Below are 144179 nucleotides of genomic sequence, written 5' to 3' on the forward strand. Positions count from 1 at the left end.
ACAGTGCCACTTCTGGTTTTCTCGTGGCTAATTGGAGATAAAAGTCTCATGGACTTTCCTGCCTTGGCTGGCTTTGAATCAGAATCCTCAGATTTCAGCCTCCTGAGTAGCTAGGATAACGGGCATGAGCCACTGGCTCCCGGCTCTGACTTACGTAAGTATAATCCCTGGGCATATCACTTTTATAACAATAAAGTAAATTTAAAAAAAATGATCATCCATTTAAAAAAATGTAAGCTACTATAATCATGGAAGAACCTTGTGTTATGATCTTCAGTTTGGGATGGTGGTGAGGTCATGGGGCCCTCCTTATCTGAGGGATGCAGAGATGCTGTGATGATTCTGTGGGAAACATGCATAGTTTTGTCTTTGCTGACTCTTTTATTTTGATGGGCAACAGTGGTGTTAAACTTTAACTTATGTGTCACAAAACATGGGTTTGAATTTGCTCTTCTACACATAAATGTAGGAATTTCACCTACTTAATTTTTCTGAAAAAAAGAAACAACAACAACTGAATTTGGCTCTTGGGAAGTTATCTCTCCAGGTTGGCAATTTGCCCAATATCAGCTTGGTGGTAAAGTGTTGCCTAGCATGTACAATGCCCTGGGTTTGAGCCATCTCCACTACCACCAACAAAAAAAATCTGAACCTTGGGTTCTATCCCAGATCTACAAATGCAAAGTTTTGCTTTAAGGGCTGGGGATATGCCTCTTGCCTAGTGGCAAGAGTGCTTGCCTCATCATATACATGAGGCCCTGGGTTCAATTCCCCAGCACCACATGTACAGAAAATGGCCAGAAGTGGCGCTGTGGCTCAAGTGGCAGAGTGCTAGCTTTGAGCAAAAAGAAGCCAGGGACAGTGTTCAATGTTCTGAGTCCAAGCCCCAGGGCTGGCCAAAAAAAAAGAAAAAAAAAAAGTTTTGCTTTAAAGTGGGGCATGGTAGCTCACATCTACAGAGCTAGCTACTACTCAGGACTTTGAGATCAGAAGGATCACAGTTCAAGGCCAGCTGGGGCAAAAAGTCTGTCAGACCTCTTCTCAACCAATAATTGGGCACAGTGGCTCATCTCAGCTATTCTGGAGGCTAAGATTGGGAGGATTATGGTCACAGGCCAGCCCAGGCACAAAACTTGGTAACACTCCATCTCAATGTGTTCCTATCACCCCAACTATGATGGAAAGGGTAAAATAGGAGGATGAAGGGTAAGCCAGGCAAAAAGAAAGACCCTATCTCAAAATAACCAGTTACCAAAAAAGTGCTGGGGGTATGGCTTTAAGCAGTAGAACACTTATTAGCACCAGGCCATGAGGCCCTGAGTTTATACTCCAAAATGGCAAAACAAATAAATGAATAAATAAACAGCATTATGTTTTGACAAGACTCATTATGTTTCGACTCAGATAGTTTCTGTGCCTATATAGTATAAGACACATGGACATGAAGGCCCAGGAAGCTCATGCAGTTGGTCTTTGTACCTCATGGTCACTCCTGGGATATTTATTTCTAGTCTTTTCTAGTAGGTTAGGCAGCAGGAGCTTCTGGGCTTGTGTTTGCTCTACCAGAGGTCCTGCCACCACTAGGGACCTGTGTAGGCAGGTAGGTCTCTCAATATACAAGCTTTCTTTTCCTTTCCATTCCGTTCCATTCTGTTCCTTTCCTTTCTTACCCTTCACTTCCCTTTCCTTCCCTTTCTTTCCCCCTTCCCTTCCTTTCCCTTCCCCTTCCCTTTCCTTTCTTTCTTTCTTTTTGGTCAGTCCTTGGACTCAGGGCCTGAGCACTGTCCCTGGCTTCCTTTTGCTCAAGGCTAGCACTCTGCCACTTGAGCCACAGCGCCACTTCCGGCCATTTTCTATATATGTGGTGCTGGGGAATCGAACCCAGGGCTTCGTGTATATGAGGCAAGCACTCTTGCCACTAGGCCATATCCCCAGCCCCACCCTTTCCTTCTTTTCCTTTCCTTTCCTTTCCTTTCCTTTCCTTTCCTTTCCTTTCCTTTCCTTTCCTTTCCTTTCCTTTCCTTTCCTTTCCTCCTCCCTCCATCCTTCCTCCTTTTTTTTTTTGTGCTGGTCATGGGGCTTGAACTCAGGGCCTAGGTGCTGCCCATGAGCTTCTTTTGCTCAAGGCTAGCACTCTACTCCTTGAACCCCAGCTTTACTTCCAGGTTTTGGTGATTTACTGGAGATCAGAATCTCACAGATGAAATCTGCCCAGGCTGGCAGGATCCCCAAATCTCAGCTTCCTGAAAAGCTAGGATGATAGGTGTGAGCCACCCATGCCCTGCTCCTCTGTTTTCATTCTCAGAGTGCCAGCCATTTGGGGACAACAGTGCCTCTCTTGCATGGCTGTTACTGATCTGAAGGAGGGAATGTGAATGGAGTGTCACAAGGGCTGGCTCCTCCACAGTCCCCAAGGCACACTCTAAGAAATGGATATCTGATGTGGTTGCTCAATGACTGTTTTCAAAGGGCAAGGCACCCAGTTTCAGAAACAAATCAGAGCCATGGCGGCAGCAGCTTCTTCTTCCCTCCACCCGCCCCCCCTCTTTTGGCCAGTCCTGGGGCTTGAACTCAGGGCCTGGACACTGTCCCTGAACTTCTTTTGCTCAAACTACCACTCTACCACTTGAGTCACAGCTCCACTTCTGGCCTTTTCTGCTTATGTGGTACTGAAGAATCAAACCCAGGGCTTCATGCATGCTAGGCAAGCACCCTACCACTAATCACATTCCCAGCCCAGCAGCTTCTTTTTGACTTAAGGAAATACGAGAAAAAGAAGCCCAGCTCCAAGTTCAAGTTGGATCTGTGAAGCTGTAGACTTGGCTATGAAATAACCCAGTTTTGAGTGGGAATCTAGGATTCTTTCCCCAGGCCTGAGCAATCAAATCACTTTATTTTCCAATTCATAATCAAGACAAACTACCTGGCACAAGGTTTCAATGTACTGTAACGCTCAGCCCAGAAGAAATAGCCAAGATTTTTCCAGAACATTTCAATCACTTATTGTGAAATGACAACAGAAAATTCAAAATTAGAGCTGAATCAGGAAACTTAAAATCTGAGCCTTTTTTTTTTGGGTAGGTAATTGATGTTTTGGGAAGAATAATTTGATTAGAACCCCTAATCCAGCTTTATTGTACTCAAAAATAGTGGTATTTAACTGATGAAGCATTTGATGATTCCTTGATTATCTTGAGGTTGTACATCTTAAAGGGAGAGAGAAAAAAAGTCACTGCAAAAACTTAGCATGATGGATCTGGTGGTACATGCCTGTAAACTTCTCAGGAGGCTAAGATTTGAGGATTGCAGTGTGAAGCCAGCCCCGGCAGGAAGATCTGTGAGATGCTTACCTCCAATAAACTACAAACAAAACAAAACAAAACAAAAATCCCAAAACAAAATTGAGCCCTAGCTCCAGTGATAGAGCATTAGTCTTGAGCAAAATAATCCAAAACAAAACAGTGCAGAGATAGCACCTACGCCCTGAGTTCAAGCCCCATGACAGACAGACAGACAGACACACACACCCTTAGCATGAAACAAGTTTCATAATAAATGTTCATTATTTTTCAGGTTATTAATTAATTGAGACAGTCTTACTGTATAGGGAAGCTGGTCTTGAACTCAAAACCTTTCTGTTGCAGCCTCTTGAACACTGAGATTATAGGTTTGTACCACCTCTCTCTCTCTCTCTCTCTCTCTCTCTCTCTCTCTCTCTCTCTCTCTCTCTCTGCTGGTCTTGGGGCTTGAACTCTGGACCTGGACACTGTCGCTGTGCTTCTTTTGTTCAAGGCAAGCACTCTACCATTTTAGCCACAGTGGTACTCCCAGCATTTTTGAGTAGTTTATTGGCGCTTTCCTGCCCAGGCTGGCTTCAAACTGGGATCCTCAGATCTCAGCCTCCTGAGTAGCCAGGATTACAGGTGTAAGCCACCGGCATCCGACTTAGAGCAGTGTTTTGCTTGTGTTGAGTTTGATTCCCAGCACTACAAAAGCAAATCACCTTGTATGAAGTCACAGGTGAATTGTGTCTTGATTGCCCTGCTCGAATCTCTACGGACTTAGAATCACCATTTCCGTCAGTGTTAAGGAGACCTAATATTTAGATCTTTTATTACTTTGGGTGAAATCAAGTTTCAGGTGAACTTGTGTCTTCAGACTCAAGGTGAAGGCTCTGTTTCTAATTTAAATATTGTCAAATGAAGAATGATTTGATTGCTCCTGAATTTTTACATATGTCAGCATAGTAGAAGCTGACTCATGCAAATCCCCATCACTTACCATGTTCCTCGCCCAGAAATACAGAGCTGTATTTCCATATTTCATCTGTGTTTGTAGTTGAAAATGTGCTTTCTTTTATGCCTTGAAAGAACAGATGTCAGGACAATGTTTAAAGAATATAACCCGGGGATTGAAAACTGTTTTCCTGCTTTTGAAAGAAAAAAACAACAACAACACAGTAATGAATGCAGTCCACAAGTTTCTGTTTCTAAGGAATATTTTAACTGTGGGGACTTCCCAGCACCTATCCTTTAAATACCTTCTTCCTTTTGTCAATAAAAGCCAAACCCTTTTTTACCTAACCATTGCTTTTGTCTTTTCTTTGTTTTTTGGTCAGCTGTGGGACTTAAACTCATGGCCAGGGTGCTGTCCCTGAGCTTTTGAGCTCAAAGCTAGGGTTCTACCACTTGAGCTTCACTTCCTGTTTTCTGATGGTTAATTGGGGTAAGAGTCTCACAGACTTTTCTGTTCCAGGTGGTTTCAAACCCTGATCCTCAGATCTCAACCTTCTGAGCAGGTAAGATTACTGGAGTGACTCACCAGCATCTGGTAACAGTAGTTGCTTTTGTGGGCCCACCAAGACAGCAATATATACAATTTTCAAGGGTTGAGATGCCTTCAGAAGTTAAGGGCTTGGTTCTCCATCTTCAGGTATCATGTAGACCTCACAGGTAGGAAGTTACAATGGACATACTTGTTCTGAACATCTTGATGAGGACAAACCAGTTAGAGCTTTGGGACGATGACTTGGAGAGGCAGTGAGGTTGAATTGAAGGCAAGGGACATGCCATGCCATCTCTCTCAGGGAAATGGAGGTGACTTGGCAGGAAATGAACAGATAGTGATTAAAACACATAGTGCAAGGTCAGAATTAAGTTCTGATTCTGAGTCGTGAGATGATGGTCACACCCCAAAGGTAAGTGGCTAAAGGTCACACGCCTATTTGCACACACCTGGCAACCACCTGCAACATTTGTCTGACTCTAAGTTATGTTGGGATGGGAACAGAGAGTTCCCAGCCAAGAAGGGTGGGAACTCTCACCTTATCGTACAAGGCAGGGTTGATAGTGGGAAGAAAGATAATAGGCAAGTAACCTCCAGTTGAAAGGAGGAGGCAGAGCCAGGTGCTGGTGGCTCAAGCCTGTAATCCTTAGCTACTCAGAAGGCTGAGACCTAAGGATAGTGTTTCAAAGCCAGTCAGGTCCCAAAGTCAGAGAGATCCTAATTTCATTACCTATCAAAAAAAAGTCAGAAGTGGAGCTGTGGCTCAAACGGTATAGTGTTTGCCTTGAGCTAGCAAAAAAGCTCAAGGACAGTGCGTAGGCCCTGAGTTCAAGCCCCAGGATTGGCACACACACACAAAAAGAATGAGCCACAATAGACTTGGGAGATTGACTAAGACGGTCTTTGTTCTTTTGAATGTAAGAGACAAAATTTTTGATTGAGTGGCAGGTTATTTAATAGCTTAGGGCCTCAGCTTTCTATCTGAATCAAAAGCATTGCATTAGCAAGTTGTCATGCTCCTTTTTATTATTATAGAATACTAGGTATTGATTTATGTATGTTTTTAATTGACCAGTAAAACTGTATATGTGTATATATATATATATATCATATGCCACATGGCTTGTGAATGTCTAGTGAAATGGTGAAAGTCAAGCTATTTAGCATTTGCAGACTTTCATCTTTTCTTTTCTTTTCTTTTTTTGTTTTGTTTTGTTTTTTGGCCAGTCCTGGGCCTTGAACTCAGGGCCTGAGCACTGTCCCTGGCTTCTTTTTGCTCAAGGCTAGCACTCTGCCACTTGAGCCACAGCACCACTTCTGGCTGTTTTCTAGATATGTGGTGCTGGAGAATCGAACCCAGGGCTTCATGTATACGAGGCGAGCTCTCTTGCCACTAGGCCATATTTCCAACCCTCTTTTCTTTTCTTTTTTTTTTTTTTTGAAAACAAAATAACCATTGACTTTCATCTTTTCTCTTCTTTTTTTTTTTTTTTTTCCTGTTGGTCATGGGGCTTGAACTCAGGGCCTGGGTGTGGTCTCGGAGCTCTTTTGCCCAAGGCTAGCACTCTACCACTTTGAGCCACTTTGAGCACCATTTCCATGATTGTCATCTTTCTTGTGTGGCAGGGCCTGGGCTGCCTCTGCTTCCCTCCACTGTAACTCTACTTTACTGTTAGCACAGCACAGCCTCTGCACTAGAAGACATGCACTGTCTTCACTGGCGAGTCCACAGAGGAGCAATACGGTATGAAAAAGCAACATGTTCATCCTTTTACAAGAATAAAGGCTGCTTTTTATATGATTGGATAGTGAGTGTCACGTTTGGGAGAAGAGTTACAGAAAGAAGCAAGTACGTTGGGAGCTATAGCCACTGGCCTGTGTCCTTAATTATTCTCTGACAAGCAGTATGTATAGGGTGGCCAAGAGACTATGATTATGGAGTCCTCTCCACAAAAGTAAAGTAACAAGCTTCAGGTACTTCTCATGCCTCTCCTTGAATACCTTCTTTTATTTGTAATGACAGGGGAGTCAAGCAAGTGATTTCAGGGGTGTCTAAATGAATCACTGACCGTATAGAGACTTGTTTCAGAAGCAAGCTTCCTTGGGTAATAGGTAGGCAGGGCAGGAAATACATGGGTACACACCTGGTTACCAGCACAATTGTATTTCTCTTCTGCCACTTCTCTGTACAGTCTGCTCATTCAGCAAGACAGCAGAGAATATCTTGGGCATTTATTGTGCTTCTTGGCTGTGTTACAAAGTGACTGGGGGCCTGAAGAAGGTTCCTGCTCTTAAGAAACTTATGTTCTTGGCTGGGAATGTGGCTTAGTAGTAGAGTGATTGTCTAGCATGCATGAAGCCCTGGGTTCAATTCCTCAGTACCACATAAACAGAAAAAAACAGAAGTAGCACTGTGGCTTAAATGGTAGAGTGCTAGCTTTGAGCAAAAGAAGCTCAAAGATAGTGCTCAGGCCACAGAGACCAGGACTAGAAGAAAACAAAACAAAACAAAACACCCAGCACCACCACCACCACACCACCACCACCACCAAAAACCCCACAAGGCTAGCGCTCTACCACTTGGGCCACAACGCCACTTCCAGAGACTTTCCTGCTGAGGTTGTCTTCAAACCAGGATCCTCAGATCTCAGCCTCCTGAGTAGCTAGGATTATAGGTGTGAGCTACTGGTGCCGGGCTGAAACTTACATTTTATTGAGAATCCAAGGTGTATATTAAAGTACTTGGGAAATAATGCCAAGGTAACAGAATTTCTCTGCCTTTGAGGAAGGGATCAAAAGAGTTGTGGCACAAGGAATCATCATGTTGGTGCCTGTTAGCATTGCCCAAGTGCTCTAGGGAGGCATCCGGACAAGAGGGGAGAGGAGCTAGGATTGGATGTCAGTGGCTCTTGACTTTCCCATTCTATCCCTTTAATGTGTTTCTTTACCAGGAGCCTGGGAATTGCAGTGCTGGTCTCTGACTCACCAGGATGTCATAGAGGTGGGTTAGATGAGTCGGTCATGTGTGCCTTCCGCCCTTTGACAGAAAGACACCTCCAGAAATGAACACAGGGTGTTAGTGCTGACTACGGCAGTTTCGATGTACATTTCCATATGCTAGGCCGCCTAATCCACTCTGTCTAAACATGGAAATCCCATCACTCTGTCCAACTCATCACTCCATTAATCCACTTAACCCCTGGCCAGTATGTAATCTAAATATTTAATCTTGTCGACTTGCTATCTGTGTTTATTCCACTTTCATTCATGGGCTGAGTCTCCTCTGTTTATCTGTTTGAATGGAATGTCGTTTAAGCCCAGAGTACTCTAGGTGGAGAAGAAGAGTCTTTTAATTCATTTATTTCTTTTCTGACACCTCAGTACCTGAACCTGGCACAAAGTAAATGCTTACCAAGTAGTTGATGTTGAAGGGCAAGAGTCTCTCAGAGTAAGTTTTCTTTTTGTGCAGAGAGACATTTTATTATTATCACTGGAGAATCTTACTGTTGCAGATGTCCCTCACAATGTCTGCCTCATAGTATTTTTTATTTTATAATTTTATTTTTACTTAAAAATATAATTTTATTGTTACTATTAAGGTGTTGTTATACAGAGGGATTACCATTTCATAAGTCAGATAATGAGTTTATTTCTTTTGTCTTCCTGCCTCCCTCCCTCCCTCCCTTCTTTCCTCCCCCCCTCTCTCTTTCTTTCTTTCTTTCATTTTTTGGTTGTGGGGCTTGAACTCAGGGCCTAGGTACTCTTTCTAAACTCCTTTGCTCAAAGCTAGCATTGTGCCACTTTGAGCCACAGCTCTACTTCCAGTTTTCTGGTGGTTAATTGGAGATAAGACTCTCACAAACTTTCCTGCCCAGGCTGGCTTTGAACTGTGATCCTCAAATCTCAGCCTCCTGAGTAGCTAGGATGAGAGGAGTGAGTCACCAGTGCCAGCTATTAGTACATTTCTTTTCTTTTTTTTTTTTTTTCCTCTTCAGTCCTGGAGCTTGAACTCAGGGCCTGGGTATTGTACCTGAGCTTCTTTGTGCTCAATGCTAGCACTCTTACCACTTGAGCCACAGTGCCACTTTTGGCTTTTTTGAGTAGTTTATTGGAGATAGAGAGTCTCACAGGAACTTTTCTTCCTGGGCTGGCTTTGAACCATGATCCTCAAATCTCAGCCTCCTGAGCAGCTAGGATTGCAGGCGTGAGCCCAGCTATGAGTATATTTCTTTTTTGGACCATGTTACCCCTTTCCTCACTTTCCCCCAGTTTTCCCCCACTCCCATACCCGGCTTATAATATTTCATGTGGAGTTGGAGAGTTCATCTTTGGCTCTATTGTGCAAGCAGTGGCATATAACAAAGAAGACCTGGCATTTGATTTTGGCTCTGCAGTGAGATAATACGTGGAGTTGGTATCCTTTCAAGGTTCTTAGTTTTCTCATCTGGCACAGGATCACATCAACTTCTATCTGCTTGGGTTCCAATTATTTGTCGAGCTCTAAGAGTCATGTTGTAGGGAAAGGACTAAGGAGAGGAGGGTGTCATTAAATACAGAATGAGCACCTTCCCCCACCTTTACAACATCACTATTCAAAGAATAGTGGGAAGGAAAATGAGATGTCTGTTCCCCCTCTGAATCTCCTACTCTCTCTTATTGTTTGTCCCTCTCAGCCTGGGCTTGGGGCTGCAGACATCTGCTCATTCCATCTGCATCAGCTCATGTTTATCCAGTGCCCCTGACGCCCGGGCCTGCAGTCACCTGGGGGAGGGCACGCATGCGTGCTGAAGGCCGGGCACAGGCCTTGATTATGCCAGAGCCTCCAGATGGACTGCATTTTCACCCTCGTGCAAAACCCAAGCGTGTGGGAGGTAGAAGGAGAGTAAAGGAGTTTCTAATTTATTGCTCAGTCATGTTTATTTTCACTCTTGGCTGGTTTGGGGCATTTTTCTTAATGTATTAGGGTCACAATTTTATTGACTTGAAGGCTGCTTGAAAACTCTGTGTTGTGGAGAAAGGGGAGTGGTGTGTTAAGAAGACTTAGGTCCCTTTCTTCCTTTCCTACTCTTTACAAATAAAATTCTACTAAACTTTTTATTTTGAATTTATGCCATTACCTTGCCTAACTAAAACATTATCTGCTGCTCATAGACTGTTCTACTTCTCTCTCCTGTCATGATGGCTTTAATTGGCTTAGATAAAAAGTCAGGCTTTGTCTTAGTTATTTCTAAAAGGAGGCTCCTTTAATCTACTTTCCTTTACTAATTGACACTGGTAGAATTCCTCTGTGGTCTTTAATAATAATAGCTCTATCTACCTTTTTTTTTTTTGTGCTGGGGATTGAATGGAACCTAGGGCCTGGAATATTCTAGGCAAGTGTTTTACTGCCGAGCTATACTCCCAGCCCTGTACCAATAACCACTTCATCAAGCCTATGCTAGATAGTTTACATTACAAGAAATAGTATCTACATTTTGTTGGTTAAGGGAATTAAGATTCAGAGAGGTTAACTGGAATTAAAGCAAAGTCTGGCTGGAACTGTTTATGTCCTACAAATGGAATCCAGAAAAAATAAGATTTTTTTTTTGAGAGCAAAAATCAGAGTGAAATCTGGTATAGTGATGCATATGCACAGTCCTAGTACATGGAAGGGAATGGGAGGAGGTGGAAGCAGGAAGTTTGTGAGTTCAAAGTCAGTCTAGGCTATATAGTAAGATTCTCTTTCTAAAAACAAACACTCAAAGGGCTGGAAATATGGCTCAAGTGGTAGAGTGCCAGAGTGCCTACCTAGCTAGTGTGAGGCCCTGATTTAAAAATCCAATACTGCAATCAAGCAGACACCGGTGGCTCACGCCTCTAATTCTGTCCACTTGGGCTGTTCAGGCAGGAAAGTCTGTGAGATTCTTATTTCCAATTAACCACAAGAAAACTGGAAGTGGCACTGTGGTTCAAATTGGTAGAGCTCTAGCTTTGAATGAAAAAACTTAAGGACAGCTCCCAGGCCCTGAGTTCAACCCCATGTCTGACCAAAAGAAAAGAAAATCAGAGTAACCAGGTGCTAGTGGCTCGTGCCTATAATCCTACCTGTTGAGGAGGCTAAGATCTGACAAAATTCAAAGCTAGCCTGGGCAGAAAAGTTCATGAGACTCTTATTTCCACTTATCTGGCAAAAAGCCACAACTGGAAGTGTGGTGCAAGTGGTAAAATGGCAATCTTGAGTGGGAGGAAAAAAAAAAAAAGCTAAGCAAGAACTCAAAGTTTAGAGTACAAGTTCCCAGTACCAGCATTGAAAAAAAACAATCCAAGTAAAGATGGGCCTGATTGAACATGGATCCTTGGAGGAGTGCCCAGGCAGAATCAGGACTCTGTGCTTTCAGGATTAGGGGCAGCCACGAAGAAGAGGAGGTAGGGAAGGCAAAGGAGAATTACAGTTGCAATGTTTCCCTAGGGCTATCCTTGAGCAGCTAGTAGTCAAGTTCAGGTCTAAGGGAAATGTTATCAGCACTGTTGCTGTCCTGATAGTCTTTCTGTATCAGAAAAGCTTACTCTCCAGGGAATGTGTGTGTGTGTGTGTGTGTGTGTGTGTGTGTGTGTGTGTGTGTGTGTGTTTGTGTGGTGTGTGTGTGTGTTTGTGTGTGGGGTGTGTGTGTTTGTGTGTGGTGTGTGTGTGTGTGTGTGAGTGTGTGTGTGTCCTGTGCTTGAACTCAGGGCCTGGTGAAGGTCCCTGAGGTTTTTTTTGCTCAAGGCTAGCACTCTACCACTTGAGCCCCTGCTCCACTTCAGCTTTTTAGTGGTTAACCTGAGATAAGAATCTCACAGACCTTCTTGCCTGGGCCGGCTTCAAATTGTAATCCTGAGATCTCAGCCTCCAGAGCAGCTAGGATTACAGATGTGAGCCACTAGCACATGACTGTGAATGTGACTTTTAACCAGGTTTTAGTTTAGCTAGCCACAGTATAGGTGGGTCCTGTGTTAGGGACAGTGGTTGTAAGGAGGAGAAAGGCCGAGCCTCCATGCTTAAGGGGTTCTCTGCTGAGCTCTAGTGGAGGTTTTTCAGCAGCCAGCTGGTACTTGATCATGGCCTATGTGGTCCGTATAGTCCTATAGAGAATCTCAGGCTGCACAGAGCCATCACTCTAGTTCCCTTTCCAAGCACATAGTTGTGCAATGACCCCAACACAGTTGGTGGAAATCAAATATGAGTCCCCTTAGTGGCACTGGGGATGATAGCAGCTACTCAGTACCTTATGTAGACAGTTCATGAACTGCTAAATGATGGCATCATTGCCAGTATGCTACTTACTTAGAAAAAAAAAATTTACTCTCTGGGGGCTAGGGAATGTAGCTTAGTGGTTAGAGTGCCTGTGTAGGAGGCCCCGCTTTTCACCTCTAGCAGGCAACCTCCAAAACAGCAGACAAACCAAAAATAAGAGGCCTTGAATTACAGGCTCAAGTCATCTTCTGCCGCAGCCTCCCACCTACTGCTGGGACTGCTGTGAACTGAAGAGTAAGGCTCCAGCCACAGCGATGGCAAAAGTTCATGGCCATAGCCTCTGAATGAAGATGGACTTAGATGGGGGACAAATACTAAAGTTGTGAGAGTCAAGTACAGGCCCAAGTTATGATTCTTGATCTTTATGAGGGTGAGGACCCCTTGTTAATAGTAAAGAATTTAATGAGCCTTATGTGATGGTCATTATACTTTTAATTATCTTATCACTGGGACCTACTTGATATGAGTGAGGACTTGTAACCACCTTGTAATTGCCCCACAGGGATTTATGACACAGAAAAACAGTCACTGGAGAAAAGAAAGGAGCCTTGGACTTTCCATGTCCAGCTCAGACACTGACATTCCCAAATGTCTTAGATCCAACTATCTGGTTTTGTTCTTCTGCCCTCTCACACTGGGCATCTAGAATGAAAGTGATAGAGCTCTCTATTTTGCACAGGTGGATGTAGCTGCCAAGAACATATGAGTGGGGTCCATTATCCCAGATGTAGGTGCTCTCTTTTTGGGGTGGGCCAGTCCTGGAGTTTGGCTAGATAAGCATTCTTATCACTGAAGACATAGCCCCTGGTTCTTTTTGCTTTAGTTTCTTTTAAAATTTAATTTATTTATTAGTTGAACACAAAATTTTTTGACAAATTGTTATGCAAAATTTAATTTTTTTATTATTAGTTTTTCGCTTTCATTTTTTGGCATTTTTGCCTGAAGGTCAGTTGCTGTCTTTCTGTTCATGCCTGCCCAAGTATTTTTATTTATGTTTTTTTTTTGCCAATCCTGGGGCGTGGTCTCAGGGCCTGAGCACTGTCTCTGACTTCTTTTTGCTCAAAGCAAGCACTCTATCTCTTGAGCCATAGTGCCACTTCCGACTTTTTCTGTTTATGTGTGCTGAGGACCCTTCATACATTCTAGGTAAGCATGCTACTACTGAGCCACATTCCCAACCCCCTGCCCAAGTATTTTTATGGAGATGGAGTCTACACACACACACACACACACACACACACACACACACACACACACACACACACATTTTTGTCTGAGTTAGGCTCAAATTGTGATCCTCTTAATTTTGTCTTCCTGAGTCTGTTTTAAAAATTGTTTTGCTGGTCCTAGGGCTTGAACTCAGGGCATGGGCATTGTCCCTGAGCTTATTTTACTCAAGGCTGGTGCTCTGCTACTTGAGCCACAGGCTACTTCTGGATTTTTCTGAGTAGTTTATTGGAGATAAGATTCTCTTGGATGGGCTGGGAATGTGGTTTAGCCATAGAGTGCTTGCCTAGCATGTATGAAGCCCTGCATTTGATTCCTCAGACCCACATACACAGAAAACGCTGGAAGTGGCACTGTGGCTCAAGTGGTAGAGTGCTAGCCTTAAGCAAATGCCTCTCGGGGACAGTGCTTAGGCCCTAAGTTCAAGCCCCAGGACTGACAAAAAGAAGAAAAAAAGAGTCTTGGGGCTTTTGTCCCTAGGTTGGCTTCAAACCAGGATCCTCAGATCCAGTCTCCTGAGTACCTAGGATTCCAGGTGAGTGCCCAGCGAGTCCATTGATTTTTACGAAGCTCATGATGGAACCCTCTCTTGGATTCATTTAATCTTCTTTGTACTTGTGAACTTGGCAGTAATTATTAGAAAGTTTGATCTTGCCAACTTTGAAATAAATCATGCAGAAATAGAAATGGATTTTCAGACTTGGTAACATATCCTCTCCCCTCTGATTTACATTTTCGAAATTGTCCATCTTCATGTGAATTATTTGTGCATTCATAGTGAACTTAAAAGTCTACCAGAATAGCGATAAAGGTTTGAGCTGATAAATGCCCTCAGTTGATTATTATGCAATGTCTAAACGTGCTGAAATATCACTTGTGCCCTATAAACATGTACCATTACTTATTAATTTAAAAAATAACAACTTTAATTTCTCTACTTGGGACTGTATGGTTGTTTCCAATCCCCTGCCATTCTCCTCCTTGCTGATGCTAATAGAAGCAGGCAGGGTTCTAATCAGGATGTTTGTGTAGGATGGCAGTGGCCGGAAGAAGGCTCAGGAGCCCTGGGGGGACGCTTGGGTCTAATGGGGTAAGACTGCAGAACATGCTTGTGGCTTGCTGAATGTTTTGGAAACTGTCTACCAAACTGATCTGCATTGTGTATAAAAACAATAATTTCCCAGGCAGGGCTTTTTGTTGTTGTTATTGTTATTGTCTGTCAAGCTGAGTGGTGGCTCAGCATGAGCTCAGCGATGACAAGAGTAGTTGACAATTGGGACAGAATAGGGAACAACTCACCTCTGATAGCTGGCTCTATGGGAGGCTGGGGGTTTGTGAGGCTGGAACATGATAATCAGAAGAGCAATTTTACCCCAGCAATACAGACAGTATACCCAGGGTCTATCTGGTTTCTTTCTTTCTCTCTCTCTCTCAGAAAGATAAATTAAGCTGTTTATTCTTGTGCTGTTTATCAGCTCTGTCTGATCTGATTTCTATCACTCAGAATATATAAATGTGGTGTGCCTTGGTCTCTGGCTGAAGGGTCACTGTGTCCTGAAAAGAAACATAATTTCACACGAATCTTTATTTCATCTCTTTGTCTATAGGGAAAAGTGACATCGAAGGCTTCTCGTTTTCTTTAATTTAGGCCATTTTGGAGTTGAGCACAGAGGGAAATTGGAAGAAATGTCAGCAAATTTACTGGAAAGGTCAAGTTCATCTACTGTGGGCTTTGCCAGTGGTGTCATGGATTTCATTGTCAAAATATCAAGTTGGATTGGTTCATTTATTTATTATTTAGGTACTGGGGATTGTACCCAGAACCTTGCATATGGAAGACCAGGAATACCAAGGAGTTACATCCCAAACCTTAATTTAAAAAAATTATTACCTTTGATACTTTCTTTGAGACGATCTCTATAAGTTGCCTAGGCTGACCTGGAATACTTCATCCTTCTGCCTAGTAGCCAGGATTACAGGTGTGCACCTCCATGCAAACTTTTTATTTTTAGGAGGTTTTTGTTTTGTTTTGTTTTTGCGACTCGGTCTTACTATGTAGCCCAAGCTGGACTTGAACTCACTATCTCCTGGCCCCTGGGATTTTAGGCTTGCACCAAGACTGTCAGAGGAATCTTAACCTCAGCTGATGTCAGTGGTGGGGCATGCTTCCACACTGTTATCCCTGCAGAGACAGACTTGGCGTGCATCCATATCTGTAGTCCTGCACATCGGTGAGCGTCAGTTCTCACCGTGGCCTATGCTTGCCTTGCAACCATTCCTCTGGCACCTTTTTCAACTTGGCCTCTCTCTTCTCTATGCGTGCTTCACCTGCCACTTCTGCTGGTGCTGGCTCTTCTCCGTGTCTCCAAGGGCTGTTTTGCTGATTTCTACTCTGCCCAGCCATAATGCTTATTATATGTGTATGTGTAAATACATTACATATATTTATATATTTATTTATGGTACTGGGGTTTGAACTCAAGGCTTTCCCCTTGCTAGGTAGGCACTGTACCATTTGAGCCTCAGCCCTTTTTGGTTTTAGTTAATTTTTTTTTTTTGATAGGATCTTGTGCTTTTGCCCAGGGCCAACCTCAAACCACTATCTTTTTTATCATTTCTTTTCTTTCTTTCTTTTTTTTTTTTGGTCTGAGACCAGGACTTAAACATGGTACCTAACACTTTTGTGCATTGGCTAGCACTCTACCAACTAAGCAATGCGTCCAAGCCCTCACCATCTTTTTTTTTTTTTTTTAAATCAATGCCCTGTCCTACTTCAGTAAGGATTACAAGTATGAGCCACCATATCTGGTTTATTAGGCAACATGGGGTCTTGCTAACTTCTTTTTGCCTAGGCTGAGTTTGAACCAAGATCCTCCTGATTTCAGCACTGGGAGTATCTAGCATTATGGCCACTGTGACTGATATCAGATTCTTTTTGTGTTGCATGGGACTCCACTGGCTGTACCTCTCCTTTCCTCCTCCTTTCCTTATATAGTTTCCTCCTATGGTTTCCTCTGGTTATTGCTTTTTTTTTTTTTTTTTTGCCAGTCCTGGGGCTTGAACTCAGGGCCTGAGCACTGTTTCTGGCTTCTTTTTGCTCAAGCCTAGCACTCTACCACTTGAGTCATAGCACTACTTCTGGCTTTTCCTATATATACATGGTACTGAGGAATCGAACCCAGGGCTTCATGTATATGAGGCAAGCACTCTACCACTAGGGCATATTCCCAGCCCGGGTTATTGCTTTTTTTTTTTTTTTTTGCCAGTCCTGGGGCTTGGACTCAGGGTTTAAGTACTGTCCCTGGCTTCTTTTTGCTCAAGGCTAGCACTCTACCACTTGAGCCATTGCACTACTTCCAGCTTTTTCTGCTTATGTGGTGCTGAGGAATCGAACCCAGGGCTTCATGCATGCTAGACAAGCACTCTACCACTAAGCCATATTCCCAGCCCCTGGTTATTGCTTTTTGATGAAAGTCTTACTATATATCCCAGGCTGGACTTGAACTCACAATCTTCATGCCTCAGCCTCTTGAGTGCTGGGATTGCAGTCATGTAACAGTATGCCTAGACAAATGTTCAGATGAGCTGAGCAGAGCAGAGGAATTTGACTTTGTAGGCAGAAAAGGACTGAAGAAAGTAACAATGAAGAATAAAAATCAGATTGATATTTTTAAAGTTATTTTTCTTACAAAATTAAAATAGGGGGAATGATTTTGTTTTTAAACTGTAGTGGTATAGGTGAACTGAGCTAATTTTGATTGCTGTCATGTGAAGTTTGGGAAACTGACTGTTCTCAGAATTCAGTTCAAGTATACTGCACACAATCCTGAGCAACTTCATTCCAGGATGACCTAGTCTACTGGGGCTCAACAGAGGAGTTTAGTTAAAAACAATAGCCTTGCACAAAACTTGTATAATGTAATGTTCATCTCTTTGTGACATTTCATGTAACATAACATCCTCAAGGATTGCTTACCTGTGTTGCAGCATGTATCCGAATTTCATTCCTTTTCAAGGCTGAGTAAGATCCACAGATATGGATTATTACTACTTTTTGAGTGCTGGGAATGTGTCCAGTTTTAAATGACCCATGATTTTCATTGACTTTCTATTGGATGGTGCTGTGCAAAGGTGTTGATAATTGTCCCCACAGGCACCTGCTCAGTCTGTCAGCCTGTTTTCCATCACTGGCTGGGATTCTCCCTTGGAGTGCTTTTCTTTTCTTTGTGCCAGTACTAGGGCTTGAACTCAGGGACTGGGCACTTCCTTTGGCTTTTTCACTCAAGGCTGACACTATCACTTGAGCCACAGCTTTACTTCTGTTGCTTGATTGGAGGTAAGAGTCTTATGGACTTTCCTGCCCAAAGTGGTTTGATCTGTGACCCTCAGATCTCAGCTTCCTGAGAAACTAGGATTATAGGCATGAGCCCGCTACACCTTGTTCCAACTCATGTTTTGATAAGGGGTATAACTAACATTTGCCCATGCTGGTCTCTCCCACCAATTTCTGCCTTAAAATTATTTTTGTATAATTGTTATTATAAAGGTGGTATACAGAGAGGTTGCAGTTACACAAGTCAGGTAAAGCGCACATTTGTTTTTGGACAGTGTCACTCCTTCCCTTGTTCTCCCCCAGTTTTTTCCTCCCATCCCCACCCACAAGTTGTATAGTTCATTTTCAACATAGTATCTAGTGATTATCACTGCTGCTTTTGTTCACTTTTTGTCCTTCCATTTTTATGCCCCTCCTTGCCCTTCCCCCAAAAGATAAATGAACAAATAAGACAAAAAGAAAAGAAAACAAAAACAGCAACAAAGAAAAAATCTCATTTCAATTTCCTGGCTAATTTCAATAAATATTATTTTATATGATCAGATGCACATAGGCACTGCATAGTTAGGTATGCATGCCTTGAGTCCTGTATAATATATCATGGGCCAGTGTATTTTAGAACTAGCTTCTGCATAGGACAATCTCTGCCTTCTGAGTAGCTGGGATTACAGGTGTGAACCACCGTATTAGGCTCTTGCATTAAAAAAAGGTGGGGAAGGGGTGCTGGTGACTCATGCCTGTAATCCTAGCTACTCAGGAGGCTGAGATCTGAGGATCATGGCTCAAAACCAGCCAAGGCAGGAAAATCCATAAGACTTTTATCTCCAATTAACCTCCAGAAAACTGAAAGTGGCCCTGTGGCTCAAATTGGTAGAGCCTTGAGCAAAATAACCCAGGGACAGTGCCCAGGCCATGATATCAATGCCTATGATTGACCAAAAAAGAAAAAAAAAAGGGTTCATCATGATCTTTTTATGCATGTCTATAATATATTTGAATCCTATACTACTGTCAGTCTTCTCCCTCTCCACCTCCCCTTAGCTTTCCCTCTAGCCACTAGGTTCCCTTTATACTTGTGTTCACTTGCTCTCCTTGAATCTAGCATATGACAGAAACACGAGGCATTTGTCTTTCTGAGCCTTACTTCTTGTAGTGTGGTCATGTCCACAGTTTGATTTTCCCACAAACGATATAATTTTACTCCTTATGGTCGAATAATCCGTCGTTCTGGAGATATACCACATCTTCGTGCACAGATGACTAGTAGAGTGGAAATTCTGTTAGGAAATCCTCTAAGTCACTGTATTAGGATGAAGTGCCAGGACCCCGACTTTGACCCGGATGTGGTCTGAGGCTGGGCGGTATCTGTGCCTTACCACAGTGTAGAGAGGGAGAGCAGAGAGAGAAGGAGGACAGAGAGAGGGAGGACAAAGTCTCAGTGGCAGGGATGAGCTCACAGTCTACAGGACCAGGGTCTTCCCCAGCCCTAGGAGCAGAGTACAAAATTGACTTCAAAACTAGAAGATTCTTTTTCCAGGGATATTCACTTAAAGGAAGCTACTGTTTTATTTTTATTTATTTTTATAATTTTAATTTTAATTTTTTTATTTTTAGCACTCTGCCAACTTGAGCCACAGCGCCACCTCTGGCCTTTTCTATATATGTGGTACTGAGGAATCGAACCCAGGGCTTCATGTATAGGAGGCAAGCACTCTTGCCACTAGGCCATATTCCCAGTCCTTTTTTTTTCTGTTTTTTTTTTTTTTTTTTTTTTTTTTTTGCCAGTCCTGGGCCTTGGTCTCAGGGCCTGAGCATTGTCCTGGCTTCTTTTTGCTCAAGGCTAGCACTCTGCCACTTGAACCACAGCGCCACTTCCAGCTTTTTTCTATATATGTGGTTCTGAGGAATCAAACCCAGAGCTTCATGTATATGAGGCGAGCACTTTACCACTAGGCCATAGTCCCAGTCCTTATTTTTATTTTTATTTTTATTTTTTTTTGTTTTTTTTTTTGGCCGTCCTGGGCCTTGGACTCAGGGCCTGAGCACTGTCCCTGGCTTCTTCCCGCTCAAGGCTAGCACTCTGCCACGTGAGCCACAGCGCCGCTTCTGGCCGTTTTTTCTGTATATGTGGTGCTGGGGAATCGAACCTAGGGCCTCATGTATCCGAGGCAGGCACTCTTGCCACTAGGCTATATCCCCAGCCCCCTTATTTTTATTTTTTATGCAAGGATGGATTGCTTTCCTCCCCCCCCCCTTCTTCCTCCTCCTCCTCATTCTTCTTTTCGCCAGTCCTGGGGCTTGAACTCAGGGCCTGTTTCTGTGTTTCTTTTGCTTAAGGCTAACACTCATCACTTGAGCCACAGCACCACTTCTGTTTTTTTTTCTGTTTTTGTGGTGCTGAGGAATTGAACCCAGGGCTTCATGCATGCTAGGCAAGCACTCTACCGCTAAACCATATTCCCAGCCCATCTTCATTTTTAAATTGTGCTGAAACCATGCTTCTGGGCTTCCTTGTTCTGATGGTGCTCTACCACTTGAGCCATGTCTACAGTTTGGCTTTTTGCTGGCAAATTGGAGATTGAATCTAGAGGATTTTTCTGCCTTGGCTGGCTTGAAACCTTGATTCTCTGAGTCTCAGCCCCTCCAATAGCTAGATTACAGGCATGAGGCATGGGTATCTGGCTTTTCAGACCCTTTTAATAAGATGGTAAACATAAATCAAAGGCTCAAATGGCAAGATCAAGGTCTGTGTGTTCACCTCCCCCCAGAAGAGAAACACTCAGACTTGTTTTTGTATATTACATCTGACATAATTTATTTTTGCAGTTCAAAAAATTATATGGGGTTTTAGCATGTGGTTGGGTGGCAGAGTGAGGGCTTTGGGTATGTAAAGCCCTAGGTTCCATCCTTAGCATCACTCACAAAATAAATATCCTGATTTTCGAAATTGAAGAGGCCTCTTCAAGATCTGGACAGGATGTTTTTAGAAGCAGCCTTCCTCCACTGTTTCCCAAGTATTGCAAGGATTAATGTAATTAGAGTCTGTGGTTGTATAGCACTCTGGCATTCTCTGACGGAAAGTGCTAGATAAGTGTAAAATTTTATAAGTGTAATGGAATCAAATAGCATTGTAATGAATGGGCCTCGCTGCTGATACTGCCTTAAAGAGTCTCTTTATTGTCTTGTGTTTACTGTACATGATGAGCCCAGGTGATTAATAACAATGATAATAATTACTCCTATGACATTTCAGGCTTCCAAAAGCCTTTACAACTTGCTCATTTATGTAGTCTTTAATCTTCACAGTGGCTGCTCTACTAAGTCAGTGTTGTACTGTTTTTTTTTTTGTTGTTGTTGTTTTGTTTTTTGTTGGTCGTGGGGCTTGAACTTGCAGCCAGGGTGCTGTCCCTGAGCATTTTTGCTCAAGGCTAGTGCTCTATCCTGCCCAGGCTGGCTTTGGACTTCAAACCTCAGCTCTTAGCCTCCTGATTAGCTAGGATTACATGTGTGAGTCACCAGTGCCTGGCTTAGGTGTTGTACTGTTTTTATTTGCACCATTTTCATAGAAAGGGAAAACTTAGGACCAGAGAAGAGGGCACTGGAGTGTTTATGTCGACATAGCACTGCCGCATATGGAGCTGTTAGATTTTACTTTGCAGAGTGAAGTTGCATAAAGAACTGGATAAGAAGGTAGGTGGGTGGAGGAGGAGCAGGGATGTCAGCAGAGGGTGGGCACTGGGTGGGAGACACTGACACGGGAGGGGGGCGGGAGTCTGGTAGGTCTGATGCTCTGAGTTCTGAGCAGAATGTGGATGTAGGCTTCCTCTGAAGTCCCCGTTTAAGGCCTAGATGCTCTGTGGAGAGCCTGTGTCTGCCTATAGTCCTTCAGCTGGTGTACTTAACACACCTGCTCTAGGTTGATCAGGGGAAAGAGGGATTTATGTAGCAGCTAATTGGGTGCAATAAGGAACAGGACCCTGGGATACTACTTCCCCGCCCCAAACGTAGTTGTCAGCAACTGTGCATTGCATAATCAGCTGCTCGGAATGACCACCTGGGGATTAGATGGAGCAGAGCAAGAGTTGTAGGTATCTGTGAGACTAGCAATGTGTCAATTACTCTGTGGATGGCCAGATTTATGTGCCTTTGGCAGTGCTGTTAAGCTATTAATCATATTTCATCAACAGGCCCCATGTAAACCAACAGTAAATGGCCCATCGCATGACCCATCCCAGCAAGAAAAAAGAGTCACATTAAGAGTCACAGTTCTTCTTCTATATTCTGCTGACATCTCAGGAACTGAAACTCCTTCCCTTCCTTACTTTCTTCCTAGAATTTTTATTTGTGAGATAATCAATTGATGTAGCCCAGAATGGCCTTGAACTTGAGATCCTCCAGCTTCTGCTTCTTGAGTGCTAGAATTACAAATGACCACTACCCAGCTCTTCCTCCTCCTGCTCCTCTTCCTCCTCCTTTTTTGTTGGTTGTGGGTCTTGAACTCTGGGCCTGGGCACTGTCCCTGAGCTCTTCAGCTCAAAGCTAGAGCTCTACCACTTGAGCTATAGCACTACTTCCAGTTTTCTGGTGGTTAGTTGGAGATAAGAATCTGACAGACTTTCCTACCCAGGCTGGCTTTGAACCGTGATCCTCAGATCTCAGCCTCCTGGAGTACTAGGATTACAGCTCCTGCCCTCCTCCTCTTCCTCCTCCCCCTCCCCCTCCTCTTCCCCCTCCCCTTCCCTCTCCTCCTCCTCCCCCTCCTCCTCCCCCTCCCTCTCCTCCTCCTCCCCCTCCTCCTCCTCCCCCTCCCCTCTCCTCCTCCTGCCCTTCCTCCTCCTCCTCCTCCTCCTCCTCCTCCTCCTCCTCCTCCTCCTCCTCCTCCTCCTCCTCCTCCTCCTCCTCCTCGCTCTTCAATGTAAATCAAGATCTAAGCATGTATTCTGAGTTAGAGGAGACTGGATTTCTTGCCAACATCTGGGAATGGCATATTTCACATAAAAATGCACACCCGTTACAACATTTTTATTTAATGATGGTTTCAAGGTGTTCCTTTACTTTTATTACATTGTCGTTTAGCATGACCATACATGTAGATTTCTTATTGCTCGCTAAGCTACATATCTCATGAAGTGCAATACATCTAATGTCATAATTAAATGTCACTGGGCTAATGTATATGAGTGTTTTGAGCTTTATCACTAATAGCTATGCTAGCTTAAATTAGACAGTGAAGTAATTAGAAGCCCAAATGCAGCTGTGTCTTATGGGGTGCATTTGGGGGGGCACTGCATGTTTGAGTGCATGGAGGGAGGGTCTGTCGTGTGAATTGGCTCTGCCTTCTCTCTCTTCCTTACCTGGGTGACCTCACTAGCTTGCTTGTCTTGCCTGTCTGCCCAGAAATCTCCAAAATGATGTCTAGAGTGCCAGCCATTGTCTAAAAGAGGGTACCCATGTTTCTTTGAAGCATTTTCTGTGACTAGTCCACAGGGATGCTTGAGCATGTTTTTGGGTTTAAAGAAAGCATTTTTATCTTCAATTCAGACTAGATGGGGTTGAGGTGCATATGTATATATAGTGGAAGGGGATGGGAGTATGTAAAGAAAACAGGAAGCTGGTGGCTCATGCCTGTAGTCCTAGCTACTTAGGATGCGGAGAGGTTTGAAGCCAGCCTGGACAGAAATGTCCAAGAGACTCCATATCCAGTTAACCAGAAAAAAGCCAGAACTGGAGGTGTGGTTCAAGCGGTAGAGCGCCAGTCTTGAGTGAGAAAACAAGTGAGAGCATGAAGCCTTGAGTTTGAGACCCAGTACTGGCATATTAAATAAATGAGAGAGAGAGAGAGACAGAGACAGAGAGAGAGAGACAGAGACAGAGACAGAGACAGAGAGAGACAGAGAGAGACACAGAGAGACACAGAGAGAGACACAGAGAGAAACACCTTTGTCCTTAGCTTTTAAAAATCCTTGGTTGAGGCTGGAGCTTGAACTCAGGATCTTACTTGCAAGACTGGCACAAAATAAACTGTGTGCTTGGCCTACACTGTCTCATCCATCCAGGTTTTCCTGTATGGTGGATTAAGCCTATATCCTGCTCTTATCTGAGCAGCTCCTCCCTGTGGTTTGGGCCCTTGTCCTTTTAGTACTGGCATAGTCCATGGAGCTGTTCCTCTCCTATGGTAGGAGCAGAAGGAAGAAAAAGGCTTTCCACTACTGCCTGACAGTATGACAACCCTTGTCAAATTCCCATTTCCTGAGGTGCCTTTTGCCCATTAGGAGGCTGATTGCTTATGAGGGGAGTCTGTTGAATTCCAACAGAGACGAGATCAAGGCCTAATGTACCCAGGGAACATGGAACTTCTCTTTCCTTGACCAACAAATTTTGACAGAATGGCTTGTCAACAAATGGGCCTGGGGTGGGAAGATAAAGAGTTGTCATTTAGAAATAAATGCTGTTATTTCTCTTCACAATTTGTAACCTCTTTTCAACTCTTTCCCTCCCACTCTCTCTCCTACTCCCTAATAGTGGCATTTTGAACACCAGCAAAATGCTCAGCCAGCTACCTCTGGAGTCTTCCCATATCACGCTTGTGCATTGGTTCTTGTTCCTGGTAAGTGTCTCCTGGCTCTTGCCCTCCTAATTATCTCCCTCTTGGCTATTATAAAATATCCTGGGTAGTGGGGAAGTGTCAGAGGCAACTCTGATATGCCGATCATGTATATCTCTCAAATAAGCAAGTTTAAGTATAGCTCTTAAATAGGCCAATAACTGATCTTTTTGTATTGTATACATACACTGATATGCTAACTGTACCCCATAATGTGTCAGATGAGAATATATTAATTTTAACTAGGTGTGGTAGTATAGGCCTATAATTCCAACACTTGGGAGGCTGAGGTAGGAGGGTTAAGGGTTCAAGGCAAGGCAGCTACATAAAGAGTTCAAGCCTACGGGCTGGGAATATGGCCTAGTGGCTAGAGAGCTCGCCTCGTATACATGAAGCCCTGGGTTCGATTCTCCAGCACCACATATCTAGAAAACGGCCAGAAGTGGCGCTGTGGCTCAAGTGGCAGAGTGCTAGCCTTGAGCAAAAAGAAGCCAGGGACAGTGCTCAGGCCCTGAGTCCAAGGCCCAGGACTGGCAAAAAAAAAAAAAAAAAAAAAAAAAAAAAAAAAAAAAAAAAAAAAAAAGAGTTCAAGCCTAGCTGGGATTTAGAGTGAGATCATGTCTCACAAAACCAAAACAAGGTTGGTGGCATGGCTCAGGTTGACAGTAGGAAGTGCACTGTCAGAAAAGTAATCTGAAAACCAAACCAAACCACACCACAAGAAATACACATAAACTTATACACAATGGAATTATATGCCTCTATTAGAAAGAATGACATTGCCCAATTTGTAAGGAAATGGAAGAACTTGGAAAAAAATTATACTAAGTGAAGTGAGCCAGACCCAAAGAAAAGTGAACTCTATGGTCTCCCTCATAGGGAATAATTAGTACAGGTTTAGGCAAGTCACAGCAGAGGATCACAAGAGCCCAATAGTTATGCCCTTATAAACACATAAGATGATGCTAAGTGAAATGAACTCCATATTATGGAAATGAATATTATATCACTGTTGTAATTACTTTCAACATGCGATATGAAACCGTAGCTTTTTTTTTTTTTATCCTCTTGTATTCCCTTCTTGTGGTTTTCCCCATGCTATCACTGTATCTCATCTGAATACACTGGATACTGTATATACTGGTATTAGAACTAGGGAAGGGAAAGGGAATATCAAAATCGAGAGACAAAGGATAAAAAGACAAATGACTCCAAAAGCAATACTTACAAAACCATTTGGTGTAAACCAACTGAACAACTCATGGGAGGAGAGGGAAAAGGGGAGGGAGGAGGGGGGAAATGAGGGAGGAGGTAACAAATTGTACAAGAAATGTACCCACTGCCTTACATATGAAACTGTAACTCCTCTGTACATCACTTTGACAATAAATATTCAGAAAAAAGAAATATACATAAACATGTGTGTATAATATACACATAAATATATGTACATATAGCAAATATATATGTACATGTAACAAGAATGATAATATACACATTTTTTTAAGCTGGCAAGAGCCATTTTTACTTTTCCCCTATCTGCTGGTTGGGTCACGTTCATTATTATTTCTGGATTTGGTGATTTTTTAAAAAATTGAAACCATTCATTTTAATAAATCTCACTTCACTGGGTCACCAGATCTTTGCTCTATCGTAACAGAGGACAAATTACAATTTAAAGATCTTACTTTCTGAATTCTAGAACTAGGAAATGCTTCATCCCATAAAGTAAAATAAACATTTCAATCATCTATGAAGAGAAGCCAGGTTTGTAGACAGATAAAGGCTGAAGAAAGCAGAAACAAAAAGCCAAAAAGAAGATGGGTGATTTCCAAGGTACTTTCCTTAATGAGGCCTAGACAGGGAGACTAACAGAAAAATAATCAATTGGTTAACAGGTTAACTTTTCTCTTGAAAGCATTAAGACAGAGGGAACTTTATTATGGTGGCAATTGAAGCTGGCATGTTTGGGAAATTTGGCTGTTATCTTTCCTTCTGTAATATGGAGGCCAGATCTGACCAGCACCATCATTGGCTGTTGAGGGATGTCAGATTGACTCCATCTCAGATTAGTTAAAGAGAGCAGAAGCCTACTCCATCTTCACTAAGATCTCCCCCGCCCTATCCAGGGAAGTTTCCCTTCACTGTGATAAGATTGTGTAAATTGCTTGACCACCTGAGTAGTGGAACATTCAAGGTTAAACCTGTGCCCTCTCATGAGTAGGCATATCTGCCTGCATCATGTGAACCCTGCCAAATCCCTGCACCAAGTCTAACTAAAATGTTAGGTTGGGGCTGGGAATATGGCCTAGTGGCAAGAGCGCTTGCCTCCTACACATGAAGCTCTGGGTTCGATTCCCCAGCACCACATATATGGAAAACGGCCAGAGGTGGCGCTGTGGCTCAGGTGGCAGAGTGCTAGCCTTGAGCAGGAAGAAGCCAGGGATGGTGCTCGCCCAGGACTGGCCAAAAAAAAAAAAAAAAAATAAAAAAAAAAATAAAATTATAGGTTGGTTCAAACAGTTGCTATAAGGCAGATTGTAACTCCATTGGCCACGTGCGTGTGACCTGGCATACTCTGTAAGTGTTGTAACCTCACTGGCCACCTGTGTGTGGCAAGCTTGACCATGTGGTGTTTGCCTTTATAAGCCGACCCCGAGTGTGACCTGGGGTGCACGGTCCCAGCTCCCGAGTCTGGGCCGTGACCCTGGCCGGTCAGTATACTTTTTTCTTCCCCAATAAAGCCATCTTTTTGCTTGAGACTGTCTCTGAGTGGTGGACTCTTGGAAGGATGGGGGATTCCCCCCCGCCTCCCCTTGGATCCCATTATATTGTGGTCCCCTCCCTTGGAGGGACCCCAATACTAATTTTTCAAGAAGTCAGGTAACAGTTCATTTTCAGGGCTTGGTGATATGGAACTTTAGCCTGAGTTTTCGAACAGCTGATTATTAGTTTGGTTTGTTAGTGACCAGGGAAGGAACAGAGTCCCAAACAAAGGTCCCTTATGCTTTCTATTCAACAGTTGTCTATAATACAGTCATATCTACAATGGAGCAAATTATTCATTGGTATATATGGGAATAGCTCAAATGATCCCTCAAATTGGTGTCAATTTCATTTTAATTTGTAGAATTACACATACACATACACACACACGCACACATCAAAATTGTTAGATTTGTGTTCATGAGTCCCCATCTTCTTAAGGCAGCAGGCTTGGTGTTTAGCTCAGTCCTCTTACTGAAATGTTTTGCCTCTACCTACTGACCCATTCCAGGAAAAGCTTGTGATCTTGAACTCCATCCTTTCTTGTGCAGGAATCTTTGCCTGCTCATCTTCTCAAGATATTGACTTGTATCATACCCAGTATCATCTGTTGGAGCGGGCTACTGCCAAAGCCAGGAAGGAAGGAGCTGATTGGTCAAACACTTTGCAAAAGTGTTGTCATTTAATTGTTATAACTGGCCTTTGGTGTGGATGTTGCTATTCTTATTTTATAGAAGAAGATACAAAGGCCCAGAGAGTTAGGGAACTTGCTGACTGGAGAATGCTTGCTCAAATAATAGGAGTTCATGATCTGAAGATAAAACAGCTAATCAGGGCATGGTGCAGAAGGACATATGGGTCTTAGTTTCTAGGAATGGACTGAGGTAATTCACATGAGCAGAAGCTTCATCAAACACTGTGGGATTATAGGCAGATGCCAGAGGATGGCACTGGGGAAGGTACTGGGACTCAGGCTCAGTTTACACTAGACACCTCAGCACACTCATTGCTTTATCCTTGGGCCAAAGGATTCATCAGGAATACAGGATGCCCACAAAATCACTTTAAAGTGTAAAATGAAGGGTGCTAAAAATAAAACTAAAATAAAAAGAAAGGGAGAGAAGAGAAGTAAAGGGAGGGAGGGGGAAAGAAAGAGCAGGCTCTCACATCTCATGTGAATTTGGAATTGTCTTTTCACTATGGAGTCATTTTTTCCCTTAGGACGTTAGGAAGAAGGGGACACTACACGAGGAGTTTAGTGACAGTGCTTCCAGATTTAGATCTTGAACTCTTTTTTTTTTTTTTTTTTGCCTGTTGTAGGGCTTGAACTCAGGGCCTAGGTGCTGTCCCTGAGCTCTTTTGCTCAAGGCTAGTGCTCTACCACTTTGAGCTACAGCTCGACTTCTGGTTTTCTAGTGGTCAATTGGAGATAAGAGTATCATGGGATTTTCTGACCAGGCTGGCGTTGAACTGTGATTCTCAGATCTCAGCCTCCTAAGTAGCTAGGGTTATTAGTGGGCGCCACTAGTGACTGGCTGATCTTGGACTCTTTAAGGTACATATTTTCCCCAGGGGAGGATTAAGTAGTCACTTATTTGGATACCTGGAATCTTTGTGGGGTGGGGGTGGGGCGTGGGGAGGTGGGGGTGCTTCAAGTGCTACCTTTGCTATATTTTTTCCTGTGTTATATTTGCCCTCTCCTCTTTAGACCTAGTCAGGGCTTGCTGATATTTCTGTGTGGTGGTTCACACAACAGCAATACCATTGGAGAGGGCTGCTGTTAGCTAGAGGCAATGAGCCTGGGAATGCAGGTCATCCTGGCTCTGGATGCCTTGAGGTCTGAGGAATCTGACCTGGGATTTTGGCATACTGGTTTGGAATCTCTGGCTAAAGTACCAGCAGAAACACACAAACACTACTTTTGCCCTAGGGTAAATATTTTTCTTACAAATCCAAAGGTTCATCTCTTGAGCTTAAAGAATATGTCTGTACACTCTTCTCTTCTTTCCATTTCCCTCTCCTTTTGTTTTCTCTGTCTAGTACATTAAATAGAAAAAAAAATAAAGTTTGAACTCACATCTTGGGCTTACAATCTTTATATTGGTAGATATAAAGTGAGGGAGGGAGGAGGACCGAAAAAGGAAGACAGATGGAAAGAGAAATTGCATTTTACCAGTAATATAGCAATATTCAGAATCACTTATGCATGGGTCATAAACCATTGAAAAAGTTCCTTGAAATTGTCCAGCCTTAAATAATGTTCTGGGTGCTCATATTACAATTGCTGTATCTAAGTTGATTATGAAAATAAGTAACATGAAACAATATATAAAGAAGAGACTTTGAGACTCTTGTGAGATCTGGATTGAATTCTAGCTATGCCAACTATTGGTTCTGTGCAATGGGTTTAATACCAACCTTATGAGTCTATTCAATTGAGATGAAGCATGTGAATGTATTAAGCCATACATTTAATTGCCCACTCAACTCACATCAATGGTCTGTGTGGTAGTTTTATTCAAATATGGTCTTGAACGACAGCACCAACTCATAGCTCTAAATCTCATGGCCATAGTCCTTACAATGGTGCCTGGAACAGATCCATCTTACCATGAATATTATGGCTTAATGATCAGCGTCTCAACAAAGTCCAGTTTGACAATGTAAGAGGGCAGGAGATAAAGGTGCTGTTGTAAATGCAGGCAAAATATATCCAACAAACAAAAAAGGATATTTCTGTTGACTCATCACAGTCCTGCTAAATACATATAATGTGTCCCACGTTACAGATGGGGAAACAGAGGCTGGAAAATTATGAATCTAATATGAGGACTGGGAATGTGGCTTAGTGGCAGGCTGCTTGCCTAGAGTCCATGAAGCCCTGGATTCCATTCCTCAGCACCACATAAACAGAAAAGGCTGAAATGACACTGTGGCTCAAGTGGTAGAGTGGTAGCCTTGAATAACAGAAGCACAGGGACAGTGCCCAGGCCCTGAGTTCAAGCCCCAGGACTGGCAAAACAAAAACAAAATTGAAAACAAAAACCAAGAATTTAATATGACTGGGTGCCAGTGGCTCATGCCTGTAAATCCTAGCTACTCAGGATTGGGTAGGAAAGTCCATGGGATTTTATCTCCAATTAACCAGCAAAAACAAAAACTGTGGGACCCTTTCACACTTGCGCGTGTTCTGCCCCGTCCTGTGGGTGGAAAAGCTGGAGTGCGGCCTCACGTGCAAGCCTCGGATGTATGTAGCTGCAAGACGCCTCTTCCCCCCACCCCCCTCACGCTTAAGAACAAGGATGCAGGACATGCGGACATTCTCAGGGAAAACTTCTTGGAATTCCGGTTTAATCAGGGAAAAACAGCCACATTTATAGCAGTAGTGATGGCAGGAAGGGGAGGGATCTGGAGTGACTAGCTAGACGCTGGTGACAGGCTACCTGGGCTGTCCGTCCAAGGGCGGTGTCTTAGGACCTCCTCCATGGGCTAACGTCACATCCCGCAAGACCGTGCACAGCGCCATTCTTGGCCAACACGTGCTCCCAGACGGGATGCTGGGTTAGCTACCCTTTCCTGGTTCTAGACCTGGAGGGGGGTAGGAGTGGATAACAGCCACGCAGACCCAGGACAGGAGGAGAGGCAGCCTCTCGGGACTCAATGCCAAGCTGATGCCCAACAAAAAACAACCCTGAAACTTGAAGTGGAGTTGTGGCCCCAGTTTTAGAGCTAGCTTTGAGCAAAAATTCTCAGGGACAGAGCTCAGGTCTGAAGTTCAAGCCCCAGAACTGGCACATGCACACACAAAAAATACTTTCTCACTTATTGTCAGGTTCATGGTTGAGGTCCCTATAACAAACAGAGGAACAAGAGAAAAACATTCAAATGTGCTTCATATAGGTGCGATGTGGCAGGAAGTCCTTCAGCAATGGAGACCCAAAGAAACCAGGCCACTTGTATATTTTTATGCTTTGCTCTGATGAAGAAAGGACAAGCTCAGCCAGGTCTGGTTAATCAAATAGCATGATCCCTTGGTAATAAGCTGGAGAGGGAGGGAGGCTTGAGCCAGACTTGTTGGTTCAGATTCTTCTGTACACCCCTGGATCTTCAGAGACAACACTGCTTCCCTTGGGGTATAGGGAAATCACCTCTCACTCCAAGGCTTTGGGACCTGTGTCAGGAGAGGCTGATGGTAAGATTAAAGTTGGCCTCCTCTTTTCTGCTGTTTTCTCCAATGCCAAAAGGATAGGTTTGGGGCATTTATGTTTTGGATAATGTACCAAAGCTCAGTATCACTTGAAGGCCAAGATTTTAAAGTGTTTTATTTTATTCTTGTGGTGTTAGAAATTGAACCCAGGGCCTCAGGCATGCTAGACAAACAGTCTATAGGTGAGCTATAGTTTCATCCCTGTTTTTTTTTTTGTTGTTGTTTGTTTGTTTTACTTTTGGACTCATGGTTGGTTTTCAGTCTATAGTGATTGAAAGAGTTTCTAGTCCTCACTTTTATTGCTACATAGATTTTTTTTTATTTTTTGCCAGTCCTGGGGCTTGAACTCAGGGCCTGAGCACTGTCCCTGGCTTCCTTTTGCCCCTGGCTAGCACTCAACCACTTGAGCCACAGCTCCATTTGTGGCTTTTTCTGTTTATGTGGTGCTGAAGAATTGAACCTAAGGCTTCATGCATGCTAGCCAAGCACTCTACCACTAGGCTATATTCCCACCTCCTAACCCCCCAGGTAGTTTTTTTTTTTCTTTTTAATCATACATATCCCACACTGGCAGCAATGTTCAGTTTTATTCAGAGATTTCCTTTCTCTGGAGCCTGAATGCTTGCCTAACCAAGAATCATTCCTCTGGAAGACATTGCACAGATTTCTGGCTTATGGAAGCATATAACATCAGAAAAATTCCATGTGGATGAATTACAAGTTTATTTATTTATTTAGTTGTTGTTCAGGTACTGTGCATTGAATTCATGGCCTGGGCATGTGGGGGCAGGGGGTGGGGGCAGGTCCTGAGCTTCCTTTTGCTAAGGCTAGTGCTTTACATTTGAGCCAGAACTTCACTTTTTTTTTTCTTGGAGGGCAGTGATGAGATAAGAGTCTCATAGACTTCGCTGCCCAGACTGGCTTTCAACTGAGATCCTCAAATCTCAGCCTCTTTAGTAGCTAGGATTACAGGCATAAGCCATCACCACTGGGCTTAAAAAAAGAGTTGGCTTTCAGAGGATTAGTTTCAAGTGGCTGATATGTGTACTGATAAGTCTTTATAAGTCATAGAGAACATGGTATTCCCAAGGACAGGGGACTTGGCTGGGTTCATCCACAAACATGTAAACCATCTGAACTGCATTCTAGCAAAGGTTCTGGGATCTTTGCTGTCTTTTCTCGGCTGGGACATAGTAGGCCTAACCCTTAACTCCTCCATCTTCAAAGAAGTCTGAGTCATAGGCCTGATGCAAGGACTGAGTGGAGGAGCCAATGCACAGCTCTTCATTACAGCACCATCCCCGGCAACTGCTTAGAAGACAGTGTTTTCTATTAGCGAGGTCATACTTAATCAGAGCAAGTAATTCAGATGACGAGACCAGCCCTTCACTTTTGCTGGGAAGTACTTGGGCCTAAGTGTCTGAAATGATAATTATTCATCACTTAGCTCTCCCTGGAGTATAGCCCAGTTTTTGGGTCTTAAATTTGTTCTTACAGGAAAGACATGGAAGAGTTAAACAGAGATATAATTTTTATACCATTTGGGCTTTCTCTCTCTCTCTCTCTCTCTCTCTCTCTTCTTTGTTGAACATCAAAGTGATCTGCAGTCCATTTTGCCAGTTTACCCATATTGTTGTACTCAGAGAAGGTCTGGCAGAGCTGAGCTGGCTGCTTGATTAGCTGTGACTCCCTTCCAGGATAGCTTAGGGACTGATGAGATTCTGCCCCTTTAAGGTTTTAATGATAACGGGGTGGGGAAAGAACCTTCTTCCCCTCTTTGAGTGAGATTCTGTGAAGGCCCAATAATAAATCATTTGTTCCCTTTAAGTGCACTCTGGCATTCACACAGCACACACTCAGATGGTTCCCACTTGAAATTGTTCATCAAGTGCAAATAGCTCCCAGCTCGCATGGTGGACCACTCTCCAGCCTCTTGTTTGTGGAGCCAGGAGGCCTGAGTTTGTGACCAGCCCAGGGGACTTGTGGGTGTAGAAAGCCTGTGACGCACAGGAACCGTCCTCACAGTGTCCCAGCTCCCTCCCCTTTCCTTTACATCTCACAGGAGGAGGAAAAACAATAACATAGTGGATTTGGAAGTTCAACCTGCTTCCCTACCCATGACAACACAATCCATGGACTTGCCTTAGATTCACCAGGAAGCCTCCCTTCTTGTGGCTGGGCAGGTTCATCTAACTACATAGGATGGGGGTGGGGGAGGCAGTGGAGGCTTCAGAGCCAAGCATTATACAGCCTTGCCTGAAATCCAGCCAGCAACTCCTTTTCCACCTGGCCTGGGGTGGTGGTGGTGGTGGTTTGAGGAGTGAGGGTGTTACATGAGCTCTTCTGGGTTGGGCTTTTTTCTGCTTGCCCACTCTGTCAGCTGGATGGGTCTGAGCAGCAGCTCTCCTCTCCGTACAGGTGTGCAGCTGGGATAACCAATGATTAATGCATGTGTCTGGCAGGGCCTTCAGGGTAATTTGATTTCCTTGATATCTAGAGTGATCACTCTTCTTTCTTTACTCCTCCCTTTCTTTCCCTGAGTTTGTGGCAGTGTTTACCTTAGTTGGTGTTTTAGGTTGATGAATGACACTTGTTTCTGGGTGTTCATTTCCGCCCAAGTTTTAATTAAATTTTGCAAGTGGCTTCTGTAATTATGGATCTGAGTCTCTCAAAAGTTATTTCGGCATTCATAAGTTGGTATAGTTTTCTTCTCTCTTCCTTGCTGTCAAATTCCAGTGTTGATGGGCCGACAGGAGGTCGCCATCCCTGTAGCCATTATCTCTGTTTTTTTTTTTTTTTTTGGTCTGTGATGTTAAAAGCCACATCCTGCCCCTGGCAGAATCCATTAGGCCGAGAAGGGAACAGACTCTCAGAAAGCTGAGCTTTCCAGCAGGGGAGAGCTGTGCTATGTGCTATGTACTGGGTTAATGGGACCTTTGCAAAATAACTGCTCTGAGATGGTGCTCCAGAGGCTCTGTGTCTTTAAGGGAACAGGGGAAATGTGCCTTTGCTTTCCTCTCTTTCTCTCTCTCTCTCTCTCTCTCTCTCTCTCTTTCTCTCTCTCTTTCTCAAAGAGCTCAGTGGAGGAGGAAGCAGCCTGTGTACGTTCCATCTGAGAGAATGCCTGCACAGCCGAGACAGCAAGAGGAATGGATTAGTGGGCTAGGAAATAGATGAACCAAACCAACCCTGGGTTACAATCTGCCTGCAAAGTTGAGATAAAATTCGAGTAAGTGTGTCTGGTTCAATTTATGGTGGGACTACACTTAGGTCCAAGAAGTAAATGGAGCATGCTTCTGAGGTTGCAGAAGATTGGCGAAGTTTCTTCAAGTGTATTATCTACCTCCATTTGTTTTGGTTTGTCTAATGCACTCTTGGAAATCTCATAAGGAAGCTATTCTGAGTCTGAAGAGGAGAAAAACATTTTATTTATTTATTTTTGTGGTGCTGGGGCTCCAGTCCAGGGCCTCTTGCATGCTAAGCAAGCACTCTGCCAGCGAGCTATATTTCCACCCTTTATATATTTTATTCTTAAGACGCTAGTGAGAGAAACTGCAGGCCTCAGTAGGTTCATTAATGGCTAGACACATGTTCAGTCTTTCAGCACAGACTCAGGAAGATTCTCTGGGGTAGCATGAGGACACAAATGACGTGAGCTATGGTCATAGCTGTTTTGATAATGCTTTGAAATTCTGCTGGGGACAGAAAGGCTCACACAATAGTTACACAGAGACAACCTGATGGTATGGAAAGAGAATGGATTCTGTCCTCTCCCCTGGCATTAATGAATGCTAGGAACTGGGGGTGCAGATTCAAGGCTTGATTGGCCTCTTCCTCACTACAAAGTAAGGAGAGTTGAGCAAAATAACTTTTTAATGTTCCTCAGCACTGTAATTTTCAGAATCTAAGTAACCCCACCAAGTAGATCGTCTGAATAACCCAGGAATAAAGGAACAGATGCAGAGGCAGAATGCAGCCAGGGTGTAGGAAGGACTCCATGACTGAGAGTGGCTTTAGAAGGGACCACTTGAGGAGAGGAGGGGATGGGGGAGTGGGGAGCGGGGATTCAGGCTGGTTGAGGTTTGAAAGGTGGGCAGGAGATCCAGCAGAGAGAGGCTTGTCTTTGGAGAACAGGGGGAATAGGCAGCTGGGTTTCTTTGTACCTATGGGTTGAGAGAGGAAGCAAGAAAGCTGGACTGGGGCTGAATGGGAGAGGCTTGAATTCTGGCCTGAGGAGTTAGAGCTTCAGTGTGTGGGCAAAACTCAAGCAGCCAGGGAAGATGTGTTGTAACAGAGGAAGGCTGGGCAAGGTGAGCTGGTGGGAAGATGTGGAAATGGGTGGCCTTCATTGTTGGTAAAAGTGCTAGCCCATCACTAATTTAGAAGCTTTACCTAACCACACCACTCCTAGGTTTGGTGCTTAATTATTTGCTATTTAATCATTTAGCAGTGAAGCTGGTCAGGAGATGGGTGAAAAGACAGTTGCCTATGGGAAAGTGATCGTTCTATGAAAAGTTTTAAAGCAGTTATTCAAAAATGGATTAAAAGCCAGGTGTGCATGGGGAGGCTTATTTGGGCACTCCTAGCTACTCAGAGCTTGGGATTTGAAAAGCCTGCCAGGGGCAGGAAAGGTTGAAAGTCTCCAATTAACCACCAAAAAAGCCAGAAGTGGAGCTGTGGTTCAAGTGGTACAGCACTAGCCTTGAGTGAAAAAGCTAAGAAACAGTGCCCAAGCCCTGAGTTCAAGTGTGTGTGTGTGTGTGTGTGTGTGTGTGTGTGTGTGTGTGTGTGTGTGTTGATGGGGTTTAAAGCTGGGATTTCAAGCATTCTAAGCAAGCATTCTACCAATGTGCTATTTTCCTAGTCTCCCACCATTGTTTTAAAGCATGCGTTCTATTTTCTCTCTGGGTAAATTTGACCACTGTAGGTACTATTGTAGCTACTTCTAAGTAGAGTCATAAATTATGTTTCTTGTATCTTTTTTTATTTCACTTGGCATAATGTCTCAAGGTTTTATGCCTGTTATACTATATGACAAAATTCCCTTCCCTTTTGAGGCTGAATAAGATTCTACTGTAGGTAAACATAAAAAAAAATGGCACTGGGAATTTAATTCAAAGCCTCTTACTTGCCCAGCAAGTACTCTACCACTGACTGACACTCCCAGACTCCTGTTCATCTCTTAATGGACACTGGGTTCTTTCTACTTTTGGGTTATTGTGAAGGGTACTTGCATTTTAATTATTTGTTTATTTATTGTGTGCTGGTCCTGGGGATTGAACTCAGTGCTAAGGCTTGAACCCAGTGCCTGAGCACTGTCTCTGTTTTTTTTTTTCTCAAGGCTAGCACTGTACCATTTGAATCACAGCTCCATTTCTGCTTTTATTTTTATTTTTATTTTTTGGTAGTTAATTGGAGATTAGAATCTCATGAACTTTACTGCCTGGGCTGGCTTTGAACCACGATCCTGTGATCTGAGCCTCCTCTGGAGTAGCTAGGATTACAAGTGTGAGCCACTAGTATCTGGTGATATTTGCATTCAAAATTTGAAATTTAGCCTAGGACAGCCCTATTCCTTTTGCTACAGTTTTGCTTCTCCTGGGTGGAACTTTGAGCAACTGAGATGCTCAGGGCTGACTCAGGTTGGTTTAGTGTGAGAAAAACTCTTTTCAATCCAAATGTGTTGTGTAGTTGCTTGAAAGTTCCTGCTTTGGCCTAGTAGCTTGGCTCTTGTTAAGGAAAAGAGGAATTGTTTTGGGATAAGAAGGATTTTTGAAATGTAAGGCTTTGTCTTAAATTGGTTTCTTTTCAAGATGAAATTAAGATGTACCTCAGCTTGTTCAAGAAAGAGTAGAGAGTGTCAGTATGTATTTTGAGATTACTTGTGAACTGCAAATCTGATTTCAAGGTCACCTAATGTAAATACATTTTACCCTCTTCAAACTGACCAATCACAGCAGACTGTGAACCTGAGCTAAACCAATCTGAGCAGAGGGGTGGAGCCAGCTGCATTAGGGATAAATAGGGGACCAGGCTGCCTGCTTTGTGTGCTTGTCTGCCAGATTTTTGGCTGCTAGTGCACCCTTTCTGCAGGAGTATATTTTGTTTGCTGTGACAATTCTGTATTTTTGTGTCTATCATTGTGACTCTAATGGTTCTTGGAGAGCATACTTATAACACTGGGTGAACTGGAGACTAGGATCTGAAGACTGCAGAGAATTTGAAGCTAAAATGGCTTTTGTAAAACTGCTGCAAATTCTCTGATGAGAGAAGGTCTTGGGCTTTGTTGGGAAGAAGCAGAGAATCAGCCCTCTGCTCCCAGCACCTCTGTTTGGGTCCTCTTTTTTCCTTCCTCTCATCACTCATCAACTCTGATCTTGGACAAGGATTTTTTTTTTTTTTTATCCAAGCAAGCACCAACTGACCTTAAACCAATTTACTGTTTATACCAGGAACATTTGCAGTTTTTCATTAAAATAATATTTTTTGAGACAGACTCTCACTATGTAGTCAAGGTTAACCTTGGGCTCATTCTTCCTCTACCTCTTGAGTGCTGGGATTTCAGGTGTGCACGACTACACCTGACTTAAGTGTTTCAAAATCATCTTTCTTCTAAGGAATAAACTTAGTCTTTGTTAATTATTAAATAGATGGTAACACTATTCCTCAGAAGGGGACGGTTTGGGAAGTCCTCCTGACTGTTCACCTGCTCATGACCCCTGATCTCATATAGGCTTGAGGAAGGTGCTAGTTCTTTGAGAAGCTTTTGCCTTGAGAAATGGGGGTGGGGGTGGGGAGGATTACAGAGCCCAGGGATGACACAGGATCTGTTTTTGCCTTTCTCTTGGTCCTCTTTGCTGGGGGGAACCAAGCAGGTCTCTGAGGTCTGTGTGGGAAGCATATAGACTTTCTTGCCTGGATTGGATTCGAACCATGATCCTCAGATCACTGAGATGGCTGAGGACATGACTCTTTCCTTGGAGATGACCTAGAGATTTTTCATGCTGAGGCACTGTTTCATTCATTGATCTACTTGGATTGGGGGACATTTCAGGTGTTTGCCTGCACAAATATGGGGGTTACAGAAAACATAGCAAAAGGAATCCCAACACTGCTTCTGGGGAGAGAATAACCTCAGGGACCCTAGCAGCTTGTGCTATCCCTAGAAACCTCACCAAGCAGCAATGACAAGGGCTGCATTTTCTGTCCTTCATAGTGGAGCAGAAGGATAAGCATTGAGTTCTGTTTGGAAGTTTGCAAAGCACCTCTTTTTGGGGAGTATCTGTTCATGAAAACACAGTTGTGGTATGGCTATCAAAAATTCAGTTATAAGCCAGGTGGCTCACACATGCAACTAGCTACTCAGGAAGCTGAGATATGAGGATCATGGTTCAAATCCAGCCAGGGCAAGAAAGTTCATGAAACTCACTATCTCCAATTAACCACTAGAAAAGTGGAGGTGGTGCTGTGGCCACTAGCCTTGTGCAAAGAAAGCTCAGGGACAGTGCCCAAGCCCTGAGTTCAAGCCCCAGGACTGGAAAAAAAATTCAGTGTTGTCAAAGAGAGGTGGCTTATAGCTATCATCCAAAGAACTTGGAAGGTTGAGATCGGGAAGATGGAGGTTTGAAATCAGCCTAGACAAAAAATTCAGGAAACATCTATCTTAATAGAAGAAGCTGCATAGAGATGCATGTCTGCCATCAGTTATCATGGACAATGGAAATAAGAGGATCTGTCCATGCCAGACATGGCAAAAAATGAGACTCTAGTTTTGTTTTGTTTTTGTTTTTAAATCACAGATAGAAGGGCTGGAGGAATGGCTTAAGTGGTAGAATGCTTGCTTAGCAGGTGTGAGACCCTCCTTGAGTTCAGACCCCAGTTCTACTTAACCACTGTTTTGTTAAGTGCCTTTTATGCCCTTGGCACAAGGGATAAAGAGAGGGGCATGTTTTTGCAAGCACATTCATTGAGAATGACAGCTTATAGAAGATTATATTTTCAACAACAACAACAACAAAGCCAAGGTAATTGTTGTAAAATATAGGAGGCTAAAAGCATATCTGAGGAATAACAATACCGATTGTCAGGTGACAATTGTCATTGAGTAGACTGTATATCCCTGATAGTTGCCAAGAGGCAGGGTCACAACCTGCTGGAAGGATAGCCTTAGGGAGCACCAGGTCAGGCAGAGGGAGAGGGAGAGGGGTAACAAGGGCAGCAGCCTTGATTGTAGTTCCTCAAGAAAAAAATGGGAGGGAAGAGTAAAGTGGTTTAGAATTGGTTGGTTTGGATAATTTTATTTGGCTCTGGGTTGGAGGGGTTGTCCCTAGTTGCTTGCTAACTGGTTCTGGGGTTAGGGACCTGCAATGTGGTATCATATTCTAAGTGGCGCTTATTCAGTCCTAAGGTTATGCTTACAAAGCAGATGCACTGGGACATGTGCACATGTGCACAGTTTTATCACCTGAATGATTTTTGTGTAACCACCACATAATCAAGATGCAGAGCTCTGACACATCAAGCCATGAGCCTGGCTGGCACTTTGAGTGTGACCGTGACATGGAGTTGTCATGAAGTGGAGTGAAGAGCTGGCAGGAGAAGCCAGTGGGGATCACATTCAGGAAGACTTCCTCTTATGTAGGGGGCCTGGCTTCCCTTCTGGTTTTCTGGTGGTTAATTAGAGACAATAGTCTGACAGACTTTTCTTCCCCGGCTGGCTTTGAACTGTGATCCTCAGATCTCAGCCTCCTGAGTAGCTAGGATGACAGGCACTTGCCACTGGTGCTTGGCTTCACCTTGAGATCTCAATGACTTGTTAGTATCTCTCCTAGGAATAGGAGTTGGCCGAGAAGGGAGTGGATGGTAGGTGTCTGTGTGTGGATGTGTGTGGGTGCAGGCCAGGGTCACCTTGACCTTTGCTGGATCTGATGTCAGTAACTCTCTGGGGATTTCCCTAAGGCATCAATTTGCCTGCTTCCCTACCTCCTTCGCACGCCTGCCCTGTGTCCCAGTTGACACGTGAAACAATTGCAAAGGATTATTGAGTTTGGGGTTTTTATAGGATACGGAATGAAATATGGAGTGCACCTTTGCAGTTTGTCTAATTTTCTTCCTGTCACCAAAGCAAAGTGTTAGGAAGAGTAAGTCATTTCGCAGTTGCCGCAGCTGCTACTGAATATAGATTGGAAAAATGATTTGCTTGAACAAAGTGGAAATCAGATAAATCCTGTGAATTTGTCTCTTAAAAAAATGTGTTGGTTAGAGAAATAGAGGGCTGCTGACTGGTTCTCTGAGACCTTGACTTTGTTTAGAAGTCTTGTCAGCTTCGTTCTACTAATTTAAGAGAACCATTGGTATAATGAAAATGACAGGCCGGGGGTGGGGCTCAGTGGTAGAGCTCTGCCTACTAGCTTCCAGCTTCTGGGTTCCAATCCTAGGACTGAAAAAAAAAAAAGAAAAGAAAAGATAAAGTAAAAGGAATTACAAAGGCCTTCAGCAGCTGATAAAGCCATCGCCTTATGCAGGGTCTTACTTCATACTCGCAAACAACACTGAGAGTGTGTAGGGTAAGGTAGGAGTACATTCTCTCCAGTTTATAAACTGAGAATGAGAAATGCATCTGCAATTGCACAGTTAAGGAGCCTGGCCTTTGCCCAACTTCTAAATCTGCACCCAAGCCTATGCATTTTGGATGATGTATTTGAATATATTCAATTCAAGTGATTTTTTTTTTTTTTCAGATGGGGGTCAGGCTTTGCTCCTTCTGTGCTGGGGCAGGGTGGGAGTGGCTTAGGTTTGTTATCTTATTTAAGACTTAAGAACACTAGCAACTCAGACAAGAGAAATATTTTCTTGGGCTGCCCCCCCCCCTTTTTTTTTGTCAGTCCTGGGGTTTGAACTCACATTCCGGGCCCTGTCCCTGAGTTTCTTTGCTTAAGGGTAGCATTCCACCACCTTGAGCCACAGGTCCACTTCCAGTTTTCTGGTGGTTAATGGGAGATAACAATCTCACAGACTTTCTTGCCTGGGTTGGCTTCAAACCTTGAGACCCTCAAACCTCAACCTCCTGAGTAGCTAGGATTATAGGTGTGAGCCACCAGCATCCAGTTGGGCTTCCTTTTAATACAAGGATAAATGATCCCAGCTGGTTTGGATAGCCTGGACTTCCCTCAGACTGAGTTGATCTTCCTCTTCCTAAGCTCCCAGCAGATTGGAGCTCTGTTGTCCCGGCTGTATAGTAAGTAGATCCAGGATGGCACAAGGAGGTAAACAAGTCAGGGCCTGGATCTTTTCGCCAGAATGTTCCTAGTGGTAAACCTGGACTCCTGGTTGCTCTGAGGCCACGGGGCTGTCCTCACAGGTGCACCAGGACTTCTGGCCCCTGAGAATCCCCACTAGGTATCGCTGATGAGGCTCAGGGTTGTCCTGCTGGCTCTCTCAACAAGGCTGTTCTCCCTGTGTGACTGCTCTACACCTTTCCCAAGGTGGTGTGGAGATTCTGGGTACCTGAGCTGTGCCACTCTCTGTGGAGGTGGTAGAGGCAGGGATTTGCCTCCCCCACACTAAAGCCAGGTGCCAGGGGTACCTAGCGTGGGCAGCTGGCACCTCATGTTTCTCAGGGCTTCAGCAGCAAAGTTCTCTCAGTTTCCTGTACCACTCCTCCTGGCTTGCTCAGGGCAGTTATGCATGTAAAGTTCTTGTGACAGTCAACCCAGATACCGAGAGTGCTTGGCAAATGTTCATCCTGAGTGCCCACAGCCTACACAGTGCTCAGGCAGGACCCAGGATCACCGCATCTGCACACAACTCTAGTCTGGATACTGAGTCCGGCTCAAGTTCCTGGCTCCCTCTCTGCCTGGGTGACTTCTCAAAAGACTATGATAAGGGAAGTATCTGTTACTTGTTGTCCCCACTCACCACTTCAATACTAAAATGTATGGAACTGATAAAAAGCCAGCCAGCTATTATGGATTATCGACTTTGTGAAGGCCACACCAAATGTTCCACAAATGTTATCTCCTTCTAGTTCTATAGCCACTCTGAATGGAGCACAACCTAACGGCTGATGGGATCAGAGGTCAGGAGGAAACTGGAAGCGAATATTCGCCCCATGTAGTCCCTCATCTACAAAAGGAGACCGTTGAACCACATGTTTCTTTTGCATTAATTCTGATTCCAAAATTTTATTTTATTGCTTTACTTTGAAGTCTTTGCCACCTTCTTCCTGGGTGTGGTAGCACAATCCTATAATCCCAGCCTTTCTAAGGCCAAGGCAGGAGGATCTGGAGTTGCAGGTCAGCCTGAGCTATATAGTGAGATCCTAGACCATTCACTGTAACCAGGCAAACAAGTAATGAAAGAAAACAAGAAAAACCCTTCTTGATCAGGTTTCTGTTTGTTTGTGCTGGGGATCAAACCCAGGGCCTCACACATGCTAAGAATTTATTCCACCAGTGAGTTTTACCTCTGAACCCTTACATGTTCTTTTGTTTGTTCTTTTTTGACAGGGGCTTAATTAACCCAGGCTGGCTTTGAACTTGTGATCTTTCCATCTCACCTTCCCTAGTGTTAGGATCGTAGGTATGTATTCCTGGCTTTCCTTGCATTAAAAACAATTGTAATGGTGGTATTTGTTTATTTTTTATTTATTTTTTTTTTTGGCCAATCCTGGGCCTTGGACTCAGGGCCTGAGCACTGTCCCTGGCTTCTTCCCGCTCAAGGCTAGCACTCTGCCACTTGAGCCACAGCGCCACTTCTGGCCGTTTTCTGTATATGTGGTGCTGGGGAATCGAACCTAGGGCCTCGTGTATCCGAGGCAGGCACTTTTGCCACTAGGCTATATCCCCAGCCCTATTTGTTTATTTTTTAAATTTTGTTTTGTGCTAATACTGGCACTTGAACTTGGCTTCAAACTCTTTTTTTTTTTTTGGCCAGTCCTGGGCCTTGGACTCAGGGCCTGAGCACTGTCCCTGGCTTCTTTTTGCTCAAGGCTAGCACTCTACCACCTGAGCCACAGCGCCACTTCTGGCCGTTTTCTATATATGTGGTGCTGGGGAATTGAACCGAGAGCTTCATGTGTAGGAGGCAAGCGCTCTTGCCAGTAGGCCATGTTCCCATCCCGGCTTCAAACTCTTATATGGCTTTTTCCTCACATGGTGGTCTACCACTTCAGCCATGCCTACAGCTCCAGATTTTTACAGTTTAATTGGAAATAAAAGCATTTCAAAGATTTGTCTGCCTGGTTTTCTCTGAACTGTGATCCTCAGATCTTAACCTCCCAAGTAGCTATAATTACTAAATGCTGATTATATAGGTTTCCTGGCTCTCCTATCACTATGTTTATGGTTGATAAACCATGAGCTGGAAGGCCCAGCTCATGATACCACCTATGACAGTGGCTCCATCTCTGTATGTGTGTTCAGTATTTACCACAGTGGAGAAGAAAGCCGGAGAGAAGACCAGCTTGACAGTTAGATATTTCCATATAAAATAACACATATCACCCTGCTGTCAATTCCTTGATGAAAGAAAGCAAGTCCAAGTCACCATGTCTGACATAGAGGGGCTGGACATGCTGGCCTCTTGCATGCCTTGAGGGGGAGAGAAGCTGTATCAGACCTGCAAGGAATCTGAAGGCCTTTCCCAGTGTGGTGGCATATACTTGTAATCCCAGCTGTGTGGAGCCACAGATAGGGTGATCATGACCTGAAGATGTCCTGGCAAAAGCTCAAGACTCTATGTGAAACATAACAATGCAGAAAGGTGTCAAAATACTTACTTAGCAAGTGTGAGGTCCTGAGTTCAAACTGCAGTGCTAAAATCAATTAACCAATCAACATCCAAAGGCCTGAGAACCAGAGGAACTGGCGTAAAGCTGTGTGAGGGCCTAAGATGAGGTGAAATATCCCAGCTCAGGCAATGAGAAAAATAAAGGAAAAGAAAGAGCAAACTTCCACTTCCCTGCCTTGAGTTTCATCTAGGCCCTCCATAGATCGGACGAGGCCTCCCACCCTGGAGGGGGCACCTTCTTTACTGTGTCTACCAATTCACTTGCTAATCTTATCTCAAAACACCTTACGGACACATCCAGAAGTAATGTCCCATGTGTGCACCAGTCAACTTGAAGCCTAGGAACAACTCTTATCAGAGCAAAGACTGGAGCTGAATCCCCATCGCTGGACTTCCAGGAAGATGCTGTCACCCTGGGCCGGCTCACTGCTCCTCCTGGACAGTCCAGAAAGTTCACAGTGCTGGGGGGTGGGAAGCTTACTGCTACAGCTCCTTTCCAGTATGCAGGAAGCTGCTGGATTCAATCCTAGCAGTGTGCAAATCCCCCTCCCCCATAATATCACATTACCCAAATCCTTATGTATGAAATGGAGGCATCACTTGGAGATGTGGTAAGAATGAGTTAAAATATTTCTTTAAAAGTAACTCTTTTTTTTTTTTTTGCCCGTCCTGGGCCTTGAACTCAGTGCCTGAGCACTGTCACTGGCTTCTTTTTGCTCAAGGCTAGCACTCTGCCACTTGAGCCACAGCGCCATTTCTGGCCATTTTCTATATATGTGGTGCTGAGGAATTGAACCCAGGGCTTCATGTATTCAAGGCAAGCACTCTTGCCACTAGGCCATATTCCCAGCCCTAAAAGTAACTCTTAACTAGGAGGCAGTAGTTACAAATACACATTGTACTTCACTTGCCTTATTTAATTGAGCCACATAAAGATTCTGCATGATAAACATTATTTTAAATTTTGTTATTATTATTACTATTGCCACATGGGGAGACTTAAAATTGACCCAAGGCTTCATGCTATACATATTGCAGTCTGCTACTTAGCTTCTCTTTCAGCTCATGTATCTATCTAAATAGATGTCTGATTAATATAACACACACATATGTATATATACACATACATGACAACTTTTTGAGGCTAGTCTCAAATTTTAATCCTCCAGATTTCAGCCTCCAAATAGCTGGAATTTTCAAGTGCTGGTTTTATAGTTGCGTACCACCATGCCTGGCTCTCCTACCATCTTTCTTGCTTGCTTGCTTGCTTGCCTGCCTGCCTGCCTTCTTTCCTTCCTGCCTTTTTTTATTTCCCTCCTTTCATGCCAGTACTAGGGCTTGAACTCAGGGTTAGAGTGCTATTCCTTAGCTTTTTTGCTCAGCTCAATTTTCAATTTTTTGGTGGTTAATTGGAGGGAAGAGACTTTCCTGATCCATCTGGCTTTGAACCTTGATCCCCAGATCTCAGCCTTCTGAGTAGCTAGGACTACAAGCACGAGCCACCAATACCCAGTGTTCCTTATGACTGTTTTTACAGTTGAGAAAATGGATGCTCAAAACAGCTTTACCTGAAGATGCATAGCTAGTAAACTCTAACCATGTGCTCACCAAGAGGCCCTGACTAGAAGCAGCTCATTACAGCTGCCTCCCACTCCTTGCATGGATTACAAAAGCATCATGGGAGTGTTTACTTCTGGCCTATGGCATTCATCCTTGCTAGATCAGATTTCATTGCTGGTCACTGGTATGGTTGCCTTTTCACTTGTAGTGGCCTCTACCCACCTGTGCCTTTTGCCCTCATGATGAGCTAGCTCTGAGGCTCCTCTGTCTCTTAGTAGCTCTGCTTCAGCAAGCGATTTTTCCCTGATGGCTTTGCTGAAGCAGAGCTTCTGCTGAGCCTCCCCGGGATGTGGTGAGGGCTAATTAGATAATGCCTGCAAAGCACTCGAGCTCCTCAGAGGATGGGCTCTCTCCATGCATTATTAATAGTGGTGGGGCTCAGTGTTCCCAAACAAAGCATGGTGCCTATTTCAAACTCTGGGGGGTGGGGCAGAGACCTGGAGAATAGGAAAGGGCCAAAGAGCGAGACCCATCTGGGCAGGCCTGCCTCCCAGGCGTGAGATTTGAGGGCTGGGGCAGAGAATAGGGACTGCCATGAAGGGTGGAAATGTGAGTGTCTCTTTATCCAGCAGTGCTTTTGCGACCAGTGCAAGCAGGGCTAAGGGCAGATCCTGTTAAACCAGTCTGTGGAACCCAGGAGAGAAACCTGTTAGCTGGATTCCAGCCAGGATGTCCTGCTCTTGGGCTTGTCTCCAGGGAGTGGGTCAGGTCAGCTTTCTGGGCCACAGCTAGAGCTAGCCAGCATTCCCTTAAAGCTCTTTGCTGAGGAGTGAACTCTGTTTTCTAGTTCATCCTCTCCATGTGTAAAGGTGTTTGGGAACAGGGGCTCATACAGATTTTAGTAGCAGAGGGTTGGGTCATTAAAGGACTAATTCGGCAGTGTTTGGTTCTGTGTTAGGGTTGTGATTCTTCCGTAGGATTTAACTCAAAGACTTCCTACTTCTGTCTCATTCACCTCCCTGTAGCTGCTCAGGTGTGCGGGTAGGCTGGCAGGTGTCAACCTTTTTTTTTTTTTCGTCCATTATTCTCTCTCTCTCTCTCCATCCTGGGCCTAAGTGCTGTCTCTGAGTTTTTGTGCTCAAGGCTAGTGCTCTACCACTTGAGCCACAGATCTGCTTGTGGCTTTTTGTGGTTCATGGGAGAGGAGTCTCACAGACTTCCTTGCCTGGTTGGCTTTGAACCACAATCCTCAAATCTTGGCCTCCTGAGTACCTAGGATTATAGGCATAAGCCATTAGTGCCCAGCTCTTTATTATGTTTAAGTAGTTGCACAAAAGGGTTTTAAATCAACATGTCACCAGCTTCAACATTCTGAAGTCTGTTACGGACTGAATGTTTATGTTCTGTCCCCAGTTCCTGTTAAAGGCCTAACCTCAGCGTGATGGTATTGGAGATGGAGACATGGTGGGTAATTGGACTTAGATGAAATTGTGAAGCTAAGGCTCTTTGGGTCACTAGGTCTGGAGCCTCAAGATGAGATTGGTCTTGAAGGATGGACATAGAGGAGACTTAAGCAGAAGCAGTTTCTTTTGCCAGTCCCGGAACTTGGATTCAGGGCCTGAGCACTGTCCCTGACTTCTTTTTGCTCAAGGCTAGCACTTTACTACTTGAGCCACAGGGCCACTTTCGGCTTTTTCTGTTTATGTGGTGCTGAGGAATCGAACCCAGGGCTTCATGCATGCTAGGCAAGCACTCTACCCACAAGCCACATTCCTAGCCCCCCCCCCCCCCCCAAGAAGCAGTTTTATTCATGTAAAATGAAGCAAAAGCAGCACAAGAGAGTACCCCTTAAATTGGGAGAGTGGATGGCTGGCAAGGGAGTGCTGCACTGGGGTTCTCAAGAAATCAAGCTTTTACTAGGGTCTGTAGACATGGGGGTCATGGGAGGGGAGAGGGTCTTGGAAAACTAGGTTAATGTATCACTAACTTGCAGAAATTGGATAACATGTCATCCACTCCCCCCATGTGTCAGGTGTGGGAGTCCTTGGCCTTAGATTATTAGACTGGGATGGTCATTTTCCATGGGATGAAGACACTGGATAAGAAATATCTGGCTAGGGGCTTGGGAAATGGCCTAGTGATATAGTGTTTGCTATGCATACATGAAGCCCTGGGTTCGATTCCTCAGCACCATGTATATAGAAAAAGCCAGAAGGGGCACTATGGCTCAAGTGGTAGTGCTAGCTTTGAGCAAAAAGAAGCCAGGGACAGTACTCAGGCCCTGAGTTCAAGACCCAGGACTGCCCCCCCCCCCCCCAAATATAGTAGAAAAAATATCTGGCTAGCCTGCTGAATGTCGATGGCTTACACCTGTAATCCTAGCTACTCAGGAGCCTGAGATCTGAGGAACACAGTTTGAGGCCAGCCCAGGTAGGAAAGTCCATGAGACTCTTATCTCCAATTAACCATTAAAAATGCTGCGATTGGAGCTGTGATGCAGTGCTGGCCTTAAGCAAAAAAAGCTCAGGAGTGCTAAGATCAATCCCCCAAACCAGCATTAAATAAAAAAACAAACAAACAAATAAATCTCTCTGTATATCTATATCTGGCTGATGTCATAAGTCATTTTGTAAAAAACCTTAGCAGGCCAGGATGTAGTTGTGTGTGTGTGTGTGTGTGTGTGTGTGTGTGTTTGTGTGTGTGTGTGTGTTTGTGTGTGTTTGGCAGTCTTGGGATTTGAATTTAAGACCTCATGCTTGCTAGGTAGATGCTGTCTCACTTGAGCCACATATACAGCATCTTTTTTGGTTTATTTATTTGATCAAGGTAGTTTTTTGTTGTTTTTTTTTTTTTTTGGTGTGGGGAGAGAGGTCTGGTGAGGGCCAGACTGCAATTCTTCCATTGTAAGTGAGACCAGTGGTGTGTACCTTTATTGGTTGAGATAAGTGTTCCCTATCTTTTTGACTGGGCTGGCCTTGAACAATGTTCCTCCAGATTACTGCCTCCTAAGAAACTGAGATTATAGGTGTGAGACACCATCACCTGGTGTGCACGTATGTGTGTGCACATGTGTGTGCCAGCTTTAGGACTTGAATTCAGGGCCTGAGCACTGACCCTGAGCTTTTCAGGCTTAAGGCTAGGACTCTACCACTTCTGCCACAGCTGCACTTTTAGCTTTTGGGTAGTTAATTGGACATAAGAGTCTCACAGATTTTCCTGCCCAGGCTGGCTTTGAATTGAGATGCTCAGATCTCAGCTTCCAGAGTACTTGGATTACAGGAATGAGCCATCAGTGCCTGGCTCTGGTGTGATTCTTTTAAGTCATTGTCCAGGCATTGTCAGGCATCAGGTTTCCTGTGACCCTGTTTGGCTCCTGTGTGAGTATATCCTTTTAGGAAGACAGCAGAGAGCTCATGCTCTTTTTTTTTTTTTTTTTTCCAGGCAGAAGAGAAAGTTTATTACTGAACTGCTGGCCTGTGGCCGAGGTGATCCATGGCCGAAGAGAAGGTAGAGAAGAGAGAGAGAGCAACCCCCACCCAGCCCTGCCTTATATGTAGGGCAGGGGCAAGGAGTGTGGCCAGGTGGATTAGGATGTGTCCTCAGGGAAAGGGGAGGTAACTGCCTCCAGGTCTGCAGGTTACCTAGGTAACTGGGTGGAGACTTTATGAGGTGGGGGCATCTGCATGTAGCCCTCAGGGAGAGGACCTTACATTCCAGCCTTCTAATAGTTATGAAAAAGGGCGAAGACTCTCTCTGGCTGCTTCCTGCTGGCAAGGGGCATCGGCATTAGGGGTAAAAGGTAGAAATCTGGCCCCTCCTGGAAGAAGTCTCATGAGGCAGGGGCAGGGAAGACAAGCAGTGTGGAGGTGGAGGTGGATGTGGAGGCCAGCAATGGTATTAGTGAAAAGTGCCGCGTGGCAACTCGCAGCAGTTCGGTTCACGGAAAAAGGGCCGTCAGGACTGGGGATACTCCCAGAAAAAGAAGAAAAATAGATGGGAATTTCACCTGTCCTGACTCTTAAGCCCCATCCGAGTCACGGTACCATATATGTTAGGTTTTTTAAAGTAGGTAGCCAGTAAAGGAGAACACCACACGGTATTCAGGCAGGAGAGAAAGTTTATTACCAAACTGCTGGCCTGTGGCTGAGGTGATCCATGGTTGGAGAGAAGGTAGAGAAGAGAGAGGGGAGAGAGGGAAGAGAAGGGAGGGAGGGAGAGAGAGAGAGAGAGAGAGAGAGGAGCTCATACTCTTTTGTTATGCAAGGGTACAGTGAGAAGGTGACATTCTGCAAGCCCAAGAACTCTCACTAGAAACAGGCCCTACTACCACCTTCCCAGCCTCCAGAAGGGTGGCAAAATCAATTTCCATTATTTAAGCCACTTAGTCTGTCAGAAATGGAATACTTCTAATCCAGAAATTCAAAGTCTGATGGGCTTGACATGACACTGCAAGTGGAAAATTACATACTATGACACTTCTTTTTTTTCTAGATTTATTCAAGACATTGTATAAACTGGGTGCTGGTGGCTCATGCTTAGAATCCTAGCTACTCAGGGGGCTGAGATACAGAGGTTTTGCAGTTCAAAGCCAGCCCAGACCAAAAAAAAAAAAAGTTTGCTAGACTCCATCTCCAATTAACCAGAAAAAAGCTGGGCTGGTGGCATAGCACTGCTCCAGTACTCCAGCTCTAGCTGTGAGCAAGCAAGCTGTGTTCAAACAGGGCTCTGAGTTCAAACCCCAGTCCTGGTGTTAGAGGGCAGGGAAGGGAAAAGATATGCAGGAGACAAGTTCAGAGGGAGAATGAGGGGAGGCTAGAGGGACAAGGATAGATGATAAGAAAGGCAGGGGTTACAGAGATGTATCTAGTAGCCTAGGAATCACCTAAGATACTCTGCAACACGAAAAGTGAAAAGAATAACACAGCTTGCAGGGGAAGCTCAGTGATAGAGCACTCACTTAGCATACCCAAGGCCCTGGGTTTCATTCCAGCACTAGAAACAAACAAATTAACCTGTGCCCCCCAACCAAAAGAAAAAAGAGGGAAATGTTTTCCTCCTCCTCCTCCTCCTCTTCTTCCTCCTCTCTTCTTCTTCCTCCTTCTTTTTCTTCATTTCCCCAGACCTGGGGCTTGAACTCAGGGCCTGGGCACTGTCCTTGAGCTTCTTTGCTCAAGGCACGCTATCAATTGAGCCACAGTGCTATGTCCAGTCTTTTCCATTTATGTGGTACTGAGGAATTGAACCCAGGACTTCCTGCACGTTAGGCAAGCACTCTACCATTAAGCTGCATTCCTGGCCCTCCTGTTCTTTTTTTTGTTGTTGTTGTTGTTTTTGTTTTTGTTTTTTTGCCAGTCCTGGGGCTTGGACTCAGGGCCTGAGCACTGTCCCTGGCTTCTTTTTGCTCAAGGCTAGCACTCTGCCACTTGAGCCACAGCGCCACTTCTGGCCGTTTTCTGTATATGTGGTGCTGGGGAATTGAAACCAGGGCCTCATGCATACGAGGCAAGCACTCTTGCCACTAGGCCATATCCCCAGCCCCCCTCCTGTTCTTTTTAAGCACCTATTTTTTGGTAATTTGTTACAGCAGCCCTAGAAGCTAATACTATAGGGCTTAAGGGTTTTCAGCTCTCCTTATTCCTCTATTTGGGGAAATCTGTGCACTTGAACTCCCAGGTTCTCCCACTGAGGACAGGCCTTCTGCTGCCAAGCTCTCACACAAAAATGTCTGAATGTACAAAAGAGCTAGAAACCTAGAGTTTTAGAGGGCAACAGAAAAGTGGTGTTCTTGTTTAGTGAAAAGACAAGTATATATTTGCAAGTCCTTATTTCTGCTCAATCATCAGGCATCAGGTCACTTTTTTTTTTCATTTTTAACTAGAGGACATCCGAACTCATCATGTCAGTCCTATAAGCCACCATTGGGAAATGTGCAGGTATAGGATGGGTTTGTCAAAATCCCAACACATTAGATCATCCTGCAGACTCTGGCATGGAGACAGACATCTTGGCTGTCACTCATCCAATGGCCGCAGGGGGTAGACAGGAGAGAATCACCAGGGTCCCTCCCCTCAGCCACTTCAATAATTCCAGATCACAAGGGACTCAGATAGGTAACTCTTAGGCATATAAACCTAAGCTTCTGTTGGTCATGTGTATGAACAAGCCCAATAAAATATATCATGTTACCAAAGCCAGTTGTACCCTGTTATTTAAACTAGTAATTAAGAGTCTTAAAGCTGGCTTTTCTGCAGCCACCTTAACCACCAGCGTCCCCTTCCTGGTTCTGGGTGGAGGAGAAATACCGCAGGGGAAATTGGCCACAGACAACTGGCAAGATGTTAGGTTAGATCATCTTTCAGAATAAGCAGAAACCTCCAGTGACCTCATGACCAGAGGCAACCTCTAGAAGGCCTATTCAACATAGCAGGCCTTGCCTTTGGGAAACATTCCCCCCCCACCCCATGGCCTCCTTCCCTAGCTGGGAGGGGCAGGTGCCACTAACCCAGGAATAAAGGATCTTTATTTGTGAAGCTATCCAGTCCACTCAAACCAACCAAGGATTTTTCTGCCTCCTGTTAAGAGCTAATATAATGTAGGTTGAAAAGAGATAAAGAAACTTGTATAGAAACTAACCAAAGGGACAATGGTCCTGAAGGCATGACTTCTGGTGACTAACCATGGGTCCCCAGGAGGCTGAGGGTGGAACTTAGAGGTAGAGTGCTTTCCTAGCATGAGTAAACCCTGAGTTTGATCCTCAGCATTGACTCAAATAAAAACAAAAAACCCAACTGAACTTTTGTTTGTTTGTTTGTTTTACTAGTCCTGGGGCTTGGACTCAGGGCTTGGGCCCTCTCCTTGAGCTTCTTTTGCCCAAGGGTAGCACTCTACCACTTGAGCCACAGCACTACTTCTGGCATTTTCTGTTTACGTGGTACTGAGGAATCAAACCCAGGGTTTCATGTATATTAGGTAAGCACTCTACCACTAAGCCACATTCTCAACCACACCCTGAACTGAGAGTTATTGTGAGTAAAGATTTTATTTAGATGTAGGAGGATAAGAGGAAGGGAAAAGTGGACGAAGAAAGATAGGGAATATTTTTGAAGTAGAGTGCACCTTTGTTTGAAGCTGGCATAAGAATCCTCAATGAAAACTGTTGATCAAAAGGAGGTTGGGGTGGCAGGGGAAGAGAAAGCAATTAGAGAAAGCAAACATCATAGTGCAACCCTTTGGTACAATTAAAAGGAAAAAGAATGTCAGGAAAGTGAAGCAGGTCTGGATGAGCGAGGGAAAATACTAGAGAGGCTAACCAAGAAGAAAATGAGGAGGAGTCTGGTTAATGTTGTAAAGATAGAACAACAAAAACTGTTGAAATTATATTAAGACACCAGAATTGGATGGGGAACAGTCCGGAGAGTGAGGTCAATTAGGGTACATTGTATACATTTGTGTGTGTGTGTGTGTGTGTGTGTGTGGGTGTGTGGGTGTGTGTGTAAATGTCAAAAGAACATTCCCCCCCCCCTTCCCCATCATACAAATAATGTATGCTAATAAGAGAAAAAGATTTCATTTATAAAGGCAGCCTGTTAGCTTTGCTGGTGTGGGCATTTACGGGGTTAACTGAATACAGAATTAGGGATGTGCTCTAAGGGTAAGGAGAAAAAAGTAAACAGGGTTGTTTTGTAATTCTTCTGTTTCAAGTAATGATCTACAAAGTAACATATAGAGGGCAATTGATTTCTAGTATAAGCATAGGAAAGGGACTGGAAAAAATCTTCAGCACTTGAAAGGATGGTTAGTTGACTCCAAAAACTCTATCCCTTGGAGAGAGGGATGGACAGAAGAAGGGAGGGAACTGCTGGAAGCACTTCCCCAAAAGAGGGAGTTCCAGGTGGGGTTTGCTGGGAGGGTACATTCAGAGCCCCATTGATATGCAAATAAACTTCCCCCAGCAATAAGTCAAGTACTTGCCCTTTTTCCATCTAGGTCCTCTACCCCGCCCCTCCTGAGTTAGTATAAAGAGAGGCCCAGCCCCAGATTCTGATTCTTTGGTTGTCTGGCAGAAGGAGAGAGTCTAGAGCTAGCATCTGGATCCATTTCCTGAGTAGCAGTGTGAAGGAATCCACTCTTTCACTACCTCTGGCTCCTGGGTTTGGTCAATTTGGCATGGTTGTTGCTGTGGACTTCTCCATGTCCCTGTCCGTGTCTGTTGTGGTCGGTGGTGGGGCTTGACCTCAGGGCCCGGGCCCTGTCCCTGAGTCCCTTGGGTTTCAAGGCTCGTGCTGTGCCACTTGAGGCGCAGCCCCGCTTCTGACCTGTGAGTGTTTAGCTGGAGATAGGAGCCTCTCCGGGATTCTCCTGCCCTGGGTAGCTGGGGATAGTGATCTTCAGCTCCCCACCCCCCAAGTGGCTAGGATCAGGGGTGTGAGGCACCCGCGCCCCCTCGGCACGATGGACTGGGTCGCGGCCCAGGCCTGCCAGAAGGAACTGAGCTGCGTCATCTGCATGAGCACTTTCCTTGACCCGGTCACCACGGCCTGTGGGCACAGCTTTTGCCGACCCTGTCTCTGCCTGGCCTGGGAAGCAACCCAGGGCCCCGCCAGCTGCCCCATCTGCAGGGAGCCCGCCCAGCAGAGGCACCTGGTGACCAACGTGGTGCTGAAGGGCCTGGCCGCCATCGCCAGGAGGGCCGGCCTCAGGAGGTTCCTGCGCTCGGAGGAAGGCACGTGCGGGACGCACGGGGAGCCCAGGCAGAACTTCTGCGAGGTGGACAAGGACCTGCTGTGTGGGCGCTGCTCCGGGTCCCGCGAGCACGAGGCCCACCGACACCACCCGGTCGAACGGGCGGTCGAGGAGCAGCGGGAGACGATTCTCAAGCAAATGCGTGCCGTGTGGGAGAAGGTGCAAGAGAACCGGGCAGAGATCGCCGAGCAGAGGGGAACCATCGACCAGTGGATCTCCTACGTGAACCTGCACCGAGGGATGGCCTCGGATGCGTTTGCCGTGCTGCATCTGGCTTCCCCCGAGGAGGAGCGATGGTATTCCGAGACGCTCCTCCACGAGGGGAGCGTGATTTTACTGCATCTCAGAGCCACGGAAACCCAAATGCTTCGGTACGGGCGTCACCTGCGAGAAACCTATCAGGAGCTGATGAGGACATACCAGATGGCAGAGGGGGACCTTCTCCGGGAGGCGGAATCCACCCTGGAGAGCTGCGAGGCGCTGTTGGCTTGCATGCCTCGTCGCCTGATGCCACAGCTCAGGGCTCCCCAAGTCCCTGGGCTGATGGAGAGGCTGGAGCGGTTCCGAGTGGACATTTCCTTCCAGAAAGCCACGCACGATCCGCTTAGGCCGGCTGGGCAGAGGGGAGACCACGCAGATGCGCTTTGGAACTCGGAAGGCTGGGCCAATTCGACCGCTTTTGGCTCCCGGGTCTTCAGCTCTGGGCAGCATTACTGGGAGCTCAGTGGCAACGACTCTGCCACCTGGGCGGCGGGGGTCTGTAGGGATTCCGCCATAGGCAGCCACGCGCCCATGAGCCAATCCGGGGACCTTTTCCTCCTCTTGTGTGTGAAGGGGAACACGCACTACACCCTCTTCACCACCTCCCCGGTGCTTCCTCACTACGTGGAACGGCCATTGGGCCGTGTTGGCGTGCTTCTGGATCTCGACAATGGAAGTGTGAGCTTTTGGAATGTAGCCAAGAGGTCCCTGATCTGGAGGTACCCCAACGGCTCTTTCCAGTTCCCCGTCAGGCCGCTTCTCCACGGTGCTGTCTCAGGATCTTGAGCTGAGAGCCATTCTGGGTGTTGAGGATTCTGGAGCAGAGAGGCCTGGGCGTGGTATGAGGGAGGGAGGGAGGGAGGGAGGGAGGGAGGGAGGGAGGGAGGGAACTTTTGGGAGGACTTGCAGCAAAGAGGAAGTTCCAGGTGGGGTTTGCTGGGAGGGTACATTCAAAGCCCCATTGATATGCAAATGGTTACCCCCCAGGGAATGCTCAGGTACAAGCCCTTTTTCCAGCTAGGTCCCATACCCCGCCCCTTCCTGAGTTAGTATAAATAGAGGCCCAGCCCCACACTCTGACTCTTTGGCCCTGTGATCAGCCACGAAGAGTGAGTCTGGAGCTCGGATCCCATTGGTGAGGAGCAGTGTGGAGGTATCCACTCTTTTACTACCTCTGGCTCTTGGGTTTGGTCGGTTTGGCCTGGTTGTTGCTGTGGACTTCTCCGTGTCCGTGTCCGTGTCCGTGTCTGTTGTGGTCGGTGGTGGGGCTTGACCTCAGGGCCCGGGCCCTGTCCCTGAGTCCCTTGGTTTTCAAGGCTCGTGCTGTGCCACTTGAGGCGCAGCCCCGCTTGTGACCTGTGAGTGTTTAGCTGGAGATAGGAGCCTCTCCGGGATTCTCCTGCCCTGGGTAGCTGGGGATAGTGATCTTCAGCTCCCCACCCCCCAAGTGGCTAGGATCAGGGGTGTGAGGCACCCGCGCCCCCTCGGCACGATGGACTGGGTCGCGGCCCAGGCCTGCCAGAAGGAACTGAGCTGCGTCATCTGCATGAGCACTTTCCTTGACCCGGTCACCACGGCCTGTGGGCACAGCTTTTGCCGACCCTGTCTCTGCCTGGCCTGGGAAGCAACCCAGGGCCCCGCCAGCTGCCCCATCTGCAGGGAGCCCGCCCAGCAGAGGGACCTGGTGACCAACGTGGTGCTGAAGGGCCTGGCCGCCATCGCCAGGAGGGCCGGCCTCAGGAGGTTCCTGCGCTCGGAGGAAGGCGTGTGCGGGACGCACGGGGAGCCCAGGCAGAACTTCTGCGAGGTGGACAAGGACCTGCTGTGTTGGCGCTGCTCCGGGTCCCGCGAGCACGAGGCCCACCGACACCACCCGGTCGAACGGGCGGTCGAGGAGCAGCGGGAGACGATTCTCAAGCAAATGCGTGCCGTGTGGGAGAAGGTGCAAGAGAACCGGGCAGAGATCGTCGAGCAGAGGGGAACCATGGACCAGTGGATCTCCTACGTGAACCTGCACCGAGGGATGGCCTCGGATGTGTTTGCCGTGCTGCATCTGGCTTCCCCCGAGGAGGAGCGATGGTATTCCGAGACGCTCCTCCACGAGGGGAGCGTGATTTTACTGCATCTCAGAGCCTCGGAAACCCAAATGCTTCGGTACGGGCGTCACCTGCGAGAAACCTATCAGGAGCTGATGAGGACATACCAGATGGCAGAGGGGGACCTTCTCCGGGAGGCGGAATCCACCCTGGAGAGCTGCGAGGCGCTGTTGGCTTGCATGCCTCGTCCCCTGATGCCACAGCTCAGGGCTCCCCCAGTCCCTGGGCTGATGGAGAGGCTGGAGAGGTTCCGAGTGGACATTTCCTTCCAGAAAGCCACGCACGATCCGCTTAGGCCGGCTGGGCAGAGGGGAGACCACGCAGATGCGCTTTGGAACTCGGAAGGCTGGGCCAATTCGACCGCTTTTGGCTCCCGGGTCTTCAGCTCTGGGCAGCATTACTGGGAGCTCAGTGGCAACGACTCTGCCACCTGGGCGGCGGGGGTCTGTAGGGATTCCGCCATAGGCAGCCACGCGCCCATGAGCCAATCCGGGGACCTTTTCCTCCTCTTGTGTGTGAAGGGGAACACGCACTACACCCTCTTCACCACCTCCCCGGTGCTTCCTCACTACGTGGAACGGCCATTGGGCCGTGTTGGCGTGCTTCTGGATCTCGACAATGGAAGTGTGAGCTTTTGGAATGTAGCCAAGAGGTCCCTCATCTGGAGGTACCCCAACGGCTCTTTCCAGTTCCCCGTCAGGCCCCTTCTCCACGGTGCTGTCTCAGGATCTTGAGCTGAGAGCCATTCTGGGTGTTGAGGATTCTGGAGCAGAGAGGCCTGGGTGTGGTATGAGGGAGGGAGGGAGGGAGGGAGGGAGGGAGGGAGGGAGGGAGGGAGGGAGGGAGGGAGGGAGGGAGGGAAGTTTTGGAAGGACTTGCAGGAAAGAGGAAGTTCCAGGTGGGGTTTGCTGGGAGGGTACATTCCAAGCCCCATTCATATGCAAATGTCCTTCCCCCAGTGAAAGGTCAGATAGAAGCCCCTTTTTATCTTGGGAGACCCTTGTCCTCTCCTTGATGTTTCATTGTAGATCCTTCAATAGCTGGAGTGAGTCAAGTTTTCCTTGTGTTCTCTTTGTGTTTATCCTTCTCTACTTTTCTAGTTAACTCTCCTTCCTGAGCATCTCTTATATCCCCAGCCTAATGAAATTTTGGTAGTTTTTTTGTGAAGTTTATGACCACAGTTACCATGTCTCTGTTTTTCTTTTCTTTCTTCCTCATTTATAATGCTGCCTTTGTTTTTCGCGTATTACACTCTTCCAATTTCTCTGTCCATAAATTCCGCTAAAGGTTGTTTGTTTTCTGGGATCTCCCATTGTTTTATTCTCCTGTGTTTCTTTTTCTTTCTTTTTTTTTTTTTTTGGCCAGCCCTGGGCTTGGACTCAGGGCCTGAGCGCTGTCCCTGGCTTCTTTTTGCTGAAGGCTAGCACTCTGCCACTTGAGCCCCAGCGCCACTTCTGGCCATTTTCTGTATATGTGGTGCTGGGGAATTGAACTTAGGGCCTCATGTATACTAGGCAAGCTCTCTTGCCACTAGGCCATATTCCCAGCCCCCTTACTCTTCTGTGTTTCACAGGTATCTATTTAGTGTTCATCTTGTTTTTGGTAGTAATATATATACTAGTTATTAGATTTGAATAAGTATTTCTATTTTTGCGTCCTTGGGTCATCATAGCAGTTGTGAAGACTGAGAAAAGGAAGAAATTTTATACGGTCAGACGGAATGAATTAGAAAGAAAACGTATGTTTTCACTTTAGATTTAGGAAATAATAATTACCAGTAAGTAAATGAAGCCGATTGGAGGCAAAGTGTGTATGTTTTGTTTAGGGGAGAGGACGAGATAGCCCTGATGCCGGGTTGTGTTGTAACAGGTTTCTCTTGCAGAATGTTATTAATTGGCGAACCCACTTTAGAAAGCACAGGTAAGTATGGATGGATCCTTGACTGTTTAATGAAGTAGCTTAAAGATTGAATTGGGTTGGAGTTGCTTGGCATGCTTTCAGCTCTTACTGGCAAATAGAGTTGTTTAGTTCAATCTAGACTGAATGTGAACTTCTTGGTCTCCAGAAGAAGGACTAACTGTGCCATTCCGCTTCAAAACTGAAAGGAAAAAATGTGCAAAGAACTATATAAATTGTAGTAGTGTGACTTTAAATTCATTATAGATTGTGTGTATGTGTGTGTGCATGTGTGTGTTATTGGCACTTTACCACTTGAGCAAGCCCACCAGGTAAAATTCAGTTTTATGAATATAGAACTTGTCCTCAGGGTTTGTCTGTTGGCAATATAAGCATTTCTCCACATGGGTCCAGACCAACCAGGTTCCCCTGCCTTTTGAACTTGGTTGTGAAGGCTACTGGGAGACAGTGAATGAAAACAGTGTGACCCAAGCATTCTTTGACCTACATGTTTATGTGGAGATTAAGGGTAGAATGAGTTGTCACTGAAAATATGTGCTTTGTGTGTTTTGAAGATAAGTATTTTTTATTGCTAATTAGGGTTGGACTATGCACATTTGTCATGTTGGAATGTCAGATTCGTTTGTCCTTTCCAACCCAACTGCATTAATTAATCTTTCTTTGTCCACTCTGTATTATAGTCTGGCTGTAACTCAGAGTGCTAGGCCCTCTAGTAATGAGATTCCTACTTACAAATACATCAATTGTTTATTTATTTATTTTTTTGGTTAGTTGTACTGCATGAACCCAGGGCCTGGGTACTGTTCCTGTGCTTTTTCACTCAAGGCTAGTGCTCTACCACTTTGAGTCATAGTGCCACTTTCAGTTTTCTGGTAGTCAATTGGAGATAAGAGACTCCTGCCCAAGCTGGCTTTAAGCTTTGATCCTCAGGTCTCAGCCTCCAGAGTTGCTAGGATTACAGGAGTGAACTACCAGCACCCAGAGAAAACCTGAAATTATATGGGTAAAGCAGGGTCCCAGCAAGGAGGAGTTAAGTCAACAGAAACTTCTCATCTCTGGCTGACATTTCTTTTTCAGTTGCCAGTGGTTGACTGAGAGCTTCCAGTGATCACAAGGCTAATCCTGCAAATGTACCCATGGTAAGAATTCTTCTTACCTCCAACTTTGGAGAATATACTCATTAAAAAATATTTGTAAACATTAGGTGCTGATGGTCGATGGCTGTGACTATAATAATCCTTGCTACTCAGGAAGCTGGGGTCTGAGTGAGGATCACAGTTGTAAGCCAGCCCAGGAAGGAAAGTCTGTGAGATGCTTATATTAAATTAACCCTCTAGGGGCTGGGAATATGGGCTAATGGTAGAGTGTTTGCTTCATATATGTGAAGCCCTGGGTTCGATTCCTCAGCACAACATATATAGAAAAAGTCAGAATTGGTGCTGTGGCTCAAGTGGTAGAGTGCTAGCCTTGAGGAAAAAAGTTCAGAGACAGCAACCAGGCCCTGAATTCAAGCTTTAAGACTGGAGCTTGTGCGTGCGCGCGCATGCGCGCGCACACACACACACACACATACATACACACACACACGCTTGCGCATACAACCCCCGCCCCCCTCTTGGGGCTGGGAATATGGCCTAGTGGTAAAGTACTCGCCTTATATACATGAAGCCCTGGGTTTGATTCCTCAGCACCTCATATATAGAAAAAAGCTGGAAGTGGAGCTGTGGCTCAAGAGGTAGAGTACTAGCCTTGAGCAAAAAGAAGCCAGGGACAGTGCTCAGGCCCTGAGTCCACACCCCAGGACTGGCAACAAAAACAAAACAAATAAAACAACCCCAACCCCCCACCCTGTAGAGCCAGGTACTTGTGGCTCATGCTTGTAATCCTAGCTTCAGGAGACTAATATCTGAGGATTGCAGTTGAAAGCTAACCTGGGGAAGAAAGTTTGTAAGACTCATCACCAGTTAACCACCAGAAAACAGGAAGTAGAGCTATGACTCCAAGTAGCATAGCACTAGCCTTCAGCAAAAAAGCTCAGGGACAGTGCTCAGGGCATGTATATGTGTGTGTGTGTGTGTGTGTGTGTGTGTGTGTGTGTGTGTGTGTGTGTGTGTGTATGCCAGGGACAGTGCCTAAGACCTGGATTCAAGCCTCATGCCTGACAGAAAATAAATAAAAATAATACCTATTGAGCTGGACATAGTGGCTATAATCCTAGCCCTCGGGATTGTGAATTCAAGACCACCTTTGGCTACATAGTGATTGTGAGGCAAGCCCTTTCTTAACAAAACAAAGCAAAAAATGAGTCAATACCCTAAAACACCACAGTAGGAACAAATGACCACTGGCCCACTGTTGTCTCTTCTTAAATCCTTGAGACTAGATGAGTTTTGAGACTCAGGATTTGTTACCTACCACTTCTAGTGGCTCTCTCGCATTATACAACCATCTTGCATTTCTTCAGCCAAAGGCTAAGCATAGGGAATGAGATAAAATCTATAAAATAGGTTCAAATCAATTCAGGTCGGGTCAAACCTTCACACTCCACGAGTTATGCAATACTCATGATTTGGAGAGCTTCTTGAATCTCAGAATTGTGGAAAAGGAATAATAGGCTTTTATCCTGTCCTCTTAAGGCTGTCACCAAGCTCATTTTCTCCTTATTATTCAATGAGAGCTAACAATTGCCAATGTGAGATTCTTTAGAAGATGTTTTATCATCAGCCTTTGACTGTCTCTCAACATGAGAAGACCCAGTTTCTGAGCCTGAAGAAATTACCTTTAGACATTAACAATGAAAATGGATTTCTGGAAGTTTTTCTGATGGTTTATAGACCACTCCTCTTGTCCTTTGCCTCTTAAAGTCTACTTGTTTCTCTTCTTCCCTGTCTTTCTCGAAGCATTGGCTTCCTCTAGCTCTCATGGGTGAGATACATGGCTAACATCAGCTCCATAGCCCCTGAACAACACAAATCTTCTAATGGAGATGGCATTGGCTAACTTTTCATCAGTGTAATAAGAGGTGTGAGAGAAAACTTAAAAGAAAGAAAAGGTTATCTTGGCTGTTGGTTTTAGAAGTTTCAGTTGATGATTGTTTGGCTTTGTGGCCTTGTGGCCTTGGGCTTGTAGGAAGGTAGAACATCATGGTGCAGAGCACTGACTTTATGGCCTCCAGAAGAGAGACAGGAAAAGCCTGGGGTCCGAGTGTTGCCTTAAAACACCACCCCTGAGGCACTAACTTCCTTCCGCTGGGTCTCACCTCTTACAGGTTCTATCACTTCTCAATAGTGCCATATCCCCTTTTCCTTTCCTCCTTACCAGTCCCTATTGACCTCCAGACCAGCTGCAAATATGAGCTAAGGAATTTAGTACTGCCCTCTGGTCCTTCTCCCTATGTGAACTGAGACATGTGGACATCCAGTCTCTACAGGCTCACACTCTTCCCAATCCAGTAACGTTTCTTCTTTGAGTCTTCACTTTTTCCCCCAACCAGTATTAGCTCAACACTTCTTATAGATAGGAATCTCAGAGCCACTAAATTCTAAAGTTGGACAAAAACTTAAAATGTCACTCTTTGCCATGCTCCAGTGGCTCAAGCCTGTAATCTTAGCTACTACTCAGGAGGCTGCGACCTGAGGATTGAAGCTGAAAGCCAGCCCAGGCAGGAAAGTCCATGAGACTCTTATCTCTAATCCAACCATTAGAAAACCAGAAGTAGAAATGTGGATCAAAGTGGTAGAATGCTAGTCTTGAGCAAAGAGCTCAGGGACAGTGCCCAGGTCCTGAGTTCAAGCCTCATGACTGACAAAAGAAACAAAGTCATTCCTCCTAGAATTTTTAATAGGCTTTCCACTGTCCTGATCTCACAGGATTGGTTTTTCTTTTTTGTTTTGGGGGGGGGGGATGATTATCAAAAGCCTTATGAAAGTATACATTTGTACCTGAGCAGTCACACTTCTAATAACCTATGGGAAATAATCAGGTAAGTTTACAAAAATGACACAATAGCATATTCTCGTAATATTTTATGCTCTAAACTAGAAGAGCTGGAAACAACTTGGTGTGTGAGATTGGTTAAACCATTATTCATATGTAACAATAACTAGTGGTTCTTATAGAGGCTATAAATTTAACAGAAATATGTTCTTGGCATCCCTAGAAGTCAAAATATTATGTTACAAAGTGTAGTGTTAAGTCCTGACTTCATTTATTAGAAAATATATTCTACATATGTTATTCAAACAGAAAAAATCTGAGCTGACAACTCACGCCTATGAACTAGCTACTCAGGAAGCTGAGATCTGAGGATTCAGGTTTAAAGGGAGCCCAGGCAGAAAAATCTGAGACAATCTTATCTCCAGTTAGTCACTAGAAAACCAGAAATGGTGATGTGGTTCAAAGAGGAAGAGCACTAGCCTTAAGCAAAAAAAAAAAAAAAAAAAAAAAGGTCAGTGCTCAGAACAGTGCCCAGGTTCTGAATTCAAGCCCTATAACCAACAAACAACCAAAATAAAGCAACAACAACAATGAACTGAAAGGATTTTATAAACAGCTGTACATGTGGGAAATGTAAATGACTTGATCTTGTTTCTTTTTTTGCTCATGTGTAACTTCTCCAATGAAGAAGGAAAGTGGGAGGAAAAAAAATTTCTGCACTGAATGTACAGGTCTTATGAAACTAAACAAAAATCCTACCTAAAGCCCAAACCAAGCAGTAATCATCTTGTCTTAGTCAGGTTTCAATTACTAGTAAATACTTGAGACAATCCCTTACAAAATAATAAAAAGGTTATTTTGCCTCATAGTTTTAGAGGTTAGGTCTGTGTTGACTTGATATCAGTGCTGTTGGGTCCATGGTGAAGCTAAACATCATGATTAGGAGCACATGACAGAGCAAAAAACTACTTACCCTATGGCTTGCAAGTGGAAAGAGAAAAGACAAGACAAGACTAACATTTGTAAATCCTTTCCAAGGCATGCCCCCCATGGGGTACCATAAGCACATTAATGGTTACATGAAGAATCTCTAGGGAAGAGTAGCTGGCACCAGAAATTTACTACAAGTGTGGAGAATGTCTAGTGGGTTCTTTGAACCTCAACCTGGGAAGGAAACCATTTAGGAAGAACTAATATAAACCATCCAAGAGGTACCACAGACCTGACTGAAATGGGCTGAATTAGTGGGAATGAAGAGAGGTGATAATAAAAATAATAGCGAACATTTATTGAGTGCTTTTGATGTGCCAGGGCTTGTTCTCTGCACTTGACATGTATAGTAAAACAGAATGATAAATCAATACCCCATAAAACACAATTGGCTATTGGCAATTATCTCCTGTCCTCTGCCCACTCCCATCGGGAGTGGAATAAAATTCTGATCTCTTAGGGAAGAAAGTTCTTTCATAGCGTGCAGTTTTGGGCATACCTTCATCATAACCTCTTCCCCTTTCTGACCCTTTTTTGCCTGAGGTTGGGGACATGGGGAAGAAATGATGGTGCACCCTTTCTGGGGAGTTGTGTATTGTGCATGTTTAGCTGTTGTTTTGTGCTTTTCCTTGCACTGTAGTCCAAATGAAGATATAATTTTCATGCCACAATGCATACCACATTAATTTTTCCCTTGAGAGGCTGGCCCTGACTACTGGGCTCAAGTTATCTTCCTGCCTCAGGTTCTGCTGAGCAACTCTGGGCCTCTCACAAACTCACATGGACATCACTGAATTTCTGGCATCTGCTTTTTATGTGTTTTGTTTTTGACCAGGGTCTTGATAAACTTTTGCCCAGGCTGGCACCCTCTCCTGCCTCCTGAGTAGCTGAGATTATATGTATGAAACACCGTGCCTAGCCCAAGGGAATTTTAAGTACTTAGCAAATCATCCTCAGCTAATAATACCATCATCATGATTCAAACCAAGCAGCCTGAGTAGAGCTTGCAGTTAACTCCCTACCACAGTTAATATAGATTGCTTGGTCACCTCCCAGAAACAACCTCTGATGACATTGCAGTAAATCTACTCTTCCTTCTTCACTTTTTCTTCTTTTTGTATTTTGAGACAGTCTTACTATGTAGTCTAGATTGGTTTCACATTCATCAACCTCTTGCCCCAATTTCCCACATGCTGGGATTACAGAAGTATACTGACATTCCTGGCTATGTTTACCATTTATCTTTCATTTCTCTCATATTTCCTTTTTCAATCCATTGACCTCTGGGTTATGGGCCCTCATACTTACTTTTTGACCAAGGAATAACTTCTATTTCTAGACCTACTTAATTTTCTCCCAGCATACTGATATTTTTCTTGTTCTATATCTTTTTCCTACACAGCCAAGATTAAATGCTCTATCATTTCTGCCATTTCTAAGCTACTAGTTTTCAAGCTAGAACTAAAAAAAACCTACCATGAGGGTATTTTTATTCTGTATCTTCATAACACCTATATTTTTGTTTACTATTAGTCATCTTATGTTTTCTTTCAGTCATTTCCCATTTTTAAAGTGTATTTACTTGGCACAGTCTTCTCATGCAATAGTGGCTACATGTGAAAGAGGGTTGCAAATCCTCATATCTGCTTGTGGATTCTGTAGAACAATATTCCTGTTTTCTGAAATTTCATGCTGAAATATTTTTAGGGATAAAGGGTCATGGTATCTGTGAGTTTCAAATAAAATGGAAATTATAGATGAGGAGAGTTTGAGAAATGTACACAATAGTTGAGTATCTGATAGGAATACAGATGTTCATTATATTTTCTTTTCCTTTTTCAGGATTTTTTTTTTTTTTTTGCTAGTTCCAGGGTTTGAACTCAAGACCTGAGCACTGGCCCTGAGCTCTTGCTCAAGGCTAGCGCTCTATAACTTGAGAGCCACAGTACCATTTCTGGCCTTTTCTTTTTATGTGGTGCTGAGGAATTGAACCCAGGGCTTCATGCATGCAAGGCAAGTACTTTACCACCAACTCACATTCCTAGCCCTCTTTATTTTATTTTTTTCCCATATCTGAAAGATTTCAAAATACAAAGAAAGTTAAGGCCAGGTGCTGGTGGTTTAGGTCTGTAATTCTAGCTACTCAGGAGGCTGAGATCTGAGAGTTGTGGTTTGAAGTCAGCTTGGGCAAGAAATTCCATGAGACTCTAATTAACCACTAACATGCTAGACATGGAGCTGGGGCTCAAGTGGTAGACTGCTAACCTTCAGCAGAAAAAGCTCAGAACAGCACCCAGGCCCTTAGTATAAGCCCCAGGAGTGGTATGCACACATACACACACACACACACACACACACACACACACACACACACACACACACACACACGCAAAAGTTAAGAGTCTCTCTCTCTGTCTCTCTTTCTCTCTCTGTCAGCTATGGGGCTTGAACTCTGGGTCTGGGCACTGTCCCTGAGCTCTTCATCTCAAGGCTAGCCCTCTACCACTTTGAGCCACAGCACTTCCAGTTTAGAGTCTCTAGGACTTTCCACCCCAGGCTGGATTTAAACCACAATCCTCAGATCTCAGCCTCCTGAGTAGCTAGGATTACAGGCATGAGCCACTGGTACCTGGCTCATACTCTTGTTTTGTTTTGTTTTGTTTTTTGTTTTTGTTTTTTGGCCAGTCCTGGGACCTGGACTCAGGGCCTGAGCACTGTCCCTGGCTTCTCTTTGCTCAAGGCTAACACCCTGCCACTTGAGCCACAGCGCCCCTTCTGGCCATTTTCTGTATATGTGGTGCTGGGGAATTGAACCCAGGGCCTCATGTATACGAGGCAAGCATTCTTGCCACTAGGCCATATCCCCAGCCCCCTTTTTGTTTTGTTTTGTTTTTTTGTTTGCCAGTCCTGGGGCTTGAATTCAGGGCTGGGGCACTGTCCCTGAGCTTTTTTGCTCAAGGCTAGCACTCTACCACCGAAACCACAGTTCCACTTCTGGCCTTTTCTGTTTATGTGATACTGAGGAATTGAACCCAGGGCTTCATGCAAGGCAAGCACTCTACCACTAAGCCAAATTCCTAGCCTGAGTATTTCTCTTTTTAATGTAAGTGGGGGAATTTCTATCATTTGACACACAGAGAAGGCAAATCTAAGAATAAATATATTGAAAATAAGTGTCTTAACATGCTACCTGGGTATCATTGCCTGATCAAAGGCTCTTTCATTCTCTCTGCAAATAAAGGGATTAGTATTAGAAGGATGTTAAGGAAATCAAATCCAATTTAAGAAATGCTCCTTAAATGATTCAATGAGAAGTCTTTGCCTACAATTCATTATTATTTAATGTGGCATCTCTACTTCTTAAATCACCGTAGGTACTCATGTTCATGTCTGATCCACCTTTTCCCTTTTCTTCCATTACCCTTGCCGATCACAAACCTCAGCCAGGTTGTCTAGCTAGTCATCTCTGAATCTTAGGCTCTTGGTGCACTTAGACTCTAGGAAATACACATATCATCAAGACTTGATGATACTCTAGAGTGTTCCAGGAGGAAGAGTTTTAATGGAGGGAGATAGATTCTTAGAAAAGTGAAGTTTAAAGTGGAATACCATTGAAGTGGATACCATTTTTTTCCTTCCTTTCTTTCTTTTTTTCCTCTCTTTCCTTCCTTCCTTCATTTCTCTCTCTCTCTCTCTCTTTCTTTCTTTCTTTTTTTTGTTGGCTGTGGTGCTTGAACTATGGGCCTGGACGGTGTCTCTGGACTCTTCAGCTCAAGGCTAGTGCTCTACCATTTTGAACCACAGCACCATTTCCAGTTCTCTGGTTGTTAACTGAAGATAACTGTCTCACAGACTTTCCTGCTCAGGCTGGCTTTGAACTGTGATCCTCAGATCTTAGCCTCCTGAGTAGCCAAGATTATATGCATAAGCTACTGGCGCCTGGCACCACTAACATTTTGACAGTTTTTTTCTCTCTCTCTCGGGTGCTGAGGATTGAACTCTGGACCTTGTACATACAGAGCACACACTTCACCTGGAACAATACCCCATTTCCAATCAAACTTGGAACTCAGTTGTAAAGAACTGCTACCTCTCTTGCTATATCCATTCCTGCCATTCCCCCAGTGAGCCAGTGCCCAGAGAGTGGACAGGGCTTTAAACATGATAATGAGTCTGCTGGTCTACTTCCCCTTCTAGAAAAAGAGACAGTCCAAATTTCCCTCTGCCTTTCCAGGACCAAACCCACTAGGGCTTCTTCTTGCACAGCCTCAGTCACACCTGGGACCCTAGTGCAAGAATCTGAGCAATGTAACTTCCAGTCCTCCAGTGCCTCTGATTTGGATGGGGGAACACAAGATGACAAGTCTGGGCATTGTATGTAGTCAGCATGTGACAAGGGGACCTAGAGTCACCTCAAGTTCATAGTTTCCCATAGTGCTGCTGATCTGTGTGCAGTCATGATTCTATTCTATATTCCTTCAGATCTCACCTCATGTTTGGAGTATACTTGCTTTCTTTCCCTCATCCATTCTTGTTATTTATTGTGCGAGGCTTTGCAATTTTTAGCATTCAATTTTTTTAAATTTGTTTTGTTTTTGTTGCCAGTCCTGGGCCTTGGACTCAGGGCCTGAGCACTGTCCCTGGCTTCTTTTTGCTCAAGACTAGCACTCTGCCACTTGAGCCACAGCGCCACTTCTGGCTTTTTTCTATATATGTGGTGCTGAGGAATTGAACCCAGGGCTTCATGTATATGAGGCAAGCACTCTTGCCACTAGGCCATATTCCCAGCCCTAGCATTCAATTTTTTTAAATTCAAGTTCATTTCAAATCTTGGAGACATTAAATAATAGATGAAATCTAACCACCATGACTTACTTCTTTATTGTTTGTGGTTTTTTTTAAACTAAAATTTTTCTTTTCTTTTTTTTTTCTGAGAGACTCCCTATGTAGCTTAGGCCGTCCCAGATCTTGCAATTCTCCTGTCTCAGCCTCTCAAATGCTAAGATTACAGGTGTGAATGAGGATACCTGACTAACCACAACTACATATTTATTCCCAGTAGATAACCTACAGAATCTTTGCTTAATATATTGAATATAAAATACATTTTCTGCTAAGGCAGAATTTATAAATCCATTTAATTGATTAAATGTGCATTGAAAAATTCCAGGGCTGGGGTGTATCTCAGTAATAGAGTGTTTTCTGGTGTGTGCCAAACCTTGGGTCAGGTCCCCAGAACCCCTACCAAAATCTTCCAGGTTTTTTTCATTACAAGGGAAATAACAAGTACTCCTCTTTATCAACAAAGAACAGAGTCATAAGTTCAATGTACTCAACTGCAAATCATTCACCTAAATTTGGAGCCAATAGAAACACAGTGTAAACAGATACAGGATTAGAGAGACAAATATTTGTTTTGGGTAGTACTGGGATTTGAACTTAGGACTTAGCCTTTGCTAAGCAGGCGCTCTACCACTTGAATGACAATCCCACACTTCTTTTGCCTTAGTTATTTTTCAGATAGGATCTTGCTTTCTATCTGAGATGTTCTCTAATCACAGTCCTTTTACATATACTTCTGGTATGCTGGGATTGTAGGTGTGAACCACAATTGTTTGTTGAGGTGGACTATTAGTAACTTATTTTGTTTTCAGTCCTGGGCTGGAATTGAACCTGGATCCTTCAAATCCCCATTTCCCAAGTAACAAGGATTATGTGCATGTACCATTATGTCCAAACTGGAAGGGAAATTCTACATAAAAAAAAATTGAGAGTAAAAATAATTGTGCAATGAAGAGATTTGACACAGTCATGCCTTAAACTCATCCTCCTTACTCACCAATTTACCAGTTATCTATCTTTGTTCCTTTTCCTTTATAGTTTGCCATAAGCAGTTAGAGAATTGGTATGGTTTAGTTAAGTGTCCCCTAAAGGCCTCTGTGTTAAAGTCTTGGTCCCCAAACCAAGATGATGGAGTCTTTAAGATGTGGGGCCTACTTGGAGTTCTTTCAGTCACTAAGGGCATGCCCTTAGATGGAACTGTGGTCTCCCATCTCCTCTTCCTTTTTTTTTTTGGTACTCTGTGAGGTGAACAGTTTGCTCTGTTGCATACTCCACATCATGATTAGATCTTGCCATAGACTCAAAGCAACGAGTCTGATTGGTCATGAAATGAGGTTTTTTAAAACATGAGTCTTTCCTCCTATTTCTCTCAGATGTTATAATAATAGGAAGCAAACTAACCCAGGAGTGGATTTTCTGAGGAGCTGACATGAAGTTCCCACTTCCTTCCCTCCGCACCCGACTGGATCTTGCCATCTGGTAGTGGCAGACGGTCAAATAGACAGTGACTTAAGCACCTACCCACTCTTCACAGCTCCTAGATCAGTGTTTTCTTTGACTTGTGGTAAGAAATAAATGTGGGTCAGTCATGTTTTCTAAAAAGACCTTCCTTCCTCTTTCTCACATAGACTTGAGGATTATGAGATAATATTGCAGCGTTATGCCCTGTTATATCTCTTCTTGTGATTTCTAATCCCTGTACTTAAAGCTGGTAACAAGAGGAAGAAAAATTCCTTAGGAGTTGGTTGACCTATCTCTTGCAAAAGGGCTCTTTGCTATCAAGATGACAATATGACACAGTCAGATTTTGCCTGTAGTTTCTCGTGCCAAACACCCAAAGCAGGAAACAAAATAATTGAGGTAAAGGACGTTATCATTGCTTATTATAGTTAATGGATGGGAGGCCATGAGGCCAGCAGATAATATGCCTTGAAATCCAGGCCCAGGGAAGAAAATACTGGCTTCTGGAAACGAGACTCACAGGGAATGGATGGAAGGAGCTGCAAGACCCCCTCCTCTGTGATCCGGAGATAGCTTACTTATGAAATTAAAGTGCCAGGAAGCAACCACCCTAAAATGTAACTAATGTCAGATAAGATGTAATCTAGGAAATTGTAATATGCCCATCATGATGTAATGCTGTAATGCAAGTGGTTTGGGGGCTGATGAGGAATATGTGGGGGAGGCCAGAGAGAGAGAGAGAGAATGGCAATCTCCAGTTTCCCCAGCTGTGACCAGGGCGCAGGTAGTTTGGCCACTGACTTCAGCATCCTTTTCTGTTGGCAGGTGGCCTGCTACATGGTTAATGGAGAGTATCAGGCACCCACAGCCAGAAGCTACAATTCCCAAAGCCCTTCCTTTTTGAATCTGAGCCTGCTGTCTGCCAGCAAGGCCAATTTGCCTTCTCTTAATTGGATTTCCCCAGTTAATTTCCCCTTTGGGAACAGAGGTACCCATCAGCTTGGAGGGCAGAGTAGTAGAAAGAGAGTGGTCAGGATCCTGACTCTGCCACATGCTATGAATTGGGGGACAATTAGCTTTGGTCACCTCTGCTCCTGATCCTTTCCTGCCTTTGTAAAATTAAGATGATAGTATTTCCTACCCAGAGTTTCTGTGACCCAGACAACCAGGAAATGCAGTTGAAAGCTCCGAGTCAGTCCCTGAGTACACACACCTGGAGCCTAGGCAGGTTGCCACTTTATTTTCTCCATGTAAGTCAACAAATATGTGCTCTGTTTTGGACCATTTGGGTGTTTTTTCATTTATTTGTTTGTTTGTTTTTCTCCTCACTCATGTGTTTATGTAACTGGTGTTTAGGATGTGAACTTGATGTGGGTTTGGGTGTTGGTTTTGGAACCATCTAGGACAGTGTCACTCTCTGCTGGGGATGACCAGGTGGACTTTGCTGTTTGAAAAGAACATGGACACCTCTGATCTTCTGGGTATGGAAAGGCACAGGCTTGTTTGGTCTGACATCCTTCCAGGCTCCTTTTCTATGCATTCCTAGAATTCTGTGCACAATTCCTGCAGAGGCCATCAGGGAGAAGTTAAGATCATGGATTCTGAGTTCTGGTTGTCTGTATTTGAGTCCTTGACATGTTCCAGTAGCCCGCCACTTGCTCAGTCCTGTCAATGAAGCAGGAGCCATCATTGTATTCCCCTCCTGAGGATAGAAGGTAGATGAAGGAAGGATGCGAGGATGTGGAGAGAGCCTTTAGAATCTGGCTTAGCACACAGAATGTGCTACAGAAGAGTTAGCTGTTGACATATTAAATGGAACCATATGAAATCTCTATTTAAATAATGCAAAAACAACCTAATAGTGGCAACTTCATTTGGGTTCAACTTACTACCTACCAGTCACTATATCTCTTGGCTGAAGACGTACCTTCCTTCATTAGGGTGACTGGTTCCATGAGGGGCTCTCTGCTTCTGTTTCCCTCCCTCCCTCCCTCCCTCCCTCCCTCCCTCCCTCCCTCCTTCCCTCCTTCTCTTTTCTCTCCTTCCTTCCTTCCTTCCTTCCTTCCTTCCTTCCTTCCTTCCTTCCTTCCTTCCTTCCTTCCTTCCTTCCTTCCTTCCTTCCTTCCTTCCTTCCTTTGTACCAAGGTTTGAACTCAGAGCCTCCCACTTATTTTGCTTGCTTGCTCACTCAGCAGGTGCTCTACCACTTGAGCCATGCTTTCAGTCCAGCCTTTTCCTGGTTATTTTGGAGATGGAATCTCGAGGACTTTTCTGCTCAGGTCGACTTCAAACCTTGATCCTTTGGATCTCAGCCCCTTGCATAGCAAGGATTACAGGCATGAGACACTGGTACTTGGCTGCTTCTGTCTATGAGAAGATAAAGGTCAAGAGACTGGAGGGGAGAAGTGTTGCTCACTATTAGGCTGTGTGCTTCAAATGTAGATATGCAATTCTACCCCTAAGACCAACAGGAAAACAACAACAAAAAAGATTGAAGTTCTAGTGACTCTTTTGGGAGCCACATTAGGCCTAGAAAAAACAAGGTAGTAAGAGGCCTACGTTGTACCCAATGTAATCTCAGGTGTAGGGTGGCAGTTAGGATAAATAACTTAGGGTTGCATGATGTCACTATAGAGGCTGGCACTAGGTGGAGGCCTGGTCTCCAAGCAAGGCTACCTCTTTTTCTTTTTTGTCAGTTGTAAGGCTTGAACTCAGAGCCTGGGCACTGTCCCTGAGCTTTTTAGCTCAATGCTAGCACTCTACCACTTTGAGCCACAGTGCCACCTTTGGCTTTCTGGTGGTTCATTGGAGATAAGAGTCTCATGGACCTTCCTGCCTGGGCTGGCTTGGAACCACAATCCCCAGACTTCAGGCTCTCGAGTAGCTAGGATTATAGAAGTGAGCAACCAACACCCGTCCAGGGCTTTCTTGTGAGCACCTAATATTCTCTATACTTGCTATATGTAGCCGTCTGATGGCCACTTGCCAGTGCAAGCTTATTCCCAGCCTCATCCTCCTTGCCTCACAGTTTGAGTTCTTAGGCTCATGACCTGGATTTTGACAAGAGCACTCTAACGTTGCATCATCACCCAGCCCAGGCTGTCCTCTAGTTGTCACTCTAGATTTCTCTATTCAGGCCAGGTAAATTAGCACATACCTATTAAAATAATAGAATAACAAAGTTTAAATTAGAAATTCAGAGGATAAGCCTTCTCTGGCAGATCCAAGGCTACTAGCCATGGTTCGATGTTTACCAGGGAGAAGATGCCTCTTCTACGAAAGTCCCTGCAGGGACAACAGTGTCTTATTCCACTTGTGTGTCCTCAGTGCCAAGTGCTATATTTGACACAAAATATGTGATCAATAAACATGGAATAACTGAAGGACAGGTAGGACAGGGTCAATGTTTGTGGGATGTGGTTTGTTTTTTGGCATACTTACCATCTCCCTTGACCCAGATCCTGGCAACATTTGGCTGTGTCATCAGGGCAGCCAAAGAACTGTTGGGTTGTACTTTATCCTAGTGCATGGATCAACATTCTCTGAGCACGTGTCTCTCAGAGGGCTACCTTGGGGCTTTGTGGCCTCTCTTCTGAGGCTCTTCTAGCAGCTCTAGATTTTCTCTTCGGTTGGTCAGACATATGGGAGGGTCTTTTTCATGCCATTCATTGAGGCCTCTCCCTTGACTTCCTCCCTTCTCAGCTCTATGTCTACTAGAAATGAAGTCACTCATTCTTCATTTTCTTTTTATTGTTTTGAGACAGGATCTTGCTATGCAGTCTAGGATGGTCTTGAATTCACGATCCTTCTACTTTTCAAGTGCTAGAATTACAGATGTGTGCTACTGCATCTGGGTACAGCCATTCATTCCTACAACAGCATTCATTGTACCAGATTTGGCAGGGAGTTAAGAAGAAATGACATTTGTTCTCAGAGAGCTTACAGCCTAGAATAAGTGGATTTTAGATTTTGAGAAGTATCCAAAGGCAAAACCTCAATAAATTTAGTGACAGGCAACACTTCATTCCATAAGACAGAATGCATATTCTGATGAGCCAAGCAAAGGAGTTGTTTGTTTGTTTGCCAGTCCTGGGCTTGGACTCAGGGCCTGAGCACTGTCCCTGGCTTCTTCCCGCTCAAGGCTAGCACTCTGCCACTTGAGCCACAGCGCCGCTTCTGGCCGTTTTCTGTATATGTGGTGCTGGGGAATCGAACCTAGGGCCTCGTGTATCCGAGGCAGGCACTCTTGCCACTAGGCTATATCCCCAGCCCCGAGTTGTTTGTTTTTTAACTGGTGATTGAACTCTGGGCCTCAGAGTTACTTGCTAGGCAGGTATTTTACCACTTGAGAAACTTTTGGGTTGGTTATTTTCAAGGTAGGGTCTCCTTGTGATCTTAGTTGTGCTTCACCATCACTGGGAATATCAGGTATAAACCACTGTACCTAGCCATTATGCTTCTCCCTATAGCCTCGATAACAGGCATATGCTACCACATTTGGACATTAGTTGAGATGAAGTCTTTCAAACTTTTTGCCCAGGGTGGCTTAGAATTGAGAGTCCCAGACCTTTGCCTCCCAAGTTGCTAGGGTAGGAGGCTTGAGCTGCTCTGCCCAGCTAAGGAAGTGTGTTTATAGACAGAAAAGGGATGAAGAAGCAGATGTAGAGAATGATAATCAAATGATTATTTTAAAGTTTCTTCCTTTGTGAAAGTTAAAGCAGTCCTTAACATGCCATCTAAAACTGGCTGGTGTGGAGATTTGGCTTTTATCTCTCTCCTTAGTTCTTGGAAGTTCAGATAAACAACTGAACTTCAGCTCAGTGATTGGGAGCTCTAATATGGGTCTCCATTATTGGTTTGGGAGACTTCATGGTTGAGACTTCTATGAATTGTATTTAATGGAAGTTAAGAGAATCAGTATAGCCGGGCAATGGTTGCTCACTCCTATAATCCTAGCTACTCTTGAGGCTGAGATTTGAGGATCACATTTCAAAGCCAGCTCAGGCAGGAAAGTCCAAGAGACTCTTATCTCCAATTAACCACCAGAAAACTGGAAGTAGTGTTGTGGCTCAAGTGGTAGAGCACTAGCCTTGAGCTGAAGAGCTCGGGAACAGTGTCCAGGTCCAGAGTTCAAGCCCCACACGACCGATAAGAGAGAGAGAGAGAGACAGAGAGACAGAATAAAACAACGAGTTAGGGGCTGGGAATATGGCCTAGGGGTAAAGTGCTCACCTTATATACATGAAGCCCTGGGTTCGATTCCTCAGCACCACATATATAGGAAAAAGCCGGAAGTGGAGCTGTGGCTCAAGAGGTAGAGTACTAGCCTTGAGCAAAAAGAAGCCAGGGACAGTGCTCAGGCCCTGAGTTCAAGCCCCAGGACTAGCAACAAAAACAAAACAAAACAAAAACAAGGAGTTACATGCATGAGGAAAGACAGTAGGGGCCTGTGAACATGTATGGGGACAGAGCAAGAAGGCAGTCCTTTGACCAGCTACAGGTCAGGAAGAGAGTCCTCACCAGAAACTTCCTTTCCTGCCTCCTTGGTCTTGGAAGTGAATGGTGAGAAAATACATTTCTTCTGTTTAAGCTGATCATTCTAAAGTATATTCATCATAGTAGCTAGAGCAGACCAGTAGAGTATTTTAATTCCTCCTTCAATCCCAGACTCAGAAATAAATAAGTTGATAGGATCCACAAAATTTGCTGATTTTCCTTGATAAAGTCACTCACTTAAATAACAAATGCAACTCCAATCCACCATAAAGAATGCTAAGATTTCTCCCTGGTTCCTACTGTCTCTTTAAGAAGTGTTTTGTAAAACATGGGCAAGTAAAGATGCAGTTCCCACATCTTATATGTATTTTCAGTGGTGTGTAATTCATGCTGATTTAATGCACGGGCACAGATTTTGTTTACCCACTGTTCTGGGGAATGTGGGACCGACACAGGGGAAAGCTAGGTGAATAATGGGTTGATATTCAAGGAGAATCAGTTCCCCAAAGTCAGGCAGCCCAACCTTACAGTACAAATCCAGGAGGTCTCTTATACATCACGGATGCTGCCTAACTTCTTTTCATTGGGTCTTCATATTATCCATACATATTTATCTAGTTCTATGTAGATTCCATTAGTGTGTGCTGAATTACATTATGGGAATGTGTGCTCACCCACAGTATAAAAATGATCCTGCCAAGATAACAGCTACCAATCACATGGGAGGTCTTATGTATAATCTCTCTAAAGCTATCAAATGATGAAGGTACCTATAAAATCCAAAGGTTTCATTCATTGCTGGTGAAAAATATTTATGTGTGGGGATGTGGGATTTCTGTTTTTACACATTATGGGGTGTGTTCTCAGAAAGACATTAGGAAAAAGTACAGTGTCAAAAGTGTGATGAATCTTACTTTGGGATTTCCAGAATGTGCAGGGGAAAGTACCAGATGAGTTTTACCCACCGCCTCTGGACAGTGCTGGCTGCTAGTCCCTTGCTGCCCAGAATATTCCGTCAGTTGGGCTCTGGTGGCTTATACCTGTAAATTCTGCAGGGGTTGTTCAAAGCCAGCCCCGACTGAAAAAAATGTTGAGACTCTATCTCCAAAATAATCAGCAAGAAGCCAGGTGGAGCTCTCATGTTAGATGGCCAGCTAAGTAAGCACGCTGGCTTCTTTTTGCTCAAGGTTAGCACTCTACCACTTGATTCACAGCACCACTTCTGGCTTTTTCTATAGATGTGGTGCTGAGGAATAGAACCCAGGGCTTCAAGTATACGAGGCAAGCACTCTACCACTAGGCCACATTCCCAGCCCCATATGTTACTGTTTAGTTATCTTGGGAAGTTAGGCTTTCTTTTTCCCTGATCAGCTAGCCCTGTTTGGATACATAACAATATGGGACATAGTAGTAAAAGTACAATGGCTGTTATGGGTGTTAAAAACTCCCCCTTTCTTTCAGCTACTGGGCCTTCTACTAGGTAAAATAAATATAAAAATTAGAAGCTAGTATACCTCGCCTAATAAAGGACCTCAGGAATTCTTGGAACCTTGGTGGTTAGAGGTGCCTTTTTCCTGCAAGGAGGCCTCAGAGGGCTGACTCCTCTTCTATTGGGGCCCAAAGGAAAGAGCATTGGGTCTGGGGAAGCCAAGGTCTATGTCCAGAAATGGCTGTTGGAAGCATTGACTAGGACTGTCTTCTTGGTGTCCTTGCCCCTCTGGGGGAAGTGTCATCTCACTGTGGAACATCATGTAATGGGTTTGTACCTGGGAGAGGGCAAAGCTGGTAAGCACAACCAGGAGGTTAAAAAAGAAATTGAAGAAAGCTGGGTGCTAGTGGTGCACACCTGTAATCCTAGCTACTCAGGAGGTGCGATCTGAGGATCATGGTTTGAAGCCAGCTCTGGTGAGAAGGTCCATGAGACTCTTATCTTCAATTAACAACCAAAAAACTGGAAGTGGAGCTGTGGCTCAAAGTAGTAGAGTGCTAGCCTTGAGCAAAAACAGGCTGAGTTCAAGCCTCACTACTGACAAAAAAAAAAAAATAGATTAAAAAAAATCTAAGAACGTTTCATTGTTGGCAGTGAATAAGGAGTATTGTAAAGAGCATTCTCAAAGCAGTGGCTCCTCAAACAAAACATTTTCCCCCTGTCCTGGGGCTTGAACTCAGGGCTGGACTCTGTCCCTGAGCTCTTTTTGCTCAAGGGTTATGCTGTACCATTTGAGCCACAGCACCACTTCCCACCTTTTCTGAGTAACTAGTTTATTGGAGATAAAAGTCTCACAGAATTTCCTACCCCTGGCTGGCTTCAAACTGTGACCCTCAGATCTCAGCTTCCTGAGTAGCTAGGATTACAAGTGTGAGCCACCAGCCCTTAGCTTTATTTCTTCTTTTTATAAAGGTGTTGTACAGAGGGGCTATGAAGTTACACAAGTCAGATAAAGAGTACATTTCGTTTTGGACAATGTCACCCTACCCTAGCTCTCTCCTAGTTTTCCTGTCCAGTCCCTACCTACAAGTTGTATAATTCATTTCCAACACAGTGAAATGCTTTTTGTGAGTGGTTCTCAAGGACCTGTGAATTAGCATGGGAGCTGGAAAGCTGAGGCCCCCCCCCCCCCCCCCGTCTCCATCATGTTGTGACTGTCTTAATTCCTTTGTAATCAGCACAACAACTTGATGAAATATCATTCCTAATTATCAGTGAGGAAACTGAACATCAGAGAAGTCAGGCAAATTACTGAAGGCCACACACATAGGAAATGTTACAGGCAGGATCCGAACCCCATTGGTGTGAGTCTGCAACTCTTATTCTTGGCCACAATGGCACAAACACCAGCCCAGCCAGCACAGTAGGAGCACCAGGCAGCCAGCACTCACTAGTGGGATCGATCCCAGCTCAGTTGTCATGTGGCCTTTGATCACTCAGTTTCAGGCTCACAGCAAATGCTTAATAAATGTCAGTCTTTTCGCTTAGAGAGACTACATCTTCTTTTCTCTTCTTATTTCGCCTTCTTATTTCTTCCCTTCTGTTAGGTCTGCCTGGAAGAACAGCCTTCTCCCCCCTTCCTCTTCTTGAAAGATAGCACATAACCTTACCAGAAATCACCTGGCTGTGAGTCAGCTGAGGACCGCAGACTCTAAGGTCACTTTCTCATCCATTGAGGTCACTTCCTGAGCCACCTGGGTCCACGCCTCCTTTGGACAGTGAGAGATTCCCCAGGCTCTGAGATCACTTCCGCCTCTACTGTGATCACAACTTCTTGCCTTCTATAGAATCCCTCTCAACCACAAATCCCTCCCTCCTCTTCTTTCTTCCTTTCTTCTCTTCTCTTTTCGCATGCTTCTATCTCATGTAGACTGGCAGTTTGCTCTCCCTCCAATAAACTTGTTTCTGCCTGAATCATGTGTGGGTCTCCTTTAGACAGACCTTACACCTTCAGTCTTCCCTGCCTCTCCAGAAGGCTGGTTGGGGGAGGGTAGGTGAGCTTCCGTGAATGCTGATTTGGCCTCTGGGGAAGAGTCACAGCACAACTGTCGTAAGGCCACTGACTAAGGTTTTTCCATGATCACTGTGTTGCTCAGGTTGGCCTTGAACTTGTGATTCTTCACTCTCAGCCTCCAGGGTAGCTGGGATTACAGGTGGGCATCGCCTGTGAGAAAAGAGAATTTGGGAGAAAATAGTCAATGCTCCCAATCCATTAGGGCCGAAAATATACAATAATTTAGTGGGCTAAATCTCCGTAGCTCCTTCTCTTCCACTGAGGAAACCATCAGAAATCAAATTAAGATGAGAAACTGTGGATGAATACAGAGTCTGAGCAAAGGAAATTGGATTTCCTAGAGGTAGATTTTCATCACATGGCAGCTGCCTGGTGAAACACCCTCCATCAGTGAGAAATGTTTACCTAGAGGACTGGATGTTTATGTTGGCTAGTGTGTTCTGGTCAGTGCTGGAAAAACACCTATGTTCTGCCTTCCAGCTCTTTCTAGATTCCATGGTAACTCCTGGCTTTCTGTTTGTACTTGGCATTATAATACCTCCCCTTTCCCACACTCCTCTCACATTACAACTCCTATGTCCACACCTCATTTTACCTAGATGAGTGTTCCCGCTTCATGGAATAGAGGGTGTCTTGGCACCTGATCACATTGTTATACTTATTTCTTTTTGTTGGGCTTATTTATTTATTTATTTATGTTTGCCAGTCCTGGGGCTTAAACTCAGAGCCTGAGCACTGTCCCTGGCTTCTTTTTGCTCAAGCTAGCACTCTACCACTTGAGCCACAGCACTACTTCTGGCTTTTTATGTGGTGCTGAGGAATCAGACCCAGGGCTTGATGCATTCTAGGCAAGCACTCTACTGCTAAGCCATATTCCCAATTCTCTGTTGGGTTTATTTTTGAGACAGGATCTTGCTATGGAGTTCAGGCTGACCTTGAACTCTTGATCTTCTTGCCTCAGCCTCCCAAGTGCTAGGATTGTAGTTAGGCAATTCCTTGCCTGATTTACCTGATCACATTTTAAGGGTGCCTCTTCCAAGTGGGCAGGTGCTTGTTAGCCTTCATCAAGGAGATAGCCCATTCAAGATCTACATTTTAACTTAACCTCAGGCTCCTATTGCTCTTTGAAACCATAAACAGCGTAAGGTGAATTTACCCTATTCTCTAAATAGCTTAAGGTGAATTCCTTCTATGTATCTATCTCTCTAAGTGTGTACACACACACACACACACAGAGCTGACGATATAGCTTGATGGTAAGAGCACTTGGCTAGCACGCACGACACCTTGGGTGAATGAGAAAAGAAACAAAATATAATTGAAATATAAAGACATCGTATGTATGTGTATGTGTTTATGTCTATATGTATGTGTGTATGCAGGTATATATGCATTCATGCATGCATCTATATAACCTATTTTCTATTTATCTAGATATGTGTATGGTTAGAGTGATACTTATTAAAAGTTTCTTTTACTTGAGATAATTATAGTTCACCTGCTGTTGTAGCATAGAGATTTCCCTGTACCTTTTACCCTGTACCTGTTTTCTCCCCATAGTAACAGCTTAAAAAAATTACAGTATAATCAGATCCAAGATACTGACATTGCAATAGTGAAGACAGAGAAAATTTCGATTACAATGTGAATCCCCTATGATGCCTCGTTGAGGTTACATCTGTTTCCTTTTGAACTCAGCTCATCTTGAACCCTTAGCCACCACCAATCTGTTCTTTATTTCCATCATTTTGTCATTTCAAAAATGTTATATAAATGGGATGGGTGCTGTCAGCTTACATCTGTCATGTTAGCTACTCAGGAGGCTGAGACTGAGAAGATTACAGATCAAAGCCAGCCTGGGAAGCAAAATGCTAGACTGGAGGTGAGCTTCAAACAGTAGAGTGCCAGCCAAGTAAACCAAACAAGAGCAAGAAGCCTTGAGTTCAAGCCCTGTAACAACAGCACACACATACACACACACACACAGTGGAGAGATGCTTGTTAGCCTTTATCAAGGAACTAGACCATTTTGGTTCTGTTTCTTTTTAAAAATAAAAAAAATACTTTATTGTTATTATAAAGTGATGTACAGAGGGATTACAATTGAATGAATCAGGTAATGAGTGTACTTTTTTTTTCTTACACTGTCTTCTGTTCCCCACACTCTCCTAGTCCCTCTCTCCCATCTCCGAGTGGTATAATTCACTTTCATCTATGTCCAGTAAGCTCCACTCTGCACTTTTCCCCTCAAGTGTTGCCCAACCCCCCCGCCCCTCGCCCCACGTACCTTAGTCTCAAGGCTTGAATTCAAGGCCTGGACTCTGCCTCCAAGCTTTTGTGCTCCAGGCTCTGCCACTTGTGCCACAGCTCTACTTCTGACTTTCTGGCAGTTAATCTGAGCTAAACATCTCATGGACTTTCCTGCCCAGGCTGGCTTTGTACCGCCATCCTCACACCTCAGTCTCCTGAGTAGCTAGGATTATAGGTGTGAGTCACTGACACAGGGTTGGTGCTATACTTTTAGCTTGATCGAAGGCTTTTGTAGCACTCCAGTCTCTGTTCACCACACTCCCTTTCAGTTGTAATCATCAGAAATGGACTGGGCCTAGTGTCCCCTGGGGTGAAAACTGCCCAATTGGCCTAGCATTATGTGAACACTTAATTTTTTTCTTTTTTAAGTTAATATGTGGGGCAAGTTAAAGAAAACAAAAAACAACAACTCTTACGGGGATAAAAATACTGTTTTAAACTACAGCGGATTTCAGTGGCGAGTGGCAAAATTCAGCTGTAAGTAGCCTTTTTTTGGGCAGATACCTTGTTGGGATCACTCTGTTGGCGAAATGTGAGGGGGAGTCCCCTTGAAGTCTGGTATGTGATGTCACTGATGAGCAGCGCTAATCACACAGGTCTGCCTAAGAAACAGAGGGGTTTGTGGATGGTGATGGTGGAAGAGGGGTAAGGTGCACAGGGGTGTGAGGCAGGAAGTGTGGACCAACCTACAGAGTGACAGGTGGTGGACGGGCTGTGCAGATGTGGGTGGGTGGGAGATGCACAGGGTGGGGACTGGGAAAATTTTAAGTATCTTGATGAAATGGCCTGCCTTCCCCTGCCTTCCACCCTCCCTCTCATCTGCCAATTCCTTGCACCTTCTGGAAGTCTGGCATACACAGACCTGTACAAGTAAGTGGTGGTTTGTGCAACGGAGAGGTAAAGGGCAGGGAGAAAAGGCAGCTGATAGATATGAGGGTATGTGGTGCTCGGGGTGGGGGGGGGGAAGGGGACAGGAGATGTGGGCAACAGAGGGGAGAGCCTGAGCTCTGGAAGTTGGGTGGCTTAATGGGAGGACCCTAGACTTCGTTCTATATACAAGGGAGGGAGCTGAGAGAGGTTTATGTAACTCCAAAAGAATGGACCATGTTGGCTAAATTTGTATAGGAAAGAATAATACTGGCTATTTCCTTCTGGTGTTTTCCCTATGCCTATTTTTAATGCTGTTAATCTGGCTATATATGGCCATTTGGGTTGCCAATTGTCAGTCCTCAGAGGGGGTGGAAGCCACTTGCTGTTGCTACTGACATCATCCTCTCCTGCATGCCAGACAGAGACAAGTCTCTGGTACCTGCTGCCTGCCCTGATACTTCTGGGACAGCTAGGTCTCTGGAGGGTTGTCTTACAGTGCTCTCTCTCTCTCTCTCTCTCTCTCTCTCTCTCTCTTGCTCTCTCTCTCTTTCGCTCTCTCTCTCTGTGCATGAAGTTTTTCTTTTGGATTGCTTCTCCTCAGGTGTCTCCTTTATTTTCCTGTAGATAAATGCCTCCCTGGGCTGTGCCCCTGGCTCTCTGGGTGAGGATCACAGTTAATGTTCAGGTTTCCATCAAGACCGGGCCATCCTTACCACCTCAGCCTCACCACCCTTGGGTCATACGTCAACACACATCCTCAGAAGCCAGCAGAAAAGACGGTTCTTTTAAGATCAAAATGGAAAGAAAGCTACTAAGGCTGGAGGTAGCTAGGTAAAATGGAGAAAACAAGTGCTTGCTTCCATCTTTGGTCATAGCCCTCCCTTTACTCCCCTTCCAATTTCTCTTCTGATGTTGAATCTGCCCTTATCTGGTCAAACCTGTTCTTCAAAGGTGTGAGACCTCTCTCTCTCTCCTTCTTTTCCTTCCTCCTCTTTCTTGCTCCTCCTCCTCCTTTTCCTCCTCCTTCCTCCTCTTCCTCTTCTCCTCCTTTTTAAAATTTTCTGTTTCTGGGTCAAAGATTGACTCCGGTGCCCACTCATGTGCTTGACCACAGGCAGGTCATTCTAACCTTGGCTTAGCTGAAAGTGAAATAGGATACTGGATCTAAGTAATGCCTTCTTGGCATCTTAATAGAAGATGGGGGTCTTTCTGAGAACTCTGGAGGTGATAGAGGACATTCTTTGGATTGCAGATATATCCTGTGTTAAGCTCCAGGAAAGTCTTTCTTCTCCTAGATAATTGGGGTCCTGATTGCCCCCTGATTGTTCCTCTGGGTAGTTTGCTTTGTCTATGTATGGCGCTTGTTAGATTTAAGTATCCTTATCTAGTTTGCTCTGCCTATGTATAATATTTTTGTTAGGTTTAATTTCTCATACTGGTTATGTGGTTTTTGTCCCTAAAAGCTTTGTGCAAGAGACATTTTGTTTGGGCTGTAGGTCTTTGAGACAGGAGTCTGCCTGCAGTCATTGGCTTTCTCATAAAGACTCTGTCAACCTCTCAAGATGTGGCTTCTCCATTTCTTGGGACTGATTTCCTGTATAACAAAAGTTCCCTCAGGCCAGGCAGAGCATTCCATTCAGGGTGACACCACCCCCCCCCCCACTCCCTCCCAGACCATAGCTTATGTTTTATTTTCAGCTTGCTTGTTAAGACCTATATAAACCCAACCCCAAATCCACCCCCTCGCACAACTCCAGTCCTGCAGGACAGTTGCTGCCCCTTGTTCTTCAGTGAACAGTCATCGCCTGTTGAAGAGCAAGTCTAGCCTGTTTTCTTCCTTGGTCCTCCATTTTCCTAATTGTGGGGCTGAAACCTAGGACAAGTGCTAGGCAAGTACTTTGACACTGAGCTACATCCTGAAACATGGATACTAGGCCTAACTGGTGCCATCCTGACATCTTGGTCAATAACTTTCTGAAAACTTTTAGAGGTGAAACCCTACCCCCACCCCCAGGTGATAGGTGTTGAGGGGAGTCAAACTGACTCCATCTCAGATTAAAGAGAGCAGAAGCTGACTCCATCTTCACTAAAATCTCCCCTGCCCCCGAGCTTCAGGGTTGGGAGATGTGTGCCCTGTCTGCTGGGAATCCAGGGAAGGTCCCTTTTTCTGTGATAAGACTGTGTAAACTGCTTGACCACCTGCATTGTGGAACGTTCAAGGCTAACAATAAACCTGTACCCTTCCAGGAAGGAGCAGCCTAATCCCCGCCCCCCTCACCCCACCATGAGTAAGGACAATAGCTGTGGCATAACAATTCTCACATCTGATTGCTTTGTGAAGGGACCCTGCAAACTCTTGTTTACCAAACACCAGAGATGCTTCACCAATTTGGACCACAATGATAGGTTGGTTCAAACAGATACTATGTGGCAGGTTGTAACTTCATTGGCCACTTGTGTGTCCCCTGGCATGACTATGCGGTTTTCTGTGTGTGTCATAACCCCATTGGCCACCTGCATGTGGCCAGGCTTGATCATGTGGTATTTGCCTTTACAAACCCCAACTTGAGGACTGCTCAGGGTCACAGTGTTAACTCCCGAATCTGTGTCCCTAGCCCCTCAGCCTGCCTTTTTGTTGTTGTTGTTTTGTTTTTGTTGCCAGTCCTGGGGTGTGGACTCAGGGCCTGAGCACTGTCCCTGGCTTCTTTTTGCTCAAGGCTAGTACTCTACCTCTTGAGCCACAGCTCCACTTCCAGCTTTTTTTCTATATATGTGGTGCTGAGGAATCGAACCCAGAGCTTCATGTATATGAGGCGAGCACTTTACCACTAGGCCATATTCCCAGCCCCCGCTTGCCTTTCTTTTTTACTGTCACAGTGTTAGTTCCTGAGTCTGTGCTGCGTCCCTGGCCAGTCAGTTCGCTTTTTGCTTCCCAATAAATGCATCTTTTTGCTTGACACTGTCTCTGTGTGGTGGACTCTTAGAGGGATGTGGAATCTTCTCCCTAGAACCCTGTAACAATAGGCATGCCTGAATCCCTAATGGCAGGGGCAGGGGACATGGACTATATGTTACTGGACCAGCCAGAACTGTACCATGAACTCTCTGGAGACTCATTGAACTTTCGAACTCACTATGACCTTGACCCTTGACCCTTGACCGTGACTCTATTTAGGCCCTGACCACCTCTGCCATCATTTTGTGCCATGTCTTGTGTCTCTTGACTCTCCTCAGGTCAACATGGCACCTCAACTCTTCATTAGAGTTGATCTGACTTGTTGAGATTGTTTTCCTGCTCTCTCTTCACCCTCCTACCCTCATGGCTCAGTTTCCCAACAGAATTTGAGAAACTAAAAATTCTAACCACCATTTTGTAGTTGCTAACTGCTAATTTTGCTTCTGTAAACCGCTTTGTGGCTAAGGACCTAGGTAACTCCATATTGTACTAAGACCCCATTCTGTACCTGACTGACCTTACTGTAAGCCCTACCCCCCACCCCTCGCTTTCTCGTAAAGACCATAAAACGCCCTGGGACAGATAGTTCTCAGAAAAACCATAAACACCCATAGGAGTGACCAGCAGAGAAGAAAAACAAGTTTTGGAGTTACTCCAGAACTTCCCCACCCAGGTGTGGTTTCCAGTATCTAATTAAAACCCCCTTACTATACCCCTATGGCTTAACCAATCAATTTTGATCTGACCAATGACTCTTTCCAGATTCCTTTCTGCCACCAAATGCACCAAACATGCTTTAGAATTATTTTATAATTTTCCCGCGGTGTGTGTTGATTTGTTAAAAGATGCTATGATGTATGCTAAGTCCCTGCTTTAACCAAAGAATGTATAAAACAGCTGGAAGCCCTAGGCTCAGGGCCTCTTAGGTCACCTGTTGCCGAGTGCTCAGAGGACCAAGCTTGAGCTTGCAATAAAGATTCCTTTTGCTTTTGCATTGGTGTGGGTCTCTGGTGGTCCTTGTGGGGGTCCGGCGTTTGAGCATAACAAATTAAGTGTATTTGAGGCTGCAAGTATTTTGGGGACATGAGTTTGTTTGCAGTCACTGGCTTTCTAATAAAGATTCCGAATCCAACCTCTCAAAATGTGGCTTCTGTGTTTCATGATCAAATTCCCATATGTCAATCCTAGCCTGTGAAGGAGATGATTAACTGGAATTTGAAGTTTGCTATGAGTTGAATTGTATCTTACCCTTCCACCTTTCCCCCTCAAGTTCATATATTAAAGAGTATAGGGAAGAAAAAGAATCCTTTACCCTCACAGTTTGTATTTCTGCAGGTCAGGTCAGTGTGTAAACTGACAAAAGATCAATTAACAGCAGCCAAAGGTTTATTCATATGTATATGACACCAACAAAAGAAGTAGCTGGCTCCCTAAATGGTTAAAGCCAGTGGTTTAAGTACCTAGCTAGGGGAAAGGGAAGGAAGAGAAAAACACTTTTATGAAAAGGGAACAAAGAAGTTTATCAAGAAAAATGGGTTTTAGGAGAACAAATGAGAGACATAAGAAAGTTGGAATAGGGGCTGGAAATGTGGCTTAGTGGTAGAGTGCTCACCTAGCATGCATGAAGCCCTGGGTTTGATTCCTCAGCACCACATACACAGAAAAAGCCAGAAGTGGGTGCTGTGGCCCAAGTGGTAGAGTGCTAGCCTTGAGCAAAAAGAAGCCAGGGATAGTGCTCAGGCCCTGAGTCCAAGCCCCAGGACTGACAAAAAAAAAAGGAGCTGGAATAATGTTTTTTTTCTCTCTCTCTCTCTCTCTTTCTCTCTCTCTCTCTCTCTCTCTCTCTCTCTCTCTCTCTCTCTCTCTCTCTCTCTCTCTCTCTCTGTATGTGTGTGTGTGTGTGTGTGTGAAGGATTTGGGGAAAGTTTAATGTGAATACATTCAACCCAAGAGTGAAATTACAGCAGCCTGGGACTGGGAATTGGCTTAGCGGTAGAGTGCTTGCCTAGCATGCATGAAGCCCTGGGTCCAATTCATCAACACCACATACACAGAAAATGCTGGAAGTGGTGCTGTGGCTCAAGTAGTAGAGTGTTAGCTTTGAGCAAAAAGAAACTCCGGGACAGTGCTCAGGTCCCGAGTTCAAGCCCTAGGACTGGCAAAAAGAAAGCAAGAAGCTTTCTGTGTCTGTCACTTCCTACTATAAGGTTTTCCAAAAGGAGACAATCACATGATTGCTCAAGGCTAGCACTCTACAACGTGGACCATAGTGCCATTTCCAGCTTTTTCTGTTTATGTGGTGCTGAGGACTCGAACCCAGGGATTCATGCATGCTAGGCAAGCACTCTACCACTAAGCCACAGTCCCAGCTCCAAGGAGCACATCTTTTATCTGGAGTCAAAAGAAGCCAGGGGGGGCTGGGGATATAGCCTAGTGGCAAGAGTGCCTGCCTCGGATACACGAGGCCCTAGGTTCGATTCCCCAGCACCACATATACAGAAAACGGCCAGGAGCGGCGCTGTGGCTCAAGTGGCAGAGTGCTAGCCTTGAGCAGGAAGAAGCCAGGGACAGTGCTTAGGCCCTGAGTCCAAGGCCCAGGACTGGCCAAAAAAAAAAAAAAAAAAAGAAGCCAGGGGAATTTTGCAAATCATACTCGTGTTGCTAAAAGATAGTAGTTGTCTTAGCCTCTGAAAGACATTTTTTTTTTTCCTGCCAGAAACCACCCCCTCAGCCTGGTTCAAGGTCAAGTGTTACCTGCTAGGTAAGTTCAAATCTTGGGCTTCTGCCTTGAAGCCTCCTGTTCTCCCTTTCTTGGGCTCTCTGAGAACAGATGCTGCCAGAGCACCCTAATCACAGGCATGCTGTCATCTGGAAATGATTAAAAATCCTAAGGACAGAGAGAAGCCATGTTGATAGCATTGATTGGTTCCTTATTTTGGGAGTGGGGCCCTCTTCATTTTTTAAGATCCTGCTTAATTTGTTGGGATTTTTCTCTTCGGACAGTATTTAAAAAAAAGCAAACTTATTTGGCTGTGGGAGCACAGAACCTTTTACACTGAGCTTTGAAGTTTGCAGCTTTGTAATGTGAAAGCCTCAGCATTCCTACCAACCCACAGGCACGATTATCATATCAAAGAGCGGGACCCTCCTGATGGGCCCTGGTGGTGGTGGGACTCCAAGTGGGAGAAGAGCACCTTTGTAGCCCTGGCCTTGTGGCCTGGTGCCTTCTCCTCACCTAGCCTTCCATTGCCTCTCCTTCCCACAGCACGCTTTTCTGACAATTGAGAACATATACCACATACAGACTCACGGCCCCATCTCCCTTCCAAATGACAAGGAAGAACATGAAAAGGGAGTGGGGAAAGTCCTGTTTTATTCTGCCGCCTTTCCTTGAGATCCAAACAATGCCCACAGATAAAGACACTAAGGATTCAATAAGTTATTTTAGTGCCTTCTTTTTGACTAATTGCAGGGTTAAAAAAGAACCTTTAAAAAGGTTGGTGGAAGCAATAGAGAGTAAATTTTGTCATTGCCCTGGGGTGCTGATCCAAAACAATCGCAGTCCTTAATAGCCAAGCTGAGCTGTGGACTGACTGGTTATTTTTATTGTAACAGGAGAGCCTGGCACTGTCTAGGTAATTGTCTCTTCGGGAAAGGCTTGACCAGCAGCAATAATAAGTTTTGGGAGCCCCTTAACCGATGTGTGGAAATAGGCGACCTTGAATGCAGGTGGAGAAAAAGGAGAGAAAATGTACAGAAACCAAACTCCCAAGATAAGCCATCTGGAAATAAACCAACGCCTGCAGAAATTAAATGAGGGACAAATGATACAAATACCTCCCTTCTAATGAACTAATTTCGAAAGAAAACCATTTAAATTCTTTTCATGTTGAAAATATATACAAGGTAGATTTGCCTTTCTGGGAATTAAATCGTATGACTTTATTTAAAAAAAAACATATGGAGGGAAATAGCCATATATGGATGGTTCTCCACAGTGTTAGCTGATCTTTGAGTTAAATCCATCAAATGATAAGAGTAGAAATGTTTGGGTAGATTGTGATTTCTTTTTCTTTTTTGTTTTTTCTGGGACAGGGTCTTACTATGTAGCCCAGGCTGGCCTGGAACTAATGATTCTCCTGGTTCAGCCTCAACTTCAGTGCTGAAATTACATGCCTGTACTACAAATCTTAGCTTCGGCTTTTGTCTTCCTTTGATAACTTTTTGTTTTGTTGAAGAGGCATGATTTGTAACTTCTCTAGCTCATGGAGGATTGTTTATTACAGGTATCTGTGCCTGAGGTGTTTCCTTGGAGTTGTTTTTGCTGTTTGGAATCATTAACACTGGTGATCAAGCAGCCATCCCTGCCTCCTCCTCAAAGGCTCAGAACAACAATGTCAACAACAACCAAAGGATTCTAAAATCAAACTTTTGAAAATTGAAAGATGTTAGTTTTAAGCAATGTCTTTAAACTCTCCACTAGTCTCTTGTGTTTTCTTTTTCATTCATAGTCTTCCTTACCTCTTTCTATTTAGCATAAAAGTAGTAACAGGAAAGATTCCCCCCTCCAAATATATTGGCAGCATGACTAATTTTAGAATAATCAATACTGATGTTCTCTTGTTAGCATAAATTAACTAACTGTAGGGGTTTCCTTGTGATATTCATGCTGAAATAAGGATACTGGGTCTAACTAGTGCCATCTTGTCTTCTTGGTGGAGAAAGGTGAAGTCCCACCCCCAGGTGATGGGCATGCCTGAATTCCTAGAGGCAGGGGCAGCAACTTGGACAATGCCGATCCTATGCCATGAACTTGTGAGGCTCTCCAGCTCTGTGACCCTGTTCCCTGACCATGACCTTATTTAAGCCCCAACCAGCTCAGGCACCATTTTGTGCCATGCCTCCTGTCTCCTGACTCTCAAGCCACTGGGGCATCCTACTTCATCTCTCCATTGGAGTTGATTGGGTTTGTTGTGATTGTTTTTCTGTTCTTACTTAACTCTCCTACCTCATGGCTCAGTTTTCTAACAGGATTAAGTGTATTCTGTTGTATGGTGGGAAAATGAAGAAGCCACATTTTTGTTTTGTTTATTTATTTATTTATTTATTTTAATTTTTTGGCCAGTCCTGGGCCTTGAACTCAGGGCTTGAGCACGGTCCCTGGCTTCTTTTTGCTCAAGGCTAGCACTCTGCCACTTGAGCCACAGCGCCACTTCTGGCCGTTTTCTGTATTTGTGGTGCTGGGGAATCGAACCCAGGCCTCATGTATACAAGGAAAGCACTCTTGCCACTAGGCCATATCCCCAGCCCCAGAAGCCACATTTTGAGAGGTCGAATCCAGAGTCTTTATTAAAAGGCTGGCAACTGCATGGTGGACTCCTGCCTCAAAGACCAGCAGCCAGCAAATACACATAACACTGTTAGGAAACTGAGCCATGAAAGCCAGAGAGGAAAGAAATGACAAAACAATACCAACAAACCAATTCAGCACTAATGGAGAGCTGAAGTGGGATCCCATGGTGACCTGAGAAGAATTAGGAGACTGGACACAAACACGGAGATAGATGGCATGGTCTAATGGCTCCTGAACTGATCAGGGCCTAAATAGGGTCAGGTTAAGGGGGCAGGGTCACAGGAAACTGGATGACAGGTTTAGTAACCTATCATCCCAGTCCCTGCCCCTGCCTCCAAGACTTCAGGCACACCCATCACTGGAGAGGCAGGATCTTTACCTTCCCCCATCATGAAGACAAGACGCCAGACCCTACCATCCACCATGTGGCCAAGATGGTCAGATCTGATCTCTACTTCAATTCAAGGCTGCAAGTTGTTTGGGGACATGTTTCTGCCTGCAGTTGCTAGATTTCTAATAAAGACTTCTGACTCAACCTCTCAAAATGTGGCTTCTCCTATCTCTCCATTGAACTTTTATAACAATACACATACAAATAATGTGCTCTAATCCTAGTCATCTCTTGTTTTTTTTTTTTTTTCTTTTCTTTCTTTGTGTATGTGCCAGGCCTGGTGTTTGAACTCAGGGCCTGGGCACTGTCCCTGAAGTGTTTTTTTGTTTTGTTTTTTTTCTTTTCTCAAGGCTAGTGCTATACCACTTGAGCCCCAGCTCCACTTCTAGCTTTTTAGGTATTGGAGATAATAATCTCACATATTTTCCTGCCTGGGCTAGCTTCAAATCATGATCCTCAGATCTCAGCCTCCTGGATAGCTAGGATTACAGGTGTGACCTACTCACCTCCTGTTTTCTTAACTGTTTCTCCCTTTATCTGAAAAGGTGCTTAAATACTGACTTTTGGGGGGGGGGTGGTGGTGGCTAGGTACAGAGTTAACTAAAATCAGGAGAAAAGCTTGCTCTCAGCTTTGAGCCACTCTCTCTGCAGTCACTTTGCAACCACCTTGGACTCTGGGAAGGACAAGACTTACCACTAATCCATAACTTCTTTATAGGGACAGAGAGTACCTCTAAGGAACCGTGGAACTTGCTTCAGACACCCACTAGGGAAAAGTGGCTGGCAAATCCTGACCTGTGATGAGAGTGCTGACAACTTCTCTGGAAATCCTCCCATGACAAGGACTGAAATAATGATCTGTTAGGCCATTCTTTGATTATTTAATCATTATGAGTTTTCCTCTCCCACTTTCTCCAGTTTGTTGTCCATAAAACTGAAAGCTGTCTGCATCCCAAAGATGGATGTCTGAAGATGGAATGAAGTGCTGTCTTCCCATAGCATGTCCATGCCACATAATGAATCTCCTTTCTCTTCCCTTTACCATGTCTTTATTTGGTGTATAGGAGTGAGCAACCACACCTAATGCCCAGAATTCCTACTGCAGTTTTGGAGGTGTCCAAAACTCTGATTTCACCTCCTTTTTAAAATGGATCTTAAAAAACAGTTATGAACTATTTACTTAACTCAATCCTATCAATTGTGCTTTAGGTTTAAGTTATTTTGAGCATATTTGATTAGAGAGAATTTGGGGAAGGTTAGAATTTGTAGACAAAGCCACAAAGTGTTAACACATACTGGGGCCACCCTGACCCAAGAAGTCATGGCCTGGGTCACACGGAAAGATTCAGGCACCTGAGCTACGTGACTTCCTCTGGCAAACACGTACTTACTAGACCCTACTGAGGGAGTGGAAAAATCAGGGTTCAGAAATCAGGGAGCTATAATCTAGCTAGAGAACAAAACTGAAGACTAAGACCTGCTGGAAGAGCAGCTTATACTGTAAGGGTTGCTGGAAGGAGACTGCCATGTGGTTCAGGCAAAAAGAGTTTATTTGGGATAGCCAAACTGCCAGGCCATACTTGAGAGTAGGATGTAGCAGGAACTAATGGCAGAGAGAGATTATATAGGAAAGGGTGAGAAGGAGATGTGGCCACAGTGGGTGAGGAAGTTACCTCAGAGCCTGGGGTCCTTTGGCTGAGTTACAGTCAGGTGATTAACAGGTGATTACCAGTTTTAGGCATGTGATTTCTGGTAAGTGTAGTCCTTCACAAAGGGTAAGGAGTAGGGGCAAGGGAAGGGGAAGGGAGCTGTTCTCCCAGATGGACCTAACATATACCACTTGCACAATGCAGGTGGGCTCATTGTGCAGGTAAAATATGGATACTGGGTCTAACTGGCACTATCTTGACATCTCAGTGGACTTTCTGAAAACCTTTATCCATGAAATCCCACCCCCATGTCCAGGTGATGGGCATGCCTGAATTCCTAGAGACAGGGGCAGGGACTTGGACAATAGGGATCTGCCAGACATGTACCAGGAAGCCATGAGACTCTGAACTCGAGCTCCCTGTGACTCTGCACTCTGACCATGATCCTATTTAGGAAACCACCATTGAGTCAGCCCTCCTGTCTCCTGACCCACCTCAGGTCATCATAGCACAACCCGTCAGCTCTCCATTAGAGTTGATCTGGTTTGTTGAGATTACTTTTCTGCACTTTCTTTACTACCCTCATGGCTCAGTTTCCTAACAGCATTAGGTGCATTGGAAGTGGCAAAGTTTTGGGGGACACGAGTCCACTTGCAGTTTCCAGTTTTCTAATAAGGACTTCTGATTCAACCTCTCAAAATGTGGCTTCTCTCTATCTAGCGATCGAATTCCCGTATAACACAGGAGATGTTTGAACAGGGAACTCTAAGCCACTATAAGAGAGAGGAAGGTGGAAAGCTGAAAGAGCAGTTTGGATGTGAACTGGATTCTGGAAAAAAAATAAATATTAAGGTTATTAATTGAAAGGATAAGAGAAGCAGGGAGTGAAGTCCAGTCACAGGAGGGAGGGTAGAGAGGGGAAATGACACATTGCAAAAGTTCCCAAAGGAGCCCAATGTCAGGCAACGATTAGATAAAAGGTTACCTGATTGGCTTGTTGCCATACCATCATGTGCCTGGAATAGTGCTTGGCACACTGGAGCTTCTGAAAGCTAGTTTTGTGAGTGAATGAAAAGACTACTATCCTTCCTTACCTCCTTCCTTCCTTTACTTTCTTTTCTCCTTCCTTCCTTCCTTCCTTCCTTCCTTCCTTCCTTCCTTCCTTCCTTCCTTCCTTCCTTCCTTCCTTCCTTCCTTCCTTCCTCTCTCTCTCTTTCTCTTTCTCTCTCTCTCTCTGTGTCTGTCTTCTTTTGTGCCAGTTCCAGGGGCTTGAACTGAGGGCCTTGGTGTTAGGAAACTGAGTCATAAGGATATTAGGATAATGTAAGAGCAGAAAGTGAACTCAACAGACCAGATCAGCTTTAATGGAAAGTTGAAGAGGGATGCCATAGTAACCTGAGGAGAGTCAGGACATATGAGGTGTGGTGGGGACATGGGTGGAGGGACTTAACTAGGGTCCCAGGTGGGGGCAAGGTAGAAGGTAGCTGGAGAGTTGCAAGGAGTTTCAGGACATGCTTCAAAGAGTTCATAGTAATGGCCTGAAGTAGCCTGGCTTGGCCAGGTATAACCTGCATGGAGGAGCTCAGGTGCCTGAGGGGTTGGGGAAGTGGGCTGCAGAATTCTGGAGCATGGGCTGGAGAATTTTTAGTAAAGATGTGTGTGTGTGTGTGTGTGTGTGTGTGTGTGTGTGTGTGTGTGTGTGTTTGTGTGTGTGTGTTGGGGGGAAGGGCATGCCCTGGGAACAACATTGAGTTATAAGAACAGTGCAGATTCCCATCACTGGGCACTGTCCTTAAACTTCATTTTGCTCAAGGCTACTACTCCACCATTTGAGACATAGCTCCATTCTGGTTTTCCTTTTTCTTTTGTTAGTTGTGGGGCTTGAACTTGGGGCCTGGTAGCTGTCCCTGACATCTTTTGCTCAAGGCTAGTGCTCTGCCACTTGAGCTATATAGCACTTCTTTAATTTTTCTAGTTGTTAATTGGAGATAAGAGCCTCACAAACTTTCTTGCCCGGGCTGGCTTTGAACAGTGATCCTCAGATCTCAGCCTCTTGAGTAGCTAGGATTATTGTCATGCCTCTAGTGCCCAGCTCATTTATGTTTACTTTGGTGATTAACTGGCGATAAGAGTCTCATGGATTATCTGGGCTGGATTCAAATCATGATCTTCAGATCTTAGCCTCCTGAGAAGCTAGGATTACAGGCGTGAGCCATGGGTGCCAGCTCTCACAAGGCATTTTTCTACTACATTGCAAATGGGGGAAACGGAGATCCAGGAAAATCCTGCAGAAAGCTGCAGTGCAAGGTCTGACTCTTGATTGTAGTCTGGGCCTATTTTTGCCCTTTTCTAAGATTACAGCCTTATCTGCATCACTTAACTATACACCCAGGTTTAAGTTGGAAAATTGAGGATTACATTTATACATACTTTTGGCAGCAGCTGATTTTGTGGTTTACAATAATTGGAAATGGGAGAAGGTTTAGAGCTCTGTTTTGTCCAAGGCTCAAGTTGCACAAGTGGTTGACAACCATAAATTGACTGGATTGTTTTCTGGACACCAGATTCCAACATTGTTCTGCATTTTGTTGCAGTTTTATGTTAATTAAATGCTAACAGAAGTACAGGGTGGGTTGTTCTGGAATTTGCTGACCAAGGACCATTATAACTCCTTAACTTTGGGCACGTCAATACTCAGAAGCAATTTCAACCTGAACCATTAAACTATCAAGTTGTAATTTATGCCAATTATCGCATTACCAAATAGTTTGAGTCTATGTTAAGTTTTAAAATAGAATTGGATGAGCTTGACTTTGTAGTGGTTTTACATTAAGATGTGTGAGGAGAAAAAAATGATTTGTTTCATTTCTAGCCCTGTCATGGGTTGTTCCTCAATCAACACATGATGTATGTGCAATGTAAATAGTGTGTGTGCATGTTTTTAAAAAAGTATTTAAGGGGAAGAAGAGGGAAGAAGGCCAAGGAAAGTGGGATGGATTCTAGAGCAGCCTTGGAAAAGTTAGCAAGGACCCTTTCTGAAAAAGAAGCTAAACACAAGAGGGTTGGGAGCATGACTCAAGTGGGAGGGTACTTCCCTCACAAGTGAGAGGCCCTGCAAAATAAAAATAAGAATCAATTAAAAATATATATGGGATGATCTGGTAGACACATGCAATGTTAGCATGTGCCTAAGTCCTGTTTTCCTCAGAAGATGTTCAAGATGCAGAGCTTGGGCGGCTGTCCTGCAGTGAAGGGGCTTTGTGGGCTGCATGCTGTACTCCCCAAGGTCTCTCGCCCTGCACCTGAGGCACCTGGCTTCCTTGTACTTATTTGCGTCTGCTCAGAAATTCTTTAGAGACCTTAGCAGGAAAAGAAAGACATGCTCTGTCTGGATCCTCTGAGAACAGTTTAGAAAATCTGGACAATATGGCTGGTAGGAAATCCACAAGGATGGTGTAGTATACTAGGGTAGCTATCTGTGGGAAACCATTACTGTTCCTGATAAGGGTACAGTTATTGGAAACTGAGGATAGACAGATGGACAGACAGCTCTCTTGAGGGGAGGGCTCCCCAACAGGAGTCTTGAACTTCATGGGAAGTTCAGCTTGAGCAGAGCCTAACATTTATCTCCTTTCTGCCCCCAGCATATGCTCGGGCGCCCTATTAGACAAGGTCTATGGGAAGCCAGAGAGAGGAGAGCTGTAAGATGTCTTGGCAGATCAGTCTTTTGGGTGGAGAAGGTGGATCTGGAGAAACAAAAGGGTACCTGTATGCAGCAGAGAAGGTTAGTGGCAAGTTCTGAAGTGCCAGACTTTGAAGTCAGGCCCCATTTTACCACGTGAACCCCATTTTACCTTGTAAACCCCACTTTACCACGTGAACCCCATTTTACCACGTGAACCCCACTTTACCACGTGAACCTGAGATAAGCAGGCCCTGTGAGCAAACCCAGGACAAGCTTATTAGGGCCCAGTCGGTCAAGAACTCTAACCACTGGGAATGCTTAACTCTAACCGCCCCCAGAGTGCTTTGAGCCCTGAGCCAACCAGATTTGTACCTGTATCCTAATCTTGCTTGCTTGAACACCTGATTGTTGTAACTTTGTTCTTTGCCTTTATAAGCCCTGTGTAATCACAGCTCGGGGCTCCCTCCTAACCTCCGCTGTGTTGGTGGGTAGGACGAGGCCCGAGTTGCAGCTCGCTTAAATAAAGCCTTGCCTTGCTTTTGCATTTCGGAATATCTGAGTCTTGGTGGTCTTCTTGGTGGTGGTTTCGCTGCTTGGCACAACAGTTCAAGCCTTCTAAGGAAAATAAGCTTGCTCTGTAGCTTTCCATAGCTCCCAAGATCCTGACTGACTTTCTGAAGTATTTGGTTGGCGGTTACTTTGTTTTTTTATGTGTGGACTTCTGAATTTTGGTCTTTCTGCACCCAGCTGTGGAACTGGCCATGGTCTTTCAATGATTTCATCTTCAGGTTGACTCTGGTGATGGTGGTGGGCTACTTTGGTCTATTTCTGGGAAGATAGCATGGCCTACCTTGAATATTTGGATATTTTCTTGGATATTTTCTGTGTGCAGTTGTCTTAATGCAATTGTTTGGGTTTTCATTCTAATCAGCAAAATGCAATGTGGTAGAGTTGTAGAATTTCCTTTTGGTGAAGTCATGCATGAGACTTTGGTTGCTCTTGGCTTTCATTTGAAGTCATGGAGGATTGTGATTTCAAGTAGGAACACAGCTTCTCTGATGTTCTATTGTGAATAGAATGTAGCTCTCACACACATGGCCATTATTTAATTGCAGGTGCTGAGTATTTGGAACATGTATTGTTGACTGAGGTCTTCCTTTTCCCATTAGTCACAGAATCAAAGAGATTGAGCATAATCCAGTGGCAAAGAAGGCCTATGTTGGCAAGATGGCTTCATTTATGCATTTCTCAGACCATACAGCTAGGAATGCTTTAGGAGTTTTGTGTGGGTGACTCATGGTCTTTGATCACCAGATACATTTTCCTAGCAGGTTTTGTTAATTTATGCAGATAAATCATATGCTTAATTACTTAGCAAACCATAGACTTAGTACTTTTCATTATAAGGTATCACGGAACCTACTTAACTTTCTGTCACTCCTATGTGTTTTTTTTAATAGCATTGTGTGAGGATTACATAAATATAAATGGACAAATACTGTGTTTTATGTGCTTAATCAATAAATTAATATATATGTGGGCATGAAGAGATGGGAATTTATGAAGTCAGATTGCTTGGATTTAATGATGGCTCTCTACTTACCCTGCTATTGGACCTTATATGAGGTGCTTGTTCACTTCTCTTCTATGTAAATATCAAGATGTTTATAGTTGAGATCGTGGAAAAGTATATTAGTAAAAATTATGTATATAGAACAAAATGCCCCAAATAATGGTGACTTAGTATTTTTTCTTCTTCTGTGCTTAAATAATCTTGGTGATAGATAGCTATGGGTTGTTGGTGGTGCTTTTTTTTTTCTTTTTTTTTTTTTGTCGGTTATGGGGCTTGAACTCAAGAGCCTGGAGTGCTGTCCCTGAGCTTTGCTGCTCAAGGCTAGGTCTCTATCACTTTGAGCCACAGCTCTACTTCTGGTTTTCTGGTGGCTAATTAGAGATAAGAGTTTTATGGACTTTTTTGCCTGGGCTGTCTTCAAACCGCTATCCTCAAATCTCAGCCTCCTGAGTAGCTAGGGTTACAGGTGTGAGCCACCAGTGCCCACCCTTTTTTACTTTTCTTTTCCATCTTTTGTCTTCCTTGGAACACCAACCATTTTATCCATATTCTCTGTAGCAGGAGCCCTAGGAAAGGACTAAAGACCACACATGCCATCAATCTGTCTGTCTTCTTTTGTGGAAGCTTTTGTCAAAAACTTGTGTTTCCATCTCATTGACCACTGCTAATAGTGAGGTAAAATTAGTGCTTTAGCTTGGCACACAGAAGTTTCTCATTAAATGGGGCTCTCCCCTAAGGAAGAGAAGAATGGCACAAGGGCTAGAGACATTTGTTTGTGAAGCTGAGATGGTAAATCCACATAGAACTGTTGATCAAAATGACTGGCACTTGGGTACATTCATGTCACAGTGTGGAATGATTACCTGATTATAAAGCCAAGTGATGCTTTAAAAAAGTACCCAGGATTATAAAGCCAAGTGATGCTTTAAAAAAGTACCCAGATGAAACAGAACACTATTCAAAAGTAGTCACTTTGGAAAACAACGTAGCATTTCCATTAATTATGTTGTCCTACTCTCAGAGGGCTTTCACAGTGTACCCTGTAGGCATGTGTTGAAATTTCACACTGAGCACCATTAACATGTACAATTAATGTATGTTCATAAGAGTAAATTAAGCAGTAGAGAGGATATACCCTCAGTCAGTTTACCTTTGTGTTTTGTATTGGAGATCGGAGATCAAATACTAGACAAGCACTTTGTCATAACTAAGTTACATCTTTAATTCATGATGTTTAAAAGAAATGTATGTAGGGCTGGGGATATGGCCTAGTGGCAAGAGTGCTTGCCTCGTATATATGAGGCCCTGGGTTCAATTCCCCAGCACCACATATACAGAAAATGGCCAGAAGTGGCGCTGTGGCTCAAGTGGCAGAGTGCTAGCCTTGAGCAAAAAGAAGCCAGGGACAGTGCTCAGGCCCTGAGTCCAAGCCCCAGGACTGGCCAAAAAAAAAAAAAAAAAAAAAATGTATGTATGTATGTATGTATTGAGACAGGGTTTCACTGGGTAGCCCAGGCTTTTCCTTAAGATACTCAGGAATCTCCTGTTTCTGCTTCCCAAAGGCCAGGATTACAAGGACATGTCTCCATGGATGACAGACCTCATTACTTATATAAGAATAGCAACTTTGTTGTTTACATATGTTCACTACCAATTGCATTCAATAAAATTATCCTTAAGTAACACTGAAAGGATGAGGCAGGCTAGCCAGTGATTGCTATGTTTTAAGATGTCCAGCAGGCTCTATAGGGAACCAGGTTTAGTTATTTCTTATTCCCACACTAATGGGAGACATTTAAATGAACAGAGCAGAGGAAAGAGTATGTAAAAAAAAATGTCTTAACCATGAGGATGAACACAATTTACATTACTTAGTATTCTTGGTTCTGACCTCTGTTTAGTCCTGGCATATGGCTCATAGACCAAGTCAGATAGGAATCCATTGGAATTATGCAGGTGTTTCTTTTTTTACTTGAAAGTGGTTCAAAGTTTGTATAAGAAAACGAAGGGTTCCCCGTCCTACCTCCCACCTTGGGTAGAACTCGTAAATATTTCTATTAGACTAAAGCTTCGGAACAGAAGAAATCTCATTCATATACTAAATCATGCAGTGATTTTGAGAAAGCAAGTTTATTATAATGCATTTCATTTAAAACGAAAAACTTCCCAGGCTGAGTTGTGTTCATTGGTTGGGTCCGTTTGAGGCCATCTGGTCTATTACCAAGTTTATCACATCCTTTTGTTTATCCTAACATCATTAAGCTTAAGATCTGCAACTAGCCACTCAACTATCACCTGATCTGCTTTTTGGTTTTACCTGTGAGGAAACTGGGACCCATAACTTGTATGGCTTGCCATCACATGCCGGGCGCGGCATTCGAGATCCAAACAATAACAGTACCATTGTTAGAACAACTGTGACTATACCCCAATTTTCCACTTGATAGCAAGAATCTACAAATAGTCCTGAATAGAGCAGGAAGTGTATCCTCCCTTCTTAGAGCAGGAGTCCAGGAAAAACAGCTCAGCTTTGTGTGGGCTCAGATTTTAAGTTTATATCAGAGTAAGGCCATTCTTAGTACGAGGCAAAGCAGCTGGCCCAAAGGGATGTGGGCCTAGAAGGTTCCATCGTGAGCTTGCTACCAACTTGAACAGTATCTCCATGGGTGACTGCTTTCTTAGTTATAAAACAGAGATTAATGTTGCTCATTTATCTCCCTGAGAATTATGAGTAATACTTCATTAAAAAAATGATTGTAGAACATTTGGCAAACACAAGTCTTCTGCCTATAATGAATGCTAAACTAATCCAGTAGCTTTCTTGGCACCTCAGCCTCTAATGATTCATAAATAGGACTTTTTCCTGAGCAGGGATTGACTTTGGCACAATCTGCCTGGGCTGATGAACTCTTCCTGTCTTAATCTCTGGAATTCTAAAGAAGTCTTATCCTTGCCCTCAGAATCTTTCTTAACAGCAAAAGATGAAGGAAGGAGGCATTGAGCTTTGGAGTGGGAAACATCAGGAGGTCCTTGGTGGACAATTCTTTTCTCCAGAGGTAATATCTGATTTTCTGGTGATGAGGCCTGAGTTTAGAAATGTTAAGTCAGAGAAAATTACTTCTGAAACCCTTTATACAAGACCAACATCATGTCTGACAAACAAACAAAAAACCAAAAAACAAACCTACCCCAAACCAAGAAAACCAAAACCAAGTTATAATCATGCTTGAAGCATCAAAAAAATAAAAAAGAGAGAAACGCACCTTATGAACAATATAATTCTGTGTAAAGTCAGTGTCACACAGATACAGTAGCTCATTGTAACAGCTGAACTAGATGCCAATATTTTGTCTAGGGAATCATTAGTTAAGTAGATGGCTCTTGACCCTTGTATTTCCACACGTAGAGAAGTTTGCTAGAAAGTGCTCCCTGGTACAAGGAAGTCCAGTGTTTCCTTTTGGGCAGCCTTGGCTTCTCTGAAAGTTACATTTGACCATGAATCCTTCTTAAATCTTAAGCATCTCTAGAAGGAATAGACTTGGAACACTTTCAAAACCAGACCCCCATTTCCTTTTAAAACGTTTTAATTATTATTATTATACAGGTGATGTACAGAAGGGTTTACAGCTACATAAATCAGGTAATGAGTACATTTCTTTTTGGATAATATCACTCTTTCCCTCACTCCAAGTTTTTCCCTTCTATCCCCAACCACAAGTTATATGTTTTATTTTCTTTTTTAAATTCAATTTTATGATCAAAGTGATATACAGTGGGGTTACAGTTACACACATAAGGTAGTGAATTATTTTTGTCAAATTTGTTACCTCCTCCCTCATTTTTCTCCCACTTCCCCTTATCCACAATCCACGCCCCCCCCCCCCACTAAGTGTAGTTAATTTTCAACAATAGTATCTAGTGAGTATCAGACCTCTTTTTTCTAAGGAGCCTAAGTCTACGAGTATGTAATAACAGGACTCAGTCCAAGTAAGTTTTTAGGGAAAAGTCCAACACATGATGTCAAGGCATTAGGAGAAAAGGATTACATCCTAATAGCCCCACCTGGGAATGATTGGTTGCTATCAAAACTCACTTAGAAACCTCATATCATGTAGGCATTGAAACCAAATAGGCATGAATGCCAAGGCAGCTTTGCATAACAAGGAAGTTATCTTCCAATTTGATATATTAGACCCACAGGACATCACTGGCCTTGGATGTTCATTGAGTTAGAGGAGAGAGGACAAAGCAGGGAAGGCAGAAATGCTGTGGGATAGGAGATGGGATAAAAGGAAGGGCCTAGAGCTCACACTGCCGTATGCTATAAGTTGTGGGGTGTGTGTGTGTGTGTGTGTGTGTGTGTGTGTGTGTGTGTGTGCTTTTTGTGGGGCTTGCACTCAGGGCCTGGGTGCTGTCCCTGAGCTCTTTTGCTGAAGGCTAGCACTCTACCACTTTGAGCCACAGTTCCACTTTCGGTTTTCTGGTGGTTAATTAGCGATAAGAGTCCTATAAACTTTCCTGCATGGGCCAGCTTTGAACTGCAATCCTCAGATCTCAGACTCCTGAGTAGCTAGGATTCCAAGCGTGAGCCACCAGCATCTGGTGAGTTGTATATTTTAAATCATCATGACTGTTATGTTATTTAATTCTCCCAATAGCCTAGTATTTGATGTTGCTATTACCCCCAAATATCCAAAGGAGAAAAGAGAGAGTGAGAGAGGCTAAGTAATGTTCAGTTGGAAAATGTTGGAGTGAAAAAAAATCAGAATCTGCATTTACCTGATTCCAATGTATTCCTTCTTTGCCATGAAACCATATCGTCTTTGTGGTGGGTGGGGACTGTGCCAGAGGAAGAGTGTCCAGGTAACAGAGCCAGTTATTCCAGCCAGTTTAAACAGATGCCGGTGGAAGGATATTGCTTGGAACACAATCAACATAAACAAGAGGGATTTAAAAAAAAAAGAATGAAGAGTTACTTTGTAATAGCCTTGGAGAAAGCCAGATGTAAGAATAAAAACGCGGCAAGGTACTTGCGTTAGAGAAAGAAATTAAGCATGGGAGTGTGTGATGTCAGCTAGGAAGATGGAGGAGGGCCTTAGCTGAATCCTAGATCCTCAAGGTAATGCGATGGTATGCTTATTAAAAAGACCCCCCAATGGGCTGGGGATATGGCCTAGTGGCAAGAGTGCTCGCCTCGTATACATGAGGCCCTGGGTTCAATTCCCCAGCACCACATATACAGAAAATGGCCAGAAGTGGCACTGTGGCTCAAGTGGCAGAGTGCTAGCCTTGAGCAAAGAGAAGCCAGGGACAGTACTCAGGCCCTGAGTCCAAGCCCCAGGACTGGCCAAAAAAAACCCACCAAAAAACAAAAACAAAAACAAACAAAAAAGACCCCAATGTCTTAATGGGATCATGTTTAAGTCTAGACCCTGTATGAGGTCTATACACATCTATCTATCTATCTATCTATCTATCTATCTATCTATCTATCTATCTATCTATCTATGCATGCTTGTGCTATATTTATTCCCAGGAACGCAATGGCCTGTCTTTTGATTTAGTGGAAGAGATAGCAATTAGGGGATAAGGTGTAGGAGATAAAGTCAGGAGAGGGTGAATGTTTTTGTATTTGGGAAGACTGAATATTTAGGTATCATAGGCAGGATTCGAAGACAGTCCCCCAAGATTCTGACCACTGGTACATGTGTGCTCCCTATTAGCTATTAGCCAAGCAAGAATCTAGTCACACCTGGGAAGGATTTTTTTTCCAGATACAATTAAGGTCTCAAATCAGTTTCTCTTAAGTTGGAGAGACCATCAGGAGGTTCTGATAAAATTGGACAAGCCCTTCATAAATCAGGATTCGGTGTGGCTGTTTGTAGGAGTGGAAGTTAAAGAGATGTACTTTGGCTGGTTGGAGAGGAACACTCATGTGGTGAACAGCAATGAAGCTGTGTGGCCAGGAATTCCAATCGCCTTTAGAAACTGACCTGGTCCCTGGCTGACCGCAAGAGGGAAAATGGGGACATCAGCTCTATGCTGGCAAGAAAATTTGTTCTTCCAAAAAACCAATGGGGCTTGGAAGAGAACCTAGTCCTCTACTGAGATGTAGCCCCAGCTGCCACCTTGGTTTCCGTCCAGTGAGATCCTAGCAGAGCATCTAGTCACACTGTGCCCAGACTTCTGGCCACAGAAATGCTAAGATCACAGATGGAGGCTGTTTCATGCCACCAAGTTTTGGGTTATTTGTTACCCAGCAATGGAAAAGGAATGCATAGATATTTCATCTTTCTGGTATCCTCCACCAACCTATGAAGAAGGTAGGGGAGTGTTTTGTTTAGCTCCATTCAATATGAAGGCAACAGATGTCCAGAGGTTAAGCGATTAGCTTAAGTTTATTTGACTCCTTCATTGTTGAGTGAGCTTTGCTTTTCTGAGCTTTATAGCATCAAGATAATGTGTGTGATGTGTGCACACCGAATTCATAGCAGGCAGTGCACTGGGCATTTGGTGGAAGAAGTGGAACTAATGGGGAGAGGTTTCAGGGAATGAAGTTAGGAGAGGGAAAGGGATGGAGGCTCAGTCTACCATTTTCATATTATCCCTACCTAGACTCTGCTTCTTCCTTTTAACTCAAAGCATATGCAAAGGGAGCTTTCTCCAACCTCTTAGCCAGAGCTGAACCTAGCCTACAATATCTTCTTTTGTTTTTTGCTGGATCATGAGGTTGTTTTTTTTTTAAGTAATAATTATTTATTGTCAAAGTGATGTTCAGAGGGGTTACAGTTTCATATGTTAGGCCATGGGTACATTTCTTGTACTATTTGTTACCTCCTCCCTCATTCTCCCCTTCCCCACTCCCCCTTTCCCTCTCCCCCCATGAGTTGTTCAGTTGGTTTACACCAAATGGTTTTGCAAGGATTGCTTTTGGAGTCATTTGTTTTTTTTTTTATCCTTGCCTACAATATCTTCTATCTGGCTCTCCAGTATTTGCAGTATTCATCTTTAAAAAAATAGAGAACTGGGGGCTGGGAATGTAGCTTAGTGGTAGAGTGCTTGCCTAGCATGAACAAAGTCCTGGGTTCGATTCCTCAGCACCACATAAACAGAAAAATCTGGAAGTGGCGCTGTGGCTCTAGTGGTAGAGCGCTAGCTGTGAGAGAGAGAAAAAAAAAGATGCTAGGAACAATGTTCAGGCCTTGAGTCCAAGCTCTAGGAGAGGCAAAAAAAAAAAAAAAAAAGAGAGAGAGAGAGAGAGAGAGATTGATGATTGATTGTTGTAGTGTGTGTGCACACACGCGTGCACGACCAATGTGTGTCAAAGTTTTTAGTGGTTTTCTGGGAGGTCCTAGAACATCAGGATGGGCTTGGTGTTAGTGTTTGCTGTTTAACACCTATCAAGTTCTGAGTTTGATCTCTAGTACTGGGGGGGGGAGGGGAGGAGAGAAAGAAGGAAAGAAAAGAGAAACAGAAACAAAAAAAAAAAAAAAGAAGGAAGGACAAGAAAATAGATTGCATTGGTCCCTTGAGACCAGAGGAAGAGGAGGGCTTGCAGAGACAGCTGATTCTCTCCTACTACATCCATATTCCTTGCCTCTCCGGGTGGGGAGACTTTTTTTCTGCCAAGAACCTTTGAGGTATTTATAACATCATTCAAAGGGCATACACAATGATCAATTGTTGGCAGGTAGTCAGGGGCAACTGATACAAAGCATATGAGCAGTTCACGTGCTTATTCCCTTATAGACCAAATGTTTTTGTGGTCTTTCTATGGGCCAAAGGCTGGATGCTCCCCACCCCTGCAGTTGTCATTATGACTTGCCTGAGTAAGATGTGCATTTCCAGCTTCTTGCTAGCCAGATGTAGTCACGTGATTAAGGTATGACCCATAGTCTGCATCTAGACAGTGATGGCCAAGGAAATGCGTTCTCCCCTTTGAATTCCCCTCCAGTTGGAACTCTCCCCATTGGACATGAGTAGGTAGGACATCCTGGAGGCAAAGGAGTAACAGAATAGTCTGAGCATGGGTCATCACACTGGGGGCATACAGCTTCGGATTGCCAGGCGGGAGTGCTACAAGAGAAAGAATAAACTTCTACCAGCTTAAAACCACTCTTAGTTCAGGTCTTCTTATATCGTTTCTCCCTGAACAGATGCCTCTGCTGATCAAAGCATCTTGAAACAGGAGGTGTGTTATTCAGAAGTTGGGATGTGTGGCAGAGCTCTGCAAATGGCAGGGCTATGTGGTGTTATTCACCATGTGGATGGCAACTTGCTCTTTTTTTTCCCCTCTCTCATTGCTCTGGCATACTCCTCCTTCTTTACATCCCAGCTCTGTCTGGCTCCTGCAGCATCCTCTCAACATGTGGTCTTAAGGCGCCTTGTACTATCTCCATAGTGGAACTGGGCACCCATGTGAAGATTTCTCCCATGCTGGTCTTTCTCACCATGGACAAAAGTGACTTGTTTCTTTGCATCTCTCCCTGCAGGATTGTGAACTTGCTCAGGGCAGGAGCTCTCTCCCATTCTACCAGAGAGCCTGTTACGGATTAAGTCCACACTACATACTTGTCAAGTGATCATACATATGAATGAAAGAAGGAAAGGAGGAATGCGTAAAAATCACTGGAGACTGAAGAGGGTGCACTGATTTTTATGCATTCCGAATATCTGAAAAGTTGCTTCTCTATACGTTCCATGCTGGCACACGGGAGGGCTCGTAAATAATGGGTGCCTGATAGAAAAGGCGGATTTATTTGGGGAAAAAAATGCCCTCCATTCTTTGTATAAATGGAGCTCACAAACCCAGTCAAAAGCACGTAACTTTCCATTCTGTATTTTTTTTTCTCTTGTCCTCATCTATTTCTTTCTACTCTCATGAAATCCCCTATCTCTAGCCCATTATTTACAAGAAGCAATCGTGTAGTAAATCCCATCCCACTGAGTCAAATTTAGGTCATCTTTTATTTGGTCAAAATATAGTCTTACTGGCAAGTGGTATCACTATTATTCAGGAACACACATATTGTTTTACTTACATCTATGTAGTATTTTATGTTCTCATATAAACATTATGCCTGGATTACAGTGGAGGCAAACTGGACTCCATTTATTTGAAAAAATAATGGGGAATCAACTTCATTTTATCCACTTTCCTGACAGTTCCCATCTCTCAAAGGAGCGTTTGCATGGGGCTATGCGATGTTGTTCAGGAGATAGGCTCTCTGCAGAGTCTCCGCGATGGTTTTCTTGTCCTCTGCATGAAACCCTGACCTGAGGGTTGAGGGCGTCATTGTGCCATTTGACAAGATAGATTGAAGACTATGTTGTTGAGTTCCTTGCAGCAGAGTGGCTGTCAAAGCTGCCAGGTTCTCTTGGGTATAGATCTTGGAAGGTAGCTGGGAAAATGTTCACACTTTTCTTTGGGCCAGATATTCAGGACAGATGGAAGAATCCAGTTCTTCGAGGAGGTTTGTTTAGCACATCATTGCCATCCTGTTTTTTGAGAGGCTGCTTTTCTCTCCCTGCTCTCTCTCTGTTTGTATGTGTGTGATTACTTTCCCTAATCTTCATCCCTCCCCCCCAGCAAGTGGTAAAACTAGAATAGAAATTTGGCTTTAAAATCTGCACACTATCTACTATGCTTCTCAACATATGATTTAATTCCTCTTCTTCTAAATGTATGGCATGTCACCTTGAACTTAAACATGTGTAAACATATGCATGTATACCAATACTTTTGATACTTTTATGGGACTGTGTTCAAGAACATAGTTCACAGAATCATACACACAAGCACAGCATTCTAGAGACTTTTTTTTGAACAGCATTAGCCTCCTGTATAATGTACTATGCTATGTACAGATGAGTTAAAAGTATTCAGCTCAAATAAGTAAATATACTCATTTATGCATATTCATACATGTTTTCTTCTCTATAGGAAGTGTGCTTTGTCGGACACCTCTCCTGAATGAGTATGTGTTCTTTGGTGTCTGAAGTGATGCCAGCCTGTCCCATTGGCAAGGCCACCAGGGAAGGTCTCAGAGAGGGAAGGAGCAGAGGCAGGCAGCAGAGTTAGACAGGATCTACTGGATTAGGACACTGTGTGATGAAATTCCTCCCACTTCCCTTTCTCTGGGAGATGGCGGATAGGCCGGTCCCTTATGCTATAGTGTAGATCTTGAATGTTTCCCAAAGGCCAGGTGTTAAAGCCTTGCTTCTCAACCTGTGGTGCTGTTCGGAAGTGCTGGAATTTCAAGATGTAGGACTGAATGGAAGGAGGCCACTGGGGTGAGTCTAGAGGACCCTGGTCCCCTTCCTGTTTTGCTTCTTGGCCTACAGGAAAGGAACATCTTTGTCCTGCCATTCACTCTTGACACAATGTGTTGTGCTACAAGGTAGCGCCATTCCCCGGATTGGTCAAGCCAACTGGCCATAACTGAAATCTCTGACCCAGGGAGCCAAAATCAACCTTTCCTCCTTTTAAGGTGCTTACCACAGACAGTACCTTGTGTCACAGTCAGGCAAAACTGACTAACGTGAGTGGAGACACAGTGACAGATTACTCTAAGCGTGGTGACTCAGACACTCATGACTGTTCACATGGACAGGGTAGAGGGACAGAGGTCAAGAGAAGAGGCAGCACGCCATGCATGGTCTTAAAGAGTAGACATTAGTCCTGAGGGAAGTGACTTAAGACTATAATCATAGCTACTGAGAAGGCAAGGATTGGAGAATCTAAGTTTGAGGCTATCTCTCAGTCAATAGGTGTGTGCAGTGGCATGGGCCTGTTGTTGTGACATGGGAAGCACAAATAAGAGGATTTCAGTTCAGGCTGGCTCAAGCATCAAAAAAAACCTATCTAAAGATAATTTAAACAATCTATATCTTCACCCTGTGTACCCCTACCTTGTCAAGATAGGATCGTGATTTTGACCCAGCATCCCTCACTTTGGGTGCCTGTTTGCATGCATCATCCCTGGGCCGGAGGACCTGTACAAGGATGAGTAATGCGCTTTTTCAAGCAGCTTTTGAAGAGGAGTCTTCATGCAATTGGACTGATTATCACAGGACTTGTCGGACTGATTGCCATTGCTACTACCACAGCAATATCCGGAGCCACATTGCAACAATCTGTACAAACTCATGACTTTATGGTGCATTGGCACCAGGACTCCCACAATTTATGGCAACATCAGCTGGAAGTAAATGCCCACCTTCAAGAAGAGATAGAAGCCGTCAAAGGAGGGGTGTTCTGGCTTGGACAGAAATATTTGGCTTTGCAGCAACGATTTTTTAAAATTTATTTATTAATTGAACACCAATTTTTTGACAAGTTGTTGTGCAAAAAAGGTACAGTTACATAGTGGGGCAGTGTGTACATTTCTTGTGATATCTTACACCCTGTTTTTCTTTCCCTTCCCTAGGTCAGGTAGACATATATACAATACACAATGTATCAAGAACATATAGCAGCAACGATTTTTTTGACCTGTGATTGGAATTCTAGTCATGTCTGTGTAACACCTTACAAATATAATGCTTCTGAATGTGAATGGAATTCTATACAAATACTTATAGATGGAGCCATAGTAAATGGTTCTTTAAGTGAAAAAAAAAATTTAAACAAAAAGGAGGAGCATGTTGCTAGGTTGTAGAGTGCTTGCGTAGCAAATTTGAGATGCTCAGTTAAAATCCTGGCCTTGCAAAAATGAAAGAGAGGGAGAGAGAGAGCAGGGAGTAAACCCAAAATAACATTTGTGTTAATCTACTTGAGTTTAATTACTGGGTCTATGTGCTATGTGACCTATAATATTCAGGGTATTGGTTATATACTAGTTTCACAGGTTTGGTGTGAGAATTAAATACTTTTAAAAAACGAAAAGTACCTGGAACTGAGTAGGTTTCCAACTAATATTAACTAACCATATAATATTTCATAATATTACTTTGAATTTGATGGTCAGTATGTAAAGTTCTAGTGATGGTTAGGTCTTCTCATAACTACAGTCTATGGAATGCTCAAGGCATACCTGGTGTGATACTGCTGCTTCTGGTGTTGTCATCTTTATCATCATCATCATCATCATCATCATCATCATCATCACCTTTATCTTCAAGGAGACACTTCTGCTGTTGGTTAAACTTGTCAACTTGATTGATTGAGAGAGACCTTGGATATGAGTTATGTGTACTTCTCAAGGCCTTTCTAGAGATGATTGGATCACGAGGGTTCTGACCTAGTCATTAATTTAATCCATTGAAGGACCCAAAATTTGAATAGCATTGTGAAAGGGAGGGCCTAGCTGGAGGAAGTGGATCACAGGGGCAAGCCTTTGAAGACTGTATTCTAGGCCTTGGCCCCTCCCTGTTACTCTTCTCTGCTTCCTGGCTGCCAGGAGGAAAGCAGCCTCTACCACAAGCTCCTGCCACCATGAAATCCTGTTTTGCCTCAGGCCCCAATGCGATGACTCTAACCAACCATGGACTGAAACCTCTGATCTGTGAGCGCAAATAAATTTTCCTCCTTGAAAAGTTTTTCTTCAAGTATTTTTCACAAGGATGCAAAGGCTGAATACCAGAGTTTTATACAGGCTTATTATTTTTTAAGTCAGCTAAATAATTGAATGTGTTGACACTGTATACTTTAGATAGTTTGCATGCATGTCAGTAGACATTACATTTTAGTTGTGCATCAAACCCCTCAAGTATTTTCATTTATATTGTTGTATTTAATAGTATTATGAAGGAATTGTAGGATGTAACTTTATACATGTATATGTTTTGGACACATATTTTAAGCTGTGTAATATAAGCTTGATCCTCTTAGCATCTTAAGTGTCTTTTTCATTAGTGCTATTTATGTCACATTGTTTTGTGACAGATCTCTAGAATTTTCTCATTTTGTAAATTGAAACTTTATATCCATTGAGCAACAGCTCAATCCTCTCTCCCCCAACCTCTGGCAGCCACCATTCTGCTTTCAAACAGAAAGGTTTTGACTACACTAGGTACCTAATGTGAATGAAGGCATGCAAATATTTGGCCTTTTGCAATTATTTATTTTACTTAGCTTAATAACCTCAAATTTCATCCACATAGTAGCATGTGATAGGATTTTATTCCTGTATACGGATGAATAATACTCCATTGTATAAACCATCACGTTAAAATTCTTTTTGAGACGTGGTCTCTCTAGATAGTCTAGGCTGCTCTTGAACTAGAAAGCCTCCTTCCTGTCTCTGCCTCCTGAGTGCTGGGATTACAGGCTTGTGCTACAATATCCAACTTGATATAGCCCACATTTTTCTTCAGAAATTTATCCATTGATGGACATTTGGGTTGCTAACATGTCTTGGCTATTGTGAATAGTACTGCTATGAACATGGGTGTGAAAAATTTGTTTTGGAGACTGTTTTTGATTCTTCTGGATGTATTCCCAGAAGTGAGATTTCTGGATCATTTGATGATTCTATTTTTAGGTTTTTGGAGGAGCTCCTGCACTCTTTCCCAAATGACTGTACCATTTTGCATTCCCACTAGCAGTACACAGAATGTCTAATTTCTTCGTGGCTTCGCCAACACTTGTTACTTTCTGTTTCTGTTCCTTGAAGGTAGCCATCCTAAAGGGTATAAGGTGCAATCTCACTCTGGATTTGACTTGCAACACTAGTATTTTCCAACAATGAGGAATGTTGAACATTTTTTTCATATAGTTGTTGTAACATACATGTGCACACACCCACATACACAAATGTATGTTTGTTTTTTCTTATTGGATATTAACTCCTTACCAGATGCATGGTTTGTATTTTCATCAACTTTCAGTTGCTCTGGCAAAATACATGGTATAATCGACTTATAGGAGGAAAGGTTTATTTTGTGTTGCGGTTTTGGAGGTTTGAATCCATGATTGGTTATCCCATGGCTTTTGGGCCTGGCCAGGCAGTGCATCTTGACAAGGAGCACAAGGTGGAAGAGGCTGCTCACTTCATAGTGGCCAAAAAGCAAAGAAAGAGAGTGAGAGGGATCAACTCAAGTGGTAGAGTGCCTGCCTAGCAAGTGGGAGGCCCTGAGTTCAAACCCTACTATTGTCCATCAATAAATAAATAAACAAATGAACAAGCAAATTCAAGGAGAACAAGAAGAGGCTGGGGCCTCAACATCCTCTTTAAGGGCACAGCCCACAGGTCCTAACCTGCTCTTGTTTGGCCTCATCTGCTAAGGATGCTACAACTTCTCTATAGTACCACAGGCTGCTGACCAAGCCTTTAGCATGTGGGGACCTTTTTAACTGATGGCTGGCACTCTACTACTTGAGCCACACCTCCACTTGCAGCTTTTTGTTTTGCTGGTTAATGGGAGAGAAGAGTCTCAAGGATTTGTGTGATCAGGCTGACTCTGAACTTCAGTTCTCAGATCACACCCTCTTGAGTAACTAGGGTTTATAGGGGTGGGCCACCGGTGTCTGGCTTCTGTTGAATTTCTAGGTTTGATTTAGTCCTATTTGTCTAGTTTGGTTTTATTGTTTGTGTTTTTGGTGTCACATCTGGAGTGATTACCAAATCCAATGTCATGTTCTCTGCTCTAGTCTTTTAGAATTTTCATAGTTTTAGGATATGTGCAGGCCTCGACTTAGTTTTATATTAATTTTTGTGTATAGTATAGATATCCTGTTTTCCTAACACCAGTAGTTGAAGAGGCTATCATTTTCATTGTGTAAATTCTTTGTACCCTAGACTGTCCAGCTTCTATGAAGTAGAATGAGTGGCTTATAAACAACAGAAAAGTAATTCTTATAGCTCTAGAGTCTAAGAAATCCAAGGTCAAGTCATTAGTAAACTTGGTGATAATGCCGGCCTGCTTCCTAGTTTATAGCTGGCATATTCTTACTGTGTCCCCATATGGTGGAAGGGATGAAAAAAGCTCCCTGGAATATCTTTTCTTTTCTTTTTGCCAGTCCTGGGTCTTGAACTTAGGGCTTGGGTGCTGTCCTTGAGCCTCTCTGTGCTCAAGGCTAGTGATCTACCACTTGATCCACAGTGCCACTTCCTGCCTTTTCTGAGTAGTTTGATGGAGATGAAAGTCTCATGGACTTTCCTGCCTGGACTGACTTTGAACTGTGATCTTTAGATCTCAGCCTTCTGAGTGGCTAGGATTACAGGCATGAGCCACCGATGTCCAACTGGAATCTCTTTTCCTTAGAAAATGTGTTCCTCACATTGTCCTCAGACCAAATAACTTCCACACACCATCACATTAGAGATTGGATCTCAACATGTGGATTTTAGGGGCATATAAGCTTTCAGTCTGCACAAGACACTATGTTGTATGGTTTATCTCTGGATTCATATTCTGTTTCACTGCTCTATGTGTCTTATCTACTGATGGCAGTACCATACTATTTTGATTACTGTAGCCTTATAATGTGTTTTGTAATTAGGAAATGTGAGGTTTCTAGCTTTGTTCTTTTTCAAAATTATTGTGGTCATACAGAGTTCATATGAATTAGCTTCCATATGAGGTTTTGAACTTTTTTTTGCCCCAGAAACAAATGCTATTGGAATTTTAATAGGGATTGCATGGATGTTTGAAGCAACACTGACCTTATTGAATGGCTGATCTGTTTTAGTTTTCTAAAGCTGCCCTAATTAAGAAACACATGCTGACTGGCATCCACAGTATGAAATCAAGTGTTGACAAGGCCCTACTTCCTCTGAAACTTGTGTGAAAAATCCTTCCTTGCCTCTTCTTCGCTACTGGTGAGTCACAGGCAATCCTTGAAGTTCCTTGGCTTTTAGTCCACCACACTTCTGCCTCTGCCTCTGTTGTCACTGAGTGGTCTTCTTCCTGGGGGATTTCTTTCTGTGTCTTACGATGGTATCAGTCATATTGAGTTAGAAGTTCATCATAGCTGGGTGCCAGTGGCTCACACAAGTAATTCTAGCTACTCATGATGCTTGAGATCTGAGGATCATGGTTTGAAGCTACCCCAAGACCGTGTGACTCTTATCTCCAATTAATCATCAGAAAACCCCAAGTGGAACTGCAGCTCACAGTGGTAGAATACTAGCCTTGAGCACAAAAGCTCAAGGACAGTGCCCAGGACCTGAGTTCCCCATGACCAACAAAATAATAATGAAAGAAGTCCAGCTTGTTCCGATGCAGTATTGTCTTAACTAATTACATCTGCAATGACCCTGTTTCCACTGAAGGTCATGTTTGGAGATACTGAAGTATTTGTTTGTTTGTTGTTTGGGCTGTGTGATTTGAACTCAGGCCTTTGTGCTTGCTAGGTGGGAGCTCTACCATTTGAGGCATGCCCTGGAGATACTGATGACTGACTGACACACAACCTGTAGCAGTAAGTGCACATAGTACACTAGACTTAGACATTGTATCTCATTCACTCCTTACATTGACCTTCTGAGATTAATAGTTAATTGTCATGGAGATGGAGGCATTGAGCTTCAGGAGAACCCATTAAATCAGAGTTACTATCTTCCAGCCTCTTGTCTGTGTATAATCAAGCGCTTTGACATTTAGTGAGGAAGATTTATTTCTAGGGCTTTTCTGCATTTGCCATCTTAGAGGTGGATTTTTATTATGTTCCTGGTGTGCCAAAGATTTTTCCCAATGTTCTGGTTACCAGGCCCCAAAAGGAAGTTTCCCTTTGGCTGGAACAGGCTTGTCTGTCTGGTCAGAGTTTGTCCTGTTCTTCCCAGACATGAGGCCGAGGATGATCTTTCAAGGGCTTTGAACTTGGGCCTAGCAGCATAGAAAGGTGCAGCATCCAGGATTTAGAGAAAACCCAGATAAGGTTCAAAACGCACATGGGTTGTGATTTCAGATGTACGGTGCTAAATACAGCAGCAGAGCAGAGTCTGCATCCAACCTTCCCTTTCCTAACCCTTTTTGTCTTTTTTTATTTTTATTTTTTACAGTGTTTGCAGTTGAACCCAGGGCTTTTTTTTTTTTTTTTTTTTTTTTGCCAGTCCTGGGTCTTGGACTCAGGGCCTGAGCACTGTCCCTGGCTTCTTTTTGCTCAAGGCTAGTACTCTGCCACTTGAGCCATAGTGTCACTTCTGGCGGTTTTCTATACATGTTGTGCTGGGGAATCGAAACCAGGGCTTCATGTATACAAGGCAAGCACTCTTGCCATTAGGCCATATTTCCAGCCCTTGAACCCAGGGCTTTGTGCATGGTAGGCAAACGCTCTAGCATTTCTATATCCTCAGCCTCCTTTTTATGTTTTGCCTTCCAAAGACTTTTCTATTAATATTGGAGAAATGGAGGCTTTATTTTACCTGTATTCTACCACGTTGATCTACTTTTGCTCTGATTTCAGGAGAAAATATGTGGCTGCATCCCTAGTTGCCTGCATACCTAACTCTTCTTATGGATATTTATTTCTTAACAGAATATAGAGACAAAGGGATTGCTCTGAACTAAATCTTGTACTCCCTTAAAAGAAGGCCACAAACTTACTTCTTCAATTTAAATTAGAACATATAAATAAACATACATTTATATTTACTGTATATCCCTTATATATTTGTATATATTTACATATATAAATACACATACATAGATATACATATATGTGCAAAGATATTTTATATATATGTGTGTGTGTGTTCAGAAAGCAGAAAAATGTTAGAAGATAGAAAGACAAAAAAGACAAAACACAGGATCACAGGTCTTTGGCTGAGGCAGTGGTGGGGTGCCTGGGGTTTATATAGTTGGCTCTTTGTTGATCCTTGGGATAGCCTGTAAGAGCCTTTATACAGAATCCAAGGATCCCTAGGACCACATACAAATCACTGGTCTAGGTAATTTGTTATTTCTTCCAGAGTCCCACTGTAACAGCTGATGCTACCCTCAAACTCATGATCCTCCTGCGTCAGCCTCTCAAGTGCTGGGATTTTAGATGTGAGCTATGGTGCCTATCACTGGATCCCTTCTTAACTATGAGACCCCCTCACTCAGGCTGGTTTCTCAGCTTCTCTCCAGAGTCCAGAGCCCCATGCTGCCTGTTGCCCGCTCCCTTCCACATAGGCAGTATTTGCTTTACTAGTGGATGATTTCCATTAGAACTCAAATGAACTCTCAAACCAGGTGTAACACTAGTACACTCCTGTAATCCTAGCATCTAGAAGGTTAAGATAGGAGGAAAGTACGTTTGAGGCCAGCCAAAGCTACCTATTGAGATCCTGATTCCAAAAAACCCCCAAGCCAAACCAAACCAAAACAACAAACACAAAACCTTAAAACGAACTCAAGATCCTTGTGACTGAAATGGGGGAAAAAAGAACAAGAGCTAAACAAACCTTCAATATAATTTTCTAGACAAGTTTTAAAATTTACATGTATTTATATACAATGGTCTATGTGTATAATAATAAACTTATAATACACATATAGTATATAATACTACATAAAATATATATACTATATATTATAATATAATGTAATGTCTGATATTATATTATACGCAAATATACGTACATGATTTTATACAAAACGCTCAAGTGGCAGAGTGCTAGCCTTGAGCAAAAAGAAGCCAGAGACAGTGCTCAGGCCCTGAGTTCAAGCCCCAGGACTGGCAAAAAATAAAACAAAAACAAGAAATGGCCTCATATACAAATGTACCAATGTGTTCATATCATTTTCCAGTGACTACACATTTCATTTTGTAAAGTGGATGCTATTTTTTTCTTTTCAAAGGATAAAGGCACCTTCTTATGTTGTGTTTCCTGGCCTGTAACTTCTGAGATGAGGAGCACTAATGTTTATTGTTATAGGGGAGGTAAGAGCTAGCCTCCCCAACCTCCTTTTTTTGTTGTTGGTGAGGACCAAACCCAGGGCTGCATGCAAGCTTGGCAGATACTCTACCCTCCCAGCCTGCCTGTTACTGTTTGAACAAGGCTCTGGGCTCCCACCTCCACTCTCAACTCTTCCCCATGGCTTACCACACTATAGAGACCAAGACCTCATTGGCAACTCATCTGATCACTTTGCCTGCAATCTCCTAAATGGCTCATCGTAGTCTTGAGGATAGACAGCTCCTCCCTGTCTTATATCTTGGGGAAAACTGTAAATTTTTTTTCCCTCTAGGTAGGGTCTCACTATGTAGCCTTGAACTTGAGATGGTCCTGTTTCAACATTCTCAGTACTGAGATGAACAGGTCTGCCAGTAATCCACATTGCCTACCTGTGTAATTGTTCTTAAGGACTTATTATTCCTTTTTGGGGGAAAGAGTGTACTTTTCTGCTCTCATGAACATCAAGATTGGTCACATGGCTTACTTTGGCTAATGAAATGTGAGCAAGGGCACTTTAAAACAGAAATTTAACAGCCGATGAATCATTCTCTTTCCCTCTCTTATGCCATAGGTAATATCTCATATAGAGATGATTCCTATCTTATACTAGCTTCTGGGGTGATTATAAAATAAGCAGAACCCCAGCTGATTCTCAAATACATGTAAATAAGGGAGCAATCACTACTTACTGTAAACTATTAAAATTTGTGGGTCATTTGTCATGGCACCATAATCCAACCCATCCTGACACACTTTTGCAATTTTATCTCTTGTGATTTTCTTATTAATTTTATATTCTAGTCCAGAGGCTTTCAAACAATTTTTTTTTCTGTGCATGGTATTGAAGCTTAAACTCAGGACCTTGTACTTGTTAGGCAAGCACACTTGAGCCATGTCTCCAGTCTACGTTTTGCTTGTTTTTAGTACTTTTTTATTCTTCTTCATATAGGATCTTGGTTCCCTTGGTTGGATTCTCCTACCTTCTCCTCCCAAGTGTCTAGGATTACATGTGTGCACTACCATATGTGACTTCAAAGTGCTTTTCAGACCACCCACAGGAAGTAAATAAGTAAGCAAGTAAGTATATTATGATGTAATGTAATTGACATCATAACCTTGACACAAACGTAAATTAGACAAAAGCACCCAGAAAAGATCCCTATTGCGTGCAATTTGCTCTGATGTTTTCCATTCTAGTCCATTTAAGTAGAAACGCTGGCCAGGACTCACTAAGTTGACTTCATGATTCATGGATGAGTCACAACTCTGTTTGGAAAACATTGTTCTACTCTATTTAAAAAAAACCACCAAAAAATGAAACACCAAAACTTTCCTTTGCACACTCCTAAATGTTCTTCAGCACTCTGCTAGGAAGACAGCTATTTCAGGAAGATTTCCCTCCTTATGAGGGTGGTCATCCCCTACCCCCTCCTCAGAAGTCCACTGCTTCGTGCTTGCCTCTTACACGTATATCCCCAACAATCTGTGAGGCCCCTGGACTTGGGTGCTTATCTTTGTGATGCTTTTAGTCTTCCTGTTCATTTGTTTATTTTTCTAGCCTCATCATAAAACCATATAGTGTATAGCACAGAAGAAGATAATTTACCCCTCTTGGTGGTTTAAAAATACACCTGCGGTTTTTTTTTTTTTGGAGGGAGGTGTCAATTTTTCCTTGTTAAGGTGGAGCTGAATTGCTCTCCTTGTAAACATACGTCCCTGAAGTTTATTGATCTCTTCAAACGAATAGAACAAGCTAGAAGCTGCCTATTATCTGTTACTTCTGAGGGCTAGATAGCTTCTGTTGTGGCCCTGTTGCTTAGGTCACTTGTTCTGGTGGAAGAAAACTGTCTGCCGTGAGGACCCTTAGACAGATCCATGGAGACACATGTCTGGAGAAACTGAGGCCTTCCAGTAGCATCCCACATGAGCAATTTTGGACATGGATCCTCAGACCCTTTAGCCTTGGTCGAGCCTTCGATTGACCACAGCCCCGACATACATCTCTCAGCAACCCCAGAAGCAAACGTGAGCAAAGATTGCTCAGCTCTTAAATTCATAACCTGGAGAAACAGTGAAAAGATAATATCTAGGATTGTCTTGAGTCACTCCGTTTTGGGGTAATTTGTTACCTAGCAATGGGTAACTCGTCTACTCTGACTTTATAATCAAGCCAATACTTGACAAAATGAGGCAAGCTACTCTTCGCCACACAGCTCAGAATTAGAAGCACTGAATTTCAAATGCAAACTCTTAGACTCTGCTCTTTGGCAATGCAATAACTGACTCTTGGGAACCATGGGAGAGTCTCTCACTGTAAGAGTCCCTCCAGAAGGTTCCAAGAAGCACTGAGGCAGTATTGCTTCTCTGAGATTCCTAGTTAATGTTAGGTACTGGGTTCCTTCCTTGTTATCAACCTCCCAGGACTAACTTGGGAAATAGGAATATCTGAAATAAAAGCAACCCTCCCCCCCCCCCCAAAAAAAAAGAAATTCTCTTCCCTTTTTGGTGATTTCCTCTTGACACTTACTGTGTGCTCTGGCTTCTCCAAAGAGTCCTTATCCCAGCCTGTCATTTGATAATAAAACCTTTCTTGTTCTGGCTGGAACGCACACACACACACACACACACACACACACACACACACACACACACACACACACACAGTGTCTGGCACAAGGCTGACATTCTGTAAGGAGAGTTGCTATCATGGTTGTGTCTCCTTTCTTTGCATGACTGATGAGGACAGAGGGGCTTTCCATAGTGGCCCCTTTGCCCCTCACAATGACTCTCTGCTTTGCCATAGGCACTAACAGGACTGCTGTTTCTGTGTCTCTTCCTTTGTCACTGTAGCAGGTGTTCCACCCACCATGTGGGTTTCTGTTGGCTCTTCTGTTACTCTTCTATGGGAGGGAAACCCCCTCCCACATGTTGGTTTCATCTGTCCTGTTGTCTAGGTTTTCACTGCCTTTCTCCGAGGCCATGAACCCCTCTGCCATCTGCCTTCATCTGGCCCAGCTGTTTTTAGGTTACCTAATCCTTTTACATTATTTCCTTCCTTCCCAGGTAACCAACCAGCAACCACAGATGCCTCCTCTGTTTCTTTAAAAATGCCTGACATTGCCATCCTGCCCCCCCCCCCCCCCCGCCGCCTTGTTCTGGGGCTTGAACTCAGGGTCTGGGGGCTGTCCATGAGCTTTTTAGCTCAAGGCTAGTGCTCTACAACTTAAGATGCAACTCCATTTCTGGCTCTTTGGTGGTTCATTGGAGATAAGAGTCTCAAGGATTTTCTTGCCTGGGCTGGGTTTGAACCTTGATCCTCAGATCTCAGCCTCCTGGGTAGCTAGGATTGCAGGTGTGATCTACTGGTGCCTGACTTGACATTGCCATTTTACTACAAATCTGGCCCCTGCAAATGCCTCCTCCAAACTCTCCATCCCACAGCCCCTCAAGGTGGGAAGGGAGTGTTTCTCACTGTGGGAGAGACCCTCATTCCTGAAAATACATAGACCTTTCAGGGAGGATACAATCTTTGAAGTTCCAGGCTTTTAATTACAGAGACAAGAAGCCTTGAGAAGTACTCAGGGCAGCATGAAGGGCACTTTTAACATGATTCTGAATTTTATCACTAATGTGACAGGGGACATGTTCCTTTCTCTTCTGTTGATTAGAGGACCTCATCCATAAACCACTAACCTTTCAGATTGAATTCAGGAGTCATTTTTCCACTTTTTCAATCTACTCTGCATAGGAATAAGAATTAAAGATGATCTCCTAGAGCACAAAGCAATGATTAACTTCTTCTTTTTGTTTCTCGCCTACAACCTAGTAAGAGGCTTTGAAGGGGGAAAAAAAAACATTTCGGAAGGAAATATGGAAATAAAGGAAGTTGACTGTCTCTTTTTGCTTTTTTGGCAGGAGTTCACATCAAGTGCTCCAATAACCCACCATATGCTGCCTTGCTAGCATGAGATGACCAGTGTGTGGTAATGAGTAAGGAATGGGAGGCATTGATGAAGGACTGTCAATTGCCACAGAAAGATAAGCCAGCCCTCTTTGGGTTCCTACCACTGCTTTGGACTAGTTGTTTGATGTTCACACTGGGGCTCAGAAATGATGCCCCTACTCCTTGCCCCCTTGGACTTCAAACTGAGAGCACACACAGAGCAGCAAATGCAGGAAGCCAGGAAGGGCTGAGCGACCTCATCCATCTCAGGACCTCCACTAGCCTTCCCTCCCCGCCCCCCCCCCCCACTCTTCCTGAAATCTCATTAATGTGGAAGATTTCGTACACATCACAGATGAGAAGGCTTAACATGAAGCATACCATACCTCGAGCCATTGTCCATATTCTGGGCTCATTCTTTCCTGGGTAGGATCTCACGATCCTTCTGCCTCCGACTCCTAAATTCCAGGAGGAACACAGGTGTGTACAACAAACAAATTTGAAGAGGATATTTCTGGTCTTTCTTTGTGCTTTGCATTTTTGTGGCTTCCATTTACGTGTGTGTGTGTGTGTGTGTGTGTGTGTGTGTGTGTGAGTGAGATCATTTTAGGTTTTTCTCCTGTTAATGTGCTTATTGTCAACTTATTTCTGCAGACTCAACTATAGAACTTGGATCAAGTTACTTAAGTGGACTAACATTTGGATTTATGGGTATAGAGTTGCCTCTATCACTGGGCTGCTTAGTTGGAGTGAATCCTGGGGAACCACATGGCTGCTTGGGAATGGCTGAGTTGGCCTTGGTAGTGAGAATAGGCAAACTGCAAAGGCAGGGAGAGTTCTCCTTGGAGCTGAGGATGCTTTTCTGGCTATGGATGAACTGATTTCATCAGTTCAAGAACTGAGATGAACAGCTAATTTCAGGCAAGGTTATATGATTCTTCAGGGCAAAGCCCACTTTACTGCCTAGTTTATAGCCTGTGACTTTTAATGGCTCCTGCAATAGGCAGACCCTTTCTCCCTGAAGCCAAAGGGAACTTGTTATCCTGCAGTTTATTTTGCATTTAAATAGCTCTTTGCCTGGCCAAGGTGCTTAACAATCATTAATTCATTCTTTTTTTGTTTTTTCTAGCTAGATCACACTCTTTGGTATATTTATTGATGTAACTTATTTTTGCAGATTGGAGAGCTTTGGAAAACTTAAGAGATTAGTCCAGGGTTAGTAGGCCTGTTGGGGAGTTGTAGTTCTTTCTTATGTTTGCATCCGGGTCCTGGGATAAGTTTCACCTTAGCACTGAGTTTTACTGTAGTGCCCATATTTCTCACTGCCTAGGGGTCAGGGAGAGAGAGAAATCAAGAGACTTTTTGGTCTTTGTGAAAGGATTCCCATATAAATGTCTGCTAAAACTGTTTTTGCTTAGTTTGGGGCAAGTTTGGGGGAAGGGGATTCCTGTATGTCCCTCCTGCATTTTAAGTTTTGAACCACCATTGTTGATTCCAGGAGATGTATGCCAAGTAGGTGAATGGTTCTGTCTCAAGGTTTCTGGCTTTCACTTTAATCACACTTAACTGGTGACACAGGTATTGGGGGAAAATAGCTGGATTGGACTTCCCTCCTTTTTTTTTTTTTTTTTTTTTTGTCAGTTGTGGGGTTTGAACTCAGGTCCTAGAGGGCTGTTCCTGATCTGTTTCACTCAAGGCTAGTGCTCTACTACTTTGAGCCACAGCACCACTTTTGGTTATTGAGTGGTTAATTGGAGATAAAAAGGCTTACGGGGACTTTTTGCCCATGCTGCATTTGAACCATGATCCTCAGATCTCAGCATTACAGGAGTGAGCTCCTGGTACCCAGCTCCCCTTCTGTTTTTGTAAAAAGAACTTGTATTATAGGCAATTAATCTATTTTGTCAACCTGAAGTCAGAAATGATCTGTCTACTGTCCCCAAGTGTCCAGCCCACCTTTTCCTCTCTTCCAGGATCATGGGGCTATTTTTTTCTTTCTCAGTTCTTTGTTCAAGTCCAATTGCAGACCCTCATGTCCTCTTCCTTCTCTTTAGGGATTTTGTCTCTAGTAAGCAAAAGTAAAAACAAATATTAATTTGAGACAGGGTTTCTGTTAGTTCCTCTCCCTGAGGGCTCCATGTAGATGCCCCCACCTCATTAAGTCTCCACCCAGTTACCTGGGTAACCTGCAGACCTGGAGGCAGTTACCTCCCCTTTCCCTGAGGTCACCTCCTAATCCACCTGGCCACACCCCTTGCCCCTGCCCTAGATATAAGGCAGGGCTGGGTGGGGGTCGCTCTCTCTCTTCTCCCTTCTCTCTGGCCATGGATCATCTTGGCCACAGGCCAGCAGTTTGGTAATAAACGTTCTCTCCTGCCTGAATACCGCGTGGCGTTCTCCTTTACCAGCTACCTACTTTAAAAACCTAACATATATGGTGCCGTGACTCGGATGGGGCTTAAGAGTCAGGACAGGCGGAATTCCCATCTATTTTTCTTCTTTTTCTGGGAGTATATCAGTCCTGACGGCCCTTTTTCCGCGAACTGAACTGCTGCGAGTAGCCACGTTGCACTTTTCACTAATACCATTGCTGACCTCCACATCCACATCCACACCACTTGTCTACCCTGGTGAGTGAAACTGCTGCTGCTCTGGTTCTCTGCTGCTCCGTCCGCTGCTTCTGCTGCTTCTGCCTGGTAAGCTCATCCACTCACCAGGCGCCTCCCTCCCGTGCTTTTTGGGTTTTGCATTACAGTCACACCCGAGCTGGGACACTGCTAGCACGCCTCTTGACAGTGCAATGAGGCCTGCTTGAAATATTCAAACATACAGTTTTTGCCACTGCAATGGTAAATGGTTAGAAGTCACTTATATTCAGGCTCTCTCTCTCTTTTCCTCTCTTTCTCTTCCTTTTTCTCCCTCTCTCTCTCATCATCCTGTTTACTTGCTTACTTTATAAAATTCCCAAGTCATACCATCGTTGTGTGCCTTGCTCACAAAGCTGCCTCTTTTCACAGACCTCCAAAACTGAGGCTTGACCACCAATGTGCTTTGTCAGCAAAGATATCTAAAAGTTCTTTTCTCTAGCATTGACCACGTGGTGGATATTGGGTTTAACAGGCATCAGCTCAGGCGCCATTATGCCATGCCATGTGTTCTCTATTAGTGTGTTTGTGTCCTTCTGCCACTCCCCTCAACATGGCATCCCACTAGAGTTTATCAAAATATGGTTTCTCCATTTTATAATCTGAAAATTGTTGTTTGCTAGCAAAATTGTTTTTCTAACCGACCACGTGGTTCTAAAATATTGGACAAAAAATGTCATTTACTATTGGAATTCCGAAAGAGTCTACTGCTGAAATTCATTTTTACATGCTGTAAAAACTATGTGCACAGTGTGTATGTGTGTTCCATGTGTGTATGTATGTGTAAACGTCATTTGTTAGTATGTCCATCTAGCTATATATCTTTGCTAAAACTCATCACATCTACTGAGTTTTGTCATTGCAGAATTCTGGCAACTATTTGGTCAGTTCTTGACAAGGTACAGGTAAGCTCTAGTCCCCTTGGTCTCCTTGTTGTTTTAATTGGAAATCAAAAGGGCTTTTGTGGCAAAGACTCCTTGGATTGCAGTTCGAAGCCAGCCTGGGCTGAAAATCTCTCTCAAACTCCATCTCCCAATTAATCAGTGAAGAGCCAGGCTGGAAGCATGGCTGAAGAGACTTATTTCTTACCAGCCAAATGCTGGAAGTTGAGCTCAAGTGGTAGAGTACTAGCCTTGAGCAGAAGTGCTCAGGGACAGTGCCCAGGCCCTGAGTTCAAATCCTGTGAATGCCAACGCGGGCAAGCCATCCCAGCAACAAGCACTTAGACCCCTGGGACTCAGCCAGTTCAGGGAACAAGGATCATGGAGAGGAGTAAGATGAGAATTATGTCAGATCCTAAATGGAGTCACTTTGTCTCGCCCTTTAAAAATTAATCAGAGCCGGGGGATCAAGAGATAGTAGCTTGTTCATCTAATGTCCATGCCGGAGTATAAGAACTGTCCAGTCATCCAATTTTTAATTTTGTGCCCTAAACCCTTCCTTTTGCCTTAATATTATTTTTGCCCAGCCCCTGCCTCATGAGACTTCTTCCAGGCTTCATTCAAGGACTGGCATCTACCACCAAGGGACCCTGCTGCTCACCTTCTCCAGGAGGGGCCACATTTCTGCCTTTTACCCCTAATGCCGACGCCCCTTGCCAGCAGGAAGCAGCCAGAGAGAGTCTTCGCCCTTTTTCATAACTATTAAAAGGCTGGAATGTTAGTTCCTCTCCCTGAGGGCTCCATGTAGATGCCCCCACCTCATTAAGTCTCTACCCTGCAGACCTGGAGGCAGTTACCTCCTCTTTCCCTGAGGTCACATCCTAATCCACCTGGCCACACCCCTTGCCCCTGCCCTAGATATAAGGCAGGGCTGGGTGGGGGTCGCTCTCTCTCTCTCCCTTCTCTCTGGCCATGGATCATCTTGGCCACAGGCCAGCAGTTCGGTAATAAACGTTCTCTCCTGCCTGAATACCGCGTGGTGTTCTCCTTTACCGGCTACCTACTTTAAAAACCTAACAGTTTCATTTCATAGTCCAGGTTGGTCTTAAACTTGCAATTATTCTGTCTCACCCTCCAGCATGTTAAGCTGGGATTACAGGTGTGCACTAATATTCCTAGCACACACACACACACACACACACACACATATATACCTATATATACACATATCTATCTATCATCTATCTATATATCACCATTTATCAAGAATATTCACTTCAGAGGTTAATTTGTAGTTTCATTCACAAGCCACTACAATGTTTTTGCATTTAATATTTGTTGTTACTTTTATTAATTTTTATAGCTTAAAATTTCTTTTTGTTAGAGATTTCTATCTCTTTATAAAATAATTTTTCTTTTTGGTGGTAGTAGAGTTTGAATTCAGGTCTTCATACTTGCTAGACTTGAGCCATGCCTGAAGCTGTCTCTACTTTTAAGAATCTCTGCTTTGGAGAATCTTGATTCTAGGTAAAAGTCAGGTGACAGTACAAGTGCAGCTGAGTGTGGTGGTGCTTGCTTATATTCTGTACTGGAGACTGAGCCAGGAGAATCAGGAGTTCAAGGCGTGTAGGCCACATAGAGACCTTTTTTTAAAAAAAAAAAAATTCAAGTGCACAAAAGTAGACAGGAGAAACATAGTAGCAGCAAAGTTAGGATCGAAAGTATTTATTCAGACACAAGGACCATTTTCTCATTTTTTCTTGTTATTTCCTTCTCTTTCTCTTACCTAAAGAAGGATTAAGGATTTACTACTTTTTTTTTTTTTTTTTAGTTTAAGACAGGTTTTCCTTATGTTGCCCAGGCGAGTCTTGAACACCTAGACCCAAGCAAGCCATCATTCCATCTTCGCTTTCCAAGCACTGGGATTACAAGTGCATACCACCATGCCTGGCTCAATACTTAGTGACACAAGTCTTTATGCTCCATTTCAGAATGCATGTCTCAGATGGGGGCAAGAGGAAATCTCCACACCGCCTTCTGAGTTGCGCTGCAGTGAATGGACAGTAGACAAGTTACTAGGAGCAAAGCACACACATTTAACTCACATGTGTGTGAACACACCAAAGGGTCAGATCGTTGGCATTTACTTTTTGCACGAGGCAGAAGGAAGTGGAGGAGAGGTAATTTAGAGGGGAGAAAATGGCTTTTAGGAGAAGTGAATAAGCCAGAAGGACATGTAAAGGCCTGGAACAAGGTTCCTCTGGGCTCTGGGCAAGGTCACAGCAAGGCAGGGGCACTATTTCAATGGGAATGAGAGTTGCCTTATACAGTCTCCTGAGTAATCTTTTAAAAGACCCTCAGAAGGGTCTTTTAGCTTTTAGGACTGTGTGGAAGTTTCTGCTGTGTAAAGGCACCTGGTTGGTGGTAATTTGTTATAGGAGTTCTTGGAAATGAACACACACACACACACACACACACACACACACACATTAGTCTAAATCTGAGCTGTACTATATATTTTTCATGAATGTGAGTTAATAAAAACCTCCCTGAGTCCCAGCTTGCTCATTTGTAAAATTGAGATAATGGTACAGACCTCCTAGGGTTGTTTGGAAGATTAAGTGAGACACAAACATAACTCATTTCAGTGTTTGGTATACAGTAATTGCTCAGTAAATGGAAGTTATTAACAACAGTAGTCATACTAGTAATACAGAAGGAAATGAAAGTTGACTGGCAGATGCTGGCTCAGCAAATGTCTGTCCATGAGATTTGTTTGAAAATCAAAAGGATTTACTTCAAAGAGAATTTACTTTTCTATTCTCTCACAGAAAAAGAACAAGCACGGTAGAGGAAATATGTATTATTTGAGCTGGCATCATTGAAATGGATATGAAAGCTGAATGACTTTTTAGGCTACGAGAGGCATTGGGAGATTGACAAGCTCATCTTTCTTCTAACAGCTTTTCTCGCTCATATGCCTACCCACTCACCCATTCACTTAGGAGAAAAGAATCTTTCAAATGTCTTCACTCTGCCTATGGCCTGGGGTGAGGGACCTCAGTGGCAAAGGTGTGAGCCAGTTGTCCAGGTATGCCTACAGGACGGAATCCACAGAGAAGAGTTGCAAAGCCAGAATTGGACCCAAAAGGGAGCACATTGGATTTCCTTTGGTGATAAGTGATTGAAAGAATTTTTTTCAAGAAACAAGTCCAATCCCCTAGAGGTGCCACACAATGGCGTTAAATCCAGAGGCAAGTGGGAGACGACAAAGCTTCTGTCTGTTGCTTAAGGTTATATTAGCTGTGATTTCCACCAACACAATTATTATCATTATCAGCACTAACATGTCTACTTTGTACAGCTGTAATGCTGAACTGCTAAAATATGCTCATGCCTCATTTTCATAATGATTTGCAGAAATGAACCCACAGGTCTTTCTAGGCTGAGAAGATGTTGTTAGTTGTCTCTTTCATTAACAGGCAGGATGCTTTCTAGGGGGGGGTTGACAAAGCTCCCCCAGAGTGGTACCCAGCACAGCCCCTTGAAAGTGATGCTAAGATTTACCTCATCAGCCCTAGGTTGCGTTAGGACTATGGCTCTTAAGAGGTTAACTGACTTGCCATATTCAAAGTACCAGGTTGTGGTTAGTCACTGTGTTCAAGAACAAGGTTGACTGTACACAGAGTTCTTGAGGCCAAAGGCAGTTTGCAAACCTTCTCTCTGAAGAAGAGTAGAGAGCTGGAACTGCCAAGGGTACCACTTTAATTGTGACTAGTATAGCTTGGGTGGTGGTAAGGGATAGGTAAAGGGATGGAGGAGGGGGTCTGGAAGGGTAGCTCTGAAGGTAGCATTCATTCCTGAGTCTTGTTTTCTACACTAGAGATGGGGGGCTTGTCTAGCTTTCCCCAGCATGGGCCTTCCAAAGCAGATTGCATCCACCAGAAAGTACTGACAGCTCATAGGCTGGGCCTGCTCATCTCATCTTCTGATCCATCAAATTCTGTTGTGTCTCCCACCCAGACCCCTTGCCTGTGCTATGCCTTAAAAGTACTTCTTCTTTTTAAAAAACTGGCCCTGGGGCTTGAACTCTGGGCTTGGGCACTATCCCTGAGCAACTTTCTGCTCAAGGCTAGTACTCCACCACTTGAGCCACAGCCCCATGTCTCACTTGTTATGTGACTAATTGGAAATGAGATTCTCATAGACTTTCATGCCCGGTCTTGGTTTCAAACTACTATCCTCAGATCTTAGCTTTCTGAGTAGCTAGGATTACAGACCTGAGCCATCAGAGCCCCGCTCACTCCCAGGACTTCTTTAGAGTCACTTTTCTCCACCACATCATTTAGCATGTGATCGGATATCACACATTGAATTACTTGTAAGTGTTCCACAGAGACCAGATCTTACATGAGTGTGCTCTTCACCCTTCAGTGCTCTTAGAATAAAATATGAACTTATTAACATGCTCACCAGGCTTGGGCCTCACCTTCTGACTACCTCTGGCTGTAGCCTTATCGCAGCACTCCAACTCTTCATTCATTCATTCAGAATGAATGTATCTCATTCAGACCGAGAGATGCTTCCTTTATCTTTTGGCCTGAAAGGCAATTGTTTTATTCATAACTGTCATGTAATTTGTGCTATAGTTTGGGTAAGTGTGTCCCCAGAGCCTATGGTGTTAAAGACTTGGTCATCAGTCTATGTTAGTCTTGAAAGGGATTTTCGGTCCCCATAATCTTCCATCTTTTTATTTCTCTGTTGCCATGAGATCAACAGCTTCCTCTCCAGCATGTACCCGCCATGATGTTCCTCCTTGTTACAGGCCTCAAAACAAAAGGCTGTCCACCCATGGACTGCAGCCTCTGAAACTAGGGGCTGAAACAAAGGGACACGCCTTAAAATTTGGTGATCTCAGGTATTTCGTCAGAGTTATGAAATTGATCTTACAAATTTGTTTTACAGAGTTAATGAGCTTCAACCATTTGAGTATATTTGATTGCAGAATCAAACAAAAGCCAGTGTTAAAAAGTGAAACATTAAAGTTACTTCTTTTTTTTTTAATAGGTCTATTCTAGACCTTTTTATGTTTAGTAGTTTTTTGGTTTTAGATACATAATGTAAGGTCGCTGATCCAAACCTGTGGAAATACCATTTGAAAAGAAGTTTGTTGTTTTGCAGAATACAAATCATAAGCAAAATGTCCAATATTTCTAAAGTAAAAAAAAGATTTAAGTAGACACATTTTTAATTTCTTAATGTTTTCATACAAAAGAAAATTATAATTCTAGCATCCCATGCCTATCTAGATGTTAATATCAATCATCAGCATTAAATGCATATGGATATCAAAACATCATATTGTACCCCACAAATATGTATGGTTATGTATCAATTTAAAAAATCAACATCATGGTATTATGCTCTTTCAAATATACATTTGCTATGGTGGTACATACCTGTAGTCTTAGTAGTTAGAAGGCTGCAGCAGGAAGGTCATTATGAGGCCAGCCTGAGCTGTATAGCATAGGCCCTGTCCCAGTAAGACAGAAGCTAGGGATGTAGCTCAGTAGTAGACCATTTACCTAGTATTTGGGTATTAGGTTTGATGCTAATCACTGTAATTTTTTTAAAAAAGGGTAATATTATTGTTGAATGCTACAGAATACCTTAGCTGCTCTGTGGAACCGTAGTTGGAAAATCCACTCTAATTTATGAGTAGCTTTGGAATCACTAATTGGAGCATAGAGAGAGGCAAGGAAATGAATGATACTATGATGCAAGAGCCCTGTGACATTTATGCAGGCTCAGAGGAGGCTTTGGACAAACATTTGGGGGTCTTACATTTTATTTACAGTTTCTACTTCTCATGTTCGCCAAGCACTTTGAAACAGGATCTGTGGCAGAGGTTGACTATGACACAATCCATGGATCTGGATGAGATCTGGATGGGAAGACTCAGACAGGGGAATGGAGAAGGGCTTCCCTGGGGCCTGAGTGGGTTGAGCAGGACCTGTTTGCTGGGACCTCTAAGGCATTGGTCTGAAGCTGCTTTTCTTGGGTTATGGGATGGATTTATGTTAAAACCAGTTGCTTAGCAGGCACTGGTAGATCAAACCTGTAATCCTAGCTACTCAAGAGGCTGGGATCTGAGGATCACAGTTCAAAGCCAGCTCAGGTAAGATAATCCATGACACTTTTACCTTCAATTAACCATCAGAAACTGCAAGTAGAGCTGTGGCTCGAAGTAATAGAGTACTAGCCTTGAGCAAAAATGCTCAAGGGCAGTGCCCAGGCCCTGACTTCAAGACCTATGACTGACAAACAAATAAAACAAATGAAAAAAAAAAGCTTTTCTAATTAGAATATCAAATGTTGGAACAAGATGTTCTATTATTGAAATCAGTGGTTTGTTGTAGTGCCTTGAATACTAGCTAGAAATGGGCACCTGGTTTAATGATAGGTACTCAGTGTTTGGGAGCTGGCTGGAATGTTCTAGAGACTCCTTAGCTTGTATGAACAGGAAGTGGTAATGTGGTGAGGCTTATGCCTCCTACTTAAAGGAATGATTCTGGAGACTTGATTCTGAACTGGCCCAGAATATGCTACCCTAAAAATAGGCACTTTGGCATATTGATTATTTCGAGCTAGTGGCAGTTGAGAAACAGCAGACTCAGGAAAAGCTTTCTGCCTTTTCCTTCTCTATCTAAAAGCAGGGCATACATTTCCCATGAGAGTTGTGCCCTCCTTGTACCAGGAAGAGGAGAGCAACTCTTATCACTGAAGACACGGGGCCAACAATGAGATGAGTGTACATAAATAGACCTTACTCAAATAACCCTTATCTTTCGTTGATTTCCTCCATGTATTTCCTAGTCATAGTCACCTTCTACAATTTATCACCCCTACAATCCCAAACCTCTTTCCTTTGTGTGGTCACTTCTCTACAATTTATCATTCTTTGTTAAAATGGTAATTCCCTAAATATAAACACTTCTTTGGACTTCATGGTTTTTTTTTTTAAACTGTGAAGCATATGTGCATACATGACAAATATTAACATTGTTACAAATTTTATGTCTTTCCTCTTTATCTTTGGTTAGATTAATTCAGAGGCCCTCAGGACGAAGTTTTTCCTTCCCTTCTGGTTATTAAGCAGTCCCGTGGCTGACAATGGGCACTGTGGGACTTCTGATGGCTGCCTGTGCCAGCTATTAGGTGGCAGGTAGTAACAGATCCATTACCTGGAAGGACAGGAAGCAGGGACCCCTTGTACATACAGATAACTTTTAAATAATGTGGTGTTTACCTGCTAATGAAAATGGTTCAATAGCTACATAGCAGAATTTGGTCTGATACGGGCTTTCCCTAGAATTTAGTAGTGAGGTCTCAGGGGCCTCCGTATCCTGAGCCCTTTGCCCACGAATGTTGCAGAGTAGGGAGTGATACTGCAGTCCACCCCCTCTTACCATACAACCAAGACAAGGAGTGTGATTCTTGTTCATGACGTCGGTGCGAGTCAGTGAACTATTTTTATTCTCATTATAACCTGGACCCCATGACTTGCTGTGCTTGCTAAGGTGTTTGCACATACCAGGTTTCTCTGATTAAAGAATCATGTACCCAGATCCTCTGATCTTCTGCCTGGTTCTAAGACACAATGCCTTATCCTATCCTGGCTTGGAAGTTCATACTTCCCTCATTCTCCTAAATTATCTTAAATGGCTTCCCATTTTGCTCTGTCTTAGTCTTAAAATATGGCTGAACGTTTTTGGATAGTCCTTTCACTGATATTTAAGGTCTAGCTGAGCATTGTAATTCCTGCCTATAATCTTAGTTACCAGGAGCCTGAGGTCCGAGGATCATAGTTTGAAGCCAGCTTGGGCCAACAAATCCATGAAACTCTTATCTCCAATTAACCAGCAAAAGGCCCAAGGTAGAGGTATGGCTTGAGGGGTAAAGCATCAGTTGTGAGTGGAACAAATAAAAAAACTGACAAGAGTTTGAGGTTTGAGTCCCAATACTGGCACACATGAAAAATTTAATGTACCCAATCCACATGGGATCTGAGTAATTTGGTGATCACTGCAATCAAAAGAGTTCCATATAAGTGACATTATGTGATTTCCCTGGCTAAGGCATGGAAGGCCATGCAGGTTCCTTGTTGTCTTATTCTCCAAATCTCAAGGCAGATCCCTAGTAAAGAAGCTTACTGTCGTCTCCTTGCCTGCTAGCCTCCACCTTCTAGAAGGAGTTGAATTCAGCTAGGAAGCTAGCAATCTGATTAAAATAGGTTACTGAAGCGTCACTCTGGAGGGCAGGTATTTGCATTTTGAAAGTGAGTTGGGTGTTGAAAGTGCTTTGTTCAAAGGGTTCTGAGTAATGGGGACTTTTGTGCTGGGTGAACTTCCTGCAGCTTATCAAACCATTATAAATGAAATCTACCCCCTCCTGAGGGTGTACTCAGACTTTGGCCAGTGGTGTAGCTCAGCATTGGGGAACATTATTAGAAACACAAGCTGAGGCTGAGGGATGTATCTTAGTAGCAGAGCTCTTGCTTGGCCCGTGGGCAGGCCTGATTTTCCATCCACAGCACTGCAAAAGAGACAAAAACCAACTCACCGACTCAAGTTTGAGATCACCAGGTACCACCCTGGCTCCCCTCAAGGGGCATCTGAGGCTGTATGCCTATAGGTGAAAATAATCCACTGCCATCTTGGGCCCTCACTTGAGAAACCCTGCTTTCTTGCCCTAGGGTGGGATACTAACATTAGCAGTTTTCAGTTTTTATGGTGAACCAGATTTAAGTAGCACTGGCTGTGCTATTCAAAAATTAGACTCCTACAAGGTGCTGGCGGCTCATGCCTGCAATCCTAGCTACTCAAGAGACTGAGATCTGAGGATCTCAGTTCAAAGCCAGCCCAGGCAGGAAACTCTGTGAGACTCTTATCTCCAATTAACCACCCAAAAGCTGGAAGTGGAGCTGTGGCTCAAGTGGTAGAGCACTAGACTCGAGGGAAAAAAGTTCAGGAAGAGCTCCAGGCTCCGAGTTCAAGCCCTAGGATGGGTGCACATGCACTTGCATGTGTGTACACACACACACACACACACACACACACTCAGAGAGTTGCAGGTTCTCTGGAGGGCTGGGGGGTAAGGACCAGGAATTTCTATTTTAAACCAGCAACTTAAATCATTTCTAAGAAGCTGCTCATTTCTCATCTCGAGTCTTTCATCTGTTTCAGTCAGTTTGGGGGTCTGCTTGCCCCACAAAAGAGGAAAGGCTAGGATGGGACTGGAGTTCTGCTTTAGAGTATAAAGTTTCTTGTTATTTACTGACTAGATCTTCTGCCTCTTTGCTACGGAAATAATAGCTTTCCATTTCAGTGTTGGTTTAAGACAAGTAATTGGAAGTTATGTTTACCACCTGGGTATGTGTTTTACTTTACTTTCTGCAAGAGAAAAATGATTTCTTTTTTCCACAGAAGGGGTTCCCTCCTCTCTTCCCCTCCCACCCTTGGGACCTACCCGCAGGCTCTTGGTACTTTCTAGAGTCTGGGGAATGGTGGCTGACTGCAGCAGGTGAAAGATTTGCAGGTGGTTGGTAGGGAAAGAGATGGAGTTGCATCACTTTCTTGGTCTCTCCTGAGTTGTTACAGAAAACACAATTGTTGGCTGTGGGAAATTAGTGGAAGAACACTAGCCTAAATAGCCCTCCCAAGATCTGGAAAATAAGGCTATAGATTGCATTTCCAGGTTGCCATCTCTCTGAAGGGTTTTTGCCAGTGGGGCAACTGAGGCAATCCACATAAACCCAGTCACGTGCTAGATGACACTGGCATAGAGAAATTAAAGAGATTACCAGTCGAGAGCTGTTCCCAAGTGTGTCTAAGTGAATCAATGTGTCAGGATTGTTCCGGCTGCGATTCTAAAGTCTGTGGTTGTTTCTTAGGCTTTGGGTGTCTTTAGAGGAAGACAGTTGAATATTCCAGAATGCGTATTTTATTAGGAATACGATGATTGCAACCATATGTGAAGTGACAATTCTTTTGCCTGGTAAGAGGACCCGGGAGGACAGATGGCTAGGAAGTGTTCCTAATTTGTAGTCCAGATTACTACAACAAATCAAAAGACATTAATTGCTGATTAGTAATGACGCAAAGTCATAATATTCTTTCTCATCCCAACCTTGGGCTGAGAACTTATCTGTGCCCATTAACCTCTGTCCTGTGTGTTCCTTTTACCAAATGAGAGAGTCACTGTTTTATGAAAATGCTTGGCACGGACACACTCTGAGATGGTCTCAGAGAGAAGAGAGAATCTCCCTCTGTCTTGTTTGTTTGGACTCCTCTGTCCAGTCCTTCCTCGTAAGCCCCAATTGGTGCCTTGGCCTTCTGTTGCATGGACTCATTGTGCTGATTTAAGCCAGTGTGGCAGAAAATCTGATGTCATCTGCAGCTGCTACACTGAGATTCAGGGAAACAGCCATTAACCCTTGCAAAGGTCTGCATGAAAGTATCTTGGCCATTCTGGCTTCCTGGTTGTTAGTAACTGAATTAGGTCTTTAGTATTTGTAGGGCATTGCAAAGGAGTTTTAAGTTCTTGTATCCATTCAGTAAATACATCATTATGGAATCCCTAGAGTGTGCCAATCCATAAACCCAGCTAGGACTGTAGTGTTCCCAAACTTGAGGTGCCTCCAATGACCTCTCATCCTTCAGGCAATTTCTGGGGCCATGTGTAGAAAGGAAGGAATTCTAGGAAAGCATGGGGAATTCTCATACTGCCTCTCCAGCCCCTGGAAGGCTTTGAAGTAGATTACTTACTCTCAGATCTTTGGCTCAGGAACAGAAGGGGGCAATGGGGAAGAATTTGGTGTGGATGTTTCTGCCATGGGGTAGTTACTATGGTAACAGGACTCTCTCACACTATTGAAACAGTAGCTAGGCATCTTAGATATCAGAAGCACATCTTCCAAGAGCAATCTCTCTCTCTCTCTCTCTCTCTCTCTCTCTCTCTCTCTCTCTCTCTCTCTCTCTCTCTCTCTCTCTCATCAGTCCTGGGGCTTGAACTCTGGACCTGGATTCTGTCCCTGAGGTTCATTTGCTCGAGGCTAGTGCTCTACCACTTGAGCCACAGCTTCTCTTCTAGCTTTTTTCCGAGTCATTTTATTGGATAAGAGTCTCAAGGACTTTACTGCCTGGGCTGGCTTCGAACCACAATTCTGATATCTCAGCTTCCTGAGTAGCTAGGATTACATGTGTGAACCACCAGAGTTGGGTTAAGAGAAATCTCTTATACTGACATCTTTGGATGCCCTCAAGGTATATAAGAAAGACAATTCTGAAGGTTTGGTGTTTTTTTCTTCAGTTTCACAAATTAACATTTTATATACTGAAGGTACAAATTCAGAAATCTAGATTCTTTTTAAGTTTTAAAGTTTAAGAATTTTGTTTTATTTATTTATTTTTTGCCAGTCCTGAGGCTTGAACTCCGGATTTGGTAGAGCTAGTGTTCTATCACTTGATCCACAGCACCACTTGGGGCTTTTTTTATTTATGTGGTACTGAGGAATTGAACCCAGGGCTTCATGCATTCTAGGCAAGCACTCTACCACTAAGCCATATTCCCAGTCCTCCTTTACATATTTTAAATGGCATTTATAAACTTAATGTAGTTCATTTTTAAGGTCGTAAATTATCTGACTGATAAAAGTTTTTAGGCATTGAAATAAATTTTACGAATGTAAGGAACATGTAACTATGGTTACCTTAAATACTTGCTACTGTTCCAAATAGTATAGAAGCACCTAGTACAACTTCAATTTAAGATTGTAAGTCTGAGTCAATTACTCAACTACATTTTCTAGTTGAAAAGCTGAACTGTTGCTCTAATTGCCTATATTATCTTAAATGTTATAAACATTCTAAATATCAGATGCATTTGCAGACTCACTAACAGAGAACTATTAGCCATTTCTATATGAAATTCTAAATGTTTCTAGGACTGTATAATGTTGACCCATTAAGTAAACAATTGTGCACTTCAGGCTTGTTTGGGGAATCTTCTCAGACTTTCTGTTGCTGTTTTGAGACAGGATCTCAATAGACCAAGCTGGCTTTGAATTCACAATCATCCTATTTCAGCCTCTGAGAATAGCTAAATAAAAGAAAATAAATAGCTCTCCCAGCCAGTCTCAGATTCATGAAGATAGGAGAGGTCAGCTATTACACTTGAAATGCTCTTGTGAAGAGTGTTGGAAGCTTGATCTAGAGTCCGTGACAGAGCCTGTACTTTCAACCTTTTCCCTCATGGTAGACCTCTGTGGTCCACTTGAAGAAGTCTGATATGTCCCACAAATGATCAAGTGATTGGATTTTATATTTCCTTGGGTTCTTACGGCAATAAAAATGTTTTTACCCCCATCTAGTTCCAAAGGGCCTTTGAGCTAAAAGCAGATAGTTGTTCTTTTCCATAAAATATCTCGTAGGACTATACAAGTCATACAAATATTAAAACATGATCTGACATCTGCATCACTCTTGGCTTAGCCTCATCATTCCATTGATTTGACTGGCTCCTGCTGCTTGTATCACAACTTCAGTTCTACTGACACATCTTGACTGCAAAATGGAAAAATGTCAGCCATAGAAAAGCATGTCCTTAATCTAATGCCTGGAACCCAGTAAGTATCTTTTCAATGGTGGTTATTATTATTTGAGATTTATGCTAGGGCTTCTAAACCATTAAGAGAGTCCAGGGGTTTGCACTAGATCTTCAATAATTTCTGTAAACTAGATGAGGACTGTGTGTGTGTGTGTGTGTGTGTGTGTGTGTGTGTGTGTGTGTGTGTGTGGTATGGCCCCTGAAATGTAAGTATAAGAAAAAACTCAACAAGAAAGAGAAAGGATAAAAAGGAAAAAAAAATGCAGAAAACTACCTATAGCCCTCCTTATACTGACATTTGTATTTAGTCAAATGTTTCCAGCTTCAACTTACACACACACAAACACACACACACACATTCACACACATAAAGCCCAGTGAAGCATCCAACCGAATACACGAATGTGTCACTGCAGGGAGAGGGTGATTCACAGAGAGATTTTCTTCATAAAGAAATGGAGCCTGGCCTATTCAAAAGCGGTTCCATTTAATGCAACACTGCATTGAGCAGGGTGCCTTTTCAAGGGGCAACTATTAGAAGCAAGATTATTATCTTCGGCATTTAGATGGCGTGCTGACTGGGGCCATACACTGGGCACTTAGGCGTGCCCATTATCAATGTACAGTATGATCTTTGGAAGTTTAAAAATAGCATTCACAACCTTTCATGGCCTCCCTTGTGTGGGCTGGGGCTTCGTGTTGGGGAAGAATGCCTGGCACCCTGCAGGGAAGGCTACTGGGTTGGAATCCAGTGGCCATGTTGACCTGAGGGGGTCTGAGCTGCAGGCCTGCCCTGGAGCTAAGGCCCTGTCAATGTGCTTTTGAGATCACAGGTAAGCGAGAGTTTAGGGAAAAGCAATGCCCCAGGGACCTGGTTCCAATATGACATTTGTACAGATCATTTATTCCCTCTAGCCTCAATAGTCAGGGACATGGTGTAATTCTGCATTCTCTGGTGTTTCGTTTTATTTTCTGAGCTCAGTTTTGTTTACTAAGTGTATCTGGAGTACCTTCTGTTTTCAGTACTGGGTACAAGTATAAGGAGGGATAGGACTTTCTCCGCCCTCTGGTGGGCTGGAGGTTGGAGAAAAACACACACACACACATACATACGCACACGCACATGCACACAGAAAAGGGCATATAGCTGACCCTTTCAAAGTGATTGTATTTTATGAGGTGATTTTATTATATGAGGTCTCAACTGCAAATGCTTATAGGGATCAGGTATTTCCTGGTAGTCACAGTGAATCTTAGGGATCTGACATTTGGTGATAAGGCACCCTATCTTTGTATCTCTCTCTCTTTCTTTCTGTGTATATGCGAGCGTGCACGTACACGCCCGTATGTGTGTGCCCGTGTCCTGGGCTTGAACTCAGGGCCTGATGCTCTCCCTGAGCTTTCTTGCTCAAGACTGGTACTCTACCACTTGAGCTACAGCTCCATTTCCAGTTGTTTTGGTGGTTCACTGGAGATCAGGCACTTTCCTGCGCTGGTTGGGTTTGAATTATTATCCTCAGACCTCAGCCTCCTTAGTAGCTAGGATTACAGGGGTGAGCCACTGGCTCCTAGCCCAGGTACTTTATCTTTAGTAGGGGATAGTGAGGTTCTAGCTATTGCCAGACAGAAATATAGGCCAGACATTTCCATATCTCCCTCCCATTCCCTTTCTCCTTATCCCTTCCCTCCCTCCCGCCTTCACCCCTTTTTTACACAGTCTTACTATGTAGCCCAGGCTGGCCTCAAGCTTGCCATATAATCTAGGCTGACCTCTAACTTGTGATTCTTCTGTCTCAGCCTTCCGGGTACAGGCATATACCATTATACCCAGCTCAACATTTGGCTTCTTAAAGGGGTTTTTGTATATGGTTCTGTCTCTCTGAAATACCGCAGTTTTCCAATGTTGGTAATTTAGGCAGATTCCCCAAACATGTGCAAACCAGGCATGCCTTGGAACTATGGTAAATTCACCTCTCCATATGGGGGAATAACAGAAGATGCCACACTTCATTTCAGGTTTTCTGTCATTAGGCATTGTTTAGGAGCTCTTTTTTGCACAGATTTTACTCATTTAATGAAAATACAATTCAAGTGGTAGAGAACTTGCCTAGCATGAACAAAGCCTGGCATCAATTTCCAGCCTTTCAAGGGAGAAAGAGACAAGGTAAAACAAACAACAACAACAAAAAACAACAAAAATTTAAAACAGATCAGTCAGCCCACTTAAACAGGATAATTTTAGAAGTTATAGATTTCGAATAGTCAATGAAAATGATAAGTTTGGGGGCCTAAAAGGCCAGGCTAAAAATCAAAATGGAGTCACTTGTGTTAAAAATCGAATCACCAAACTGAAACTAAGTTGTTTACCTGACCTGAGAAATCAACAAGAGAGAGACAGCAGCCAAATTTCCCAAACAGTTCCATTTCAATCATTATGAAAGGCAATCCCATTTTTTTTTAGTCCACACAGAATAAAGGGAACCAGAAATAACTGATGTTAGCCAATCAATTATTTTTCTAGTGTTGGGTTGTCACTTCCTGTCCTCATCTTTAAGAAATGATTATTTCCCCCCCCCCCTTTTTGTGGGGAAGAGAGTACTGGGAATTGAACCCAGGGCCTTATACATGCTCAGCCTGTGCTCTACCATTGGGCTATACCCCTGGCCAGGGAGAGTGCTACTAGCAATAACAGTCTGATTTTTTTTTTTTTTTATTAATTGCTGCTTGGTTCAGACTTTCTCTGTCTGTAAAACCAGTCGCCTTTGCTTCGTTGACTGGAAGATTTATTCTATTTTATAGAATGGGGCATTGCTCCATTTTTTAAAAATAAGGCCAATTAAGATCTTTAAACCAAAAGGTTGCAATTTTATCCTTTGACTCTAGATTCTCAGGCGTATTTGAATAGATGACAGATGACACTGACTGGACACGCCATTGAGGACATATAGACAGTAGGACCTCCCAAGGTCAACAGTGAGCAGAAGAAAGAGCCAAGAGTGGTGACAGCCAGAACACAAGGTGGTATGAGCAGAGAAGCTGAGGTTGGGCTTAGTCACCAAGGAGATTGGGCCCTGGGCAGCAAGCACCTATCCCCAAAGGGTGGCCACGGCAATTTCCCAGAGCCACCAGCTCTATACTGTGTTGCAAATAGGGCCTGGCATCTCTGCTGTCTGTCTTTCTAGTGTGATGCCCTCCAGGCACTTGTAGCTTTTACATTTCAAATAATTAAAATGAAATAAGAGTTTCAACTGACCATTCACACTGGCCATACCTTAAGTGCTCAATGGCTGCAGGTGGTGAATAGCCCTCAAACTGAGGCGAGAAGAGAACATTCATGTCCATTCTCACAGAAAGTTCTACTGGGAGTTTCTGGCATTTATTATTGCCCTCTATATGGTTCACTGAGATAATGGAACCCTATCTACTACTCTTGACCATCAGGAAGTCTTCTACTACTGTGTGTGTGTGTGTGTGTGTGTGTGTGTGTGTGTAGTGGAGCTTGAGCTCAGGGCCTGGGCTTTGTCCCTGAACCTCTTTGTACTCAAGGCTAAGCACTCTACCACTTGAGCCACAGTTCTACTTCCGGTTTTTGAGCGCCTGATTAGAGATAAGAGTCTCATGGGGACTTTTCTGCCTGGGTTAACTTTGAACAGCAATTCTCAGATCTCAGCCTCCTGAGTAGCTAGGATTACAGGCGTGAGCCACCAGCGCCAGGCCCTAGTCCTGTGTCTTTAAGGTCCCTTCCAAACCTCAAGTTCATCGAGAAAGGTAGATGTCATCACTGTGTGATATGGCTGAGGCTGGCCTAAAGACTGCCTCCCCACAGTTATGTAACTTAAAAACAGTAAAAAACACTTAACATAACATTTATCCTTTTAGCCATGTTTAGGTACACAGTTCAGAGGTGATAAGTATATTTACATGGTTTTCTTTTCTTATCTACTGAACGTTTTATATCTTCCCTAGTGAGAACTGTATATCCGTTAAGCAATAGCTCTCTGTTTTCTCCTCTCCCTGTCCCTGGCAAGTACCATCCTAATTCTTGTTTCTATGTTTTTTTTACTTGAAATACCACTCAGGAGTGGGTTCATAAATCTGTTTGTGTATGCGTGTGTGTATTATGTGGTATGTGCATGGGTGTCTCTTGTTTATTTCACTTAACATGGTGTCTTTAAGGTTCTTCCAAGCTTATTCCATGTGCCAAGCTTTCTTTCTTTCTAAGAAGGAAATGGAACAATTTTCCATTGTATGTATTTACTCTGTTTTGTTTATTCATCTGAATGGGTATTTGAGTTGCCTTTATCACTTAACCATTGTGAATAATATTGTTGTAAGTGTCGAGGCTCAAACCCATGGCCTCATGCACACTAGGCATGTTAACCACTGAGCTACATCCCAAGCTCTTTGAATAATATTGTTAAGAATATAGATATGCAAGGATTTCTTTGAGACCCAGCTTTCAATTGTTTTGGATGTACACCAAGGAAGGAATTGCTGGCTCATATGTTTAATATTTTGAATACCTGATGTATGATTTCCATAGCAGTTGTACTTTTAGGTAATGTATAAATGTTTCAATTTTTCCACATCCTCACCAACACTATTTCATGTGCACGTGTGTATGTTTATATAGCTATTCTGATGGGTGTGAGTTGAGTTAGTATCTCATTGTTTTGATTTGTGTTCTCCTAATTATTTTTTTCACTAGTAATGTAGAGCATCTTTTCTGGCATTACTGGCCAAGATTTTTTAAAAATGGAAATCCTTGAAAAACAGATTTTAAAATGCTTAACTAGGAACTGGTTATGACGGCTCACGTATGTAATCCTGCCCACACAGAAGGAACATGTAGGAGGATCAAGGTCAGAGGTGGGCTCCAGCCCAAAGCACATGACGCTACCTGAAGTCAAACTAAACAAAGAAGACTAAAGAAATAAATCAAATAATAGAGGGCTTGCCTAACTTTTCCTAACAAATACAAGGTCCTGAGTTTAAACCCAATAAATGTGTTCAAAACCAATGATTGAATGAATCAAGAAAGCAAGCAAATGAGCTTAGCCAGTTCCTTTATTTTATTCTTCTCGTCATAGGACTTGAACTCAGGGCCTGGGCTTTGTCTCTGAGTTCCTATGCTCAAGGCTAGTTCTCTACCACTTTGAGCCACAGCACTATTTGTGGCTTTTTTCTTTTTAGTTAATTGGAAATAAGAGTCTCATGGACTTTCCTGCCTGGGCTGGCTTTGAACCTCAATCCTCAGATCTCAGCCTCTCAAGTAGCTAGGATTATAGCACCTGGGAAGCAATTGTTCTGATGTCATCATTATATTTTCGTCCTATGTCTATGGAGGTGTTCTTGTTTCCTATTCATCTGAACAAGTATTTTAAAGGTCTTTAGTTAAATAGTGGTCCCCTTCACAAATAAAGATCTAAGTTTGTCTTTCTCGTAGGTAGAAATAAATTTCCACCACTACTCCCCCTCCTTAGAAAAGCATTCCTTGCCTTAATCTTGGGGAAGTTGGGGTTTGGATTTATGGAGTGGGGAGAGGGGAAGGAGAGAACTGACCCCTGAAAAATAAGCCTGAGGTTAGGACTTCATAGGAAAGCACCTCACCTGGAGCCCACGGATTTGATGGACTGCCGTACAAGGTGTTCCTCAGGTTCCCGCATAGTGATCCTCCTTGTCCTGCCCTAGCGTTTGATAACATCGCAAACGTAACCGTCCAGAATTAACTGCTCTGAAGTGGAACCAAGGAAAGGGCTGGTACCCAGCTTGGGTGACATGAAGAGAAGAACAGCTGTCTATAGTGTTAGATTTCAGGGCAGCAGGAGGGTTAGGGCCATGGCATCAGGCCAGGTGGCAGTTGAGGTGACAAGTGATAGGTCAGATTTGTGTAGCATGTGGGTGTTCCCTGGGGATTCCTGAAGCAATCTGGACAAGGGAACCTGGTAAGGTTGGACTTTCCTGTAGTCAAGCATGGGTGTAAGAAAGAGGTATGACATTGTTCTGTAGTCACAGGTTGATTAGGTCAGAGACCCCGGACACAGTCACCCTGCAAGGCTGATCGGTCTGTGTTGCTTCCTACTTGTCCATCTTGCCTGTTTTAGCATGGTAGTCATTTGGCTGGCCTTGAAGTCAGGCGCCTGCTCAATATTTTGGTTCTAACATGTTCTGCAAGGTTTTATAAAGAAGTAAAGTGTGCAGAGGGGGCTAGAGAAACAAATTTTTAGAAAGGTTAAAAAGGAGCAGCTTTTTAGGAAATATTTTTTGAGACAGGGTGTTGCTATAAAGCTCCAACTGGCCTTGCACTTCATCTTTCTTGCATTAGTCTTTTGAGGGCTAGAATTATAGGCATGCACCACCACACCCAGCAGAAAAACGACTCTAAATTTTTCTTTCTCTCTCATTATTATTATTGTTGTTGTTTTGTGCTAGTCCTAAAGCTTGAACTCAGAGCCTGGGTGCTGTTCCTGAGCTGGTTTTTTTTTTCCCTCAAGGTTAGTGCTCTACCATTTGAGCTACACCTCCACATCCAGCTTTTTTGGGTAGTTTATTGGAAGTAAGAGTCTCACAGACATTCCTGCCTAGGCTGCCTTTGAACTGCAATCTTTGGATCCTAGACTCCTGAATAGCTAGGAGCCACCAGCACTTGGCCCCCATTATTACTATTTTTTTTTAAACTTAGAATTAGATATGTTTTGGCAAATGTTGAATGCATTTGCCATTTTTCTATCCTTCATCTAAGTTGTGAGGGTCTGAGGAAGTCCCTGGGGAGGTCAAAGGCAGAAGGCTCAGCAAATCTTTACCTAGAGAAACTTCACTCTTCTGACTTCCACAGAAGGTTTCTTCTCAAAAAAGATGCTAAGCGAAAAAGAGCAGAGGGCTCCGTGCCCTCTAGGCTTACTACTGACCTTCGTAGCTTCTCCTCTCCATGAATCCACTTGTATGTTTTGATACATGTTACAATGATCATGGGAATGACAAACTTATTTTGCATTTGCTATCTCTATGAGAATTGCTTTATAAGCACCCACATAAACATTAAAAAGATCACCATTTGGCTGCCCTCCTCCCCCCCGCCTCCCCCCCTTTCTGTCCTTAGGCTTGAACTCAGGGCCTGGGCACTGTCCCTGAGCTTTTTTTGCTCATGCCTAGTAGTACTCTACCACTTGAGCCACAGTACCACTTCTGGATTTTTCTCTTTATGTGGTACTGAGGAATTGCTAGGCAAGCACTCTACCACTAAGCCACATTCCCAGCCCCTGCCCTCCTAGCTTTAGTCGTTAGTTCTTCTCCTCACTCCCCCTTTCCTTTCTTTCTCTTTGTTGGGGTGATCCAAGGCCACGCTGGGTTCAGTCACCCATTTTGTAGGGTGGTCACAGGACTCAGCGGACAGGCTGAATCTGTGGGACAGCCAACCACCATGTACCTTTAAAGACTTGTTTTGATGACTCAAAATGGTGGGAAGATTGGGTAGGAACCTGATGCAGGAGTTCAGAAGTGAAGAATGGCTGCAGACCATGAGGGTGGAGGGGAATGGAGAAGGTGCAGCTTTGAGTCATCAAAACAAGTCTTTAAAAGTACATGGTGGCTGGCTGTCCCACAGATTCATCATGTCTCTGGGATAGAATGCACGATAAAAGAT

This window comes from Perognathus longimembris, chromosome 6 (genome assembly GCF_023159225.1).
Source record: "Perognathus longimembris pacificus isolate PPM17 chromosome 6, ASM2315922v1, whole genome shotgun sequence".
Lineage (NCBI taxonomy): Eukaryota > Metazoa > Chordata > Mammalia > Rodentia > Heteromyidae > Perognathus > Perognathus longimembris.